The following is a 144,179-nucleotide window of genomic DNA, read 5'->3' on the forward strand; positions in this document are numbered from 1 at the left end:
ATCGTCCAATAGCCTAGTTGATAACAAACCTCTCAGCTCTGTTACTACACCGCCAGCAGCTCTGTTACTACACCGCCAGTGTTCAGACCAACGCATGTGGCCGGCGCCTACAGAATCAGCCCCTGCACTTTTCCCTCATTGAGGACACACTGATGCTGAACGATTTGTCAGACCTTGCTTCCCTGCAGTTCATGGATGTGAAGATCGATGGGCGCCATTATGCCTAAAAGCCTCCATGGACTAGTAGCTGCAGGAATTATCATAGCGGTAGCAGGAGTGGTGAGTCAGTCACATGGTGTTGCAATGAGCCAGTACTTATTGCTTTTAGGCAGGACAATAGTGGAGTAGCCCTGAAGATGTGGGGGTTTCTACATTTCTCAGTACTACCACAGTCTTTTGTGTGCTGTTACCTCTCTCTCCCTGTTTCCATTTACCCAACCTCTGGATAGTCTGCAACAGACACAGGAGGGGGGACACTCAGAGCTGTGCTCCAATTTTTACAGTCCGTCAGAGGGGGACTACACCACCTAAATATTTGAGTTTTTTATCCTGTATGTAAGTGACTTGAGTCCTAATTTTTGTAGAAAGGAGACTTTCTATGCTATATTAATCTGACAGCAGTGAGATTTTGCTACTATATAGTGGCTAAACATGGCATAGCAGCTAGTTGGGTTCACTATGTAATGCCATTTACAGAAGCTATTGTTTATTCAAGAATCAAGTATACCTAACTTTACCTCATAGTAAGTGGGTGTGCTAGTCATAAATATTGCCTAATGTACTAATTTATACGCAGTTGATTTAACACTTTTTACATTGGTGGCTCAGTGAGGGCGATCCTGCAACCTACATGGGACTATGGAGCTTTAGTGAGGTCACCACCACACCTAGCACTTTGAAGAGGCTATCTCCTTGAAGAAACCCTTTCTTTCACCTTTTTTTCCTCCTACCCTTCTGGTTGACAATTTGTGGCATACTAACCATGAGTCCCTCTCATGTTAACCCCTTGAGTGGCAGGTTTCCTACCACCCTGTCGTGCCCACCAGGGCAGGTTTTTTAAAATGGTCTAATCATTGAATTTCAACTAATTTTGCAGTTGCGTCTCAAGAGCCATAACTTTTTCATTTTTCCATTGACATGGCCATATGAGGGCTTGTTTTTTGCGGGACAAGTTGTGATTTTTTAAACAGGGGGGAGGAAAAAAAGAAATGGGGAAAAAAGAAAAAAAGGGGCCATGTCATTAAGGGGTTAAATAATGTATTAACTTCCTTCTCTGGGTCATTACGACACACGGATACCACATGTGTGATTGTATTTTTGATTTTTTTACAAAGTAAAGGGAGACAAGTGTTTTTTTTATTTTTTTTAATAATTTTTTAACTTTTTTTAAAAAAATTTTTTAAATTTTTTATTTTTTTTTGTCCCTTTAGGGGACTTCCACAGGGACCCATCAGGACCCCTGATCACATTCCGGGGGTCCGATGGTGACAGCCCTTTACATGCTGCAGTGACAACCCTTTACATGCTGCAGTCACATAGACTGCAGCATGTAAAGGGTTAACACAGCAGAGATCGGAGGTTTTCTCTGATCTCTGCTGTAAGAGCAGGTACCTAGCTGTCCTCTGACAGCCAAGCATCAAGCTCTCCCTGCCACAGAGACCATCGGCTTGCTTCTGACAAGCCGATGGTCTCTATGGCAACTTGTAAACAAAGCAGGACATTGCCGACATGTCGGCAATATCTTCTGCTGGTTTTTCAAAGCCCTTGCTTTGTTCTCTGTGGGTCTGTGCAGGCAGAGCACACTGTCACAGCTTGTGGCATTGTGCTCTGCAGCTCCCATAGTGATACATAGCCCGGAAATCTTCCGGGCTATGACACTATGAGCAGTGGAGCTCGTCCCCGGAAATTTTCCGGGCGTGCCACTCAAGGGGTTAAATCAGGGAAACACGGTCGGGGTTCATATTCAGCAGCCAAGTGATCATCTAAAGTGTACCGGACTACTTTTCTCATTCATCTACTGTGGATCCTCCTGCCTCTCTGGACACAGCTTCAGTGAGCTCTAGCCATCTAGAAACTACAACTGCTCCCCATTCAGATACCCTTCTTTCTCGAATACAAATGCTGTTACAAAAAAAAACTGTGTAAAGCGTGTGCCAACAAACCCAAACAGTTAGCTTCATCTTTCAGGATATCATACTTCTTAGGCCTTAGTCACACGGACGTTTTTTGCCGCGATTTGCGCATGCGCATGCGTCGGCCGATTTTATAAAACCATTGCTTTGCAATGGTATTGGACACATGAGCGCTTTTTATGCGCTCGTTCGATAAATTATAGAACAGAAATCGCAGATCGCACCTATGTGCGATCTGCGATTCCTGTTCTCTTCTCTATATGCGCTCAATGGGGCCGGTAACAGCTGTGGCAGAGAAGAACGATGTTTGCCCATTGAATTCAATGGAGCCAGCAATACAGCCGGCTCCATTGAAAGCAATGGGCTGCCGGCGATCGCGGGATGAATTGTCGGGAAGGGCTTAAATATATAAGCCCGTCCCTGCAATTCATCCAGAAATGTGTAAAAATAAAAAAAAATATATATATATACTCACCTTGTCCTGGCAGACGGAGTTTAGCCGCAGCCGGCGGCAGTTCTCCTGAACTGCTCTCTCTAGTATTCAGCAGCCGGGGATTTAAAATCCCCGCCTGCTGAATGAGCTGCCTCTGATTGGTCACAGCCTGACCAATCAGAGGCAGCTCTCACTCACACCCATTCATGAATTCATGAATGGGTGTGAGTGAGAGCTGCCTCTGATTGGCTCAGCGCAGGGACCAATCAGGGGCAACTCTCACTCACACCTATTCATGAATTCATGAATGGGTGTGAGTGAGAGCTGCCCTTGATTGGTCAGGCTGTGACCAATCAGAGGCAGCTCATTCTCTGAGCAGTTCAGGAGAACTGCCGGCCGGCCGCGCTGAACTCCGTCTGCCGGGACAAGGTGAGTATATATATATTTTTTATTTTTACACATTTCTGGATGAATTGCAGGGAAGGGCTTATATATTTAAGCCCTTCCTGACAATTCATCGTGAGATCGCCCGCAGTGCATTGCTTTCAATGGAGCCGGCTGTATTGCCGGCTCCATTGAATTCAATGCGCTGGACAGCTCCGGCCCGTTTCTATTAAAACGCGGCTAGGAGCAGTTTTTTTGGGCGATTTTTCGGCCCCAGTCACGCGATTTGCGGATGCGCATCCGTCATGCGATCCACAAATCGCGGCAAAAAACACCCATGTGACTAAGGCCTTACACCGACTGATACATTCTTAGAATGCCTTGCCTCAAAAATCATCCCAGACCATCAAAATTCTCAATACTAATAAGGACCCTGATGCCTTTTTAGTCACATATTACAAGAAGTTTTCTCCATTCCTGACTACCCACCTTGCTAATTATTTTAATGCCTTGTGAGGGCTTAGTCACATGGGTGAGAATCTCACCTGAGTTTTGTGCATTGCGAAATTTGCATGAATAGGAAATCCATTCTGCGAAATTTGCATGAATATGAACTGCATTCTTCTTTTATCCTCGCAGCGATGCGAGGGGGCGGCGGCGCGGGGTAGCGGAGGGGGGGGGGGGAAGTGAGAGATCTCTCTTACTTTCTCCCACTGCCCCCCCAAGCACACTCGGAGGAGAAGGCAGTTACTTGAGATGAGCGATGCTTGCTCGAGTAACTGACCTTACCGAGTGTGCTCGCTCCTCTCTACTCAGAATGCTTCGCCCATTGTTTTCAATGGGCCCTTAAAAGACATCACATGGCACTGGCATGGCGTGTGATGTGCATGCAAATACAATGTGATGCTATCTATTGAAATCAATGGGAAACACGTGCGATCCTCTGATGCGTGTGAAACACGTCTGAGGATCGCAATTTTACAGAAGTGATGCAAAGCATTTTTGATTAAAAAAGGCCTCACATCGGCATGAAAAACGCATGTTGGCAAGCGCAATATCGGGATGAGTTTCTCAGCCAAATATCACGCTCACCAGTGTGAATGTTGCCTGAGAGGGGAACTTGGTAGAAAAAAACTCCCATCTGGCACCCATCTTTCTGATTCCTAAACCAGAAAAGGACTCATTAAACTAACTGAACTATTGCCCTATTTCCCTCATCAATGTTGATATGAAACTCCTTACCAAGATCCTTGCATCACGTCTACATGCTGTTCTCCCATTGATCATTGGAAAAGACCAGTTTGGTTTTGTTCCTAGCTGCCAGGCCCCAGACAATATTCGATTAATTGCCTATCTCACTCACATATGTTGCTCTCGGGGCATTCCTGCCATGCTGCTCTCCTTCAATATACATAAGATTTCAATTCTTTGGGTTAGTCATATCTGTTCTTGTTACTTGAACATTGGAAGTTTCTTATTCAATCTCTCACCTGTTATACACTTCCCCCTTTGTTCACTACAGGGGTTTCTGTTTGGATGCCATTGTTTTCCTTTGGGGCATAATGGCAGGGTTGCCCTTTATTCCCCCTTCTTTTTATCTTAGCCATAGACCTCCTGGTCATAAAATTCATAATTACCCAGGTTTAGAACGTTTTCAGGTCTAACAATTAATAACACTAAGTCGAGGGCCTTCTCAGTGGTCAGTGGGGTCACTGGACTATCTGGGTGTTCGCTTAACTAACTGTTACGCTTTATTATATTTACAGAATTATCCTCTCCTCCGTAAGTTTAGGTTGCTCTTGAAGAGCTAACTATTTAAAAATGTCATTCCTTCCCAAACTCTTATACTTATTTAGAGCTCTATTCCTGTCCTAAAAAATACTTCAGCAAATGTCTCTTAATTTTGTCTGAAAGCAGTCTATTTCTCAGGTCTCACCCTCCACTTTATACAGGCACAGACTGAAAGGAGGTCTGGGCATTCCAAATTTTTTTAAGTATGATCAGGCAGCCCAGATATCCCAACTGACTCTTCTTCATTCAACAACTAACACTCCTCGTTGACTCTCTTTAGATGCCCCTGTGGTCTTTCCTCTCACTATTGAATACTAATCCTATTACTAGACACTCTCTTAAGGTTTGGGACTCCGTTAAATATTCAGGTTGCTTGACTTTCCTTCATTTACCCCTCCTGCCCTTTTTGCAGAACCCTTTGTTTTCCCCTGGCAATGACTCACTCCAGACTTTTAAAGCTTAGATAGGAAGAAGTCTCACCAAACTGCACCATTTGCTTTTTTTGAAAGGCACCACCTCATTTCCAGCCAATCACATTCAGCTCTTTCAGCAGGCGGGGATTTTAAATCCCCGCTGCTGATAAATCAGCACCACAGTGCAGGAGACAGCAGGAGAAAACGCGGCTGAGCCACGGAAGCTGAAGGGAGTTGAGTATCTATTTTTTTGTTTTTTAAACCACTTTTACTTGATTTTCAGGGAAGGGCTTAGATTTAAAGCCCTTCCCTGAAATCCATTGCCGGCAACAGAATCCTCTACCGCAGCTGACCTGTGTGACAGCTGCGGTAGAGAATTGAAGAATTCCTCTGCTGCATTTGTCACATATGTGGCAGATGTAGCAGTAGGAAATTCTTTTAACTAGCGGGGATGAAGGAAACATCTGCCGCATGCAAAGTGTGTGAAGCCACCCTTATAATGTACTTTACTCATGTGCAATCTCTTAATTGTAAATTTCAAAAACTAAATAAACGCAAGTGTAACAAAAAAAAAATGATTCAACAATGTTGTAGGAAAATTTGATCATATAAAACAGAAGTTTAATTTTTGCATAGAATTTTAACTCCATCAACTAGTTGTATCACGTTAGCTGAAAATAGCATTTCTAATAAAATGTAAAATATTGGTTAACCTACCTGAATCTGATACTGTTGTATTATGTCTCCACAAGTATGGGTGGAAACCTAGTGATGGACTGTATCCGCCCAGTGTACGCCCGCAAGCTACTGATAGGCTGCCTGCATCAAGGTCCTAGCAGGGCAGTAATGGAGGGCTAGAGTTAGTTTCAGTGTTAGGCTTACATTATTAGCTGTAAATGCTTCCATGTGAGAGCGGGGCCGCATTCACTTGGAAGTATTATAGCTAATAATGTAAGCCTAGCACTGAAACTAACCCTAATCCTAATCCTCCATCCCAGGCAAAACTCAGTGCATATACTTGCGCTGGTGAGCCAATGTGACTTGCCCCGCCAGTCATCTCTCCAGCTGCACCTTCTGTCTGTATCCCCGGGAATCTTCCTTCTCCCCTCAGGCAGCCAATGCTGTTACTGTGCAGTGCTGTACTATTCCCCCATGCCCCCCCCCATCGCATCTCCGCCACTGTAATGTGCCCTCCTTTCACCTTTCACCGGTGCTCTGCCTTCTCGGCTCACTGCTGCAGCGCTGTGCTTCCCCCGCTCTTACTGTTCCAGGCGGCCTGCCAGCAACGCTCCAGTCTCTCCTTATGTCTGCAGGGTGGGCTGAGTGCCAATTGTCACGTGACAACAGTGACAGTGCGGTGGTCAGTTGGTAGTCAGCAGCTGAGGCATCGGTAGGTGGGTCGCAGCCAGGGTACATGTTAGGCATCACACAGTCTCTGGTGCCGGCTGTCATCGACTACATTCATAGCCACCAGCAACCAATCAGCAGCGGTGGGTGTCACCTGACTGTCAAGCCTCCTAACCCCTGTCTCCACCCACCACTTCTGGTGTAGACAAGATACAACAGTACCCCTGAATCTATCAACAGACATCGGTTGAAAAGTCAGTTTCTGCTGTTTCAGAAACTCTTGCTGTAAATGGCACTTTGCATTGTGGTGACATATCGCATTTAGGCCTCTTCTATATGAGTGTTGCGATTTAAAGCTGCCCGTATTGCGGCCAAAAATCACATGAACAAGGAGGTCACGACTATGATGTGGCTAAATCTCGCATTTTCTTGCTTATTCACATGACCAGGTGCGGCATATATATGCCGCAGCCCGAAATTCCTACAGCTGGCATAAATCCTTCAACTGTCTCAATAGAGCCAGCTGACATAGCTTAGCACTGCTAGCTGCTGCTAAACTCCCCCCCCACCTCCCTTTGTGAGCAGCTCTCATAAAGGCCTATGGGAGCTGCCGGCTAATCGCAGTCGAAAGATAGGGCAAGACCTATCTTTTACGGCCGCGAAAAAACATCGGCCAACGTATTTGGCTGCCGATGTCCAATCTTCGCCGGCCAGGCATTGTGACGCAGCTAATAATTGGCCATGCGAATGAATACATTAGAATCCAATGCTTCACATGGTTGGTAATTTTTTATCACGGCTAAATTAGCCATGTAAAAACGCTTGTGTGAATGAAGCCTAAAAGAGTAATGGTGAACTATCTAAATTCCCTATTGACATACAAGCTAATTATCAGATAGCAGCATATATGCCAATAAATATATATTAGAGAATGAGGGAATAATATGCTAATATAATATCACCGGAAATTAAAATGATTGCCATAAGAGCTGTGTTGTTTAAGCATGTTATTACTACTGATATCACCCAGATTTATAGAGCTAACAACCTTGTGGTGCTTCCTGTGTACTATAACAAGTAGAGATAAGGTCTGAAAACTGATAGCAAGTTGACAAGCTCTTATCTAAATAAATACTGCAATAAGTTGGAAGACCTTGAAACTTGCTAAATGCAATCAGCATAATACTGAAATGATATCCCATAGCCAAACCTCCCATGAATTTTTAAATTCAGGTCCTTCCACAAGATTTCATCACTTTGACTTGGCCATTCCAAATTTTAACTTTATTCTACTTTAACCATTCTTTTGTAGAATGAGTTGTGTGCTTTGGGTTGTAGCCTTGCTGCATGACCCACTTTCCATTGAGATACAGCTCTCAGACAAATGTCCTGACATTTTCCTTTAGAATCTGCTAGTATAATTCAGATTTCATTGTTCCATCAATGATAGAGTCATCCTAGCCCAGATACAGAAAACAGGTGCAAATCATGAAGCTACCACCACCGTGTTTCATAGATTGCATGTTTTTTTGTTAATGTTGTAATGCAGTGTTTTTCTTCCAAACACAGCGCTTCTGATTTAAGTAAAAAGCTCTATTTTGGTCTCATTTATCCACAAAACATTGTTCCGGTAGCCTTCTGGATTGTTTAAGGTGATCTTAAAGGGGTTGTCCGGCCACACAGGGTAAAATTTTTTATAATGCTGCTGCTGCCCTTTCAGTAAGGATAGTAACACACAGCATACAGGGGCTCAAACCGGCCGGCAGATCAGCTGCAATGTCAGTTTCGTACCTTAGAATCTGATCTTCACTGCAGCTTTCAAAGATGGCGCCTCTGTGCTGCCTTCCCACAATGCTCTGCGCTCTCCCTCTTCTGTGTGCGTGCTCCCGATGGCAGTAAGAGGCATGAAAAAGCAGGATTTCATGGCCTCCCTCAGCGTCACGTCCACGACACGCCCACCTCTATTGAACTGCTCTACAGTCTCTCCCCGCCCAGGCCCCGCCCCCTGCTGCATACTATACTCAGAGGGGTTGTAGCCAGGGGACACTTATACACTCATGGTTCAGGATAAAATCCTGACATGAGTGTATAGTGAATGGAGAGGGGCTGGGGAGAGCCGAGAGAGAACTCTCCTGCAGCCCCCCACAGCAAGGCTACCTACTGCCCCCCCACCCTGCTAAAGTAAAGTAAAACAAAACATTTCCCCACACACACATGCGCCCATAGTGCCCTTCCCACAGCGACCCCCCCCTCACAATGACCCCCCCCGACTTCTGTCAGCTGCACACACACACACACATCACTGCACCCCCCCCCTTGCACACATCCATCCATCCATCTCGCCCTCTCCACCCCCCCCCCCCCTTCCCCCGGGACTTCTGACAGCCGGGTCCCCAGACACCACGAACACACACACACATCACTGCACACCCCCCCCTTGCACACATCCATTCATCTCTCCCTCTCCACCCCCCCCCCCCCCCCCGCGAGAGCCCGCCCCTCCACTCATTCTTACCTTGGAGATGAAGAGCCAGCAGCCACACCTCCCCTGCAGGCAGAACTGAGCTTCCCAGCGGCTGAAGTTCTTCTGCACATGTGCAGAGTTGTGCTGGAGAAGCGTGTCCCCGTCGTCCCGACAAGAAGAGGACAAGAGACTTGTCGGAACCCATGGCAACCGAGGAGCAACACAGGGGGGGGCATCCCAAAAGGTAAGTGAATAACTTCTGTTTGCCTAATTTACAATGCACAATGTATATTACAAAGTGCATTGTATTGGGCAAACAGAAGTAATGAGACCTAATGTTTATGGCCGGACAACCCCTTTAAGCAAACTGCAGAAGGTCAGCAACATTTTTTTTTGAGAGCAGCAGCTTTCTCCTTGCAATCCTGTCATGCGCCCCATTGTTGTTCAGTGTCTTTCTGATGGTGGACATATGGACATTAACATTAGATAAAGAGAATAAGGCCTCATATTTAGAGGTTTCCTTGGGTGCCTTTGTGACCTTGCAGACTGTTATAAGCTGCCTTGCTTTTGTTGTGATCTGAGCACTTCTGACAAGGGAAAACTTGTCTTGAATGTCCATAATTTGTACACAATCTGTCTAACTGTGGATTAGAAACAACAGATTTTCAGCAGCAATCCAGAATTCTCTTAATTCATCGTTGTCTTTAATAATCACTTGGACATGGTTAATAGAGACAGCAACGTTTCGATCCACACATTGGGATCTTTCTCAAGCTTGAGAAAGATCCCAATGTGTGGATCGAAACGTTGCTGTCCAAGTGATTATTAAAGACAACGATGGATTAAGAGAATTCTGGATTGCTGCTGAAAATCTGTTGTTTCTGGTCTAATTATTGGTGGAGTTTGGATCCAGCTCTACATTCAGCCAGCAATTGTGAGTTGGTTTATAACCACCACCTAGGGGTAAGTGCTGCAACTACTTCCATGTCTAACTGTGGATTGGTGGAGTACAAACATCCTTGTTTGTGCGGTAATACACTTCCACAAACATATTGGGAGGATCAGACTTTTGATAAATCCCTGTTCTTTAAATAAAACAGGTCGCCCACTCACACCTGATTGTCATCCCATTGATTGAAAACACCTGACTTTAATTTCATCTTCTGTTGCGTCCAACCGGACATGCAATATCCAAAACAAACGAAAAGGCACACCTGTGCAAAAGAAACATAAAACTACGGGAAAACCTCTCCCTATAAACCCCTAACCCGGGAGGGGGGCCCTGCCTACTCGGCGGGCCGATCGCTCCGATAGGTGCAGACCTGCACTCGTGCCTGGGCCACTGACAAGTCCCTATTAGGGAGCCCTAGAACCAACAGAAAGGGAAACAGAAAACCAAACAAAACAGATGTAGGAACTTAGCTAGCACAGAGGAGCTTCAAGCAGGATGTGTTCCTCAGCAGCTATCCAGCGGCAACTGAAGCATTGACCAGCACAGGGGTCAATACTAGCATTGCTTAAATAGGAACAGAGCTACTCAGCACCAGGTGATGACTGACATTATTCTTGCAACCACCACACCCCTCAGCTCCAGGAGAGGTAGGAATACTGCTAAACCCTGGTCTGGCCTGAAAGCAAGGTGGGAACCTCCGAATGGCTGCAACAGTACCTCCCCTTCTAGGAGGGGCCCCAGGACCCTTAGGACCAGGACAACCAGGGTTTGATCTGTGAAAATTTTTTATCAGACGAACTGCATGAACATCTGCTGCAGGAAGCCATGACCTCTCTTCCGGGCCATAACTGCGCCAATGTAAAAGGTACTGCAAGGAATTCCTGACTCGCCGGGAGTCCAAAATGCGACTTATTACAAACTGCTCCTCCCCATCCACTAGCCCAGGAGCCGGGGGTAGTGGGTCATTCCTGGAATCGAAGACTCTTTTGAGCAGAGATTTGTGGAAAACATTGTTAATCTTCATAGCACTAGGAATTTCTAACCGAAAAGCAAGCGCGTTAATCTTCTCAATTATTTTAAACGGACCTATAAATCGCGAGCCAAGTTTAGCGGACGGTTGTTTGAGTTTTATATCTCTGGTAGACAACCAAACCAAGTCTCCAACGCAGAATCCCGCCCCCTCTGAGCGATGACTGTCTGCAACTCGCTTTCTCCACCGAACTGCTCGCAGTAACATCCTCTGGACCTCAGCAATAATAAGCCCAGAAGAATCTGGCTGCACCAATACCGGAGCCATAGCAACACATTTCTTCAATCTCTGAAATGACTGCATTGCTTCCGCTGACCATTTAGTAGGAAAGCACCCCTTCTTTGTCATATCAGTAAGAGGTTTCCCAATCGCCGAAAAATGAATCTACGGAAGTAGTTGGCACATCCCAAGAACCTTCGCAGGGCTTTCACATTCTCTGGTAGGACCCAGTCCTGGACCGCTCGAACCCTCTCCGGATCCATCTCAAAACCCTCTTGGGTATAATCTTTGAGCGCCCGTCTCTCAGGGGCAGATATGCGGCTCCTGGGGAACTTGCAGTCAGGGAGAAGTTCAATTGCACAATTCCCCCTGTCTGTGCGGTGGTAATTTGTCTGCCCCCTCCGGGGGAAACACATCAGGGAGGTTGGCGATGACTTCCGGCAACTCTTCTGCCTGAATAGAAGCTATATCAACAGAAATGCAACCGGACAGACAACCAGGGCTCCATTTAGCAATGTCCCCCTTCTTCCAGTCTACTACCGGGTTGTGTAAACGTAGCCACGGCAGCCCCAAGACTACTTGCAAAGGGAGGGATTCTATGACGTATAATGTTATAATCTCCATGTGGAACAGCCCAATTTTTAAATGGACGTTGAGCACACAAAACCTCAGACTTCTCTGCGATAGTGGAGCAGCATCAATGGCGGATACCGGGATGGGAGACTCCAAAGCCCTCAACTCTAAGCCCAAACGTTTGACCGTCTCCCGATGAATTAAGTTAAAACTAGCTCCACAATCCAGAAGGACTCTTATGGGACTGCCCACACTGTCACAAAGGATCTCAGCAGGAAGCACCAGTCTGGATGGTGATACCCAAGCAATTTGATGGCCTAGAGGGGCCCTCTCACTATTCTCCCGGCCGTCCAGCTCTGGCTGGCAACCATGACGGAGACAACACTAAGCCATATGACCAATGCGGTTACAGGAAAAGCATCGACCTTTACACTGTACTTTGTTCTCACTCCTAACCCTGCCAGCCAGTGACCCCAACTGCATGGGCTCCTCCACATCCGCAGATACGAAGCCAGAATCTATGGAGAGTTCCTGATGCCTCTCCCTGATCCATCTCCCAGCTTTGATAGCCAGAGACATGGCCTCATCTAGACTGCGGGGTACTGGATAACCTACCAGTACATTCTTGATCTTATTAGACAGACCACAATGGAACTGGCTCTTTAAAGCAGGGTCATTCCATTGAGTTTCTGCTGCCCAACATCGAAACTCAGCACAATAATCCTCGACAGAGGAGTCTCCCTGTCCTAAACGTCTGATTTTCCCTTCAGCCACCGATATCTTATCTGGGTCGTCATAAATAAGACCCAATGCAGCAAAAAAGTTATCCACTGAGTTTAAGACCTCAGACGTCGCGGGCAATGAAAAAGCCCATGCCTGTGGCGCCCCCTGTAGTCTGGACATGACAACGCCCACCCTCTGGGCGTCATCCCCTGAAGACACTGGACGCAGTCTAAAATAGAGCTTGCAGGCATCTCGAAAAGATCCGATTTTCTGCCTATCACCAGAAAAACGATCAGGTAGCTCAATCTTGGGTTCCTTGCAGGGAACCTGTAGAGCAAGTTGTCGCTGTTTTACCTCTGCGACCTCTGCCGCCAGTGTTCCAAGCTGGTGCGACAAAACCTCAAGGGGATTCATGCTATACACACAGAATTTCCCTGAGTAAGTACAGGCTGGTCAATCTGTTGCGTCCAACTGGACATGCAATATCCAAAACAAACGAAAAGGCACACCTGTGCAAAAGAAACATAAAACTACGGTAAAAAGTCTCCCTATAAACCCCTAACCCGGGAGGGGGGCCCTGCCTACTCGGCGGGCCGATCGCTCCGATAGGTGCAGACCCGCACTCGTGCCGGGCCACTGACAAGTCCCTACCAGGGAGCCCTAGAACCAACAGAAAGGGAAACAGAAAACCAAACAAAACAGATATAGGAACTTAGTTGGCATGGAGGAGCTTCAAGCAGGATGTGTTCCTCAGCAGCTATCCAGCGGCAACTGAAGCATTGACCAGCACAGGCGTCAATACTAGCACTGCTTAAATGGGAGCAGAGCTACTCAGCACCAGGTGATGACTGACATTACTCTTGCAACCACCACACCCCTCAGCTCCAGGAGAGGTAGGAATACTGCTAAACCCTGGTCTGGCCTGAAAGCAAGATGGGAACCTCCGAACGACTGCAACACTTTCAAATTATCTGCTAATTCTAAAGGTTCACATACTTTTTCCACTCCCAGATGTAATATTGGATAATTTTCTTCAATAAATAAATGACTAAGTCTAATATTTTGACTCATTTGTTTGATTTAGTTCTCTGTTGGGGGGTTGTTGTCCATTTTCCTGGAAGGTGGTGCAGTACTCAGTGCTATACAGGTGGTCTTGGGTGAGAAGGTAGCTCCAGGAGTCAGGTCAGCAGGTAAAACAGTAAAACTCAAAAACTCATGTATATTCTTAGTTTCCTCTTTTCTTTCGACATTTGACAGGTATATTTTGTTCTGAATTTGTTGAGGATTGGAGCCTCTTTCTCTATGCATATATATATGAATATATATATATATATATATATATATATATATATATATATATATATATAGGAATATATATATTCTTCTCTCTGTATTTCTCTTTATATATATATATATTTATATATATATATATATATACGTGTACATCTTTCTTTTACTTTTATCTTTCCATTCTCAATAAAATCTTATTTCTATATATTCTGTTTTCTGGTTATGGTGCTCCTAGATGTTACTAAACTACACCTTTTCCTTTCCATGGCACTATCCTCTACTCTTTCCTCCTGCACTTACTTGTTGTTCTCTCCTCTCCTCTGACTAACTCCTCACTAAACTAAGTGATTTTTTTCTGACTGGAATCTTAACTGACAACCCGTGTGGGACTTTGCCTTATTCTCATCCAATTACAGGCCTCCTTTCTGTCACCCCACTGTCTGCCAGTCAATCGCACTGCTGTTGCCATACGGTAGCATGGCCAATGGGAATAGGGCAGCTGACAACCAATGGGGAAACAGGGCAGTTGTAATAAAAGATTTTAATTTAACCTGTGATTTTCCAATCTTCAAGAATCCTTATCTTAAATAAAAATGAAAATTTAAAGACATATACACATAAAAAAACCATTGCCACATGTAACATTATGTACTGCCCACTCTGGGCCCCTACATGGTAATCACCTTGATGCTTTCATGGATGGTTTTCTCTTTAATGAAACTAGGCTTAGGCATGTAGATTCTCCAGATCAGCCGATGACACGTATGCCCATAAATCTAATTTTTAATAATGTGTAATATCTATTTTCGGTAAAACCTTTTAACTTCATATAATAAAAACTTTTGAGCATAACTTCTAAAGCAGAACTGTTTAGTTGGCCTAATTCTTGTCCTCAGATATTTAGAAAGGCAGGATTAAAAATAAACACAACGCTGATGTCATGATTTTCCTTCTAATGATGTAATCATTGGATGGGTTTTCACAATGCGCCACATGATGATAAACACTTGGTATTTGTGTTGTGTGCTAAGTTACTATCCGTGGTCCAACATATGAAGCAAGGCTGAGGTATTGTGAGGCTTTAAAGACTGTGTCATGCTTGGATCACAGCTCTCACATCCTGACTGCCGGGAGGCCTTTTGTCTGACAACACGGTGAATGATATGTACGGCACACCTGCTTAAGAGATCTTGTGCAATGACTGGAAGTCATTTCTTTTCTGCCTGACACTTTCTATGTCTGGGTTATGTGCGCTGGGATGTCTTTGCTGAGGTTTTGAAAAATTTCCTCATGTGAAAGCGTTGCCATGACATTCATTGCGCTTCTGCATGCGAGTTTGCATTTAGGGATTATACTCTAGCATGCAAGAGCGTCTCTTCCTTGCCATAGATTTGTCTGTGCTCACAAATCACTGGAGGTTAGAAGATGTTGTAGTTTGTAAAATAGCAGAATGCTTTATCTGTCATCATATAAGCCTCATTAAAAAGAATGCAATGGATTTATATAAACCATTGTCAATGTGGTTTAGACTTGAATCACATTGGGCTCCATATCCATGGAGGTATTCTCCCTTCTAGAGGAGTTATAATTTGCAGCCACAGTCGCCATCTTTCTCTGCTGGCAGCCGTGGCATGTGTTCTCTCTAGCTCCTCACCAGGCGTCTGGCCCCGGTGTCCTCCTTGACTCTGCCTGAGGGTTGTACATGCGCATGCTTTATTTCAGGGCACATTTGTGTACCAAAGGCCCCATATGAGTCTATAGCTGGTGCACAATTTTGTAGACAATCAAACACATCTGGTACTAATTAGGCTGCACAGCCTATTAAATCATGGCATGGGTGTGTCCCGCGCCAATGTAAATGCTTCCGAGAACGCAAACAGTACAAATGTGCAGATACATGCAATTTTGCACTTACAATCATGTGCAGCCTAAAGGATCCTGCAGACACGCATAGATACGCTTGCAATAGTGTGATGTATATGGGCTGTGACGGGTGTGCTATTGCGCACACAGCGCATTTTACTGTACTTTTCTCACTGCTGGGACTGTTCACATCAGGACACACCCATGCCGTGTTTTAACAGTCTATGAAGCCTAATTAGTCACTGGTGTTATCGATTGACCCATGAAAATGTGCAGTCCAGTCCGCAATTTCAGGCGGATTGGATGCGCAAAGACTTCTATGAGGCCTTTGGTGTGCAAAAGTGCACAAAAATAGAGCATCTTGCGTATTTTGTCGTGCGTGCGATTTGTACACAAAAATATCATGTGACGGAACCTGTTGAAATCAATGGGTTCTAGTTTCTGCTTTTTGTGCGCAAAAATGCAGTATGAAGATGTCTAACGACACTACACCAGCTATAATTAACCAATGATGTCCACATGAGCAGTGCAGGCCGGTCAGAGTACCATGCAGTGTATTAGAGACTACCAATGCATACTAACACACAATGTGCATCAGGTAGACAGAGAAGTGGTTAAGCCATTTTCATTTGTTCAGGCCCAGAGGGGTCTTTGAAAGTGCTATTCATTTCTACAAACTTCCCAGTGCCTTACTTTGGCTATTCCTGACTTCTCTGCATTCTCCACTCCACCTCAGCTAGTTATAGTGACCATTCTCTTATCTGCTGCCTACCCCAACTCCATGCCTGTATGTACCGTGCTAAACCTGCTCTGTGTGCCCTGACCTCTGGCTTATTCCACAGATTAAAGTTACGTGGCCCGCCTCAACCTGTAACTCTTTGACTACGCTTCTGTACACACATTCCAGTACCGCACCTTGTTCTATTGTATTGTTAGCTGACACATTACCAGGACCATGTCCAGTGTAAAAGCCTGGGGGCCCCAAAGCGCAGCATAGATCTCAACTAGTGGGGTGAACGGGTGAAGACTGAGATTCCTCATATGTCACCTTTGGATTTGGCACAAGGTCAAACCAGTGTACGGCACAGCGGGTCCACACGCACTGATCCTCACAATATGTACATAGCCATGAAGCCCAACAAAGCCTGTATGGCAGTGCTTGAGGCATGTGCAACTCTCTACTAATAGTCATACAGCCTAAGTGCACTGCAATACAGGCGCTAGGTTCTAATGTCTGCAAAAACTCTTGTTTGTTTGTTTGCTTTTTGTATTTGCATTAATTGGTTCTTTACCACATATACATATTATTGTTATATTTTCCAAACAAAGACATTAGTCTACCCTTCGTGTTAGTACTGCATTGGTTTTATTCATATTATCTATATATATAAAGCTGAAAGCCCTGACTGACTGACTGACTGACTGACTCGCCAAAAGTTCTCCAACTTCCCAATGTCGTAGAAACATGAATTTTGGCACAAGCATAGATTATCTCCAAAATAGGAAAAGCAATTGGGTCCCAACTCGATTATTCAATTCTAGCGCAAAAGAATTGGCGTCGAAATTTTACGTACATAATCTAAATCTGTCATTTCCCAATGTCTTAGAAACTTAAAATTTGGCACGGTCATTCATTATGACATAAATAGGAAAAGCTAATGGGTCCCAACTCGATTATTCAATTCTATGCGCAAAAGAATTAGCGTCCAAATTTTACGTACGGAATCTATTTTTCTCACTTTCCGGTGTCATAGAAACAGGAAATTTGGCAGGAGCATTGATTATGTCATAAATAGGAAAAGCTAATGGGTCCCAACTCGATTATTCAATTCTATGCGCAAAAGAATTGGCATCAAAATTTTACGTGCGGAATGTAATTTTCTCACTTTCCGGTGTCATAGAAACGGGAAATTTGGCACGAGCATTGATTATGTCATAAATAGAAAAATCTAATGGGGCCCAAATCCATTATTCAATTCTATGCGCAAAAGAATTAGCGTCCAAATTTTACGTGCCGAATGTAATTTTTTCACTTTCCGGTGTCATAGAAACGTGAAATTTGGCACGAGCATTGATTATGTCATAAATAGGAAAAGCTAATGGGTCCCAACTCCATTATTCAATTCTAGCGCAAAAGAATTGGCGTCGAAATTTTACGTACGGAATGTAATTTTTTCACTTTCCGGTGTCATAGAAATGGGAAATTTGGCACGAGCATTGATTATGTCATACATAGGAAAAGCTAATGGGTCCCAACTCCATTATTCAATTCTAGCACAAAAGAATTGGCGTCAAAATTTTGCATACGGAATGTAATTTTTTCACTTTCCGGTGTCAAAGAAACAAGAAATTTGGCACGAGCATTGATTGTCATAAATAGGAAAAGTTCATAGGTCCCAACTCGATTATTCAATTCTAAGCGCAAAAGAATTAGTGTCCAAATTTTATGTACGTAATCTAATTCTCTCACTTCCTGATGTAATTTTATATAAAGGAAACATCGCATGGTTGCCTCCCCGTGGTATTTCCTGGGTAACGCAGAGAACTATGCAAAATGGTGAACATATTTTTTTTCCTCAGTATCTCTAAAGTAACCACGACTTCATAAGCTTTTCCGTGTGAACACCAGATAAACACCAGTACCAAATTAACTCAGGCGAAGCCGGGTATATCAGCTAGTACTGTATATAACCAGTAGAGATGAGCGAACGTACTCGGTAAAGCACTACTCGTCCGAGTAATGTGCTTTATCCGAGTACCTCCCCGCTCGTCCTGAAAGATTCGGGGAGCGCCGCTGCTGACAGGTGAGTTGCGGCGGGGAGCAGGGGAGAGCGGGCGGGAGAGAAGGAGAGAGAGATCTCCCCTCCGTTCCTCCCCGCTCTCCCCTGCAGCTCCCCGCTCCGCGGCGCGTCCCGAATCTTTCAGGACGAGCGGGGAGGTACTCGGATAAAGCACATTACTCGGACGAGTAGTGCTTTACCGAGTACGTTCGCTCATCTCTAATAACCATCTTTTCATCAATTTATAGCTATTTCAACCATCTTCAAAAAAGGGATAAACGACATCAATAAATAATCTTATTACTAGCTAGATACTATAAGAAAAGCACCAGTGATAACTGCTACAAAGAGGTGAATTAAAATATCTTGCGCTTAGCTCCTTGTCCATGAGAATGGCTAGCCTTCAGGGATCACCTATGGAGGTGGACAGAACTGTAATTGGGAAGATGCTTACTTTGAGTTCAAGTGCACAGCTGTTCCCAGTGGGTTGCCAAGTATATGTCAGATTTGCTTCATTGAAGACAGGTTTGAAAGCAGTTTTGAGACCAACGCAATTTGGAAGAGAATGAGACAAGGAATGGCAGAGGCAGGGGGCAACTCAGGACATTTGTTTTATTTATGTGTGTGTGTGTATATATATATATATATATATATATATATATATATATATATATATATATATATATATATATATATATATATATATATATGCATACATGTATTAAGAGAGAGAGTGAAACATATTCTGCAGAATATCTTAGGGTAATGGTGTCGTACGTGATCTCTAGGAAAAACTGTATTTTAATATTGTGCGTAGACTTTTTTATTTCGAGGCAAGGACTATACATGTATGTATACATTTCTTGCTTCCAGGCATGTAGTAGACATTAGTGTATTAGTGGGTACCCAGGAGCTGGGATTCACCCCTTTGGCTCTGAACTCTAAAATATACTGTAGATGCCTAGTTGACATATAGGGAAATTTCTATATGTCAGAAGACAGAAAAATGCACTTACATACATGGGTAAAAAACAAGTGGCTTTGCTTGTGACAATATATGCCAATGATCTCAAATACAGATTTTGCGCTGTTATGAATGAGATTTCTAACATAACATTCACAAAGCGCAGTTAGAAACTGCATAACTTAAGTGCTGATTGTGACATTTTTAAAAAGGCTGACTGCTCTGTTGCTAAAGGTTTATCTGTATCTCTCAGTAGCATGTAGTACGACTTTGAACGCTGAGGGAGCCCAGGGTGCCAGGGCCGGTGGGGTTCACCTGTGAGGTGCAGGGCAGCCCGCTCTGATTGAAATATGGCGCCATTAATAGGTTGCAACAAATGAGTTGGTGGATAAGCGCCCCAATCAATAGATATTTAAATCAATCGATAGTAAAAAAAAGAGGGGACTCACATGGTGTGGAACACCCATCATGTGACAGGCGTCCACACCACCAGTCCAATGGAACCTTGTCAGACATCCAATGCACAGTGACTGTGTCAAGGGGGGAAATCCCATGGGGTGAAGTCCTCGGCCGCATAAACACAACAAAATAAAATAAAAATCCCTGCACTCCTGGAGAATGGATATTGAACACTGTGAGAAATAGATGCACTTACTCCTCTACGATGTAAGTGCATCTATCTCTCACATGGTTCAATATTCATTCTCCAGGAGTGCAGGAATTTTTATTACATTATTTTGTTGTATTAGTAGGCTATAAGTCCGCATGGTGCACTACACGTATCATGTGGCCTGACACCCTGTATCTGCCTCTTTTTGCAAGAATAGTACTAAGCAGCTGCCCCCCTCAATAGAATCATAGAATGGTAGAGATGGAAGGGACCTCCAGGGTCATCTGGTCCAACCCCCTGCTCAGTGCAGGATCACTAAATCATCCCAGACAGATTTCTGTCCAGCTTTTGTTTGAACACTTCCATTGAAGGAGAACTCGCCACCTCCCATAGTAACTTGTTTCACTCATTGATCACCCTCACTGTCAAAGTTTTTATTAATAACTATGCTGTGTCTCCTCCCTTTCAGTTTCATCCCATTGCTTCTAGTATTTCCTCGTGCAAATGAGAATAGGGCTGATCTCTCTGCACTGTTGATCCCTCTGCACCTTCAGATATTGTAGACAGCTATTAAGTCTCCTCTCAGCCTTCTTTTTTGCAACCTAAACATTCCCAGATCCTTTAACCGTTCCTCATAGGACATGATTTGCAGACCGATCACCATCTTGGTAACTCTTCTCTGAACTTGCTCCAGTTTGTCTATGTCTTTTTTAAAGTGGGGTGTCCAGAACTGGACACAGTATTCCAGATTAGGTCTGACTAAGGAAGAGTAGAGGGGGATAATTACCTCACGTGATCTAGACTCTATGGTTCACTTAATACATCCCAGAATTGTGTTTGCCTTTTTGGCTGCTGCATCACATTGTTGTCTTATGTTCAGTCTATGATCTATTAGTATACCCAAGTCTTTTTCACATGTGCTGCTTAGCCCAATTCCTCCTATTCTGTATGTGCTTTTTTCATTTTTATTGCCCAGATGTAGAACTTTGCATTTCTCCTTGTTAAATACCATTCTGTTAGTTGCCGCCCACTGTTCATGTTTTTCTAGATCTTTTGAATACTCTCTCTCTCTTCCCTAGTGTTAGCTAGCCCTCCTAGCTTTGTGTCATTGGCAAATTTGATCAGTTTCCCATCAATTCACTCCTCCAGATCATTTATAAAAATGTTGAACAACACTGGGCCTAGGACAGAGCCTTGTGGTACCCTATTTGATACATTCTTCCACTTGGATGGGCAGCCATTTATGACCACTCTTTGAGTACGATCACTCAGCCAGTTGTGAATCCACCTAACAGTTGCCTTGTCAATCCCATAATTGGTCATTTTTTCAATAAGTATGGTATGAGATACTTTGCCAAATGCTTTACTAAAGTCAAAATATACTATAGCTACTGCATTTCCCTGATCAACCCAGTCGGTGATACTGTCATAGAAGGAAATTAGATTTGTCTGGCATGACTTGTTTGTTACAAACCCATGCTGGCTCTTGTTAATTACTCCATTTTCATCTAAGTACTTGCATACATGCTATTTAATAATTTTGTTCAAAGATCTTTCCCGTTATAGAAGTCAGACTCACAGGCCTGCAGTTTCTTGGATCCACCTTCTAGATAGGGACATTTTCCCTTTTCTAATCTTCTGGGATTTCTCTTGTTCTCCAGGAATTTTCAAAGATTATGGCGAGTGGTTCAGCAATTACTTTCACTGCTTCCTTTAGTATCCTAGGATGTAATTCATCTAGACCTTGAGACTTGAATTCATTCAAGTTAGCTATGTGATCCCTCACCATCTCTCTGCTTATAGATAGCCTGCATTCTTTTATTCCACCAATAGCACAGTGAAGATCAGTTGATGTTACATCTACTTTCTGAGAGAAAAATGATACAAAATAGGAATTTAAAAGTTCGGCCTTCTAAACATCATTCTTAACCAATTCACCATTTTCATCTTGTAAGCATTCAATAGCATCTTTGACTTTTCTTTTGCCATAACTCCAAAATCCTTTTTTATTGCTTTTGGCCTCTGTTGCAAGAATAATTCATTATTAGCTTTAGCTTTTCTTACAATTGCCCTACAGTTTCTGCAGACCACATTATATTCTTCTTTAGTTTTTTTCCCCCTCTTTCCATTTGATAAACATATTTTTATTCCTTTTTAACATGTGTGCAAGTTCTGTGTTCATCCATCCTGGTTTCTTTAAATGCTTCCCATTCTTCCTTCTTTTAGGGATTGTTAATAGAGATGAGCGAGCGTACTCGTCCGAGCTTGATACTCGTTCGAGTATTACGGTGTTCGAGTTGCTTGTTACTCGAAACGAGTACCACGCAATGTTCGAGTTACTTTCACTTTCATCTCTGAGACGTTAGCGCGCTTTTCTGGCCAATAGAAAGACACGGAAGGCATTACAACTTCCCCCTGCGACGTTCAAGCCCTATACCACCCCCCTGCAGTGAGTGGCTGGCGAGATCAGGTGTCACCCGAGTATTAAAATCTGCCCGCCCGCGGCTCGCCACAGATGCATTCTGACATAGTTCAGGGAAAGTGCTGTTGATGCCGGAGCTGCTATAGGGAGAGCGTTAGGAGTGATTTTAGGCTTCAAGAACCCCAACTTCTTAGGCCATAGAAATTGCAGATCGCACCTATCTGCGATTCCTGTTCTCTTCTCTATATGCGCTCAATGGGGCCGGCGGCAGCAGCGCCGACCCCATTGAGAACATATAGAAGACAAATCATTCTTCTCTGCCATAGCTGTAACAGCTGTGGCAGAGAAGAACGATGTTTGCCCATTGAATTCAATGGAGCCGGCAATACAGCAGGTTCCACTGAAAGCAATGGGCTGCCGGCGTGCGCGGGATGAATTGTCGGGAAGGGCTTAAATATATAAGCCCTTCCCTGCAATTCATCCAAAAATGTGTTAAAATAAAAATATATATATATACTATTACTTACCTTGTCCCGGCAGACGGAGTTCAGCCACGGCGGCCGGCAGTGGGTGTGAAGGGGGTGTGAGTCAGACTCAGCGCTGAGCCAATCAGGGGGCAGGTCTGACTCACACCCCCTTCACACCCACTGTAGGCCGGCCACGCTGAACTCCGTCTGCCGGGACAAGGTAAGTATATACCGTATATACTGGCATATAAGACGACTTTTGAACCCTGAAAAATCTGCTCTGAAGTCGGGGGTCGTCTTATACGCCGGTAATACAAAAAAAAAGAAAGTGTCAAAAAAAAATTCATTACTCACCTCCCCCGGCGTTCTGCGGCGCTGCTGCAGGCTGTCGCTCCCTCCTGGTCCCTGGCAGAGCATTGCTTTCTGGACGCAGGGCTTGAAATCCCTGCCTCCAGAAAGCTACTGTGATTAGCTAACACACGCCGTCAGCCAATCACAGCCATTCAATGACATCATTGTCATTAGCTGTGATTGGCTGAAGGCACGTGTGTTTTCTGGAGGCGGGGATTTCAAGCCCTGCGTCCAGAAAGCAATGCTCTGCCGGGGACCAGGAGGGAGCGACATCCTGCAGCAGCGCCGCAGAACGCCGGGGGGAAGTGAGTAATGATTTCTATTTTTTGCTCCGCTGTATTCCCGGCGTATAAGGTAACAGTTGGGGGGTCGTCTTATACGCCCCGTCGCCTTATACGCCGGTATATATGGTATATTTCTTTTATTTTTACACATTTCTGGATGAATTGCAGGGAAGGGCTTATATATTTAAGCCCTTCCCGACAATTCATCCCGCGCACGCCGGCAGCCCATTGCTTTCAGTGGAACCTGCTGTATTGCCGGCTCCATTGAATTCAATGGGCTAACATCGTTCTTCTCTGCCACAGCTGTTACTGCTGTGGCAGAGGAGAACGATCTTTATGCTTACAGTGCAGGGGGTGTCACTCTTGCCGCTATTGTGGCTTAATAGTGGGACCTGGGAACTTGAGATGCAGCCCAACATGTAGCCCACCGTGTGCCCTTTCCGTTGCTGTGTCGTTCCCATCACTTTCTTGAATTACCCCGATTTTCACAAATGAAAACCTTAGCGAGCATCGGCAATATACAAAAATGCTCGGGTCGCCCATTGACTTCAATGGGGTTCGTTACTCGAAACGAACCCTCGAGCATCGCGAAAATTTTGTCCGGAGTAACGAGCACCCGAGCATTTTGGTGCTCGCTCATCTCTAATTGTTAATGATTGCTAACAATATAAGAAAGGTGTGTAAGTGGGTGCTCATCAGTACCTTGCACCTGTGCAAATGCTCCTCCATTTGGCAGTCTGGCTGTCTGCATGTTGATGGATGTGATGTTATTACCTGCCCTCTTGTATCACTATATCAGTAAGTATACGGCTGCTTTCTGTGATTTTTGTCTGTTTATATTTCTCCTTTCTGCTATTTTATTGATGAGGGTTTTGTTGTAATTTTATGCATTAGGATTCTTTCGCACACACTTTTTTCAGCATTTCAAGAGTTTTTATTGGTGTTTTTTTTTTACAAGTATTTTTGGTGTTCTATTATTGTGTAACATTTTGTACATGATTTTTTTCCTTGTTTTTTTTTAAAGTCCTATAGAGCAGCCTGTTGTAAAAGTGTGATAAAAAATGCCATAAATAGATCGTGGTGCTTTTAAAAAAATCTGATTGATTGCAAAAATAGCAAAACTTTATTATGTGTATGTAGAATCTTACATGATTTTGGCTGAAGTATTTTTGAGCAATAGGAAATTAGGTGAAAATCTGATAGCTGACACTGCTGCAATAGCTCGGATGAGAGCCAACACCGATCTCAGTTATTTATCATTTATGCCTCAGTCAATAACTACCATAGTACCTACATGGTTATATAGAAGGCAGGAACACAGTGGTTGGTGTTAGTTGATATGTGGCCATGCAAGCCAGGAGCCCAACAAAGGCTTTTAGGCCTAAGATAATGCCTAGTAGGCTGCCTGTCACTATTACATGCATCCATGATACACTGCAATATATACGTATTGCGCTGTATTATAGAAACGATCAAACAATTGCATGTTCAAGTACCATAGTAGGACTAATAACATTGTAAAAACATATGAATTAAGTTTGTAGAAAAAAAATAAAAAACTTTCAAAAAGGGGAAAATATCTAAAAACGACACATAAATGGTATCACCACATTCATAACATAATTTTATGTATATACATTTGTATGTATCTTGGAGACTAGCTGAGAAGATGTAGCTTAGTCAAGGGGTGGCACTTAAAGGGGTATTCCAGAGGTTGACTGAAATGTTCAAAATTTTCATAACATTTGCATTTATTGCCATTATTCCAAATGTCCATCTAAATCATCAAACTGAACTTCAGTACCTTTTTTTGCTGACCTGTGCCATTGCTGCTCTACAGCCAGGTTAAGATTTCCACATTGTTACTTAATAAGACTGTTGGGAAATGCAAAAACTACAACTCCCACAATGCCCCATTGCCTGTTACTGACGAGTACACACAACTATACAAACTGTGTCATCATTACAGAATTTGAAGGTACTGAGTGTGCCTGACCAGAGAACAGCGGAGCCTATGGGTCATAGCTACTGGATACCAATGGAGAACTGAGCAGGAAGGAAAGACCAGAGGTATACCAATATATCTGTACATTTGTAAACCAAGTTATAAGATTATATCACAAAAATACATGTTATCAACTTATAAAGCATATAACTTCCACTTTGAATCACTGAAATACTTCTTATCCTATTAATGATCTTTGTGTACTACCATAGACATAGTAGAGGGGCAAGCTCCTGCTGCAGCCAGTTGTTTTACAGCCATACACTGGACAGTGAGGAAGGTGGATGGGGTCATAGCTGAGCTCCCAGAGAAGATTTTTGTTGCCATTTAACTCAATGTAAACAGTGCCTGCAATACCAAACTGTGGCCTAGTGTAAGACGCAACAGTGTAAAGGCTGATTTACATGCAACAATTATAGCTCAAATTTCGTCCAAATGACTGCTTTAGAGTGATCATCTTTGTATGTAAATGTGCGCCCATCATGCACTAACTGTGCACTCTTCGTTCATCGCTGACTTCAAGCCAGCATAAAATCCGTCATCCCTGATAGAAGGGACTGCATGCTGTGTTCTCCGCAGGCAGCGCTGATAACATTGTTTCAGCTGCTGTCTAGCTGGAGAACAGTAAAGCTGTAAGCAGATAACAGCTGTTATCTGCTTACAGCAAAGGGAGGCTCATTTGCACGCAAATGAAGCTAATAAGCTACTAAGTAGTTTATGAAAAATGATTGCTCAAAGCTGTAATTCAATCTATCTTTTGAACGAATTTTGCGCAATCATCTTTGCGTGTAAATGGGGCTTAAGATGCTGTCAGTGTCTATGAGGTTTTAAGGCTGACCAGCAAAACCTGTTAATCAGGTATTAATGACTATAAATCATCGGTGGCTCAGAAGTGGACAACCCCTTTAAGGGGTTAGAATAATTTAGGTTCCCCTCCATATTGAGCCAGCTAGGCAAATTGAGAAGGGAAATAATGTGGTCTTCCTCAGTCAGGTATTTGTATCTGCAGATCTCCAAATACTTCACCTCTGCTGTGTTCCATGTTCCCTTGCATGTGCTTTAAACTGCTCATAGCTATTACATAAAAGTTGAAGAAAAGAGATACTTCACCACATTCCTTTACATTAATAGCTGAATCAGATCTAGTTCTTTTGGGGTGTTTTGAATTTTCCAGATGTTCCTCCGTGTCACATGTCTATGTGAATGCCAGCCGATGGAAGATGATCTATCATCTATCTTATGTTCTCAGCCTGGGAATCTCTGCAGGGAAGACATTGTAAAAATTTGCATGGAGGAAGGAAGAGAGGATTGTGTGTAGCGGTGTACAGTGTTGTAAAATTCAGATAATGTCTGATATATTTTTGGCAGTACTGTCAACTGGGAAAATCATCTCAATAAAGCATCTCTGATGACAGAAAGAAAAATTCTAATGTCTATGAATAGCTTCAGTAACTGACCGAAACAATTTATACATTGGAAGAACTTTTGTTTCCCTTTTCATAGTTCAAATCTAGTTTTTATGTTAATCATAAAAGATATTTGTGATTTTCAATTTTTTTTTGTGTAACTATGTATATTGGTGAAGGTCCCACCAAGGTCATACCAAAGTGACTTTCAGCTAACAGCCTGTCCTACTGTGCAGCTATGAGCTTCTGAGAGGCTACTCTACCACAGCATGTTCCCCTAAATGTGACTCATGGGGTTGCACAGTTGCTTTGTATAGAAATCGGTCTGCGCCTTTTTAGGTCTTCATGGCTGTTCTTCTATCTTATTGAATCCTGACTGTCCTTGGTTGCAAGGGTACATTGAGCTCCCTACATATGTGATGTTCAATTACTGGAGTATGGCCCAAGGCCATAGAGTGGCCACAGTTCTAGTCCAAGTCGATTTGCAAAGTAATGTTGTCTCTTTTAGAACTTCGCAGTTATTTGCAACAACAGTGACTCAACTCTTGTATACAGGGTAAAGTAAACTTGGAGACCACAGTGCAACTCTTGAACAAACCACTCTAATATGCCAAAAGAGTAGTAACATTCTTGTACTTTCCCTTTTTTGCCCCACCAGTCTGCTCACACCATAGCTTGGAAGAATAGGCCCTTCCATAGGCCTCAGGAAATTCAATCTCTCACTGTCAACTAGTCAATACAACTCTGGGCTGCTATGTACATAACTCATGCTGTAAGGCAATACCACTCAATGACATAGTCTCTGCCACCAACCCACTAGCTCATCTCATGATGGCTGTATTTAGGCCTGCTGCTCAACACTTCACACAGCAGGTCACTCTGCTCATGGTCACTGTTGCACTCTGTGCACTTCCTTTATGATTGTTTCCTTCCTACAAAGTAATACCATGTTTCCTTTCTACAAAGTAATACCATGGTTCAATGCTCTTCATCATCTCACTGCTTCATTATCAGCGTCAAGACCTGTGTAGTCCTGCACTAACAACTGACTCCTCTCCCTGTAAGCTGGCTAACAGAAACCAATTCCTTCTTGTGACCAGCAATACTGACAGGGAGTGGCAACATTGCCACATACAGCAGCCCACGGACTAGTACCAATGGAAGGTGGAAACCCACAAAATACACATGAAGTACAAATAAGGGCATACACTCAGCGGCAGTAAAGAGGACACAACAAGGCAATTACAAATACAAGAGAGAACACAAGGAAGTGGGGGTATGAGGATTACCCCCTTACACATAGGCCACCTTTGACTTTATATAGTGTCCTATTCAGTCACCTACTTCAGATACATTAGAAAAAATACCAGACTTTAAATATTACATCTAAATTGTATAGATATTATCAGCATGCATCTACATTTATCCAAACTATATTAATTCAAAAATTTTCAATCCAAAATAACATTTAGCTTTAAAAGATTTAGGCAAATAAAATGAGAAAAACCTTCATGTATATAAATATTTATATACAGCAGAAAGTTTATAAGGCCATTAATAAAAGATAAATGAGGGAACATGAGTATCAGCAGATTCAAGCACCTGCAGCTTCTACCATGCTGGTTTAATAGGAAAGTAGGGAAGTATGCTACTGTGATTTTGATGAACATATTTCCCTCTCACTTTCTGCTCTGCTGCATCGTCTGCTTTGTTTTTCATTACCGAGAAGCAGTTTTCTGCAGACAGGTTAAATCCATAGCACAAGATTTACTTGTCAAGTCAAATGTATAAAAAATGTTTCTGCATTATGTGATTACCAAAGCGTAGACGTTAAGAACATCTTTTACAGGTCTAAATGGTATTACCAATCTACTGCATTTTAATTGGATATAAAAGCATAATGCAACATCTTTGTCACAAAGACTAACTCCACACTCCATTCCAACAAATATTAACACTTTATTATTGCAAGTTCTGCCTTTACCTGCAGAGAGGATGATCTGAATCTACTCGCTGAGTTCTGATGAAATTAAAAATGTGGTTTCTGTGCCAATCCATTGGCACAGTGACTACTTTATTAAAATCTCTAGTCAATCCAAGAACCCCCTACTCAAATAAATTGCACCAATTACCGCCAAGGCTGTAATTTTATATTGTGCTGCACCTGATAAAGAAATAGCTTGTGTGGAGATACTCACAGATTAAGATGCTAAGCTGTAGATATTATTTGCAGACTACAAGTTGCCATATGTGAAAATCTGTAATCATCAACAAATAGCCAGTGTTGGACTACTTATTTAAATTTAGAATCAGCAGTAAGGCTACCAGGCGTTATGTCTGGCTCTAACTTAAACTAGAGAACTACCAATGGGACTCGCGATCAAATATAACACAATGACTGACAAACACTAAAAACACTCACCTTGCATACCTGCATGCATAAACAGATGAAATAGATATGGTGTGAGGTATTGGTTCATATTTCGGCCAATATACTTAAGCCCATGACCTGCGACAAAGGTTCTCATTGTTTTGTGGGTCCCTCTTCTAACAAGACAACTACCTCATGAATCCTGCCTGCAAGCAGGGCGATCGTCCCAATAGGGACGGCCCCACGCTGCAACCTAAGGAACTGGCTCACCCTAGATGGAAAATGATCCAAGCAAGACAGGACACAGTTCACACTAACACAGAATGGAATATATACTACACAGAACAGAACTGTTTACTTCAAGTCCGGCCACCATTGTGGACACAAAAACACGTCGTTGTTCACACCAATACACATTGAACCAGACTATTCACATCGCCTGTCCCACCAAATGCAGACACACAGAACATGTCGCTGTTCACACCTACAGGAACCTGCATGGAAGGGTATTGGAAGGAAACTGAGAAAACCAGCACTCTCTAGCCAGAGGGACTAATATTTGTGAGGGGGGGGGGGGGGCTGATAAGTATTGAGCCTTACCCAGAAAAAATTGAAGCTGTAAAATGCAGTGTGTACTTGTCTATTTGTCTATATTCAATGATGCAAAAATCAACTACCCATGATTTCAACTTTTCCTTTTTTCCCCCAGTCCAAAGTAAACATGGCAGCATCTCCAAAGATGATCAGTGTGGAAGAGCATAGGACCATAATCAAGTTCCTGTTTCTCCAAGGGAAAGGTGCAAAGCAGATCCATGATGAAATGTTACAGACTTTGGATGACAGTGGCCCTTCACGTTGGGTGGTAAATTTTAAAACTGGCAATTTTGGTGTTGAAAATGAGAAACCCAGAGGAAGGCCTGTCTCCGTTTCCTTTCCTGCAAATGTGAAAGCCATCCATGACATGGTTATGGAGGATCGACGGATATCAGCCATAAAATATTGCTACGTATCTGGGGATATCACGTGAAAAAATCTGTGCCATTATCCACAATGACTTGTGAATGAGAAAGCTTACAGCCAAGTGGTTCTCAAAACTTTTGACAACTGAACAGAATAGAAGATGTGTGGAGACATCGGTGGCTGTTTTGGAGTATTTTGCAAGAAATGAGTCAGATTTCCTGGACAAACTGGTAACTGGTGATGAGTCATGGCTCTACTGTTATGATCCAGAGACAAGGGAACAGTCTAAGGAATGGAGGCATAGTGGTTCCCCCAGGCCAAAGAAGTGCCATGCGCAAAGGTCAGCGCAGAAGTAAATGGCAGCCATCTTTTGGGATGAGAAAGTTCTGCTCATGGACTATCTCCCAAAGCGTTCAACCATCAATGCAATATATTATTGTACATTATTGACAAAGCTGAGGCTAAATATTAAGGAAAAATGTTGAGGAAAGCTTTCCAAAGGTTTCATCCTGTTGCCTGACAATGCCCTGTCATACACTGCAGGTGCCAGTATTGCAAAAATGACCTCCTTAGGCTTTCAACAGATGCTACATCCACCCTATTCGCCCGACCTGGCTCCGTCTGACTACTATCTGTTCCCCAATCTCCAAAAAAATTAAAGGGACTACAGTTTGTGAGAGTTTTGGAGGCAACTGATGCTGCAAATGAGTGGTTGATCAGCATTTGGAAAAATTCTATTTGCAGGGATTTAAAAAGCTGCAGGCAAGATGTTGCAAGTGCATTTACATCCTGGGGGAATATGTAGAATAGTGTGGCAAATTCAGCTTACTGGGTAAGGCTCAATACTTATCAGCACCCCATCGTATATGCAGCAGATTGGTAGTGATTGGCTGTCTGGCGAACTCCAAATCCAGCCAGCTGAAACATCCCACACATGTGAAAGTGTGCTCCTGGAAACTCTCAGAACTACAGGCTTCAAAAGCACAGCCTAACACCAGGATGTGAGTTTCTTCATGTATCCAAATTAATTAACGATGATCATCGGAGAAAGGAAAAGAGACATCAACTGTGTGAAGTCACTACTGTTCTGTATCCAGAGGAGCCAACACAGAGACCATACCAATGTCCCAATGTACGCTTCACTTTTTTGTTTTTCCAGGGGTAAACTTTTATCCCTGTGTTGGCTGAATGTAGGGACAGTGTTTATTTGCACTGGCTTTATATGTTATTTATCTTTCTATCCATTGATTATGATATATAATTGATATATATGTTTTGGTAACCAGCCTTCAAACATACCTACATTATGGACATTGCATACTTTATTTCATGTAGTTTTAACCCTTATTTTGTTATCAAATAGTCTTTTGCTTGTATACTATGTGCTTTTTTGCCCTGTGTGTGGATTTTATTTGGTGCTATATAAGTATATAGTAAGTTGTACCTGTATCCCACAATAGAGGGCACCAGAGTCCTGGTCAAGGTGGCCAGAGAAAGACATTTGGACTGGACAGGAAGGGGAAGTGCAGAGTACTGGCAGTCAACTTATGCAGGTGTGAGGAGAGACAGTGTTAGCAAGACAATCAGCACTAGAGCAGATTTACCAGACAGCCAGAGTGCAGAACCGGCCCATAGACGGAGAAGATATGGCCTCATAGTCACAATGCAGAGTATCGATAGAAGAGTCTCATTATTAACTACATATCAGAGTAATTGGTCAGAAGTAGAGAATAAAGGAGCCCAGAGACAAATCATCAACATCAGCACCATTGAGAGAAACAGGTAACTCACCTCTTCACAGCAGACATTCCCTTAAAAGGGCACCTGAAGCATGTAAAGGAAAAGTGATTAAAAAAGACGACCATTTTTGTATTGCTAAAAGGACATACACATGCTGGAATTATTGTGGATCCTACAATCCTCTTTTTTCCCCTTTCATTCCCAAGTTTCATACAAAGTTAGGGCTCTTGGAAGGTGAGGACGAAAATAACAAAAGGAGAATTCAACTATGCCATCACTTTGACACAACTCAGTGGTCCTGACAGGAGACACCGACCTACCGCCACTACAAAAATCTGGTGGGCTGAAAGACCTGCAGTGAAGTTAGTTCCACGTGACCAGCGCTGCTGTCCATTCTGGAGTTTGGTAGAAAGTACTGGATACTGAATAAGCACCAACCCAAGGAGTCACCTACAGAGCTGGACAGCAGCTATCAGTGATAACGTCACCATCATGTGATCAGTCACCGGTGGGGATGGAGTCAGGGATCACATGACCAGGGGCAAATCAGTGTACACAGGAGTCTGTTGTGTTGGTTGTGATCACTGCTGGATAAACTGAAGGGATTAGGATGTAGCAGAGCTGTGTGTGTGATGTGTTGGGGTCAGGTTGTATGTAGCAGAGCTGTGTGTTTGATGTCTGGGGATTAGGATGAATGTAGCAGAGTTATGTTCTGTTTGGTGATCAGGATGGATGTAGCAGAACTGTGCGTCTGATGTCTGGGGATCAGGGTGGATGTAGCAGAACTGTGTGTGTGATGTCTGATGATCAGGATGTATGTAGCAGAACTGTGTGTGATGTCTGGGGATCGGGATGGATGTAGCAGAACTGTGTGTGTGATGTCTGGAGATCAGGATGGATGTAGCAGAGTTGTGTTCTGTTTGGTGATCAGGATGGATGTAGCAGAACTGTGTGTGTGATGTCTGGAGATCAGGATGAATTTAGCAGAGTTGTGTTCTGTTTGGTAATCAGGATGGATGTAGCAGAGCTGTGTGTGTGATGTCTGGGGATCAGGATGGATGTAGCAGAACTGTGTGTGTGATGTCTGGAGATCAGGATGGATGTAGCAGAGTTGTGTTCTGTTTGGTGATCAGGATGGATGTAGCAGAACTGTGTGTGTGATGTCTGGAGATCAGGATGAATTTAGCAGAGTTGTGTTCTGTTTGGTAATCAGGATGGATGTAGCAGAGCTGTGTGTGTGATGTCTGGGGATCAGGATGGATGTAGCAGAACTGTGTGTGTGATATCTGGGGATCAGGATGGATATAGCAGTGCTGTGTGTGTGATGTGTGGGGATCAGGATGGATATAGCAGAGCTGCGTGTGTGATATGTAGGGAGTACAGGATGGATGGAGTAGAGCTGTCTGTGATGTCTGGGGATCAGGATGGATGTAGCATGTAGCAGAGCTGTGTGGCGCATTGTGCCATCAGAAACACTGGTACTAGAATTTCCTAATAATTACTAATAGCATCTTGACTGTATGTTTTGTATACCACAATAATATGAGTTTATGTCATAATTCATACAGACAGTGTTATTTAAGCACTCTCCTGCCCTTGTTTGATTTTTGTACTTCCACTGTTCTTTTACCTTTCCTTAAAATGTCAATAAAAACTAGAATATGAAAAATGTTGATCGACTAGTCTAGGGTAGAAGGCAACTTATTTCAGGCCTGATATCACATTATGCATACAGTTTGTTGGTGCTTCTTCAATTCCTCAGAACTGTTTTTCACTGTGAAGAATAGTTTGAAAGTTTGACTCCTCTGCTGGAAGTACCCATCCTTCATTTCTAGAGATGTCTGGGTGAAGTAGTCATGATATATAACATCATACACTGTCTGTGAGAAGAGCTGGGTGTTTCTTATTTCAGATGCAGCAGGTTCATAAGGGACATAGTGGGACATCTAAATATCATCAGACGGGCTTTCCAGTTCTGGATATAATTGTCATTCAAAGATGAGGAACATCTTGTACTTGGTATTTATAAAGTTGAAAAAAATATTAACACTTAATTATCTTAGTATTTTATTATTGATGAAATCAGTACATAGCACACCATACGATGAGTATTCGACTAATGTGCTTAATAATGCCAAAAAAGCATGCTGCAGCTAAAAATGACACAATGAGCTAATTGGCAGATGTAAGAAAATATGGAAATCATCTGCAAGTATTTAATACCAAGTAATATATAGACATATTTTTACATGTGCCAAATGTCAAGAATTTAGATAGATGAGCTATTCTTGAGCACTAACAACATAACAAGCTGAAAAGAAAACAGACCTTTCTACTAAGGGGTAATTGCTGAAATTGTCTGTAATGCACATATTCACTTTGCAAATTTCTTTTGGTAAAGAGTTTTATCTGAAGATAGAAAAGTAAGGTTAATAAAGCTGTCCTAAGCTTAACTTTAAGTGAACCCACCACTGTGACAGGCCTATTAACATAAGGATATCAGTATGTGCCCCTGAAAGAATTATTTTAGTGGGTATGATTTACACCCATTAAGGCCTTGTTCACACGAGCATGGTTTTATCGCAGTATAGGGGGTGTGAAAAAATTGTGAATATACTGCACTAAAAACCTCTTGAACAGGCAGCTGCTCACTGGTGCAGCTGCGCTAAAAATAAGCAGCTTCTCCAGGAGGAGAGAGAAGAAGCCCCACAGGGCTTTGGGATTTCCCCATAGCATGGAGAGAGCACGGTTATGGGGGATTAACCCATAGCCCCGCGCTGTCTCTCCCTGCTATGGGTTAATCCCCAATAGCCTTGCTCTTTCTCTCTGCTAAGAAGGATTAACTCATAGCCCCGCGCTCTCTCCCTGCTCTGGGGATCCCTGAGGGATATCCCGATAGTGCAGAGAGAGTGGTCGGGACAAGATAGAAGGGCTGGGCAAAGAAGGATAGCCACACCCTCTCCTCCCACGCTATCGGGGAAGCCCTGTAACAAAAGCGGGGCTGGAGGAATTCCCAGCTGCTTACAGTGGACATTTAAAACATGCTGCCCAGAAGCACATTTTAGATGTCTCGCTGTAAATTCATGTTAGTCCCTGCTGGCATTAAGGGGAAGCCTTAGGGATTATCTTCATCCCTACGGAGACTAACAGGAGTTTACAGTGGAACATTTAAAATGTGCTTCTGGGCAGCACGTTTTAAATTTCCCTCTGTAAGCGGCAGGGAATTCCTTCAGTCAGCAGAAATCCTCCTTATGAGATTTCCATTGACTCCTGCTCCCATAGGAGTCTATGGGTACTCAGGCACTTTGCGCACCAAAGATAGGTCAGGTCCTATCTTTTCTCGCACCAAGTCCCTTAGATGTGAGCTTTGCAGTCACATGTCCTATTTTTGATTGGTGTATTTAGTGAGTCTAAAATTCCTTCATGTGAATGCTTCTATAGGAAACCATTGGTTCCTTTCACGCGCCTCTAATTTGTTAAAACAGCGCTCATGTGAACAAGGCCTAAGCATCACTCTGGAACATGGCATTTTGATGTTGTAGGCAAATTCTGCCGTTGAGCTTCTTTTTATCCTGACATGCTTCCTCTTATAGTACCACATCATGTCAGCTCCTTCCCCAATTTCCCTGGGGCCGCCATCCTTGACATAGTAAACAAACAACTGTTGTTGATCATTAAACTAGATAAAATATCTTATCACATGCTGACTGTAGCCTTCACATGCTCTTTGCAAGTTTTTGAAATCACCTTTAATTGTGGTAAAATTGGGAATGTTATGCAACTTCCATTGTTCTCCAGGGATAAAAAAAATCAAAGCAATGATGTGACTATTACAAAAATTCAGACTGTGATGTAAAGTCTGCAATAGTTGCAAAGTCAACTTTTCTGCCCACAGATAACACTTCATCTGATGCTGTAGCCCTAACCTAAATCCTTATGTAGCCATCTCTCCCCAGTCATATACCCCCACTTTGAATCAAGATAATATTCTCAGCCACAGTGCGTCTAGTAAGTACCAGCCCAGGGATCTTAGAAAAGTACCTGCAACAGTGCCAGCCAACATGTCCATGTAATGTGCCCATGCACCTACTTACTTCATACTGATCCACACTCTTTAACACTTCTTCCGTAGCAGAAAGTTACAAATGTGTACACTTGCATAGAACTTTCTCTTTTTAGCAAAACTTTATTGAGGTACATCTATGTAACGCTTAGATGTGGTAGGTTTTACAAAGTATGATTCATTCTTATAGAGATGAATGGCCTAAAAAGAGGAAAACATCTAAAACGTCCTTAAACCCTAAAAAAAGGATAGACAAATGGTTGCAAAGAGAACTAACCCACTGAAAACCATCCAGTCTGCTTGAATCCTTAGTAAACTTTAACACAACAAAAAAAGTTAAACCTTTAGCAATACTAAAAATTACAAAAAAACATAAAATAGATTGGAGTAAATTTCCAGGTGATAAATATGGGAGGGATCACATTAGAAAAACAATGTATGTGAATATTTAAATTAAAAAAAGGAAACATAATTACATTTTTAGTGAAAAGATTTTCTTTATCCATTTGGATCTTAATATAATTTCAGGTATTAACATCCATTATTATGACACATCAATTGTGATGTTAACAATAGCAGAATTTTAATTGTCTAGGAAATCTGTAATTATCTCCGAGACAATTACTTAATGAACGGTTTGTAGACCACAATTACAACGAACACGCAGAAGCTCCAGTGGACGACTGTGCAGAGCCAACACCAAAACCAGTCCCAGCTTAATTTCTGCTTAATGTATAAGTGATCTTTATTGTGTGATAGTGGAAGTGCATAAATTATCGTTAAATGTGCGGTCTCTCACAAATTATATTTTTGACACATCATTTATTTAAAAAAAAGAAAAAAGGTAAAATATCTGCAGGTGAAGAACCTGGTTTAATGAATCTTTAGCTTGAATGTACACTATTATAATTACACATAAAGGAATGGGTATTGCTTTCTAGGTCTCCAAAATTTAGGCAAATTTGTAATATTTTTTTTATTGAACTGGATACTTATTTAAAATGCAACACAATTTTTAAAATTTTTCTTTTATTCTCTTTCCTACTCTTCCTTTCACTAGTATTCATCCCCTTCTTCACTGGTTTCAGCTTACGGTTAAGGGTCCAGGTGAAAACACTCAACAAGGGCCTGCTACAAAAAACAGCTGTAGAGCTAGCAAAACTTTTGCTGTGCAAAACAGCAGGTGGGCCGCTTGTTTTAAAAGCAATGTCAAATTTTACAAGGAGAAATTCTGCAAGATGAACACAACACTCAAGCACGGACCTACTCCAAGGAAAAGCTGCAGAGCTTTTAAAAATTTTGCTACGCAAGACAGCAGGTGGGCTGCTTGTTTAAAAAGCAATGTCATAAATTTTACAAGGAGAAATTCTGCTTGGTGAAAACAACAGTAAAGCATGGGGCTGTTCCAAGGAACAGCTGTAGAGCCACGAAAAGTTTTGCTACACAATACAGCAGGTGTGCTGCTTGTTTTAAAAGCAATGTCATAAAGTTTGCAAAGGACTAATTCTATCAGGTGAACAGAACAGCCAAGCACGGACCTCCTCCAAGGAAAAGCTGTACAGCTACGGCTGCTTCTTGTGCTTCAGAAAATTTACATTTTGGGTGAAGGAGGAGGTGGAGGGATCATGATGGAAGGTGCAGCAGTTCCACTATCATTAGCAGCAACAATACCTTGAGGGCAGAGTGTGCTGCTTGTGGAAACATAAGAGCTGTAGCTCCATATTTACATATCTAATATTTTTCATTTGGAACAAGTAGGAGCAGGAAACATTGCGGAAGCAGGAGAAGGAGAGCAGTAGCAAGAGTACCACCATCATCAGCAACAGCACCTTGAGGGCAGATTGTGTTTTTTTTAATATAAATTTATGCTTAGTCATACTATGCCAACCCCAGGTGCATCTCCTTCCCTGCCTCCTGCAGCACTGGGGGCGGGTTCCTCAGTGCTGCTGGGTGCACTCAGCTGTTGTCAGACTCCCAATCAGCTGTTGGGGCGGGAGCTCTGACAGCATTTAAACCTGCTTGTGTCTGCATTCCAGTGCCAGTGTTAGTTTGGTTGTGTTTTGACTCCGGACTTTGACTCCCTGCTTTTAGACCTGACATTGCCTTTTGCCTGACCCTCTTGTACCGCATAAACTTTTGTTGCCGGCCCGGATAGTCTGACTCGCATTGCTGTTGTTTGTTCCAGTGTCTGTCTGTTCGTTAGTCCCAGTGTTCCCCTTCGTTAGTGAGTGTAGGGACCGTCGCCCAGTTGTCACCCTGGGGCTTAGCCCAGGGGGGCAAGTAGGTATGGACAGGGGTTGCGGGTATTTTCAAGGACCTTCAGTTTCCCAGACCCTGAGTCCTGACAGCATCTCTGTGGCCATAGAGAAAAGCTGTGAACGCTATGTACCCGGGAAAGGAGAAGGCAGAAGGGGTTAAAAAAACGCTTCTCCCTTCTGCTCTGGGTACTCAGCTGTGACTAACAGTTTGAGACCCTGACCTGCTCCTGCTTCATTGCAGGAGCAGAAGCTTTAATCCTGCCCCATATGTTTTGCTATCGGCGTGGATTAAAGCCCAGAAACAAGTGCTGTATATTTATTGTGCTTGGTCCTTCAGGGGTTAAGTATATAAGCTTTCAATCTAACAGCAGAATACTGGCAAATACACACTACTGCCATGTAGACGACGCCCTCCTGTTCACAGTCATTATTCTGGCATTCTTTGAGTATTCTTACTGAATCGTTGTATGTAAATTTGAGTCTGTTCAGCAGCGGTTTGGAGTCTACTGGAATAAATAACATTTCCTCACCAGCAGATTTACCCGGTGTGCCAGTCCGCTCCTCTAAAAGTAAAAAACTACATTGATATTATTCCTTAAAAATACAGCCTCAAGTCATTCTCCATATTCAAGTAGGTAAGGCACAATACAAATGGATTGAAGCATCAATGTTCCCCGTACATGGCAGTGCGGTAAACTCCGTTTAATAGCAGATGCTTTCACCTTGTATGCGATGTATATATTTCAGTCTTTCATCTTAACACCTGACTGTCAGATGCAATAATGTAAACACATGTAAGCTTCAGGGAAAATGTCCTGTCACACAAACCACTCACCCTTGAAAATATAGGGCATGACAAAGGTATTTTCTCACGTTTTCCAACTTCGCACATTCTGAGAGATGTGGTTTTTATCCCAACAAACAATAAGGGATTTAGCTGTTTGTTTCCACCATATGACACAGAACAGCACAGTTTTGGAGCACATCTTTTCCCATTACTTATTCACTTGTTTACTGAAAGCCTACAACTGCCACAGTTACTACTGAGAAACTGGTTTCCCGGGACATGAAGATGTTTTATAGCTGTATTTTATTTGTATGCAGGAAGTAAATGTAGAAATAGTTTGATGCACTGTCTAGATATAAAATGTTTTACGTATTAGTTTATGGCAAGGCTTCCAAGAGGCATTTCCCAGCAGGATAATGCTGAATCACACACACAAGGGGGGCACTTTCATGCCTCCACAACATTGCCATATTTCTGTGGCCTCTCCGGTCACCAGATTTATCACCAATAGAACATATTTGGGACCATCTGGGATGCCAACTTCCAACAGCCTACATGTTTGCACAATCTAGAGGTTTAGTTACAGCAAAAGTGAACAGATATGCCTCAGGATACCATATGGAACCTGTATGCCTTCATGTCCACCCGTATTACATCTTCTATCCAAGCTAGAGGTGGCACCAAAGAGTACTAGAGCCTCTATGCCCAGCCAAATCACATGTTGTATCCAAGCTAGATGTGATACAACAGGGAACTAGAACCTCCATACCCTCCTGTATCACATCTTGTAACAACAGGGCACTAGAGCCTCCATGCCAACCCGTATCACATCTTGTATCCAAGCTAGATGTGATACAACAGGGAACTAGAGCCTCCATACCCACCCGTATCACATCTTCTATCCAAGCTTGAGGTGGCACCAAAGAGTACTAGAGCCTCTATGCCCAGCCGAATCACATGTTGTATCCAAGCTGTAAGCCGCCGACCGGGGTGGGCTTTCCAGAATACAGCGAAGTCCTGAACAAAAGACGCGACTCAAAACCAATCCGTAGCAATGAGATTTTACTTAATTTGGCAGAACCCTTAACCAACCCGAACTCCCCCAGAAAGTTACATACACTCAGCGGGGAAGCTGAGACTCTTGTGCCATGCAGCGCTGTGCTCTATAATGTGCGCCTTCAATATCCTCCAAGCTTTTGCCTAGCCGCAGGCCGTCTCTAACCAGCCGCTATTACCTTCTATCACCCTGGAAGTAGGAACAATCAGTGAGGATGCTAGGGAAGCACCGGCGGCACAGCACAAGAGCTTACAATCTTATCAACACACCCGTATTCTCCCCTTACACAACACCACTCAACAGATATAACAATATATATAGCTCACAAGTCAAGGCAAAGTACAGTTGCGTAACGTGTGACTTGTAGATATCCTTAGACAGCTCTACGAGTATAGAGTTCTCTGTGTGTTAGGACTATGTCGGACAGCTCAGTCCCCAGCAGTGCGGCCGGCGGCCATCAGTATGCCTAACTAAACTAGCTAACTGCCGGCCTTGTTATTAGTCTCAGTCAGATTGGCGGTGCGTGCACGGTTACACCAGAGGCCTTAGTTCTCTGGCTGACCCGGGTCTGGTGGGTACCTTTAGACTTTGTCCGGAACGCAGGAATAGGATTTCATCCAAGAACCATATGAACTCACTGACGCCGCTACTTCTGAGCCCGGTCTGTAATGACCATCTTCTCCGTTAAGATGGTAGTCTGACAAACTCTGGAACAGTCTCTAATGCAGCTCCCCTCACGGAAGCTCCGGTCCTCGTTGGGGTCCTTTTTCCGGTGGATCGCAGTGTCTGTCTCGCTAGCTGCAGTCCTCACCAGCTTATCTCATCTCGCTCACACGCATCTAACTGCTTTCCTCTGCTCCTCTCTATGGTCATGATGCACTTCTTTTTTCTCTGTCCCAGTCCAGAGCACAGTGACCTCTTGTGGTCAAAAAACAAAATGACAGTTACAACAGAAACGGACATTCCCAGCAGGAGGACTGTTTCACCATCTTACATGCCACCCCACTAGATGTTGCCGTCCCCGGCAACCTCCCCCACTCAAACTCATCCTGCGCGTAGCGCTGTGGGGGTACACCAGCGGTGGACCTGGCTGTCCTGCGCAGAGTCATAGGACCAGGGACAGTTGGCACACTCGGTGGATGTGGTTCTGCTGGCTGGGCATCTCTCTCCCTGGGTGGCGAGCTTGTCACGACCGGGGACTCCGACATGGCCGGGACAGGAACTACCCACCATTCATCATCTACCAGGGGTTCCCCAATACTAGGGGTAGGGATAAGCATCTCCTTATCAGCCGCAGGTTGCTGAAAGTGACAGTGTCTCAACATGTTACGGTGGAGGTTCCTTGAGGGTCCCCCATTCCCCTCGGGCTCAACCTCATACACGGGGATATCAGGATCTACCTTCTGCTTCACTATGTATGGAACCGCCTCCCACCGCCCATCCAATTTTCCGGTTGGCCTCTTGGCTCTGACTATCACACGATCACCTGGAGCATACTCGTCCATCTGCACTGGCCCCGGGTTGGGGTGCACCACTTGTCTCAGGCGCTCACCCACAACCTTATGTATTGCTCTCAGTCGGCGACGATGATCTTGCACCCAGGCGGTGGTGCTTCTCGGCGGAGGCTGTCTCGGATCCGGCATGTGAAGATCCTCGATCTCCTGGCCTGCTCTCCCAAACATAAGCATGTGTGGAGAGTAACCAGTGGTATTGTGAACCCTATTGTTGTAGGCCCACATCAGCTCAGGTAAGTACTCTGGCCACTGGGCTTTTTGACTTTCCTCTAGAGTCCGCAGCATCTGTATCAAGGTGCGGTTGAACCGCTCACACGCCCCATTCCCTTGTGGATGGTACGGAGTCGTGCGGGAACGTTCGATACCATAGAGCTGATACAGCTCCCTCATCAAAGCACCCTGGAAACATGCCCCCTGATCTGAATGAATTCTCCGCGGACACCCAAACACTTGTATAAAGTGTTTACAGACTGCCTCAGCAGCCGATTCAGCCGTCTGATCTCTGGTGGGCACGGCCACTGCATATTTTGTAAAGTGGTCCATCATGACCAAACAGTAGGGGCGTCCTGAGGTAGAGTACCCGATCTGTACATAATCAATCAATAAGATTTCCAGGGGGGTGGAAGTGCGGATAGTTTGCACAGGGGCCCGTTGCTCGGGGCTTTTACTCAGCCCGCAGGACCGACATTTCAGACATGCCTCGGTCACCATTTCTCCCAAATCCGGGCAATATACGAAGCGCTGGAGCCATTGGTACGTCTTCGCGCTCCCGAAATGAGCCCCCCTCTCATGGGCTTCTTGAGCGGCAGCTGGTCCCAGTGACATAGGGATGACAACCTGTTGCCGGTGCTGCAGCTCTGACTGTACGTATATGGTCCGGCACAGGAGCCCCTGGTTAATACTCAGCTTATCCCATTGTCTCAGCAAATTCTGACCTTCCTGCGTCAGACTGGCCCGCTCGTCCGGGCGAGGCCAAACCTTAGTTCGGACCCACTCTCTCACTTTCCATAGGTCCGAGCAGCTACTTTGGACTCGTTCCCAATCTCCCAACGTCTTCCCCAACACCATCGGCATCCCTGAAGCCACCCCACTTGAATGTGTCAGATTCTGGAATGGTGGTACTCTGCCGAGGTGTGGAATTTCAGTGTCTTCTAAATCCTCTTCTCCCCTCTTGGTCGGCGACCCCACTGGAACTCGGGAGAGGGCATCGGCGTTGCCGTTCTCCCTCCCTGACCGGAACTGGATGCGGTATCGATACTTGGAAAGGCGGGCCATCCATCGCTGCTCAAGGGCGCCTAGCTTAGCGTTCTCCAAGTGCGCTAGCGGGTTATTGTCCATCATCACAGTCACTTCTGCACCCGTCAGATACTCTGCAAACTTCTCAGTCATGGCCCAGACCAGCGCCAAAAGCTCCAACCTAAAGGAGCTATAGTTGTCAGGGTTGCGCTCCGACTCCCTTAACGACCTACTGCCATAGGCAATGACCCTCTCACGCCCGTCTTGAACTTGAGATAACACAGCTCCAAGACCATGTAAACTTCCATCCGTGTACAGCAAGAACGGGCTATCAAACTGTGCATAGGCCAGGATTGGGGCGCTGGTCAGAGTTCTTTTCAATGCCTCGAAGGCTTCTTGCTGTCGTGGCCCCACTCAATGGGGCGATTCCTGGGCCCTCCAGTTGTGCCTCTCAGCAGCTCGTTTAGTGGACCGGCCAGATGAGAGAACTTGGGTATAAATCTCCTGTAATAACCGGCCAGGCCTAGAAACGCTTGTACTTCCCGTAGGGTTCTTGGCTGGGGCCACTTTTGCACGGCCTCCACCTTGCTAGGGGCCGGTTGTACCCCTTCTGGAGTGACCACATGTCCCAGGAACTCTATGCGCTGTTGAAGCAGTTGACACTTTTTGGGCTTGATTTTCAGACCATGATCTTGTAGTCGTCCCAGGACCTGCCGCAGTTTTTTAAGATGATCTTCGAATGAAGTCCCAAACACCACAATGTCATCCAGATATATCAATCCTGATTCAAAGTTTAGGTCACCCAGACAGTGCTCCATCAACCGCTGAAACGTCCCTGGAGCGTTGGTCAGTCCGAACGGCATCCTATTGAACTCATATAGTCCCATGGGCAAGATAAAGGCTGTCTTTGCCTTGTCTTTTTCAGCTACTGGCACTTGCCAATATCCACTAGCCAGGTCGAGCGTGGAAAAGTACTTGGCTCGACCCAAGGAGGATAGTGACTCTTCGATCCGTGGTAGAGGATAAGCATCCCGGATGGTTCGGGCATTCAATTTCCGATAATCTACACAGAACCGAAGACTTCCGTCTTTCTTTCGCACCAGGACCACAGGAGCAGCCCACGGGCTTTTACTTTCCTGTATCACCTGGTTTTCCAGCATGCTGGCCACCATATTTTTCACCTCTTGATACATCTTGGGTGGGATTTGCCTGTACCGTTCTCGAACTGGCGCAGTGTCGCGGGTAGGGATTTCATGCTCGATAGCGGTGGCACACCCGAAGTCTTCATCATGCCTTGAGAACGCTTCCTGGTATTCCCATAGCGTGTCTTCCAGAAGCTTTTGTTGCCCCGGGGTCAGAGAGCGGGGGTCCACTCCCATCAGAGACATGATCACTCGACCGTTCCACTCAGCTGTTGGGGCCTGTTCTTGCTGGACCTTCACAGCAAAGGTCCAAGCTGACCTCCCATCTGGCTGTAGCGTGAAGCTCCTCCGGTGAATGACACCGCCCTCGGGCACATGAACTTCAGCCAGCAGGGTATTCCCAGGAACGATCGACTCACTGTCCCAGACATTGAGGCAGCGTATAGGCACGCACCCATCTTTCACGGTGATGAGTGCTCGGGCTACCAGTGGGCGGTTCTGCAGTTCTCCCCGTGGAGCAGGTTCGATCAGGACCTCCAGTCCATTCAGTGGCCGCCCAGCTCCCACTGGAAGCATCAAAATTTTCTCCTGGCGTGGTGGAATCTTCACTGGAGCTCTCAGCGGTACTCTCACATGCCCAATAGGACACCCTGACATGAGGCTCTTCTGTAAACTGCAGCTCCTCACCATCTGCTGTAAGACCTTTTGAGTTGGCCGGTGCGTGGTGGTCCGCTGCCAGTATTTAGGCCCTTCCTTGGCATAGAGGTGATGATCGAGGTCTCTCAGCACGTTCATGCCCAGCGTTACATCGAGTCCCTTTCGGGACGGATGATCTACCAGCACGATCCCCTTTTTGCCAATGTCCTGCCCAAACAGCCGGATTCGCATCCAGACGATCCCTTGTACATCCATTGCACCATTATTGGCAGCTGTCAACCGGATAACACTTCCATCTTCCGGTTCCATCATATGCCCGAAGTGTCTCTCAAAAAACTCCAGCGGCATCAGGGTGCATTCCGATCCGGTATCCACTAGGCAGTGTACCTTTTGGCCCTCCAGCTCAGCTTCCATAATGGGACTGCTAGCATAGAGATCGCGTTCATTGCGTAGTGGGCTTAGCTCTGAGGGAACTGCCGCAGGATGCCCTGTTACTGCGGCAGTCGGAAGTTTAAAGCCAGCTCAGGTTCCGTCTGTTGGTGGCACTCTCGAGCGATATGGCCATACCGTCGGCAGCTCCAGCAAAGAGGTCCCCTTGATCCGCGCACCCCGGATGGGTCTGGATTAATGGATCCTCGCCCCCGGAACACTCTCTGTGGAGGTGGGCAGGACGATGGGGTCAATCCCGGGGCCCTGGATGAGTCCGCCTTCATCTGGGACACTTCCAGGCGGAGTTCTCTCATTTCTGCTCGTAGGGCCTGGACCACATCCTTCAAGGACTCGGAGTCTTCAAGACCTCCCCGGGCCCCTGTCACTTGGGTGCTACTCACTGCCTGCACACTCACAGCCGTGGGCTCTTCTTCTCTCTCTACAGCAGCCCGGTAAACGTTATAAAATGTCAGGTCAGCATCTGCCCGGGTCATCTCTTGCAGTTTATCCTGTAAAAATCTATTGGATAGTCCTAGAATAAATTGGTCTCGTAGTAGCCGGTCCACTTCCTTGAAAGCTCCCATGGCCCCTGAATCCCGTCGTTGCACTTCATTCAACACTTCCTGTAGGGTGTTAGAGTATTGTATCAACGTTTCACCCTCTCGCTGGGACCGGTTGAAGAAGCTGCTGCGCAACTGCGCTACTCTGGTTCGCCCTCCCTGTGCCCCCTCCAGCAGGGAGAATATTTTCTCCAAAGTGTCTCTTTCTGACTCGGGCCGTACCATCACGGTCCGTCTAGCGTCGCCTTCCAGGGCTCCCAATGCTATCTCTGCACGCAGCGCAGGTATCAAATTACTCAATTTAACTATACTTTGTACCCTTTCGGTCCAGTCCTGCAACCCCATATTTTTACCGTTAAACTTTGGCAAGTGCTGCATTAGTGCTCCAGCCGATAAGTACCCTACTTGGGCTGGCGTGACAGGTACTGGGGCTAGGAAATCTTGTTGCGCCGGGGCACCCTGGGCCGCTGGCGCTAAGGGAATGTTTCCCGCCACGTCTCCATCCATGACGATCGCTGTATCCTGCCGAACTACGCCAAGTGTAAGCCACCGACCGGGGTGGGCTTTCCAGAATACAGCGAAGTCCTGAACAAAAGACACGACTCAAAACCAATCCGTAGCAATGAGATTTTACTTAATTTGGCAGAACCCTTAACCAACCCGAACTCCCCCAGAAAGTTACATACACTCAGCGGGGAAGCTGAGACTCTTGTGCCATGCAGCGCTGTGCTCTATAATGTGCGTCTTCAATATCCTCCAAGCTTTTGCCTAGCCGCAGGCCGTCTCTAACCAGCCGCTATTACCTTCTATCACCCTGGAAGTAGGAACAATCAGTGAGGATGCTAGGGAAGCACCGGCGGCACAGCACAAGAGCTTACAATCTTATCAATACACCCGTATTCTCCCCTTACACAACACCACTCAACAGATATAACAATATATATAGCTCACAAGTCAAGGCAAAGTACAGTTGCGTAACGTGTGACTTGTAGATATCCTTAGACAGCTCTACGAGTATAGAGTTCTCTGTGTGTTAGGACTATGTCGGACAGCTCAGTCCCCAGCAGTGCGGCCGGCGGCCATCAGTATGCCTAACTAAACTAGCTAACTGCCGGCCTTGTTATTAGTCTCAGTCAGATTGGCGGTGCGTGCACGGTTACACCAGAGGCCTTAGTTCTCTGGCTGACCCGGGTCTGGTGGGTACCTTTAGACTTTGTCCGGAACGCAGGAATAGGATTTCATCCAAGAACCATATGAACTCACTGACGCCGCTACTTCTGAGCCCGGTCTGTAATGACCATCTTCTCCGTTAAGATGGTAGTCTGACAAACTCTGGAACAGTCTCTAATGCAGCTCCCCTCACGGAAGCTCCGGTCCTCGTTGGGGTCCTTTTTCCGGTGGATCGCAGTGTCTGTCTCGCTAGCTGCAGTCCTCACCAGCTCATCTCATGTCGCTCACACGCATCTAACTGCTTTCCTCTGCTCCTCTCTATGGTCATGATGCACTTCTTTTTTCTCTGTCCCAGTCCAGAGCACAGTGACCTCTTGTGGTCAAAAAACAAAATGACAGTTACAACAGAAACGGACATTCCCAGCAGGAGGACTGTTTCACCATCTTACAAAGCTATAGGCGGTAAAACAGGGAACTAGAACCTCCATACCCTCCTGTATCACATCTTGTAACAACAGGGCACTAGAGCCTCCATGCCAACCCGTATCACATCTTGTATCCAAGCTAGATGTGATACAACAGGGAACTAGAGCCTCCATGTCCTCCTGTATCACATCTTGTATCCAAGCTAGAGGTGGTACAACAGGAATAGGAGTGGAGAGGAGCTGCTACCGTTAAAAAAATTTCATTCTTTATTGAATAAAAAAAGCATACAGCTCACAGGTTCGCGCTGAACGCGTTTCGGCTATAGTAGCCTTTGTCAACAGCTGTTGACAAAGAGCCTCCATGCCCGCCTGTATCGCATCTTGTATCCCATCTTCTATCCATGGTAGAGGCAGTACAACAGGGTACTAGAGCCCCCATGCCCACCCGTATCGCATCCTGTATCCAAGCTAGAGGCAGTACAACAGGGTACTAGAACCACCCTATAAGGGAGATAATTAGATTTATAGATACTGTGGCAAAACAGATTATACTGTGGCCACAGGGGATTATAATTTACAATGGGATATATAATATGCTAGTAAGTTTACTGTGGTGAAAATTTTACTGTGGGTAGAGCAATTAAACTGAGGGGAGATAAAAACTGTGGGTGCCTAAAAAATATTGGGGCAAGCAATGGCAGATTATAACATGGGCAGTGTGGGTAGCTACCCCAGGCCCAAGACTTCAGGGGGCTCACAACCATCCATACCACCCCTTTTAATAATCCACTACAATGGCTCCTTACCATCCATAAACATTCACAGCCAGTCTGAAGCAGCCTCCACTGTGACACTCAAGAACATGTGTTTTTGCTGTGTTCTGCATATTACGTGTGTGAAAAATATACATGTAAGGGCTTATTCAGATGAGCATGGGCGCAACTACGCTTGGCGGCAACTGGATACACCTCGGGGCCCAAGGTAGACTTAATCCACCCCTGGAAGGGAGAATAATGATACTAGGGGAGTGCTACTGGAGGGAGTGGAGAACTAATAATGGGTAGAGCCATAATACTGGGGAAGTCAATTAATACAAAGCGGATGGACCCTGTCAGTGTCGGAGAAATAAAAATAGGAAATAGAGGGATATGATACTAGAGGGGCGGGACAGTTGATATTGGGGAGAATGATAATATCTGAGGTGCAATGTATTGGTTTGACATAACCATTAATTGTTTTCCTTCTACAATGGTTGTGTATATGTTGGTGGGCACCTAAATAGCTTTTTGGCAGGAGGCTTTCTGACCAAAGGCCTGCCTTAAATATACTGGGAGACAAGTTACATAAATAAAAATTCACTGGAGCAGCCCTTTAAATGTCACCTTACCTTATGCTATATAGTTATTAGAGATGAGCGAACACGTTCGGCCCCGCCCCTTTTTCGCCCGAACACCGAACTTTGCGAACACTTCAGTGTTCGGGCGAAAAAGTTCGGGGGCCGCCGTGGCAGCGCGGGGGGGGTGCGGCGGGGAGTGGGGGGGAGAGGGAGAGAGAGAGGGCTCCCCCCTGTTCCCCGCTACTGCCGCCCGCGCCGCCGCGCATCTCCCCGCCCCCCGGCGGCACCCGGACCTTTACGCGCGAACACTGCAGTGTTCGGCAAAGCCGGTGTCCGGGTGCGGATGTGTCCGTAACGGACATGTTCGCTCATCTCTAATAGTTATACTATTTATACTACTTGACTCTATGTGGATAAAGTAAAGTATCAAAGGGCACTAGTTCTTTGTGGATATTCTCTGGCCACTGCTTACCTGTATGTGAGCAAACGTATGCACTGCTTGGACATGTTTTAGCTTCACATGGGTACTATGACACTTCCTATGCAAAGTATGGTATAATGGGAAGTATAGTAGGCGATCTGTATCTTGGCAATGTATGATACTAACTAGGGAGTATATGGAACAGCTATGCACTGTATGCAGTAAATTAAATAGTGTGTTCAGTATCCATGCAGAGACTGTATGGTAGTACAGCAGTATATATATATTCTTTATTTTTTTTAGAAACTTTTCCTCCCTTTTATTGGGCCCTTATTGTGATGGTGTTCATTATGATTGCATATGTTTTTTTGTATGTGTGCTTTAATTTGTCTTCATTTATACAAGTACACTTTGGTCGGAACATTCAGCTAGTCAAGATTTTGTGGATGCTTTCCTTGTCTCCTAAAAACTAAGAAGAGGAATCATGGCTTCACTATTGACTTATTGTTGAGTGTCTGTATTTCAACCTTGCATTGTACATCATCACCAGTAAGAACCAGGTGTTCTGAAAGCCATCATCTTTTTCTTTAGCCTTAATAAAGCTCAATGTACAGGCAAATGTCACTAGTGATGATAACTTAAAATGAAGAGTGGCATACCATAGTGATTTCCATAAGAGGACAGCGTAAGCACAGGTATGACTTAGATGAATGCTGCTTTTTGTGCCTGCGGAGGATTACACCGGCAATAGTCATATATCACCTAACTCTTGAAAGATGTTTCCTCTGTTCTTGAGAAAGTGTTTTCTTGACAAAGTGCTGACAACTGACTTTCAAGAGCCGTTTGTTTATTTCTTCACCCACATGATAAATATTCAAGCTAATATTACAGCGTTGACACATCAAGCACACACCCAGTGGAGGTGAATTCTAAGGAGCTTGTTAAAACATTCTAATGCATTTGTAAAATTCTTTAACGAACAAAACAGCATTTAAAAGGTTATGGTCCATTTAATAAAACCATTACAGAGGTTAGATTTACATGAATCAGAAAGAGATTCTACTTGATTTATGCTTTTGATGGTGGTACGTATTTTTGGCACAGTCTTTTGACCAGTGCAGAGGGAAAGGAAGACCAAATGGACTTGTGAGACTTCTGCCTCAGTAATAAAAGGAATTGAATGTAAAGACTACCACTTCTAAAAACATATTTTACTAACCTATGTACAATCTAAAAGTCTATAAAAAAGTTTACTACCAAACTGGATAAGATGGCCATAGTGTGCCTAATATATTTCAAGAAAACAGACTTTTACTACCACCTGTGAGCGTCAAAATTCACTGCCAAGAGATGTGGTTGTAGCAGGAGAAACACCATGTCTTACAACACTAGGTTAAAGGTATTAGGTGTGGTGGGTAGGTGATGTTGGGATGTTTATTCAGGATATGATGCAGCAGAAGGTCTTACAATTAACCCCTTCCCGCTCCATGACGTATCGGTACATGGCAACCTCTCTTCATACAGTGCGGGCGTTAGCTGTTTATAACACCCGCGAATGCCGCTGTCAATTCTGACAGCGGCATTTAAATCCCCCGAACGATGTTCGAGGGTCCCGCACAGACCCCCCGCGGTGAGATCGGGGGAGCCATGCAGGTGTCATGGCAGCCGGGAGCCTAATGAAAGGCCCTAGGGCTGCCTTACCAGACTGCCTGTTAAATTGCTGCCTTGATAGACTGGCTGTTAAATTGCAGTATGACGTAATGCTATAGCATTACGTCATACTGCAGGAGCGATCAAAGCATCGCATGTTAAAGTCCACCACGGGGACTTCAAAGTAAAGTAAAAAAAAAAATCAATAAAGTTTTTTTAATTGTAAAAAAAAAAAGTTATAAAAGTTTAAATCACCCCCCTTTTGTCATATCTATTATTAAAAAATCTAAATAATAAAAATATGTATTTGGTATCGCCACGTCCGTAAAAGTCTGATCTATCAAAGTAGTGCATTATTTTTCCCGCACGGTGAACGTCGTCCGAAAAAAAAAAAAAAGGAACTCCAGAAATGCACTTTTTAAGTTTCCCTGTCTCCCAGAAAAAACACAATAAAAAGCGATCAAAAAGTCATATGTACTCCAAATTGATACTATTGGAAACTACAGGACATCCCGCAAAAAATGAGCCCTCGCTCAACTACGTTGACGAAAAAATAAAAAAGTTATTGCGCACACAAAATGATGGCAGAAAATAATTGAAAAAAATTAAATGTCTTTGAAAAAAAAAAAAGAGTAGTATAGTAAGTAAAAACCTATACAAGTTAGGTATCGTAGTAATCGTACCGACCCATAGAATAAAGTTATCATGTTGCTTTTGTTGCCGTTTCTGTGCCGTAGAAACAATACGCACTAAAAGATGGCGAAATGTTTTTGTTTTTTTTTCATTTTACTCCACTTAGAATTTTTTAAAAGTTTTTCAGTACATTATATGGTACATTAAATAGCACCATTGAAAAATACAACTTGTCCCGCAAAAAACGAGCCCTCGTACAGTGATGTTGATGGATAAATAAAGGAGTTACGAATTTTTTGAAGGGGGGAGGAAAAAACGAAGATGGAAAAAGAAAAAGGGTCCGCGTCATTAAGGGTTTAAGGAAGGTGAATGAGTTTGGGCTGTTCAGTTAGAGCATAAATCTTTTAAATACAGTTCACACCTAGAAGACGCTCTGAAGACTTTCTTGAGATGGTATTAAACACCTCAACGGATACACCTAATACACCTAGGGTCTTCCCCGCTATGCTGGAGAGAATGCGGATGTAAAGGCACATTATTACACATACTGTGGCATTGTCCAAAAATTGAGCAATATTGGAAATCAGTTTTCCAGTTACTTTATAACATTTTACGCTGGAACGTTTTAAAATCACCACAACTAACCGTTTTATATATTGGACTTCCTAACATATCCCAATAGTCCAAAATGCTAATTTGTGAACTATTATTCATAGCAAAAGTAGTGATTACACGCTACTGGAAAGGTTCCATAATCCCCAAAATTGAGAAAGTGATAGCCTCTGTTAATGCCTTATATAGGTGAGAGAAAATTTATATCGGACTTACACAGTCTAAAAAACAAAAAAAGTTCTGAGGGCCTGGTCAAGTAGCCCCCACTGTACCCCTCTTTGAATTTTGAGTTAAAAAAAAAATATGACCCTTCTTCCATCACTCTGCTATGTCTAATTAATATTTAGCAAGCTGTTTAAATGATTACTTTAAAAGTTAGTTTTAATGTCTTTTGGTTTATATAATTTATTATAGGTCTATCCTGGCACAATAAAATATTGTTTTAAAAAAATTCCTATTGCCAATTGCAGCAGGCATTCTTACTAACTATTTAGTTCCTAGAAGTGTTGGAAGAAACCTCCATCACCACATCCTCAGGCAGAGAGTTCCATAGTCTAACTGCTCTTACAGTAAAGAACCCCCTTCTATGTTGGTGTAGAAAACTTCTTTCCTCTAGAGGGCGCCCCTTCTTACAGTCACAGTCCTGGGTATAAACAGATGACTGGAGAGATCTCTGTATTGTCCCCTGATATATTTATCCATAGTTATTAGGTCGCCCCTCAGACATCTTTTTTTAAAGCTAAATAACCTAAATTTTGATAACCTCTCTGGGTATTGTAGTCCATCCATTCCGTTTACTACTGTAGTTGCCCGGTTTTGTACTCGCTCAAGCTCTAATATGTCCATCTTGAGTACCGGTGCCCTGAACTGTACACAATATTCCATGCGTGGTCTAACCAGTTACTAGTAAAGAGGAAGAACAATGTTCTTGTCATGTGCTCCTAGACCTTTTTTGGTGCACCCCATGATCCTATCTGCCTTGGCAGCAGCTGCCATTATAGTTTGGGGCCCTGTTACAGATTTTGCATTGGGGCTAGAGATGAGCGAACGTACTCGTCCGAGCTTGATACTCGTTCGAGTATTAGCTTGTTCGAGATGCTCGTCACTCGAGACGAGTACCACACGATGTTCGAGTTACTTTCACTTTCATCTCTGAGACGTTAGCGCGTTTTTCTGACCAATAGAAAGACAGGGAAGGCATTACAACTTCCACCTGCGACGTTCAAACCCGAGTATATAAATCAGCCCCTCCCGCGGCTCGCCACAGATGCATTCTGACAGAGATCAGAGAAAGTGCTGCTGGTGCCGGAGCTGCTATAGGGAGAGCGTTAGGAGTTATTTTAGGCTTCAAGAACCCCAACGGTCCTTCTTAGGGCCACATCTGACCGTGTGCAGTACTGTTGAGGCTGCTTTTAGCAGTGTTGCGCAATTTTTTTTTGTATATCGGGCGTGCAGAGCATTGCGTCCGCAGTCTGCAGTCATTGTACAGAGTATAGGGCCAGTACTGGTGAGCCAGGGAAAGAGATATTCAGGCTATATAGGCAGTGGGCTTTTTCCAAAAAATTGGGGAAAAATACTATTTTTGGGCTGCCTGTGACCGTCTTCAGTTTACTGTGTGTCTGCTGGGGGTAGTAGTCCTAATTAATATGCAGCTAAGCGTTACAGCAGGCTTGCGCAAAATTGTTTCCTGGATCTGCTGTCTCTGTTACATCAGCGCCGTCATCCCGCCAGAGGGAAACATTATACATAATATTATACGCTGCCTACAGTATCTATCTGCTGGGGGTAGTAGTCCTAATTAATACGCAGATAAGCGTTACAGCAGGCTTGCGCAAAATTGTTTCCTGGGTCTGCTGTCTCTGTTACATCAGCGCCGTCATCCCGCCAGAGGGAAAGAGTATACATAATATTATACGCTGCCTACAGTATCTATCTGCTGGGGGTAGTAGTCCTAATTAATACGCAGCTAAGCGTTACAGCAGGCTGGCGCAAACTTGTTTCCTGGATCTGCTGTCTCTGTTACATCAGCGCCGTCATCCCGCCAGAGGGAAACAGTATACATAATATTATACGCTGCCTACAGTATCTATCTGCTGGGGGTAGTAGTCCTAATTAATACGCAGCTAAGCGTTACAGCAGGCTTGCGTAAAATTGTTTCCTGGATCTGCTGTCTCTGTTACATGATCCCCGTCATCCCGCCAGAGGGAAACAGTATACATAATATTATATGCTGCCTACAGTATCTATCTGCTGGGGGTAGTAGTCCTAATTAATACGCAGCTAAGCGTTACAGCAGGCTTGCGCAAAATTGTTTCCTGGATCTGCTGTCTCTGTTACATCAGCGCCGTCATCCCGCCAGAGGGAAACAGTATACATAATATTATATGCTGCCTACAGTATCTATCTGCTGGGGGTAGTAGTCCTAATTAATACGCAGCTAAGCGTTACAGCAGGCTTGCGTAAAATTGTTTCCTGGATCTGCTGTCTCTGTTACATGATCGCCGTCATCCCGCCAGAGGGAAAGAATATACACAATATTATACGCTGCCTACAATATCTATCTGCTGGGGGTAGTAGTCCTAATTAATACGCAGTTAAGCGTTACAGCAGGCTTGCGCAAAACTGTTTCCTAGATCTGCTGTCTCTGTTACTTCAGCGCTGTCATCCCGCCAGAGGGAAACAGTATACAAAATATTATACGCTGCCTACAGTATCTATCTGCTGGGGGTAGTAGTCCTAATTAATACGTAGCTAAGCGTTACAGCAGGCTTGCGCAAAATTGTTTCCTGGATCTGCTGTCTCTGTTACATCAACGCTGTCATCCCGCCAGATGGAAAGAGTATACATAATATTATACGCTGCCTACAGTATCTATCTGCTGGGGGTAGTAGTCCTAATTAATACGCAGCTAAGCGTTACAGCAGGCTTGCGCAAAACTGTTTCCTAGATCTGCTGTCTCTGTTACTTCAGCGCTGTCATCCCGCCAGAGGGAAACAGTATACAAAATATTATACGCTGCCTACAGTATCTATCTGCTGGGGGTAGTAGTCCTAATTAATACGTAGCTAAGCGTTACAGCAGGCTTGCGCAAAATTGTTTCCTGGATCTGCTGTCTCTGTTACATCAACGCTGTCATCCCGCCAGATGGAAAGAGTATACATAATATTATACGCTGCCTACAGTATCTATCTGCTGGGGGTAGTAGTCCTAATTAATACGCAGCTAAGCGTTACAGCAGGCTTGCGCAAAATTGTTTCCTAGATCTGCTGTCTCTGTTACTTCAGCGCTGTCATCCCGCCAGAGGGAAACAGTATACATAATATTATACGCTGCCTACAGTATCTATCTGCTGGGGGTAGTAGTCCTAATTAATACGCAGCTAAGCGTTACAGCAGGCTTGCACAAAACTGTTTCCGGGATCTGCTGTCTCTGTTACATGATCGCCGTCATCCCGCCAGAGGGAAAGAGTATACATAACATTATACGCTGCCTACAGTATCTGTCTGCTGTATCAGCTCAGCATTTTTAAAAAATAGAAGCAAAATACTTAAGGCCTACTACTGGCCTTCGGCCACTTGACTGCTTCTGCGCTGTGAATTCCACTAGCTCAGTCATACGCACCTACGTCTCACTACAGGCGTGCACAAAATTGTTTCCTGGCTCTGCTGTGCGCTCCATAAGGGAAGTCAGCCTCCAACCACAGGCCAATAAGCGGCACATTTAATTACAGCGTTCTGTTTCTGCACTACTGGTAATACAGTATGCTGAGGGGTAGGGGTAGGCCTAGAGGATGTGGATGCGGGCGAGGACGCGGAGGCCCAAGTCAGGGTGTGGGCACAGGCCGAGCTCCTGATCAAGGTGTATCGCAGCCGACTGCTGCAGGATTAGGAGAGAGGCACATTTCTGGCGTCCCCACATTCATCTCACAATTAATGGGTCCACGCGGTAGACCTTTATTAGAAAATGAGCAGTGTGAGCAGGTCCTGTCGTGGATGGCAGAAAGTGCATCCAGCAATCTATCGACCACCCAGAATTCTGCACCGTCCACTGCTGCAACTCTGAATCCTCTGGCTGCTGCTCCTCCTTCCTCCCAGCCTCCTCACTCCATTACAATGACACATTCTGAGGAGCAGGCAGACTCCCAGGAACAGTTCTCGGGCCCCTACCAAGATTGGGCAGCAATGGTTCCTCTCCCACCGGAGGAGTTTGTCGTGACCGATGCCCAACCTTTGGAAAGTTCCCGGGGTCCGGGGGATGAGGCTGGGGACTTCCGGCAACTATCTCAGGAGCTTTCAGTGGGTGAGGAGGACGATGACGATGAGACACAGTTCTCTATCACTCAGGTAGTAGTAATTGGAGAAAGTCCGAGGGAGGAGCGCACAGAGGATTCGGAGGAAGAGCAGCAGGACGATGAGGTGACTGACCCCACCTGGTTTGCTACGCCTACTGAGGACAGGTCTTCAGAGGGGGAGGCAAGTGCAGCAGCAGGGCAGGTTGGAAGAGGCAGTGCGGTGGCCAGGGGTAGAGGCAGGGCCAGACCGAATAATCCACCAACTGTTTCCCAAAGCGCCCCCTCGCGCCATGCCACCCTGCAGAGGCCGAGGTGCTCAAAGGTCTGGCAGTTTTTCACTGAGAGTGCAGACGACCGACGAACAGTGGCGTGCAACCTTTGTCGCGCCAAGATCAGCCGGGGAGCCACCACCACCAGCCTCACCACCACCAGCATGCGCAGACATATGATGGCCAAGCACCCCACAAGGTGGGAAGAAGGCCGTTCACCGCCTCCGGTTTGCACCGCTGCCTCTCCCCCTGTGCCCTAACCTGCCACTGAGATCCAACCCCCCTCTCAGGACACAGGCACTACCGTCTACTGGCCTGCACCCACACCCTCACCTCCGCTGTGCTCGGCCCCATCCACCAATGTCTCTCAGCGCACCGTCCAGCCGTCACTAGCGCAAGTGTTGGAGCGCAAGCGCAAGTACGCCGCCACGCACCCGCACGCTCAAGCGTTAAACGTGCACATAGCCAAATTTATCAGCCTGGAGATGCTGCCGTATAGGGTTGTGGAAACAGAGGCTTTCAAAGGTATGATGGCGGCGACGGCCCCGCGCTACTCAGTTCCCAGTCGCCACTACTTTTCCCGATGTGCCGTCCCAGCCCTGCACAACCACGTCTCCCGCAACATTGTACGCGCCCTCACCAACGCGGTTACTGGCAAGGTCCACTTAATAATGGACACGTGGACAAGCACAGGTGGGCAGGGCCACTATATCTCCCTGACGGCACATTGGGTGAATTTAGTGGAGGCTGGGACAGAGTCAGAGCCTGGGACCGCTCACATCCTACCCACCCCCAGAATTGCGGGCCCCAGCTCGGTGGTGGTATCTGCGGCGGTGTATGCTTCCTCAACTCAACCACCCTCCTCCTCCTCCTGCGCAACCTCTGTCTCACAATCAAAATGTGTCAGCAGCAGCACGTCGCCAGCAGTCGGTGTCGCGCGTCGTGGCAGCACAGCAGTGGGCAAGCGTCAGCAGGCCGTGCTGAAACTACTCAGCTTAGGAGAGAAGAGGCACACGGCCCACGAACTGCTGCAGGGTCTGACAGAGCAGACCGACCGCTGGCTTGCGCCGCTGAGCCTCCAACCGGGCATGGTCGTGTGTGACAACGGCCGTAACCTGGTGGCGGCTCTGCAGCTCGGCAGCCTCACGCACGTGCCATGCCTGGCCCACGTCTTTAATTTGGTGGTTCAGTGCTTTCTGAAAAGCTACCCATGCTTGTCAGACCTGCTCGGAAAGGTGCGCCGAGTCTGCGCACATTTCCGCAAGTCCCACACGGACGCTGCCACCCTGCGCACCCTGCAACATCGGTTTCATCTGCCAGTGCACTGACTGCTGTGCGACGTGCCCACACGGTGGAACTCTACGCTCCACATGTTGGCCAGGCTCTATGAGCAGCGTAGAGCTATAGTGGAATACCAACTCCAACATGGGCGGCGCAGTGGGAGTCAGCCTCCTCAATTCTTTACAGAAGAGTGGGCCTGGTTGGCAGACATCTGCCAGGTCCTTGGAAACTTTGAGGAGTCTACCCAGATGGTGAGCGGCGATGCTGCAATCATTAGCATCACCATTCCTCTGCTATGCCTCTTGAGAAGTTCCCTGCAAAGCATAAAGGCAGACGCTTTGCGCTCGGAAACAGAGGCGGGGGAGACAGTATGTCGCTGGATAGTCAGAGCATCCTCCTGTCTATATCTCAGCACGTTGAGGAGGAGGAGGAGCATGAGGAGGATGAGGAGGAGAGGGAAGAAACAGCTTGGCCCACTGCTGAGGGTACCCATGCTGCTTGCCTGTCATCCTTTCAGCGTGTATGGCCTGAGGAGGAGGATCCTGAAAGTGATCTTCCTAGTGAGGACAGCCATGTGTTGCGTACAGGTACCCTGGCACACATGGCTGACTTCATGTTAGGATGCCTTTCTCGTGACCCTCGCGTTACACGCATTCTGGCCACTACGGATTACTGGGTGTACATACTGCTCGACCCACGGTATAAGGAGAACCTTTCCACTCTCATACCCGAAGAGGAAAGGGGTTCGAGAGTGATGCTATACCACAGGACCCTGGCGGACAAACTGATGGTAAAATTCCCATCCGACAGCGCTAGTGGCCGAAGACGCAGTTCCGAGGGCCAGGTAGCAGGGGAGGCGCAGAGATCAGGCAGCATGTACAGCACAGGCAGGGGAACACTCTCTAAGGCCTTTGACAGCTTTCTGGCACCCCAGCAAGACTGTGTCACCGCTCCCCAGTCAAGGCTGAGTTGGCGCGAGCACTGTAAAAGGATGGTGAGGGAGTATGTAGCCGATCGCACGACCGTCCTCCGTGACGCCTCTGCCCCCTACAACTACTGGGTGTCGAAGCTGGACACGTGGCCTGAACTCGCGCTGTATGCCCTGGAGGTGCTTGCTTGTCCTGCGGCTAGCGTCTTGTCAGAGAGGGTGTTTAGTGCGGCTGGGGGCATCATCACAGATAAGCGTACCCGCCTGTCAACCGACAGTGCCGACAGGCTTACACTCATCAATATGAACAAAGCCTGGATTTCCCCAGACTTCTCTTCTCCACCAGCGGACAGCAGCGATACCTAAACAATACGTAGGCTGCACCCGCGGATGGAAGCATTGTTCTCTATCACCATCAAAAACGTGGACTTTTTAGCTTCATCAATCTGTGTATAATATTCATCCTCCTCCTCCTGCTCCTCCTCCTGAAACCTGACGTAAACGGGCAATTTTTCTTAGGCCCACAAGGCTCAGTCATATAATTTTTGTAAACAATTTTTATACGTTTCAATGCTCATTAAAGCGTTGAAACTTGCACCTGAACCAATTTTTATTTTAACTGGGCTGCCTCCAGGCCTAGTTACAAATTAAGCCACATTAACCAAAACGATTAATGGGTTTCACCTGCCCTCTTGGTTGGGCATGGGCAATTTTTCTGAGGTACATTAGTACTGTTGGTACAGCAATTTTTTGGGGCCCTCGCCTACAGTGTAATCCAATTATTTTTTTGCCCACCTGCATTAAAGCAGACGTTACATCAGCTGTGCTGGGCACTGCAATGGGATATATTTATGTACCGCCGGTGGGTTCCAGGGACCACCCATGCTGTGGGTCCACAGGGAGTTGTAACTGCATGTGTCCACTTCTAAAGAACCCCAGTCTGACTGGGGCATGCAGTGTGGGCCGAAGCCCACCTGCATTAAACATGACATTACCTCAGCTATCATGGGCAATGCAATGGGATATATTTATGTACTGCCGGTGGCTTCCTGGCACCCACCCATGCTGTCGGTCCACAGGGAGTTGTAACTGCATGTGTCCACTTCTAAAGAACCCCAGTCTGACTGGGGCATGCAGTGTGGGCCGAAGCCCACCTGCATTTAATCGGACGTTACCTCAGCTATGATGGGCACTGCAATGGGATACATTTATGTACAGCCGGTGGGTTCCAGGGAGCCACCCATGCTGTGGGTGCACACGGAATTCCCATTGCGGAGTTGTACCTGCCTGTGACTATTTATAAAAAAACGCGGTCTGACGGGGCATGCAGACACCTTGACAGAATGAATAGTGTGTGGCACATAGGTTCCCCATTGCTATGCCCACGTGTGCAGCTCCTGATGGCGGTGGCACAGGATTATATTTCTCATTGCTTCTGTACAGCATTGTGGGCTATCGCCCCGCCCCTTTTAAAGAGGGTCGCTGCCTAGCCGTGCCAACCCTCTGCAGTGTGTGTCTGCTTTTCCTGTGGCAGACGCACTTATAAATAGACATGAGAGTGGCGTGGCATGAGGGCAGCTGAAGGCTGGGCAGGGACAGTTTGGTGTGCGCTGTGGACACTGGGTCGTGGGGGGGGGGGGAATTGGCAGCATGTAACCCAGGAGAAGTGGCAGCGGAGTGTCATGCAGGCAGTGATTGTGCTTTGTTGGAGGTAGTGTGGTGCTTAGCTAAGGTATGCATTGCTAATGAGGGCTTTTCAGAAGTAAAAGTTGTTGGGAGGGGGGGCCCACTCTTGCCGCTATTGTGGCTTAATAGTGGGACCTTGGAACTTGAGATGCAGCCCAACATGTAGCCCCTCGCCTGCCCTATCTCTTGCTGTGTCGTTCCCATCACTTTCTTGAATTGCCCAGATTTTCACAAATGGAAACCTTAGCGAGCATCAGCGATATACAAAAATGCTCGAGTCGCCCATTGACTTCAATGGGGTTCGTTACTCGAAACGAACCCTCGAAAATCGCGAAAATTTCTTCCCGAGTAATGAGCACCCGAGCATTTTGGTGCTCGCTCATCTCTAATTGGGGCTCTTTTTGAATCCTCTCTCTTTCTTCTACAGTGCTAGCTATCCCTCATAGCTTTGCGTTGTCAGCAAACTTGATCAGTTTACCATCAATTCCCACCTCCAGATCATTTATAAAAATGTTGAACAACACTGGGCCTGGAACAGTGCCTTGTGATACCCCACTTAATACATTCTTCCACTTGGATGTGCAGCCATTTATGACCACTCTTTGAGTATGATCCCTCAGCCAGTTGTGAATCCACCTAACAGTTGCCTTGTCAATCCCATATTTGGTCATTTTGTCAATAAGGATGGCATGAAATACTTTGTCAAATGCTTTACTTAAGTCAAGATATACTATATCCACTGCATTTCCCTGATCAACCCAGTCGGTGATTCTGTCATAGAAGGAAATTAGATTAGTCTGGCATGACGTGTTTGTTACAAGCCCATGCTGGCTCTGGTTAATTACTCCCTTCTCTTCCAAGTATTTGCATACATGCTGTTTAATAATTTATTCAAAAATCTTTTTCGGCAGTTTGCACACATATCAACCTTTCTGAGGCTGGCCTCACTTGCGACTTCCTGCTGGCTAACTCCTCGATGTTCTCTTTGGTTTGGATCTGTGGCATGGCAGCACAATCCCAATCTATTGCTCTAGTCTCCAGGCAGCAGACATGTTTCAGTTTCTTAGCTCAATGCGCGCTGCTTCCCAGACACTCTCTCTCTCTCTCAATCAGAAGTCCTAGCTGCCACTGTCTTTACCTCGCTAGCAGCAGCAACTCCTCTGCAGATTGTTGCACCTTTAGCTGGTAGTGTTCCCACAGCCCCAATCACTCCTTGTAACAGTTGCTGCACTTCTCCTGTGATGTAGCTGGAAAATGTGCTTTTTTTACTGCTGACATCATCTTACTAGAATATTTCCAGGGAGCATGCTCAGTTCAGTATGGATCGATCATCTTGGTGCTCCATTGTGAAGCTCAGTACTCCCTTATAGTAGATACCTTTTTTTAAAGGTAGAAATAGTTAAAAGAACTTAAATAACAGGAGAATATGTCTGTACACATTTTGGCTTTCCATGAGTTTTGATATGTCCTATTGTCATGATCCATGACCGGGGGTGGGATTCAGCCAGTGCTGCTCCTTCTGGAAGGTGGAACATGGCCTGACACGGTTGCGCACACAGTGGTAAATTGGTAGTAGTTATGGCCTGCTGCTGCGCGCAAGATAAGATAGTGATACCCCAATGGGGTGCTACCCACAGAGACGGGTAGGGGAAGGTGTTGATTTACCATGACACGAGATCGTGTACGAGTAGGGACCTGTTCCAAGCAAAAACAATAAATGCAAAAAGTGGAGAACTAAACAAAAATGGGGCTAGACACTTTTTTCCCCCTGGAGCACGTAGTGTGGTGCCATTGGTGATTTGGTGCCTCAATGCCATTGGTGATTTGGTGGGAAGGTACTCCAGGAGTTAGGTTAAAAAGTAAACCAAAGTGAATTTATTTTACATGAGTAGAGAAAGGTTCCAGTAAACTTTCTTGGTATAGTTCCTATTAGATGATGTTAGTTCTAGCAATTACATTTGCAGGTATTGCTTACTTCTGCATTAGTGCTCAGGGGACTATTCTTAGTATCTGGCCTGGTGCAATTTTCTTCCCTTTCCAGACTGTTCCTCTCTGGCTATGCCTAGTTCTGTTCTTTCTATGCCTTTGAATGGGGGGACCTATTACCCAATCCCACACTGTCTTTGACTCTGTTACCTGGCTAAACACTCTCCAGACTATTGCTTGGTGACCTATCCTCTCTATGGGGATGAGAAACATTATTAATGCTATCTTTCCTCCTTAGGGAGAGCACCTAAACTGTGAGTGAGGAGACTCAAATGGCCATGAACGCTCCTCTGGTAATATGCAAATAAGGGAGAAGGAATAAAACCTCTACAGTGCCACCTATTGAAAGGCAGCATTCCTTCAAGCCAAAGTCAGACTTTTTATACAAACATTAATAATACATACAACATAGTGAGGAATATGAACAGCATAACATCATAACACTTCACATTTATCATACACCACATTAAACCTGATTGAAGACTGTAATTATCACAGAAGGTTCTGGAATATCCAACTCTAGGGTACTACACTGTAGATATTGGGTTAGTTTGTATGCTGTATTTATGCAATGAAATTTGTTCTAGTATTAATGATTACAATAATATATATTTGGAGTATTGTAATTGTTTTATTAATTTAAAGATAACGTTCTGTGGCACTCTATGCTGTGGGTCCCTTGCACACTTTGTCTGTCAAGTAGGGAACCCATTTTTAAAAATTTCAATCTCACCTGTGTTCATAACCATAGTAGTGGTGTCTGGTATCATATATTGTCTATATAGAAAATGGGTGTTTCACATTTGGGGTCATAAGGGCGATACGTTTTTGAGAATAATTAAAGATAACTACCTTTCCCAACTTGTGCGGGAGACAACTAGAGGGAGGGCCACTCTGGACTTAGAATTAAAGGGGTTGTCCCGCACCAAAACGTTTTTTTTTTTTTTTTTGCATAGGCCCCCCGTTCAGCGCAGGACAAACCCAAGGGATGTGTTGAAATTAAAAAAAAAAAAATTGTACTTACCCGAATGCCCTCTCTGCAGCTTCTTCCTTCTTTTCCTCCAAGATGGCCACCGGGATCTTCACCCACGATGCACCGCGGGTCTTCTCCCATGGTGCACCGTGGGCTCTGTGCGGTCCATTGCCGATTCCAGCCTCCTGATTGGCTGGAATCGGCACACGTGATGGGGCGGAGCTACGCGATGACTTGTAGAAGGGGGCGGAGCCAGAACGCAGCTCGTGCCCAGACCGACCAGAAGGGAGAAGACCCTTCTGCGCAAGCACGTCTAATCGGGCAATTAGACGCTGCAATTAGACGGCACCATGGAGACGGGGACGCCAGCGCAGGGAAGGTGAGTATATAACTTCTGTATGGCACATATTTCATGCACGATGTAGATTACAAAGTGCATGTATATGGCCATACAGAAGTGTTTAACTTAACTTGTCATCGCGGGACAACCCCTTTAACTAACAAACTGGATCGAATAATGGAGGTGCAGGTTGAGGGACACTTGGGAAATAGTGATCACAATATAATTAAATTCCAGCTGTTATTCAATAGGAAGCCTTATCAGGGAGCAGCAAAAAACTACACTTCAGTAAAGCAAAAATTGATCAGCTCAGAATTACTCTTGGGAACATTAACTGGGACAACGTCCTCAAAAATACAAAAATAAGACACTGTCTTATATAAATGTTTGCCCCAAAAGAGGCACCGTGTCTTATTTTCAGGGGTGTCTTATACTCACCTACCTAGCGGTATCCCGGTGCCTGGTGCTGGTAACTGGCGATGTGGCAGGTTGCTGTGTCCTCCGCGCTGACAGCACTCTTTTCCTAGCAACTAATGGGGCTTTGAGTACCCCACCTCCAGCAGGCGAATGCTGTGATTAGATCATGAGCGCCGATAACTCAGCCAATCAGAGTTGGCACTCAAAGAACCAATCACAGCCAGTCAGATGCACAAGATACAGGGGAATAAATCGAACCCCCCACTAAGTATTGCATGCTTAACACAGGAGGAAGTGCAGAGACGGTAAAAAAGGATTAAAATCGATAAATCGCCAGGCCCAGATGGATTGCACCCAAGGGTTCTAAGGGAACTAAGTAACGTGATAGACCGCTATTTCTTATATTTAGGGACACCATTGAGACTGGGGTTGTACCATTGGATTGGCACATTGCCAATGTGGTTCCAATATACAAAAAGGGGTCTAAAAGAGAGACTGTAACTACAGGCCAGTAATTCTCACTTCAATAATTTGAAAAATAATCAAGGGTTTCTGAGAGATGCCATCCTAGAATACCTAAAGGAAAACAACAGTATAACTCCTCATCAGCATGGGTTCATGAGGGTTCAATCATGTCAGACCACTTTGATCAGTTTCTACAATGAAGTAAGTTCTAGGCTGTACCTGGGAGAGTCTATTGATTTTGTAGATCTGGATTTTTCTAAAGCATTTGACACCATGCCACATAATAGGCTGATATATAACATGGTAAATAAATAGTTTGTACTCTGATTGGGCCACCGTTGCTAGTGGGGTGCCACAGGGTTCAGTATTAGGCCCTATTTTGTTCAATATATTTATTAATGACCTGATAGAAGGACTACACAGTAAAATATCAATATTTTCAGACAATATGAAATTATACAAGATAATTAATACAAAGGTGGACAATATGTGGCTACAAACAGACCTAGATAAGTTGAGGGCTTGGGTTGAAAAATGGCAAATGAAGTTTTAGGCCTCGGTCACACGGCGTTTTTTCCCGCGATTTGCGGATCGCATGACGGATGCGCATCCGCAAATCACGTGACCGGGGCCGAAAAAATTTTATAAAATCGCACATCGCATGCGCATGTGCAGATCGCACAGAAAATCGCCCGTGTGACGGAGGCCTAATATTGATAAATGTAAGGTTATGCACAGGGACATGAGAAATGTGTGCCACCAATATGCACTAAATGGGGTACTGCTAGGGAAAAGGGAGATGGCAATAGACCTGGAGACACTAGTTGACCTTAGACTTAATTGGAGCAGTCAATGCCAGTCAGCTGCTGCAAAGGCAAATAATGTCTTGGGGTGCATTAAAAAAGGTATAGGGACTAGGAATTAAAACATTATTCTTCTGATAAATAAGGCACTTGTCAGGCCTCACATGGAATACTGTGTACAGTTCTGGACACCGGTACTCAGGAGAGATGTTGATGTGCTTGAGAGGGTCCAAAGAAGGGCAACTAAATTAATAAATGGAATGAGAGGACTGGAATACCCAGAGAGGCTATCAAAATTGGCATTATTCATTCTGAAAAAAAAAAAGACGGTTAAGGGGCAACCAAATAACTATGTATAAATACATTAGGGGACAATACAAGGATCTCTCCCATGAACTGTTTATAACCAGGACTGTGAGAGTAACAAGAGGGCATCTACTACGTATAGAGGAACAAAGATTTCATCGGCAACATAGAAGGGGGTTCTTTACTGTAAGAGCAGTGAGACTGTGGAACTCTCTGCCTGAGGACGTGGTGATGGCAAAATCGGTAGAGGAGTTTAAGAGGGGACTAGACATCTTTTTTGAGCACTGTGGTAATACAGGATAAATACCTTAGGTGACCAACGGGGTTGTTGATCCAGGTCTTGGAGTTAGGTAGGAACTCAAATGTTAATCCAGGAATTATTCTGACTGCCATTATGGAGACGGGAAGGAATTTTTTCCTCCAAACGAGCTAAATTGGCATCTGCCTCATTGGTTTTTTTTGCCCTCCTCTGGATCAACAAGGAGGTTGAAATAGGCTGAACTAGATTGACATGGTCTTCATTCAGCCTAGCATACTATGTTACTATGTTCAGCTATGTTAGTTTGGGTTTCCCTGGTCTGAAAAAATGTGGGACTCACTGCTCTAGATCAACGTAAAATTCCAAACTAACTACTGTTTTTATAAATTTTTAATGACTTGAATAGGTTTCAAAGTAACATATAAAGCCTGGATCATATTTTGGGAGTATACAAGTATTAGTGAATGGTTTTTATTGGGTGGTGCTTGCAAAACACCACCACCTAAAGTAACTTTTGGAATATTTAAAGAATATTGTGTAGATAATATACCTTTGCTTTACTCTGTGTTATCTTGTCATTTAGAAGCAGATGCAATGAGAACTAATGTGTACTGTCTTTGACACCCACTCACTGTCTATTCTGTTTGCATTGGTGTTGTGAACGACAAATCTGGACTGCAAAGGAGAGGTACTGAGTTGTCTTTATACATTAATCCAGGTTTAGTTTCAGCACTGATGACAGCTGAGTTTGTGTCTAGATACCTAGGGGTGAGCGCCTCAATCCTGTCTTTGCTGTAGAGCTGCTGGTGTGATGGTTTGGAGGGGCCATCACATATGTCAGCTGGTCACCCCTAGTAATGGTACGTGGGACAATGACAGCTCAGCGATATGTTCAGGACATCCTGCATACACACGTGTTCTCTCTCATGGCAGGGCCTACAAAGGTACTTTCCAGCAGGCCGCACACAAGGGGGTCACAGGAATGTCCCCACAACATTGTCACACTTCTGTGGCCTGTCTGGTCACTAGATTTATCTCCAATAGAACATGTATGGAACCATCTGGGATGCCAACTTCGATAGCATATGAGATTGCTTGATCTAGACGTTCAGTTACATCAAATGGGGACTGATATGCCACAGAATAACATATGGAACCTGTATGCCTCCATGCCTTCCATATCACATCTTATATCCAAGCTAGAGGCAGTACAACAGGGTACTAGAGCCCCCATGCCCGTCTGTATCCCATTTGCATCCAACCTAGTGGCGGTACAACAGGGTGCTAGAGCCCCCATGCCCCCCCCCCCCCCGTATCACATCTTGTATCCAAGCTAGAGGCGGTACAACAGGGTACTAGAGCCTTCATGCCTGACCGTATCACATCTCACATCCATGCTAGAGATAGTTCAACAGGATACTAGAGCCTCCCTTTAAGTGTGAGGTTATCCGCCATAGATTTCCCTTTGCCCTGACATTGTAATCACATATCAGTGCTTCAATAACATATATAAAGTTTAATTCAATTCCAACAACTCCTCGGTGCTTGATTTTTTTTTTACAATGAGTGTATTTGTTGAATATATTGTGCACAGATATTACTGATCCTAAGCAAGTCAAATCCCTGGTTGGCCGTTACTTTTTTTTTCATTACATTTCTTAGCCCAGAGACCTTTTGTTCAGCCAGCTACAAGTGATACAGAATTCTAATGTACTTTCTTGCATTAGTAGTCAGGTCTGTTAGTAATTAGCACAGCTAAAAAGATAAAAATAATTTAAATTTTGCAAGTATAAAGTTTCACTGAATACAGTTTTTCATGTCACAATTTGCCACACTTTGAGCTCAGTATGCGCTCTCCTTGGATTCGCTTTATTGAATGTACATTGATCCCTATAGAATACTAGTAGGGATTTGTCCAAATACTCTACAAATGACAGATACTGTACTAAAGGTGGATGAAATCATTATGATGCTGCATTACTCCATAGATACTCCTCAGATACACTGCTATGAATAGCATCAGAGAAGAAAAATCAAAGTTAGGCCTCTAACACACTAATGTTATTATATCTGTGTGTCGGATTTGAAAAAAACTGATGACATGCGAACGGCATATGGACCCATAATATTCAATGAGGCAGCATACACTACTGAGTTATTTTCATGCAAACATAGACTGTTTGAAAAAACTCATGATATGTCTAGTCTGTATTATGATGAGACTTAAGACATGTAAATACATGTGAATGTGCGGGCAGTCCGTATATCACACACGACATGGACAGTTGTCCCTGCATTGTGCAATTTGAGTTACGTCTGTGCCTCTTAGGCACAACTTGGGCACATTGCATGTGTGTCAGAGGCCTTAGGCTGGAGTAAACTGAAAAACACTGAATCTTAATTGATAGCTTTCTATGAGCCAATATTATTATTATCTGTATTAGGCCAGCTACATATCGTGGACAATCCGTGGAATTCCACATCCATTAGCAAGAATAGTGCATTCGCAATTTCCACTCTCAGAAAGAAAATCGCAGCATGTTCTATTTTTGTGCGGATTCCACGCGGACGGCTTCCATTGAAGTTAATGGAAGCCATCTGACTTGTGGCTCTTCCACAATTGACATTACAGAAAGGTCGCGAATTCCACGTCATCGCCTAGTGACAGCGCGAGAAAAGCAGGAACATCCGCAATACAGAAGAAATACACTTGGACGCCGGCCATGAAAGGAAAACAGGTGAGGAATGTAAGCCTTCTACTACTAATAATCTAATACTGTACAAGTTGCTTCATACAAGTTGTTCTTCGGTTGATTGAAAAAGACGTTGAAGTAAAAGAACAAGACCGCACATTTCTGGTTCTTGTTGAAGAAGTACTTTCTGTGTGTGGACTACTCTTTATTCAAGTTGGGTAAACTGCTGCTGATTAAGGCACATTGACATCACAATGATAAAACAGGAACTTAAGGTAACCCAGGTTACTTAACGTGATCTTCCCCGGTTAGTAACAAGGTCAGGTTCTTAACCAGCCATTTAGAGGAGACAGTAGAGCCCTGTGACAAGGTTGCTACTTCGTTTACCCCGCTGTCTCCCCGGCTGAGGGCCTGCTCCTCAAATGCTGCACTGAATTCTTGGGTTCTGATTCTGGCTTTACCCTGACTACTCTGCATTCTTCACTACTGATCTCTGCTTATTGTATTGACCATTCTCCTACTTGTTGCCTGTCAAGACTCCTGGCCTGCTTATACTGTGTTGAACCTGTTCTGTTTGCCCTGACCTCTGAACTGTCTCTTGTTTTGAAGTTAACTGCCTGTCTCAATCTGGACTTCTCTGACTACACCTCTGTCCACAAGTCCATGTTCAACATGCTGCTGTATTGTAGGCTCAGCTGCCACAAAATTGGGGCCACTTCCAGTATAAAAGCCTAAGCTCCCCATGGCAAAGCCTAGTTTCCAACTAGTGGGGTGAAAGGGTTAAGATTGGTGTTGTTCAGATGTCTTCTTTGGATTTGGCACAAAGTCAAACCAGTGTGTGGCACACCAGGTCCATATCCACTGATCCTGATAACAGTGCTAACCTAACATATCCACAGATGTAAATAGTGAGATGTTAAACAAAAATGTAAAATAAAAATATATACATTTAATGGATGCCATCCAATACCCATGGACTCCTGTGTTAGAAAAAAGTGTATACATATACTTTTTTACCGGATAGATGTGATGGATATCTCTGACAGATGCCATCCATCACCTTTAGGCTCCTATGTTAAAAAACATATTGAATTAGTATAAGTTTTGTAACTTAACAAAATTCAAGTTAAGTTAAGGGTGGACACATCTGTAGCAATGTGACGCTATCATGGGTAAGAGGCAGAACCAATGCTGGAGAGTTGCTGACTCTCCTGCAACCTTAAGGCTTGCCAGGTTTATAGGGTTTCAGAGCATGAAAGCTGATATAAATTGAGGAACTAGGACGTTCTGTAGAATATAGGCTGGTATTTATGTATCCTGTATAACTATGCATTGCAATCTAGATTATGGCCTATATAGGAAGAGTGATGCTTTTGAACTTTGGTGCTGGAGGAAACTCCTACAAATTCCTTGGACCACCAAGTTCACAAACAAAACAGCCCTATATCGCATCAGAAAAAAGTTTTCATTGAAAGGCAAAATTATGAAACAGAGACTGTCATACTTCAGACACATAATGCGAGGTTACTCATTAGAAATATCAATAATATATATAAGCATTAATATATAATGCTTGGAGTGGTCAGAGGCAAAAGATGACCTGGCCGCCAAAAAACGTGCTGGCTTGATATAATCAAAGCAGACACCAGCATGCTAATGATCTAACTGAAAAGAAGCTGTACAAAACAGAACTGTGTGGAGAGGGCTGATCCATAAACTCCTTGAGAGTTGGCCCTGACTAAAGGGATAATGATAGACAGAAATATGCAGAGCAATAGTGAAGAATTTGAGATTCTGCAGCTCTTATTTTTTTATTGGCGTATTGAGCTAAACAAACTTTTCCTAATAATAAAACAACTGCTATCCTCTGCTATAATCTTTAAAGTGTGTTTAAAGGCATAGCTCTCACCTCTGGTATGACAAGATAGTACAACCGAAGGTGACAAATTCTGGAACTGAATATGAAGTCTAGCCCATAGACAGATAAATGGGATTATTACGGTCTAAAGTAGATGGCTATAACGGACTACAACTAGAAACAGTGGCAATGGCAGTCAAGTATACAAGAAGCATTCAAACCGGACTGGCCCCTCAAGAGGAGCATCCACCCCAAAAAGGGCAACCCCACTGCAGTAGGAAGCTGAGACCCAGTCTAAAATCAACTAACAATACTGATCTCATTACACTAATCCACAGAATATTTGGATATAGGGTACAGAGCTGAACACTAAACAGTACTTTGGAGCACAGGTGCACTGAACACTATAAATCACAGAGCACACTGGCACAGCGTAATAGCCATATAAACTGGACTCTGGACAAATAAACATCAACCTCTGCACGAAAGGGCAGTTTAAATGCCCTTAAAGAGAAACTGATAAGCTGACTGGGTTGTCTTTTAGGTCAGTCAACCTATCAGCGCTTGAACCGTGGGGAGCTGTTAATCTTTCTGTGTCCAGCCAGATTGGCTCTGCGGATGCACCACACAGTACATGATGTGGTCTAAGGCTGATGTAGTTATGTCACCTCAAACACGCTGTAGAAACCCAGAAATCACAGGGCATTCAGTGCTGTGACAGTAGCTTTACTAAGTGTTATTTTTAATATATATGTGTAGTACAGTATTTGTGAATAGTAGAAAATTTCTGACACATCTTATCAAGAAAATAAGTCTTTTTCTGTACCTTCTGGAAAACTGAAGTACCTCTCACTGATTTGGGTTCATTTTAAATATTCAGAAACATACTGAGCTCTCAGAAGACTGTCTAAAGTAATTCAGTTAACAGAAACATGGGAGATGTTGCTGCAGTTTATTTCTCTGAGACTGTATGCTGTGAGAGGGGAGGAAGCTAACAAAGAAGATGAGATATTGTAAAGACTGTGGATGTGGAACCACTGTGTCAACCTACTGGGTAGGGGAAGATCCGATCCAGCATGGCTGACAGCCAACCCCAGCGTGGGAGGTGGGCGCTGACTTACCCTGGCGGACCAGAACATTTATAGGACAAAGATAGAACAACAATGGGGTGTACAGTAACAAAGAAGGAACGAGCTGACAAGGATAAATAGAGAAGCAGACAATGGGAATAACAGAGCACAGAGTACACGAACAAAGAACACAGAACACAAGCAGGACGCAAGTTAACTGCCAAAACAGCGGCTGGACATGAAGTGAAGGGAACAAACTCTCAACAACACTGCAGCAAGGTCTGAAAGGCCCAGGGCAGCTATATAGGACAGTGATTAGAAAAGGAGCATCAGCTAAACAGGAGACCAGAAGCTACTAACCCTAGGAGTGCTGGAAGAGAGTGAATATAAGCTCAGGGAACAGAGAGAATGGGACGACGCCCATATTTGCCAGACACAGAAGCAGAAGATTGTGTCTGAACAGTGCACCTACCAGATATCTTATTGGCTCAGAGCACTGCACACAACATTAGAATTGCACCAGGAAGAGCTCACCCAGGCATGAAAACAGTAACAGTATTTTTAGGCATTCAGAAAAATAGTCACTGAGACTGAAAAAGATTACATACTTTATTTCCGGTTGCTTTACATTTATTAGACAGTACATTTACAATTGCCTAATGGCGCTTTCACACAAGAGTTTTTATGTTCAGTTTTTTGCGAGCCAAAACCAGGAGTGGAGAGAAAGTATAATGGAAAGATTTGCATGTCTTTCATATTTTGCACCCACTCCTGGTTTTGGCTCACAAACAACTGAACATAAACACTGTCGTGTGAAAGCACCCTTAGGAGACATTGATTTTTTTCGTATTGATAGGTTTGTTTCAGGACTCAAATTATAAATAAATGTAGACAGTACCCATTTATCGAAGAAGTGAATGATGTCTCCACAATTCTATAGGTAATCTATATGTACATTCTGATAAACATGTCCAGTCATTTACTTCAGATGTTCACTAAACCTAACCTGTGATTCATTCGATGTTGTTTTAAGAATTTGTTCTGCTTCTTCTTCCATATAGAAGACTTTATTTCTTTGTTTGACTTTTGCACACCTGTTCTTGTAACTTTTCTGCAGAAGTCAGGAATTTAGACAACATCTTGTGATCTCCTTCCGCTTCATTACACATTTAAGGGCTTCCTGTCTAACCCAATACATGACTTGTTTCTACAGGATATTAATGTCCAGGTTTAAAGTTTCTGTCTAGAAGCCTTCTAGCCCAAACAAAGATGCATTTGTGAAGAAGTGTCATAGGGCAAGATGTATCAGGTGAATTACTGAATGTTACTTAAGAAAAGAGATGCAGAAAGCAAAGGCTATGTCCGTGGTACAGTTTTTCTCCCTTTGCATATATTCATGGGCTGATTAAAAAGGTTCTTTGAGTTTGTCCTCTCTTCCTCCTTCACCTTTTTAAGCAACACATGATACGATGTTTCATTGTCTCATGTTTGTATCCATTTAATTAATGTACGGTGCAAAGAAGAGAGACAACCTTGTTTTCACTGAAATGTGATTTCACAAAAAGGAGATAATGAAGCTTCTTTGTCATTGTGACCATGAAAGACTTGTGTGTAATTTGTTCCATGCTACACCAGTCAAAGATAACCTGTGCACAATTGATTACAGGTTTTTGTGTCCATCTAATTACATGTTTTTACACACTGATCCAGTTACAAGCTTGAAATGTATAACACTGGACCATCTCCGAGCTTTGTTACTTACCTCGCTCACACAGATAAAGTATGGCGCTATTACTACTCTGCCATCACTTCACAACAATCATATCAGTTAAAAGCAGATATTCCATCTCACTCACTTCTACTTAGCAGGCCACTAGATACGATTGCTACACTGTAGCAAATGACAGATAAATAACTCTTAACTTGAAAATCTGTAAAAAGAGAAAGTATGGCTCAGCTCAGTTTTTTTTTTGCTCTACATCTAATATGAATGAGTTGAAAAACTAATAATATATTGACACCAGTTTGCACCAGCCTCTCACCCACCATTGGCCCAGACCATAGATCTGTCTTGCATTTTAATTCAGTTTTTGCTCTAGTTATTTTCTAGCAAAATGGGAATCAATTAACAAAAAGTAATCCAACAGCAATATTGTAGTTTGGTCTATATTCATGTGGCAGATTTGTTGCAAGTTTTTACTGGGAAATCTGCATTGAATATCCACAACAAAGTAAAGTGCAATACAAATGACAACCATTTATATATTTATACCTTTATAATTGCTGAGATTCTACGAATAGGGACAACCTATCCATCCTGTTATGAATGGCTGTTAACTGGAGGAGTTATATAGATGCATTGCTAGGTACTAGAGATGAGCGAGCACCAAAATGCTCGGGTGCTCGTTACTCGGGACGAAATTTTCACGATGCTCGAGGGTTCGTTTCGAGTAACGAACCCCATTGCAGTCAATGGGCGACCCGAGCATTTTTGTATTTCGCCGATGCTCGCTAAGGTTTTCATGTGTGAAAATCTGGGCAATTCAAGAAAGTGATGGGAACGACACAGCAACGGATAGGGCAGGCGAGGGGCTACATGTTGGGCTGCATCTCAAGTTCACAGGTCCCACTATTAAGCCACAATACCGGCAAGAGTGGGCCCCCCCTCCCAACAACTTTTACTTCTGAAAAGCCCTCATTAGCAATGCATACCTTAGCTAAGCACCACACTACCTCCAACAAAGCACAATCACTGCCTGCATGACACTCCGCTGCCACTTCTCCTGGGTTACATGCTGACCAACCCCCCCCCCACGACCCAGTGTCCACAGCGCACACCAAACTGTCCCTGCCCAGCCTTCAGCTGCCCTCATGCCACGCCACCCTCATGTCTATTTATAAGTGCGTCTGCCAGAGGAAAAGCAGGCACACACTGCAGAGGGTTGGCACGGCTAGGCAGCGACCCTCTTTAAAAGGGGCAGGGCGATAGCCCACAATGCTGTACAGAAGCAATGAGAAATAGAATCCTGTGCCACCGCCATCAGGAGCTGCACACGTGGGCATAGCAATGGGGAACCTATGTGCCACACACTATTCATTCTGTCAAGGTGTCTGCATGCCCCAGTCAGACCGCGGTTTTTAATTCATAGACACAGGCAGGTACAACTCCCTATTGTGAAGTCCCTGTGGACCGACAGCATGGGTGGCTCCCTGGAACCCACCGGCGGTACATAAAAATATCCCATTGCATTGCCCATCACAGCTGAGGTAGTAATGTCGTGCTTAATGCAGGTGGGCTTCGGCCCACACTGCATGCCCCAGTCTGACTGGGGTTCTTTAGATGTGGAAACAGATGCATTTATAATTCCCTGTGGACCCACAGCATGGGTGGCTCCCTGGAACCCACCGGCGGTACATAAAAATATCCCATTGCATTGCCCAACACAGCTGAGGTAGTAATGTCGTGCTTAATGCAGGTGGGCTTCGGCCCACACTGCATGCCCCAGTCTGACTGGGGTTCTTTAGATGTGGAAACAGATGCATTTATAATTCTCTGTGGACCCACAGCATGGGTGGGTGCCAGGAAGCCACCGGCGGTACATAAATATATCCCATTGCATTGCCCAATACAGCAGATGTAACGTCAGCTGTAATGCAGGTGGGCTAAAAATTAATTTGATTACACTGCAGGCGAGGGCCCACAAAAATTGCTGTATCAACAGTACTAATGTACATCCAACAAAAAGGCCATGGCCAACCAAGAGGGCAGGTGAAACCCATTAATCGCTTTGGTTAATGTGGCTTAAGTGGTAACTAGGCCTGGAGGCAGCCCAGTTTAACAAAAAATTGGTTCAAGTTAAAGTTTCAACGCTTTTAAGAGCATTGAAACGTATAAAAATTGTTTAGAAAAATTATATGAGTGAGCCTTGTGGCCCTAAGAAAAATTGCCCGTTCGGCGTGATTACGTGAGGTTTCAGGAGGAGGAGCAGGAGGAGGAGGAGGAGGAGGAATATTATACACAGATTGATGAAGCAGAAATGTCCCCGTTTTGGATGGTGAGAGAGAACGATGCTTCCATCCGCGGGTGCAGCCTACGTATTGCTTAGGTATCGCTGCTGTCCGCTGGTGGAGAAGAGAAGTCTGGGGAAATCCAGGCTTTGTTCATCTTGATGAGTGTAAGCCTGTCGGCACTGTCGGTTGACAGGTGGGTACGCTTATCCGTGATGATTCCCCCAGCCACACTAAACACACTCTCTGACAAGACGCTAGCCGCAGGACAAGCAAGCACCTCCAGGGCATACAGCGCGAGTTCAGGCCACGTGTCCAGCTTCGACACCCAGTAGTTGTAGGTGGCAGAGGCGTCACGGAGGACGGTCGTGCGATCGGCTACATACTCCCTCACCATCCTTTTACAGTGCTCCCGCCGACTCAGCCTTGACTGGGGAGCGGTGACACAGTCTTGCTGGGGAGCCATAAAGCTGGCAAAGGCCTTGGAGAATGTTCTCCTGCCTGCGCTGTACATGCTGCCTGATCTCTGCGCCTCCCCTGCTACCTGGCCCTCGGAACTGCGCCTTCTGCCACTAGCGCTGTCGGATGGGAAGTTTACCATCAGTTTGTCCACCAGCGCCCTGTGGTATAGCATCATTCTGGAACCCCTTTCCTCTTCGGGAATGAGAGTGCAAAGGCTCTCCTTATACCGTGGATCGAGCAGTGTGTACACCCAGTAATCCGTAGTGGCCAGAATGCGTGTAACGCGAGGGTCACGAGAAAGGCATCGTAACATGAAGTCAGCCATGTGTGCCAGGGTACCTGTACGTAACACATGGCTGTCTTCACTAGGAAGATCACTTTCAGGATCCTCTTCCTCTTCCTCCTCCTCAGGCCATACACGCTGAAAGGATGACAGGCAAGCAGCATGGGTACCGTCAGCAGTGGGCCAAGCTGTCTCTTCCCCCTCCTCCTCATCCTCCTCATGCTCCTCCTCCTCCTCCTGAACGCTCTTAGATATAGACAGGAGGGTGCTCTGACTATCCAGCGACATACTGTCTTCCCCCGGCTCTGTTTCCGAGTGCAAAGCGTCTGCCTTTATGCTTTGCAGGGAACTTCTCAAGATGCATAGCAGAGGAATGGTGACGCTAATGATTGCAGCATCGCCGCTCACCACCTGGGTAGACTCCTCAAATTTTCCAAGGACCTGGCAGATGGCTGCCAACCAGGCCCACTCTTCTGTAAATAATTGAGGAGGCTGACTCCCACTGCGCCGCGCAAGTCGGTGCACTGGCAGATTAAACCGATGTTGCAGGGTGCGCAGGGTGGCAGCGTCCGTGTGGGACGTGCGGAAATGTATGCAGAGCCGGCGCACCTTTACGAGCAGGTCTGACAAGCGTGGGTAGCTTTTCAGAAAGCGCTGAACCACCAAATTAAAGACGTGGGCCAGGCATGGCACGTGCGTGAGGCTGCCGAGCTGCAGAGCAACCACCAGGTTACGCCCGTTGTCACACACGACCATGCCCGGTTGGAGGCTCAGCGGTGCAAGCCAGCAGTCGGTCTGCTCTGTCAGACCCTGCAGCAGTTCGTGGGCCATGTGCCTCTTCTCTCCTAAGCTGAGTAGTTTCAGCACGGCCTGCTGACGTTTGCCCACCGCTATGCTGTCCACGTGTCTGTTGTTAAGTGGACCTTGGCAGTAACCGCGTTGGTGAGGGCGCGTACAATGTTGCGGGAGACGTGGTCGTGCAGGCCTGGGACGGCACATCGGGAAAAGTAGTGGCGACTGGGAACCGAGTAGCGCGGGGCCGCCGCCGCCATCATGCTTTTGAAAGCCTCCGTTTCCACAAGCCTATACGGCAGCATCTCCTGGCTGATCAATTTTGCAATGTGCACATTTAACGATTGAGCGTGCGGGTGCGTGGCGTCGTACTTGCGCTTGCGCTCAAACTGTGACGCTAGCGACGTCTGGACGCTACGCTGAGAGACATTGCTGGATGGGGCCGAGGACAGCGGAGGTGAGGGTGTGGGTGCAGGCCAGGAGACGGTAGTGCCTGTGTCCTCAGAGAGGGGTTGGATCTCAGTGGCAGGTTGGGGCACAGGGGGAGAGGCAGTGGTGCAAACTGGAGGTGGTGAACGGGCATCGTCCCACCTTGTGGGGTGCTTGGCCATCATATATCTGCGCATGCTGTTGGTGGTGCCTCCCCAGCTGATCTTGGCGCGACAAAGGTTGCACAGCACTGTTCGTCGGTCGTCAGGCGTCTCTGTGAAAAACTGCCACACCGTAGAGCACCTTGACCTCTGCAGGGTGGCATGGCACGAGGGGGCGCTTTGGGAAACAGTTGGTGGATTATTCGGTCTGGCCCTGCCTCTACCCCTGGCCACCGCACTGGCTCGGCCTGTGCCCACACCCTGACTTGGGCCTCCGCGTCCTCGCCCGCGTCCACGTCCTATAGGCCTACCCCTACCCCTCAGCATGGTGTATTACCAGTGATTTGATTTCCCAGGCAGGAAAAAAATTGGCGCAAGCCTGCAGCCAAAATAGAATTTTTTCCATTGTTTTTCAAAGGACAAGCCACACTGCGTGTATTCAATGAATACTACTAAGTTTAATAACTGTGTTGTGGCCCTGCAAATGTGTCACAGAACTGCAGTGATGCAAAGTTATTCGCTACAGCAGATCAGGGATTTCCCATGCAGGAAAAAAATTGGCGCAAGCCTGCAGTAAAACGTAGCTGGCTGCGTCTGATTTTTTTTAACGTTCTGCACGCAGCACACACGTACCCAGAGCCCTGAGGACTGTCAGAGGCAGGCGAAATAGAATTTTTTCTCTTGTTTTTCAAAGGAAAAGCCACACTGCGTCTATTCAATGAATAATGTATGTCTTCTGGCCCTGCCTACACAATTCTATCCCTGTAGTATTAATGCCGGGTGCAATGGTCTGCACAGCCGGTTTTGAGAAAAAAAAAAAAATATGCAACACTGCTAACAGCAGCCTGGACAGTACTGCACACGGATAGATGTGGCCCTAGAAAGGACCGTTGGGGTTCTTGAAGCCTACACTCACTGCTAACACTCTCCCTGCCTAACCACCACTTCTGTCCCTATTGCAGGGCGCAATGCTCTGCAGATCCAATTTTGAAAAAAAAAAAATAAAATACAGTGCTAACACAGTACTGCACACTAGTAGATGTGGCCCTGAGAAGGACCGTTGGGGTTCTTGAAGCCTACACTAACTCCTAACGCTCTCCCTACAGCAACTCCAGCACGATAGCACTTTCCCTCAGCTAACTCACAAGGCGTCTGAGCCGAGCCGCGGGAGGGGCCGACTTTTATACTCGGGTGACATCAGATCTCCCCAGCCACTCACCGCAGGGGGGTGGTATAGGGCTTGAACGTCACAGGGGGAAGTTGTAATGCCTTCCCTGTCTTTCAGTTGGCCAGAAAAGCGCGCTAACGTCTCAGAGAGGAAACTGAAAGTAACCGGAACACCGCGTGGTACTCGTTACGAGTAACGAGCATCCCGAACACCCTAATATTCGCACGAATATCAAGCTCGGACGAGTACGTTCGCTCATCTCTACTAGGTACCTGTATTTCCAGAAGCCCCTCTTTAAGGGCGCCCACCCACTGGCGTTTTTTTTTCCCTGCGAGATTCGCAGCATTTTTTTCTGCAGGGGTCTATGGGACTTGTAATGTTAAAATCGCGATGTTTGCCAGTTTTTAACATGCATGTTTATAGAATGTCATACAGACAGATGTGGATCCACATTGACACACACTGGTTTGGCTGTGGGTGAACTGAGGTGACAGCACTTGGGAAGCCCTGGTTTTCATGCTTCACCACTCCAATGGAATGCCAACTTTTTCTGCAGGGTCCCCGGGCCGTTACATGCATAGATTTTCCTGGTGTGTTGTTGCTGACTCTGCAATAGGCCAAGGAGCTGAACCTGAAGGTCTCAACTGGCACGCAGTAAGTAGACAGGCTTGGGTGAAGGCTGGCAGCACAGGTACACAAACAAGGTCAAGGCTATTAGTCAAGGCAGGCAGCAGACAAAACAGAATCCAGGATATAGAAACAAAATCAAGGAGGTTGGGATAGTCAAATACAACCAGAGGGTCAGAAGCAGGAACACAAACCAGTGCTTTTCCACAACTGGCAGGTGGAGACCAAATTGCTTAGGCACCCACCCCCTAGGGTTAGCAGGTGCATGAACCAAATTGGAAAGGGGCAAGTAATGGGAGCGTGCACTGGCTCTTTAAGAAGTTAGGTGGGAGTGTGCAGAAGCCTGGGAGTGAGTAAGGAGAGACGTGCAGAGCGTGAATGGCAGCAATGCCTGACCACAGCCTCAGCAGCAGGTAAGCAGGGTCAGCAGTGGCGGCACACTGTGACAAATAAGATATAGGAAAGTAAATACAGTGGATTAAAGACCCTAAAGTCTTTCAGCTACTTTCTCACCTATGCACATAAATCTCTTCCTGCAAATTGATGAACTGCTATGTTCTAATGCAGTGTTCAAATAAAACAAGAACAAAAAGCTATACTTAGTATTGTTCCTGTGCCATCAGCAGCAAGTGCTAGTTGTAATAAATAGCCAACAACCTGCTGCAATGTCTAAGATTGGAATTATCTTCCAGTCCAACCATTTAACACTAGATATAGCTTATTGGATTGCCTGTCAGTGTAACACTGACTGACAATAATGCTTTCAAATACTAAGTACCCCAATGCATTATACCAGTGATCAAACAATTGCAGTGTCAAATCCCCTGGTTAGTAAAAAAAGCAAATGTAGATCAAGCCAGTTTAAAGCATACTTAAAGGAGTTGTCCGCCGGCGAAACTGATTTTTTTTTTCCCCAATGAATGCCCTGTAGTGGAGAAGCATCACACATTACAGCTTTAACCATGAAAAACGATATTTTGCTCACCTTTTTATTCCTTTTCTTACCTTATAAAGTTTGCCTGAAGGATTTTTCAAAGATGGCGCCGCTGGGTAGTTCCCATGATGCACTGCTGCCTCTCTCTCCTCAGTGCGCGCTCCCGATGACACCGGCCACATGACTGGAGGACCGGCATCATGCACGCTTCATTGCTTTGAATGGAGCCAGCAGCCGGCTGGCCCCATTCAAAGTAATGAGAGAGCAGGGAGAGCAGTGCGATCTGCTCCTACAGCTCTGACAGCTGTTAGCAGGAGTTTCCTTCATCTCCCCGGCATGTCCCCTCATCACTGGACACTGCAGTGTCACAGCCTCCAGTGATGAGGGAACATGCTGGGGAAGATGAAATAATCTACTGCTACACCTGTCAGAGCTGTAGGAGCAGATCCTGATCTCTAGCAGCACTTTCAATAGCTGACGATCGTCGGCTATTGAAAGTGAAAGTAGCACCAAGCATGCCCTACACATACATACACATGCCCCCCCCCCTTCCCCCCCGGACTTCTGACAGCCCGGCCGACACCAGCAGCACACACACCCTCCCCCCCCCCCCCCTTCTGCGAGAGCCCGGCCGTCCACTTACCCCCCCGGGACTCCTGACAGCCCGGTCACCACCAGCAACACACACACACACACACCCCTCTCCCCCCAGCGAGAGCCAGGCCGTCCACTTACCCCCCCCCCCCCCCCCGGGACTCCTGACAGCCCGGCCACCACCAGCAGCACACACACACCCCTCTGCCTCCTCCCCCCCCCCCCCTGCGAGAGCCCGGCCGTCCACTTACCTTACAGATGCCAGCAGCCGCGCGCCCCCTGGGAGAGGTTCCCAGCAGCTGAAGTTCTACTGCACATGCGCAGTAGAGAGCAGAAGTGAGAAGCGCGTCCCCGACGTCCCGTCAAGACCTGGAGCCGGCCCGACAAGAAAAGAAGATTTCTTGTCGTAACCAGGGACGACCGAGGAGCAACACAGGGGGGGGCACCCCTACAGGTAAGTCAATAACTTCTGTTTGCCTCATTTACCATGCACAATGTATATTACAAAGTGCATTGTATTGGGCAAACAGAAGTAATGAGATCTAATGTTTATGGCCGGACAACCCCTTTAACTTTTCAGATGACATTTCAGAATAATCTGCCCTGTGTGTGCATGAAGTTCAACACTATATCTGGCCATTATATGACTTGTATTCTGCATTTATCATCATGATGTGAGAAAAAAACTAATGGCGGAATTGCAAGGTTTTTTAACTTCACTCTAAAATTTGCAATAAAAGTCAACCAAAGTTCATGAAACGCAAAATGTTTCCAATAGAACCTAAAACTCATTTTGGAAGGTGTCTATGAAAAATAAACTTTGCTCTGCCCAAAGGCTGGTCCTCAATGGATTCAAAGAGTGACTAAAACCTACTAAGTGAACTAACTATGGGCATCTTACAGATGCCTAACTTGAAAGTACATGCGTATCATAATCAAAGATACATTTTTAAAACAAAATAGTTGTTCACTTACCTGACTGCATTCCAGTGTAGCCTCTAGGCTAAATGGCTACTTCCAAGAAGTCACAGTTGATATGGCACATTGCAATGGCCTGCCAGGTCCCGACCTGAGCTGCAAATACTTCTTCTCTGCCTAAGGCTATGTTCACATTGCTGTTATGAATTCCATTTTTCTGCTCCGCTACGGAAGAAGGAAAATGGAATCCCTGGATTTGGTTGTTTATGCGGCCAAAACAATCAGCAAAACATTTTCCTATTGTGAATGGGTGATGTGCTTCGATATTGGAGACGAACGATTATATTAACCATTATTCATCTCCAATACAGCTATCATCATACTGTATAAAAATATTTAATGAGCACTGATATTATTGACTGGTGCTCATGATATATAATTGACAGTCCATGTAAACTCCCTTTAAAGCCACTTTCACACAGCAGTGTTTTGGTCACTAAGCCCTTCACAGTAGTAGACAGTTTAAAATGAATGCTTTACTAATATTAGTTAAAATATAATGGGCCTACACAGACAAACTCACATATATCACATAAATAAAAAATACTGGCCGGGGAGCGATCTGTGTGGTGCTGCTATATGTAAAGTAATTGTTACCGTGCAGGGCGGCGTGGGGTTCCCCGGTCAGCGCGCGCCGCCCCGGCTTCGGCTCCAGCGCCCTGGAGCTCTGACGTCAGGTGTTACCATGCAGGGCGGCACGGGGTCCCTCGGTCAGCGCGCGCCGCCTCGGCTTCGGCTCCAGCGTCCTGGAGCTCGGACGTCAGGGCCTCCTCGGCGACGGGGCGGCCGGTGGGCGGCGGCGTGGGCATGTCCGCCCATAGGGTGTCGGCCGCACGCCTCCACCTCTCTTGTGCAGTAGTGGGGGAGTTGGCTCTTCCCCCCTCCGCCCCTGGGCGTAGTCCTGTAGTCATAAGGCTGGCGGTGACCTGAGCTCACCACCAGTTATTGGTTCTGTCAGCTCCTAGTTAGTCCTGTCTGCAGTTCTTCTCAGTCAGTACCCTAGTTTGCTCGTCAGCTTCCTTTCCAGCTTTGCCTTGTGCTCAGTATTTTCTGTTTGGTCACTCCATCTGCCTTCCTTGTCGGCACTCTGCCCCCCGTTAGTTAGGTACATCTAGTGCAGTCACCAGGTCCCTAGCCAGGGTTGGGACCGCCGTCCAGTTGTCCACCTGGGGTTAGCCAGGTCGAGGCAAGTAGGCAGGGACAGTGGGTTGCAGTAAGTTCAGGGCACCCCACCTGGCGCTCGGGGGGGGGTCAGAGTGCCGTAACCGTAATAGATTAATCGACAAGTCACCTCTAAGGACAAGAATAGAGATTATCCGATATAGATATAAGAGGGACTAAAACACGGCGCTTGAACATCCACAACACCTTGAATTATTCTAGATTTGTAAACTCCACAGACCAATAGGCTGATCGAATACTCCGCCTGAAAAATAGGGACACAAACTTGCCCTATATAGATGCAAGGGGGGGCTTATTCACAGTGCTACAATAAATGGATAGCACCTCATGCACGATTCTATAGTTCAGTTCATCCCAATAAAAATACAAAAGGGCTTATTCACAGTGCTCCAATTGATTAGAGGCACCTCATATACGGTTCTTGGTTCAACGCGTTTCTATGTCTAATATCAATATTTCATCAGGAACCTTACAGTAATGATACCAATATTAGGTCTCGATATTGACAGCTGGGTATGGAATAGAGCTAAGATGGCTTTTAGCAATTTCAGAGAGACTGACTCAAGCGGTCGTTAGGACTCAATAGACCGATGTTAATAGTGACTGGTAGTTTGTAGATGACACCACCAGTATTCACAGTGCTACAATAAATGGATAGCACCTCATGCACGATTCTATAGTTCAGTTCATCCATATAAAGATACAAAAGGGGCTTATTCACAGTGCTCCAATTGATTAGAGGCACCTCATATATGGTTCTTGGTTCAACTAAGACACTGACTGAAAAATATAAGCTGATCGTATACTCCCCTTGGAGAATAGGGACACAAAGTTGCCCTATGTAAATGCAAGGGGGGCTTTTTCACATTGATACCATAAATGGACAGCACTTCATGCACAATTATATAATTCAGTTCATCCCTGTGAAGATACAAAAGGGGCTTATTCACAGTGCTCCAATTGATTGGAGACACTCCATATACGATTCTTGGTTCTGTATATCTATCTGAATCTAGGTGAATAGTCCCAGAACAGCAGAGTGTAACTTCTATAGAATCAATTCACTCACAATAGAGTGGATAGATGTCAGCAGTGGCTTAAGGACCTATAACAGGTATATGATCCCAGATATATACGAGTCTTAGTCCTATAAGAGTATAAGTTTGAGAGCAGTATCTCTATCTTGATCACTGTAATTCACTAATAGCCCAGACCAGTGGCCGGTAGCTACAGCCCTGAATCAGTAATTAGCTCAAATATTCCCCCAAAGTACTAACAGAAGTGCATGAAAATAATAAAAAAATATTAAAAGATTATTATTTTGATGCACTTCTGTTGATGCAAGGAAGAGGATTTTCGCCAAGGAAGATGAGTTTCACTGCACATGCTCAGCCTATTACTCTACAATACTACTGAGCATGCGCAGGAACATGATTTGCTGCTCATGTTATGAAGCTTTATTTCAGTCTAGAGACTGGAACAAGAAGAGAACAGCGGTGTTCAGAGCATACTACTGTTCTTCTGGCGAGTACACTTTTATTTTAATTGTCTTCTATGGACGCAGGCAGCACATCTGTTGTGAGAGGAAGCTTTTGGCGTTTGAACAACACAGCACAGTTCTGAACATGCGCCAAGCTACGCACTGCTCAGGTCAGAAAATGAGCGTTCAAATGTGCATACTCAATCTATGAAGGACTGCAGCAGGAAAGAAAATTGATAAGTTTGCTACTTTTTGGTCTGGACAGATGGGGTGAAAATAATGGTATAGCACAAGAGCTGTGCAATATTTGTAAAATGTGTAAATTGTAAAGTTGTTTAGTATGTACATTGGAGGGTTATTAAGGTTATTTATGTTAGTAGGAACACCCCTTTCAGGAGCAGCTAGCTAGAGCTGCTCTACCTGGGAAACACAGAAAGCTGGTCTGTGTAAGCTGATAGTTTTAATATAGGAGTATGATTGCTAAAAATTGTTGTTTTATAAGCTGGCAGGGAGAAGCTCTCCAGCTTGATTGTTTTAGAAAGCTGTGCATGCACATTTCCATTCATTTCTATAAGCGGACATGTGCACAACCTCCTAAAAAGAGTCACACTTACTGTGCATGCTTACTTCACCAGAGGACTCTGCAGGAAGGTGAGACCAGGTGAATATAAGACACAGCTCACTGGACTCCACATCACCTAAATTATAAGCACCATAACTTAGTTTATAGTGATAGTAGTTGGTGATGGGTTCCCTTTAAGGCTTCATGCACACAGTCTTATAATGGTTCTCTACAGCAGGCATATATTTAATGGCAATGACAAAATTAGATCCTAATCTTACAGGAAGGGATTTAATTCCTTTACTGACGCTAAGTATAGGTCTTTAAGGAAAAGAGGGGTGCTGTAGATATGAAATTTGATCTGCTTCCTGAGTGTTTGACTAGAAACATTCCATTCTACTAATCACTACAACTGAATTAAAATAAGATTTAGTACATTTTTACCTGCATTTTGTATGTGATTAGAGAAATATGGTAATATAGATATAATACTGGTTATATAGATATAAAATGAATAATGTTCTAAAATGTTTAATAGAACTCCCAATTCTCTTTATATAATACCATTACATCACCAGTCAATAGTTATTTTAGTTGGTAACAAAGATATATTCTAGAAGCACAAAGAAAAAATGGACTTGCTGTCTCATGAGAACTGAAATAAAAGGAATAGAAGTTTATTACTTGTGCATAAAATCAGATTTTTCCTCCCTTATTTACATTTTTATGCTAAAACTGAGATAACCAACACCATTGTTGAAATGGAATAAAGGTAAATTTTGCATACTTTCATAGATTAATTCTAGAGAGAATGGCAGAAAATCACTATAAATAAAAGATATTTGACATGGGACTTGAGCCAATTTCTTTCATATCAGTTACAAAAACTACTGCCTGCTGGTTTGTCACAAGGAGAAAAGTATCTTTGAAACACAGCCAAGACCCCGAGGCTATTTCATCTATATTATCAGCCGCTGTCTCTATGAGACCACTGGGAGCAGGTGTGAAGTTACTCAATATTATTGAGTTAAGTGTTTCATAGCTTTTGAAGCAGAGGTACAATACTGTAATAACATAGACAAATGCACCTGCTACTGTTTTAGCGGAAGATAGTTTTGCTTTAGGATAGGTAACATTCACAGTATCAAGGCTTTATTGGTATGAACTACAGTGAAGAGTAAAACAATGTTCTAAAAGACATATTAAAATGTAGTTCAGGGATTGCATTTGTTCCATGTTACTTAAATAGTGCCAACATATTCCTCAGCACTGTACAGATTTTGTCATTATTCACATCATTTATGTTCCCAAAGGAGCTCACAATCAAAGCTCTTTATCTCAACCATATCCATATGCTGCCCAATGTGCTGAATCCTGCTCATTGACATATTGTCAGGACCAGTGGTGCTCGGGGTCTCCATGCCCATGCCGCTGGTCCTGTGAGCCGTGCTACCGGGGTGCGGCACAGGACCAGTGGAGCCCCGCTGCTGGTAATCTCCCCTGGCCGTGATATTCATGGATGCCGCTGGGTTGCTAGGGACGTGCTGCGTCCTCATTGCTATGGCAGCCGGGCATGCCTGCTCTGTCTCTCCCTGTTGTTAGCAGGGTCCAGAGGCTGGTGCTCTCAGCTTCCCTGATTGGATCTTGTTGCTGTCAGACTCTCCGCCCCAATCAGCCGCTGGGGTGGGAGTTCTGACAGCATTTAAGCTGCTCAGTTTCAAGTATTATTGCCAATGTTTGTTAAGTCTTCCAGCTGCACCCGCGTTTTCTTGTATTGACTCCCGTTTTAACTCTCTGCTTTCTGCACCCAACTGTGTCTTTGCCTGATCCTTGGTACTGTGTTCTTTCCTTTTGCCGACCCAGACTGTGAGACCTGCCTCTGTGTTGTTTGTGGTCTAACTCCCTGCCCCACTTCCATAGTGAGCCTAGGGACTGTCGTCCAGTTGTCACCCTGGGATTTAGCCCAGGGGGGCAGGTAGGTAGGGACAGGGGTTGCGGGCAGTTCAGGGACTTCCCTACCCAGACCCTAGTCCCTTGGCACATATACTATTCTCATAGAATCATAGAATGGTAGAGTTGGAAGGGACCTCCAGAGTCATCAGGTCCAACCCCCTGCTCAATGCAGGATTCACTAAATCATCCCAGGCAGATATTTGTCCAGCCTCTGTTTGAACACGTCCATTGAGGGAGAACTCACCACCTCCTGTGGTAACTTGTTCCACTCATTCATCACCCTCACTATCAGAATGTTTTTTGTAATATCTAATCTGTGTCTCCTTCCTTTCAGTTTCATCCCATTGCTTCTAGTATTTCCTTGTGTCAATGTGACAGCCTAGTTTAGAGGGATCAGCCCTATTCTCATCTCAGTTTTCTCATCCGAAAATTGTTCAAAAATAGGATATGCTGCAATTTATTTTTTTTTACTGGGACTAAGCTCGTCTGCATACACCCATTCAAATGTGCATCTACCCTTAGAATCAATTTCTGAAGGAGGCAGTTAACCTATAAATATGTTTTAGGGTGTGGGATCAAATTAGAGTAGTCTGAGGAAACCTACACAAACAAGGCCAGAGTATATAAACTCCATGCAGATGTTGCCTTTGTTAGATTCAAACCCGGGACTGTAGTACTGCAAGGCAATAGTATTAAGCACTAAACAAGCCTTGCACATCACTTCATCATTGGTGAGGTTTATCATTTTGATTTTTTTCATAAATAACTAATCAGTTTAAAAAAGGCTATACCTTCAGGATGGTGCATTTTAATAAAAACTCCACTGATCCATCCGAGCCAGGAGACTTCATTTTCTTTAAATCTTGCACCTACCAGTATTTAATAGCACACAACTTTGTAGAGCATAGAACAAATGTCTAGGGCTCACAACTCACAGGGTCCTGTCACTAACCCACCCAGGCTATCAGGAGGGTGTCCTTCTCCGTCAGATAGATAGCAGCCCCAAACTTGTCCGCACAAGACCTCAGGCTCCAAGTTCCAGACATGGCGTCTCCACTGCTTACACTGGACCTCAGGCTTTCAGCCCTTTCAGCGCCACTAAGATGTAACTTCCTTCTTGAGTGTGACAGGAATAGACTTTTAAGTTGCTTCCTGCCACACCAAGCAGGTTTTAACCCTCTCTTTTAGTGCTAGAAGTCCTGTCTGCAGCCCTCTACAGGCCCTTCTATGTACTGCACTACTACAACATTAAACATGTGGTCACTTCATATATTGCCAAGATAAAAACACTAAAGGAAACACTGTAAGGCTGGTTTTACATCTGCATCGGAACCTCCACACAAAGGTTCTGTCACAGATGCGGCTGATAATACCTGAAGAATGCAATGCGTTTTCTTCTATTCTAAGCCGGGCAGCTGGGCGGAAAGCAAACAGACCCCATTATGGTCAATGCAGTCTGTCCAGCACTGTTCGGTTCTGTCCTGAGAAGGAACCGTTCGGTTGTGGGGATTTCCATCTCTTGCTCCCCAAACGGAGCAGGAATGCGGAATCCCCAATGCAGATGTAAAAGCACTTTAAAGGGGTTCTGACACAAATAATGTTTTTATGCTTTAGCAGCCATTGTTCCCTGGTCTGCCTAATGGACCCAGGGAACCCATGGTTTAATGGCTGCTAAAGCATAAAAAGATAATACTTACCTGTTCTTCTGTTGCTGTTGACATCGGGGGGGTCATCTCCCAGCAGGCACTGTTCCTCCTCTTCTGTCTGCACGAGCCGCGCCGCTCCGGGATCGCGCGCATGCGCAGTGGAGAGGTGCCCTCTGACAGGAGTCAGGACGGGCTGCGTCTCCACTGCGCATGCGCAGCACTCCGGAGTTCAGCAGGACGGACGGGCCGCCCACAGCACGCACTGCTTGTGACGTGCTTGCTGTGGGCGGTCCGTCCGTTCACCTCGGAAGTGCCTGACGGACGGACCAGAGCAGGAAGTGGTCTTTTTGACCGCTCCTGCTCTGCTTTAAAGGCACAGAAGAAGATGCCGGCTGGAGGGGAAATGCCTGGCGATCGGGCCAGGCCAGGCAAGGTGAGTACGATTTTTTTTTTTAATGTCAGAACCCCTTTAAGACGCCACCAGAAATGTGTGGAAACGTGTGTAAATCTAGCTTGAAAAGCAAAATTCGGAGCAGCTTTATCAAATCTATGGTAAATGGCACTTGCACCTGTAAAAGCTTCCAGGATCTTCTTATCATACTTTAAAACATTTTGATGAAAGTTGCTTATTGAATCAAAGTCACAATCATTTCGAAGATTATTTGTTTTTTTTTTATATATTTATGTACTCATTTATTTATTGTTTTTTGATAAATTGATTTACAAGACCATCCAATATGCAAAACATAACATAATTGTCACAGCTTTCTGGTCATGTTGGAGGATTGGGACCAGGATGACATAATGACATCAGCCCTGACCCACATGATCCTCATGCCAGCACATCCATGTTGTCATTTTGTTGCTGGATGCCGACATGGAGACTTTTCTGCTGGTGTGTGGATAGATTGGTTAGCTGATGTGTATATCCCAGGCAGTCAATTGGATCTGATAGTAATAATTAACACATAGAAAAAAATAGAGAAAGAAAGCACAACTCCACCCATCATAACTGAGAAAAAGAAAGACACAGTCTCCAAACTCCTCCAAACTGAAGCTCCACACTCTTCACTAAGTTAAATTGTGTTTAGAACTTCCTTCAGATTGGGCCAATATGCCCAAAATGTATCAAATTTACATAGGTTATGCCTTCTATGCCATTTAATATACATTTTTCCAAGAGAATGACCCAGTCCTCACTTGTGATCCACTCCCCAACTGTAGAGACTTTATCTGTTATCCAGTTTCTCAAAATGAAATTCCTCACAAAAGGGAATTTAGCTATAGCAATATTTTTTTCCTAGAATAATGAAGACCTCAGATATCACCAAGTACACACAGGTTTGGATGATTTACTCAAGACATGCCAAATTTTTTTCCTAACATGTCAAAATATCATTCCGGTATATCATATGTTTTGAGCACCATCACAAAACATGAACCAGATTACCTTTATCCCTTTTAGATTTGAGATACAAATCCGAAGTTCTATAACCCATGTTGTATAGTCTTAAGGGGATATAATACAATCTGTCCAAAATAATGAAAATTGGAAAATTGTGTTGCTAGATTTAAAGGGGTTGTCTCACGCCGAAACGTTTTTTTTTTTTTCCAATAGGCCCCCCGTTCGGCGCGAGACAAACCCAATGCATGTGTTAAAAAAAACAAAACCGTTTAGTACTTACCCGAATCCCCGCACTGTGGCGACTTCTTCCTTACCTTACTAAGATGGCCGCCGGGATCTTCACCCACGATGCACCGCGGGTCTTCTCCCATGGTGCACCGTGGGCTCTGTGCGGTCCATTGCTGATTCCAGCCTCCTGATTGGCTGGAATCGGCACACGTGACGGGGCGGAGCTACGAGGACCAGCTCTCCGGCACGAGCGGCCCCATTCACCGCACAGAAGACCGCACAGCGCAAGCGCGTCTAAAATCGCCAGAAGACGGCGATTTTAGACGGATCCATGGCGACGGGGACGCTAGCAACGGAACAGGTAAGTGAATAACTTCTGTATGGCTCATAATTAATGCACGATGTATATTACAAAGTGAATTAATATGGCCATACAGAAGTGTATAACCCCACTTGATTTCATGAGACAACCCCTTTAACTCCACAGTTCTGTTTTCTCCTCTTTTGTTTGCAATTATGCTTGAACAATTTTCAGAGTTGATAAGAAAAGACAAATCTATTACAAGTTCTAAATATAGAGGCGCTATGAATTAGATTTTGCAGGATTCTTGGCCAGATCACTGACCTCTTCTCCTGTCCCTGATGCTGTCCCCTGCCACTTGTCCACTTGCCCCTCAAGTTGGCATAACAACTAAAAAACACATTATATCAGATTCAAATACAGGAATCTCTAAAGGAATTCTTTAAATATAATGACTCCCCAGAAAGAGACCCTGGTATACTGTGGAATGCCCATAAGGTAGTAATAAGAGGAGTAATAATCAAACAAAGCTCTATACACAAGAAAGAAAAATGCAAAGTACTAGACTCTATCCTATCCCAGATAAATGAAATGGAAGGGAATCTTCAAACAAATCCTACCACAAAGATACACAGCGTTCTAATGCGAGAGCATCATAAACTAAGAGACTTACTTTTAGAAGAATAAGAAAAACATTTTAAATCCATGACAGCTAACAACAAGTGTAGCAAACTCATGGCAAATAGAGTTAAAAAAAGATGAGTTAGATCAAGGATACCTTACCTGAATGAGGCAAAATCCCCACATAAAAAAGCAATCACTGAGACAGCAGAAGCCTTTAAAATGTTATACCAAAAACCTTATAACCTTAGAGGATATCTTGACTCCATAGCCTACAGTCGAGGGAATAGATGTGTTCTTATTCACCATCCATTTACCAAGGCTAAGCTGAGATCAATAGGTATCCCTAAATTCACCCATTACATTACAAGAAGTTCTTAAATGTATATACACTTCTAATAAGGATAAAGTCCCAGGACCAGATGGGTTTTCCAATGAGTACTATCAAATATTTTACTCCCGTCTAGGGCCATTTATGGTCAGAGCATTTATTAAGGCCCTATTACAAGGCTCACTCCCAAGTGAAATGCGATTACCTATTTAGACAAGGATCCTTCTGTCCCAGCAAATTATAGGCCAATCTCTTTGCTTAACAGCAACACTAAAATATATGCAAAAAGTCTGGTCTGCCAATTACTCTAGTTCATCCCAGCAATAGTTCACAATGATCAGGTGGGCTTTCTGAAGGGATGACAGGCCTCTGATTTAACGAGAAGGATCATTGATCTAATCACTCGTGTCGGGGATCTTCGGGCGCCTTTTCTGCTCCTGATGTTTGATGCAGAGAAGGCATTCAATAGGATCCACTGGGGATTTGCTTTTGCAGTCCTGCAGAGATTTGGCTTTAGAGGCAACATACTTAAAGCGATTCAAGCCCTCTACTCAACACCTTCTGCTAAGGTGCTGATAAATGTAACTATATCCAGCCCTCTCGACCTATCCAATGGCACCAGCCAAGGATGCCCTTCATCACCAATACTATTTATATTAATAATGGAACCCTTTGCAGAAAGCATATGCACACACATCAACATGTCAGGAATTCCACTCCCTCTTAGACAACACAGATTGGGATTATTTGCAGACAATGTGGTTCTCTTGATATCACAACCCCCTTAGATCACTATGCACAATCTCCAAGCTGATAAACGAGTTTAGTAAAGTCTCCTGTTATAGAGTTAACCACAATAAATCACAAATTTTGGCCATTAATGTCCCCAATTAATTGAGGGAACTTATTCGGAAGTTCCCTCACTCCTGGGAAGGAGCTAGCATCCCATACCTGGGAATAAAACTATGCTACCCCATGGAGAAGATGCACAAAATGAATATAAACCCACAATCTGAGGAAATTCAAAGGGAACTAACTACCTTCAACAAGATAGAACCCTCTTGGCTCAGCAAGATTACCCTATATAAAATTACGACTCTTCCAAAGATCCTGTATTGTTCTCATACAATTATGGTCCTGTGTCCCGCGCACCTAATTAAAAATTTACGAAACCAGATGATCGCTTTTATATGGAATGATAAAACAATTCTCTATGCCTCAAGAACGGGGGACTGGGCATCCCCCACTTGCTAGCCTAAAATTCCACTATATTAATCAAACAAGTAAGAGCATATTGCTTTCATTCCAATGCCATCAGCTGGCCCACTATTAAACAATTAATAGGAGTATGACCATTGCAGAACTTGTTGTTTGCAACTGCTATAGACCCCTCCAAAAAAATTCCAAAATTCCCAACAATAGTGACAATAGTAGAGGCATGGAGAAAGATACTACAAGTCTCCAGGGATTATTCTCCCAGAAGACAGATTCCCCTCCCAATAGAGATCTTAGAATTTCTTATCCCAAACATGTCAGTTAGTTCATGGAAAGGCGGGGGAGTGATATTAATCTTAGACATAATAACTAGGGATGAGCGAGTATACTCGCTAAAGCACTACTCGCTCGAGTAATGTGCTTTAGCCGAGTATCTCCCTGCTCGTCCCTGAAGATTCGGGAGCCACCGCGGCTGACAGTCACGGCGGGGAGCAGGGGAGAGCGGGCGGGAGAGAGGGAAGAGAGATCTCCCCTCCGTTCCTCCCCGCAGCTCCCCGCCCACCGCCGCAGCCAAATCTTCAGGGACAAGCAGGGAGATACTCGGCTAAAGCACATTACTCGAGCGAGTAGTGCCTTAGAGAGTATACTCGCTCATCCCTAATAATAACAAATTCCAAAATAGGAGTACAGTCTAGCCAAAGGGGACTTTCTTAAATACTTACAAATTAAAAGTGTAGTAGCAAAATATGGAAACCTATCCTTGTTGCTCCCCATATTCTTATACAATCTACTACTCAATTCAACACACTTCAATTGTAGTTTAAAATATCTTTACTGTACAATCCTTGGGGAAAGAGAAGATGAAGAGGGTAGATATAAAAAAAATCATATCCTGAGCTGGGAAAGAGACTTAAAAAAGAAATTCACCATGGCCCAATGGTCAAAGGCATTTATCTGGGACCATAGAAGCTCAGCCTGCACCAGCCTACTAGAAAATCACTACAAGGTAGACACATGCTGGCATTACTCCCTGAGCAGACTTGCCAGGATCTTTGCAGATACGCAGGATCGGTGCTGGAGAGACTGTGGGAAGCCAGGGTCCTTATACCACATATTTTGGAACTGTCAATGAATAATGGCCTCTTAGAAAGAAATATTTTTATTAATATATAAATTCATAGGAAACTGACTGGCACCTAACCTCCAGATGGCATTACTATTGCTGAAAGTAGAAAAGATTCCTAGCAGATAAGGACGTATAGTTTTCCATCTTTTACTAATAGCCCAATTGGCCATAGCAAGTAATTGTAAAAAACCACAGCGCTACCTTCCCTTCAAAATATTATAGACAGGATGTCCGAACACGGAACTTATGAAAAAATACTAGCTATTAGGAACAACAAAATACTCAATTATGAGGTTTCTTGGTCACCATGGATAAACTATTACAATAGGATGACACAATGAAGGTGATCAAGGCTCCAGTAGGAGCAGAAACGCGTCCTTGTCTGTTTTTTTACTGGACGATGTAATGGCTCAAATTAAATAAAGCGAGGCATGTTTCTTTTGTACACATTGAACGTCAGTATCCTGTCTTTCCTTCAAAAGTACATCTCCTTTGGTTCATTTTCGCTTGGGTCTGGGCGGTGGAACTGAGTTCATGCAGGAAACCTTGTTGGATCCAGGACAACACATAGCAGGATTAAAGTAGAGAGCAAAACTTTTTTCTATTATGCATTGACACAATAATAGGCAACCTTGCATATTAGGGAAATAGCCACCCCCTAGGAGAATAAGGAAAAGTTGTATTTAACTACCTCAACACTAAGATGCGGTAATGTCATAACCCAACCCCATCCCCCCCCACCTCCCTGTTAACAGCCTGTTCACCCAGTTACAACATACAAGATGACTGTAATGACTTACATGTATATGTTTCTTGAAATTGTGTATTACACTCAAGTTGGTTGAGTACAAAGGAGATGTAACATGTTATCATTAAGAAATAAGAAAATATTGGAATAAAAAAAAGACTTTTCAGGACATACAGAACAAATTTGTGTTAAGGGATCTGTACTATGTTCATATAACTCATATAGAAAAACCAAGGGAATTTAAAGTTTTTCATGTTGAAATTCACCAAATTTTAATAAGGAATTACTGTTAGAAAACAGAAGTCTAGTGTCGAAAACATACAACATTTTGATTAAAGAGACTACTAATCAATCTTTACTTAGTTTACAAACTAAATGCAATTTGGATATTGGGGAGTTATAAGATGGACAATAGATTTCTATTAATACCTTCATGGAGCCAATATCATTTGTTTAGTTGCTTTTATCGTTACTTGCTAAATTTTCTTATGCACATTTGTGTTCAGTCATCCAAACCGTCCAATTTCATCAGGGACAGATAAATCTCTAATATGATTGGGGGCTGCTCAACTTTTTCCTGACTGATATAGTCAGAAAAAAAAGGTTCGGAGGCACTGAATTTCAACACCCGATGCTTTTATTTTTTGGGAGATAAGCTGCCAACCAGAGCTATCCAGCTGTGGCTTACCTTCCCAAGACCACAAAAGCTCAGATGAGCCAATTGTTCATGTGTATGGGAGAACCAGCTGTTGAAGCTGTATCAACACGTAAGGTGTTGAGTGAATATATCCACAAGTGTATTAATACCCCTGCACATACAAGTAAGCAGCTGTACATCCTAACTTTGTGAAAAAATAAGACAAAAGTGCAAAATGGTAGGGACAGCGGGAGAAGGAAAGCAATCAAATATATTGACTAGTAGATTTTCATATGTAGACCAGAAATGGCAGAATGTCCTCTTGTAAATGTATTTTGATGGATGAACACTCTTTGACTTCAGTCATCCAGAGCAATTCCCAGCAGACGATATAATTAACTTTTCCACAAGTGAATTTTGTAAATCATGTTTTTCCAGCAATTCACTTTTAGGAATTAGGAATAAAGCTTAATACCTAATTAGGTTTACCAGGATGACTAATTTGTTGTAAATATTACATGCTCTTGAAAGCAAATAAGGAAATTCTATTTCTTAATGTTAAAAATTTTTCGAGTAAGTAAAATCTTTCCAGGTTGCTGAGCCATTAACACTTACAATTATACAAATCAATCAAAACTATTGAAGCATTTGTCTGCACTCCAGGGCATAAGGATGCAGTGAAATCAAATTCTCTTGCAATGTATTTCATCAGGTCTTATTAAATTGATTTCAAATTGAAGGAGATCTGAAGTCAGCATACATCAAATGCGGAATGTGCAATGATTGAAATGTCCTATAAAGTATAGATCGTTAATTGATTTTAAAGCTTAAGGTGATTTTAATGCATATATTTTTATGTAAGGAATGCAATATTTAGCTTCAAAGCTTCGGCTGCACTGATATGTGAGCATTAATATGCAGATATAGACACTGGAGAGTTATCAATAAAGTTGTATAAAACCACTTTTTGGTTTTATATATGAAAAGTGGTATAAAACAGGGTCTTGCTTGTGCACCACTTTTGTGAGACCAAATTCAGAGAGTGGGTAATAGCAGTTCTTTGCAAATCCATGTGGACTCAAGGTAAAATTTTTGAAGTTGTGCTTTAAGTTTATGTTGATAGTCGTTTGACCTTTGGCCCATGCATATCTTGGGGGGGTACTAAGCGAGCTATTAAGGTAGGAAAATAAAGGTATGAAACTAGGGATAAGCATTAGTGGGAAGTGCATGAGGACAGGACTCATGGAACTAATAGTAAGAAGGCTTAAAGGTTGCAATGCAACTTTTATAGCTGTCGGCCAAACAGAAGCTATTCCTCGGGACTCTCATATACATATGTATTCTTGCTTCAGCTGAGCTACATGTATTTACAATGGGAAGAGTGGAATAAGCCACCACCAGACATCTCTGGCCACATCTTGTATTCTGTAAGAAGAAAGCTTCAGACATTTTGAAATTCAGAGAGTCTGCACCATCAGATACAAATAAGATGGACAATTTCATGGGGGTATTTGGGCCACATCAAGAAAGACACAGGCCTAATAAAGGAGTGCTTTCTAGAGCAGGAACATAAACAGGTTGCTAATAAATGGATCTGGGTTGCTACAAAGGCTACTAGAGACATCTGGCTCAGAGATGGGTAGCCGAGCCAAGCATGTTTGGCTCTACAGAAGGTCCCTAGTTTAAAAATAATGTGTTCCCAACATTAAAAAGTATTTGGAGGCTTATAGCAACTAAATTCCATATCTGTTTTTATAGAGATTTGTTTGGAATTGAATTCTGGCTTGAAAGTCACTTGCCGCCATAATTAAGCGCTCCACTCTTTCTTTGCACCAGTTTTGATAGAATTTCTTATTCCAGAATAGCTTTCACTACATATTTTTATCATACAATGGGGTTCATGTGAACATATGCATTTACACTAGATAAATATGTCTCACAGCTGCAAGCATTTCAGAAAGAACATACTTTGAAAATCTGCTAGGAAGAGGATTTGAAGTCAGGAGGGCAGGGAGAAGCTGGCCTCAGTCTGTCAACCACATTCACCTCAATGAGTGCGAGGCTGCAGGGCTATGCCGTAATCTTTGGTAACACATGTTGTGGCCAAAACCTAGAACATACACCGCTACAATGTGGGTGCTTTCTTTGGTTAAGACAAGTTCCCCTTAATTAAGGTTTTGTTCATATCTATGTCAAAGTCTCCTATAGGAACCACCATTGTAGATTCTGTTACTTTGACAGGTAAAATAGCCCTTTGTGCAATGGTATTTTCCCATCAACATGATGAATCCCTCAATGGAACCCAAGAAACTCTATTATACGTCAATGCGTCCTATAGAGTGGCTATTGGCACACTGGTGGTTATAGATAAACTAACTCACATAATTGTTTTCTTAAAACTTTGGTTGCAATTCATGTATATATTGGGACTTCCATTAAAAGGCTCAACTCTTTTTGACTCCTTTTTTGGCTTCTTTGAAAGGTCATCAGTGATAATTCCCACAAATCATCAACACCGTAAATATATAAACTATTTATTCAAGAATCACGTAGTAATGGTACAAACATGATACCGAAGTACTGAACGTGAAAATATAGCCTTGTTATTATTTGTGCAGAAATCATCAGCTGGAGCCATCTGTTAATGTAATGTACAGTTCGTGAGTTACTTCTCAGTAGAAGAATGTCTGGTTTGTGAAAGCTGTAACAGGATAGATGGACCTTTGTAATAATTTGAGAGTATATTGGCTGCGGACCTCTACAGCTGTGAAGTGAGTGGGCGTTACTGAACATAGGCAAAGCTCTGTCTGATAGATTATTACTACTGAGTGAAAGGTCACATTTCTCTAGCAGAAGCATTGAAAGCTTCAAACTTGCAGATCTTACAGGAAGCAACAAGTACTGAGCGCTATTATATTATATACAATGTTTTCTGTAACAATGCTTCAAGTCTTCAAGAAGTTTACTGTTTGTTAGTAAAGGTAAATGTTATTGTTTGCCATGTTGACTATTTTTTTAGCAATTTCTTATATAAATCTAAAGAGTAGAAAAACTTTAAAAATTTGATTCATAACAGATTCTTTATACAAAGTTCCTGCAACTTTTTCCTACCGTAGGCACTGTGCACAACTCATTATTTTGGAAGTGCCTAAGGTAACAAAAGTTGCACAATACCATGTCCAGTGGAACATGGCAGAAGTATGATACATTACAGCAATGTGCATGAAGGCTAAGGGTTCTTTTTCACTGAGAAATTTGCCCCAGTAGACCAATGCCAATTAACCTGATCAACACTCTTCTACCCGATCTTTACACAGAATAGGCACTGAGTGATAAAAAGAGTTTCCCTTGCGCTACTAATAACCTGTGGAGAATGAGGAAATAATAGACTTACTTCACTGGTGGGATATGGGATTTGCCAATTCAGGTCGACCAATAATCAATGAAGGCTGTGTATCACAGGATTCTTTATCCAGTCGTTTTATTGTAGATCTCGTATAAGATACTTATATGCACATGGAGTATAAAGTCATGCAAGCCAGTACAAGGCAGTGAATGGCAATGCGTTTTCAGGGTTATGGGGACCCCTTTCGCAAGCCTCAGGCATTTAATATTCCTCTATCCACAGTGTTGCGTGTACAGAGAATACATCATTGAAGGTATTACCACCCACAGTGCATGGTGCAGTGGCTGCCCATGAGTGCTTATGATTATGACTAGTGGCATCTGGCTAGAATTGTCCGTGCAAACAAACAAGTGACTGTGGCAGAAATGAAATCCACATTCAATGCAGGAGACTACAAAAATGGGACAGTGCTTGCAAAAGAGTTGAATTTTTGGTCGGTGCATGGACTTCACATCGGCCACCGCGGGAACCAGGAAGCCGATGAGTATGAAAAATACAGAACATGGCTCACTGTCACCTGCCTTAACAGCACCATAATAGTTTATAGTGCTTTAGGCAGGTGACAGGTTCTCTTTAATAAAACAGGACCTATAAATAACAAGTCAAATTATAAAGTCTGAAACTCAATGGCATAAATCAATAGTAATGCTGAACATCACCCTGTTAAACTATATTCAAACGTGGTGTACATGACTTCCAGCAGATTTATTACTGTATATGTTTTAGACCCTTTTCACCTCACTAGATAATTTTGAAAATGCCTACAAAAGAGGTCTTGCTTAAATGAGCCAAATTGCACCAATATTGCACCACAGTTTTGAAGCAAAATATTGGTCTAAAGCAAGCCAAGCAAGAGGTGGCATAAAGAAAAATGTTCAGTAAGTGTTAAACTTTTTGTACACTGGCATTTCCTAGTTTTTAAGTAGTAAACTCAGTAAAGAAAAGGATGGAGACTTACAAGAAGAAGACACTTGCAAGTTGTAAATAGGCAATTTGCTGTCAGCTTGATAGTAAAGCACAGAGTGAATTAGGAATGTGGAATATACAACCATTTGTGCATTATTATGAAACTAGTACAATAAGTATATCTGGCTCTATGGGGAATAATCAGAGGCTGACATTAATAGGGACTACTGCGGTGGCCGAAGTTGCGGTGTGAATGTATGGCTGACTGTTGTGGATGAGTCCCGTGTGTGTGTCCCTTTAACTGCATGAGTGACGTGATTGAAAGACTTGGGTAGTTGAGGGGCGGAGCTCAGACAGAAAGAGTAAAGAAAATGTAGTTGGAGGTAGTGGACGTTCCTGCGCTGAGCTAGGCGTAGAGTAATGGGTCTCCTGCCACTACAAAAGGAAAGGAAGCAACTTAAGAAGCCTGAAAACCAAATTTGCATACATTTTTTACTTTTGTGTCAGTTATGGCAGTTTGTCAAAACACGGAGTGGCTTGTAGGGAGGAGACCTAATAGGAAGATATCCATGCCAAGTCTGGGGTCCTTGACAAGGGCCCAGCATGCCATAGTAACCAAATGACACTCCATGATGTTGTCCCAGTGAGGCCATTTAGAAAACAGTGGCAGTTCCCTTCCCTTTGTTATGCCATTTTAATCCTGCTGTCCATATTGATAGGGACATGTAAAGGGTTAATGACTGGGATCAGCGTTATCTCTAGTCTTGGCTGCTGAGGCCATATGTCAGCTGTAAAAGTCAGCTTACTTGAACTCCGTGGCAGATTTATGAAACTGTGTAAAAATTGATCTGTGTTGCTCATAGCACAGACTTCATTTTCCAAGAGCACTAAAAGAAATTAAAGCTGAGCTGTGATTGGTTGCTTTGGGCAACAAAGTTTTCCTGTTCGATAGTTTCATGAATCTCCTTGTCTGTGTTGTGATGCTCCTCTGTTCTTATTCCTGGAAATGTATGTATACCACCTGTCTACATGCAGACGTTTTGTTACATAACTGATGCTAGCAATGGTGTATCTCCATAGTTCCATAGTACAATGATACAATGCAGAGAATTGTTATTTAATTGGGAATACAAATATTTACATATGAAATGGTAAATATTTACTATTACTAGTCATGAGAGACTGCTTTTAGTGCCAGTCAGGTTCTAAACGGCCACAATGTCAATGAAAGAGGCCACAAAATATATGTTATATTACACAATTGAATCACATTTAGTTCACAAATAAATGAGATTCAGTTATATAATACCTTTTAAAGTCTATTCTAGAGATTATAGCAGAAAAAAGCAAATAAGACAGATTCACAATGATTGCCGTCTCCCATCAGCAACACACAAATATGCGGTTGGTTACACATTTGATTAAGGTCATCATTAGTTAATCAGGATAAAGTCATTTTTGTAGAAAATATTTGTATACTTTCATCAAATGTTTTTATATCTGAATTTTTAGCAGACTAAAAGCATGATAAAAAATACTAAGGACCAAACTGCCCTTGTATACATGCCCAGCAGTTAAGATATTGGACTTAACTAGAGATGAGCGAACGTACTCGTCCGAGCTTGATGCTCGTTCGAGTATTAGGGTGTTCGAGATGCTCGTTACTCGAGACGAGTACCACGCGATGTTCGAGTTACTTTCACTTTCATCTCTGAGACATTAGCGCGCTTTTCTGGCCAATAGAAAGACAGGGAAGGCATTACAACTTCCTCCTGTGACGTTCCAGCCCTATACCACCCCCCTGCAGTGAGTGGCTGGGGAGATCAGGTGTCACCTGAGTATTTAAATCTGCCCCTCCCGCGGCTCGCCACAGATACATGCTGACATAGATCAGGGACAGTGCTGCTGATGCTGCTGCTGCTATAGGGAGAGCGTTAGGAGTTATTTTAGGCTTGAAAAACCCCAACGGTCCTTCTTAGGGCCACATCTGACTGTGTGCAGTACTGTTAAGGCTGCTGTGAACAGTGTTGCACATTTTTTTTTTTTTGTATATCGGGCGTGCAGAGCATTGCGTCCTCAGTCTGCAGTAATTTTACATAGTATAGGGCCAGTAGTGGTGAGGCAGGGACAGTGGGAAAGGTGAAAGAGATATACTTTCTATATAGGCAGTGGGCTTTTTCAAACAAATTTGGGAAAAATACTATCTTTGGGCTGCCTGTGACCGTCTTGAGTGTACTGTGTCTCTGCTGGGGGTAGTAGTCCTAATTAATATGCAGCTAAGTGTTACAGCAGGCTTGCGCAAAATTCTTTCCTGGCTCTGCGTTGCTCGTTACATCACCGCCGTCATCCCGTCCAGAGGGAAACAGTCTGCAGTAATTTTACATAGTATAGGGCCAGTAGTGGTGAGGCAGGGACAGTGGGAAAGGTGAAAGAGATATACTATCTATATAGGCAGTGGGCTTTTTCAAAAAAATTTGGGAAAAATACTATCTTTGGGCTGCCTGTGACCGTCTTGAGCGTACTGCGTCTCTGCTGGGGGTAGTAGTCCTAATTAATACGCAGCTAAGAGTTACAGCAGGCTTGCGCAAAATTCTTTCCTGGCTCTGCGTTGCCCGTTACATCACCGCCGTCATCCCGTCCAGAGGGAAACAGTATACATATATACGCTGCCTACAGTATCTGTCTGCTGTCTCAGCTCAGCCTTTAAAAAAATAGAAGCAAAATACTTAAGGCCTACTAGTGGCCTTTGGACACTTGACTGCTTCTGCGCTGTGAATTCCACTAGCTCAGTCATACGCACCTACGTCTCACTACAGGCTTGCGCAAAATTCTTTCCTGGCTCTGCTGTGCGTTCCGTAAGCGAAGTCAGCCTCCAACCACAGGTCAATAAGCAGCACATTTAATTACAGCGTTCTGTTTTTGCACTACTGGTAATACACCATGCTGAGGGGTAGGGGTAGGCCTAGAGGACGTGGACGCGGGCGAGGATGCGGAGGCCCAAGTCAGGGTGTGGGCACAGGCCGAGCTCCTGATCCAGGTGTATCGCAGCCGACTGCTGCGGGATTAGGAGACAGGCATGTTTCTGGCGTCCCCAGATTAATCTCACAATTAATGGGTCCACGAGGTAGACCTTTATTAGAAAATGAGCAGTGTGAGCAGGTCCTGTCGTGGATGGCAGAAAGTGCATCCAGCAATCTATCGACCACCCAGAGTTCTAGGCCGTCCACTGCTGCAACTCTGAATCCTCTGGCTGCTGCTCCTCCTTCCTCCCAGCCTCCTCACTCCATTACAATGACACATTCTGAGGAGCAGACAGACTCCCAGGAACTGTTCTCGGGCCCCTGCCCAGAATGGGCAGCAATGATTCGTATCCCACCGGAGGAGTTTGTCGTGACCGATGCCCAACCATTGGAAAGTTCCCGGGGTCCGGGGGATGAGGCTGGGGACTTCCGGCAACTGTCTCAAGAGCTTTCAGTGGGTGAGGAGGACGACTACGATGAGACACAGTTGTCTATCACTCAGGTAGTAGTAATTGCAGTAAGTCCGAGGGAGGAGCGCACAGAGGATTCGGAGGAAGAGCAGCAGGACGATGAGGTGACTGACCCCACCTGGTTTGCTAAGCCTACTGAGGACAGGTTTTCAGAGGGGGAGGCAAGTGCAGCAGCAGGACAAGTTGGAAGAGGCAGTGCGGTGGCCAGGGGTAGAGGCAGGGCCAGACCGAATAATCCACCAACTGTTTCCCAAAGCGTCCCTCGCGCGATGCCACCCTGCAGAGGCCGAGGTGCTCAAAGGTCTGGCAGTTTTCCACTGAGAGTGCAGACGACCGACGAACAGTGGTGTGCAACCTTTGTCGCGCCAAGATCAGCCGGGGAGCCACCACCACCAGTCTCACCACCACCAGCATGCGCAGGCATATGATGGCCAAGCACCCCACAAGGTGGGACGAAGGCCGTTCACCGCCTCCGGTTTGCACCAATGCCTCTCCCCCTGTGCTCCAACCTGCCACTGAGATCCAATCTGCCTCTCAGGACACAGACTCGACCGTCTCCCGGCCTGCACCCACACCCTCACCTCCGCTGTCCTCGGCCCCATCCACCAATGTCTCTCAGCGCACCGTCCAGCCGTCGCTAGCGCAAGTGTTTGAGCGCAAGCGTAAATACGCTGCCACGCACCCGCACGCTCAAGCGTTAAACGTGCACATAGCCAAATTGATCAGCCTGGAGATGCTGCCGTATAGGCTTGTGGAAACGGAGGCTTTCAAAAACATGATGGCGGTGGCGGCCCCGCGCTATTTGGTTCCCAGTCACCATTACTTTTCCCGATGTGCCGTCCCAGCCCTGCACGACCACGTCTCCCGCAACATTGTACGCGCCCTCACCAACGCGGTTACTGCCAAGGTCCACTTAACAACGGACACGTGGACAAGCACAGGCGGGCAGGGCCACTATATCTCCCTGACGGCACATAGGGTGAATTTAGTGGAGCCTGGGACCGCTCACGTCCTACCCACCCCCAGAATTGCGGGCCCCAGCTCGGTGCTGGTATCTGCGGCGGTGTATGCTTCCTCCACTAAACCACCCTCCTCCTCCTCCTACGCAACCTCTGTCTCGCAATCAAGATGTGTCAGCAGCACATCGCCAGCAGTCGGTGTCGCGCGGCGTGGCAGCACAGCGGTGGGCAAGGGTCAGCAGGCCGTGCTGAAACTACTCAGCTTAGGAGAGAAGAGGCACACGGCCCACGAACTGCTGCAGGGTCTGACAGAGCAGACCGACCGCTGGCTTTCGCCGCTGAGCCTCCAACCGGGCATGGTCATGTGTGACAACGGCCGTAACCTGGTGGCGGCTCTGCAGCTCGGCAGCCTCACGCACGTGCCATGCCTGGCCCACGTCTTTAATTTGGTGGTTCAGCGCTTTCTGAAAAGCTACCCACGCTTGTCAGACCTGCTCGGAAAGGTGCGCTGCCTCAGCGCACATTTCCGCAAGTCCCACACGGACGCTGCCACCCTGTGCACCCTGCAACATCGGTTTAATCTGCCAGTGCACCAACTGCTGTGCGACGTGCCCACACGGTGGAACTCTACGCTCCACATGTTGGCCAGGCTCTATGAGCAGCGTAGAGCTATAGTGGAATACCAACTCCAACATGGGCAGCGTAGTGGGAGTCAGCCTCCTCAATTCTTTACAGAAGAGTGGGCCTGGTTGGCAGACATCTGCCAGGTCCTTGGAAACTTTGAGGAGTCTACCCAGATGGTGAGCGGCGATGCTGCAATCATTAGCGTCACCATTCCTCTGCTATGCCTTTTGAGAAGTTCCCTGCAAAGCATAAAGGCAGACGCTTTGCGCTCGGAAACGGAGGCGGGGGAAGACAGTATGTCGCTGGATAGTCAGAGCACCCTCCTGTCTATATCTCAGCGCGTACAGGAGGAGGAGGAGGAGGGGAAGGAGCATGAGCAGGAGGGGGAAGAGATAGCTTGGCCCACTGCTGACGGTACCCATGCTGCTTGTCTGTCATCCTTTCAGTGTGTATGGCCTGAGGAGGAGGAGGAGGATCCTGAAAGTGATCTTCCTAGTGAGGACAGCCATGTGTTGCGTACAGGTACCGTGGCACACATGGCTGACTTCATGTTAGGATGCCTTTCTCGTGACCCTCGCGTTACACGCATTCTGGCCACTATGGATTACTGGGTGTACACACTGCTCGACCCACGGTATAAGGAGAACCTTTCCACTCTTATACCCGAAGAGGAAAGGGGTTTGAGAGTGATGCTATACCACAGGACCCTGGCGGACAAACTGATGGTAAAATTCCCATCCGACAGCGCTAGTGGCAGAAGGCGCAGTTCCGAGGGCCAGGTAGCAGGGAAGGCGCAGAGATCAGGCAGAATGTACAGCACAGGCAGGGGAACACTCTCCAAGGCCTTTGCCAGCTGTATGGCTCCCCAGCAAGACTGTTGCACTGCTCCCCAGTCAAGGCTGAGTCGGCGGGAGCACTGTAAAAGGATGGTGAGGGAGTACGTAGCCGATCGCACGACCGTCCTCCATGACGCCTCTGCACCCTACAACTACTGGGTGTCGAAGCTGGACACGTGGCCTGAAGTCACGCTGTATGCCCTGGAGGTGCTTGCTTGTCCTGCGGCTAGCGTCTTGTCAGAGAGGGTGTTTAGTGCGGCTGGGGGAATCATCACAGATAAGCGTACCCGCCTGTCAACCGACAGTGCCGACAGGCTTACAATCATAAAGATGAACAAAGACTGGATTTCCCCAGACTTCTCTTCTCCACCAGCGGACAGCAGCGATACCTAAACAATACGTAGGCTGCACCCCCAGATGGAAGCATCGTTCTCTATCACCATAAAAAACGGGGACCTTTTAGCTTCATCAATCTGTGTATTATATTCATCCTCCTCCTCCTCCTGAAACCTCACGTAATCACGCCAAATGTGCAATTTTTCTGAGGCCCACAAGGCTCAGTCATATAACTTTTGTAAACAATGTTTATACGTTTCAATTCTCAATTCAATAAAGCGTTGAAACTTGCACCTGAACCAATTTTTATTTTAACTGGGCCGCCTACAGGCCTAGTTACAAATTAAGGCACATTAACCAAAGCGATTAATGGGTTTCACCTGCCCTCTTGGTTGGGCATGGGCAATTTTTCTGAAGTACATTTGTACTGTTGGTACACCAATTTTTTGGGGCCCTCGCCTACATTGTAATCCTAGTAATTTTTAGCCCACCTGCATTAAAGCTGACGTTACCTCAGCTGTGCTGGGCACTGCAATGGGATATATTTATGTACCGCCGGTGGGTTCCAGGGAGCCACCCATGCTGTCGGTCCACACAGAGTTGTAACTGCATGTGTCCACTTCTAAAGAACCCCAGTCTGACTGGGGCATGCAGTGTGGGCCGAAGCCCACCTGCATTAAACCTGACGTTAGCTCTGCTGAGCAGGGCACTGCAATGGGATTTATTTATGTACCGCCGGTGGGTTCCAGGGAGCCACCCATGCTGTCGGTCCACACAGAGTTGTAACTGCATGTGTCCACTTCTAAAGAACCCCAGTCTGACTGGGGCATGCAGTGTGGGCCAAAGCCCACCTGCATTAAACATGACGTTACCTCAGCTGTGATGGGCACTGCAATGGGATTTATTTATGTACCGCCGGTGGGTTCCAGGGAGCCACCCATGCTGTCGGTCCACACGGAGTTGTAACTGCATGTGTCCACTTCTAAAGAACCCCAGTCTGACTGGGGCATGCAGTGTGGGCCGAAGACCACCTGCATTAAACCTGACGTTACCTCAGCTGTGATGGGCACTGCAATGGGATTTATTTATGTACAGCCGGTGGGTTCCAGGGAGCCACCCATGCTGTGGGTGCACAGTGAATTCTCATTGCGGAGTTGTACCTGCCTGTGACTATTTATAAAAAACCCCGGTCTGACTGGGGCATGCAGACACCTTGACAGAAGGAATAGTGTGTGGCACATAGGTTTCCCATTGCTATGCCCACGTTTGCAGCTCCTGATGGAGGTGGCACAGGATTGGATTTCTCCTTGCTTCTGTACAGCATTATGGGCTATCGCCCCACCCCTTTTAAAGAGGGTCGCTGCCTGGCCGTTCCAACCCTCTGCAGTGTGTGCCTGCGGTTCCTCCTCATGGCAGACGCACTTATAAATAGACATGAGGGTGGTGTGGCTATGAGGCCAGCGTGTGGCATGAGGACAGCTGAAGGCTGCGCAGGGACACTTTGGTGTGCGCTGTGGACACTGGGTCGTGCGGGGGGTTGGGCAGCATGTAACCCAGGAGAAGTGGCAGCGGAGTGTCATGCAGGCAGTGATTGTGCTTTGTTGGAGGTAGTGTGGTGCTTAGCTAAGGTATGCCTTGCTAATGAGGGTTTTTCAGAACTAAAAATTGTTGGGAGGGGGGGGCACTCTTGCCACTATTGTGGCTTAATAGTGGGACCTGGGAACTTGAGATGCAGCCCAACATGTAGCCCCTCGCCTGCCCTATCCGTTTCTGTGTCGTTCCCATCACTTTCTTGAATTGCCCAGATTTTCACAAATGAAAACCTTAGCGAGCATCGGCGATATACAAAAATGCTCGAGTCGCCCATTGACTTCAATGGGGTTCGTTACTCGAAATGAACCCTCGAGCATCGCGAAAATTTTGTCTCGAGTAACGAGCACCCGAGTATTTTGGTGCTCGCTCATCTCTAGACTTAACATACAATTTCCTATATATGCTTCAGTTCAGAAAGTATTTTGTGTAACAATCTTTAACAAATATTTCATTTCAGAAAAAAAAATACTAAAGGCCAAATATAAGTGACGCCGTATGTCCCATCAGCATGAATACTTATAAAGGGAATAGCTGCTGTTCACCTTCCTGTTGTTGTCACCTATAGGATAGTAAATGTCAGAAGTGTGAAAAAGCACTTTATTAGCCTGCAGTGACTGAGGTGTCACAATTCACAATCAGTGCTGACAAACAACAGCTGTTTTGTGTATTACTGCTGATCAGTCCACCTCTATCTATAATAACACTGAGAAGGACTGACAGCGAGGAGAAATGGAGAGCACAGCGCTCTGGCACTCTTCCAGCCATGGGCTAGTTCCCAATATTACCTCCATAACTGCATACCATAGGGGACTGCCCTCCAATACATAGCCCCCCAGGGCTGCCCATAGATCAACTCAAGAATCGCAGCCTTTGTCACCAATGAGGTTCTCGCTATAGTAGATACTCACGTCCTGTACCACTACCCTCGGACCTAGGGTGCATCTTACTAGGCGTGTCCTATAGTTTTAAAAATAATGTACATATTTACCAAGAAATGTTGTTTTTATGGACAAGTAACATATTTCTTATAGTGTTATTTTCAGTAAATTAAGACTTCGTAATAAATCTTGATTTGAAGTTTGCTTTCTCCATTCTTCCTTTGTTGAAAGTATACAAGCTATTTCCCGGTGTTGCATCATTTTGAATTATAGTGATGACGGCAGTCAAACAGGGAGGAAAAATATGAAGTCAGTTTTCTTTGAAGCAATCTGTCTGTACCGTTTGTAATGAGTCTCTAGGGGTGGTGCAGAAATTCTCCTCCTTGTTAATCCTATCTTTGTCTTGTCAGAAAATGACCTATTGTTTAAATCAAGTTTTCATATTTTTCCTTTTAGTTTTTTTTTGTTGGCTTTTCTGATTGCATAGTGGATTTTTTGGTGCCCAGATCCGAGCGTACCAGTCGGTCGTGCAAATTAGTTTGGTGTTTATACAAGAAAATGGTGTAATTGAAAAACAAGGAGGGTAGTCTGGTTTCAATACAGAGCCTTGTGTGATGCAGAGTGTTAAGGCAGCAGAAATGCAGTCCTACGCTCTTACTCATGACCTGAAGGTTGTGGGTTCAATCCCCGCATGGTTCAGGTAGCAGGCTCAAGGTTGACTCAGCTTTCCATCCTCCCAAGGTTGGTAAAATGAGTAACCAGCTTTGTGGGGGGTAATAAGTAAATCACTTAAAAGCGCTGCAGATTAGGTTGGTGCTATATAAATAACAAGATTTATTTATATCAATGTTTGCTAATAGTAGAGGTAATTTTGTTACAGTCCTTTTGCAAGGGTTGATTGTGCTAAATTGCCCAATAGTTGTGCCAGTGAAAACCGTTCCTTTAATTTCATACAGGAGAAATGATCACTCAGTGATTTACGGGCCATAGATCGCTCTGGCCTCCCGCTTCTATTCACAGGCCCGGCTTGTCTTCTGCATACCCCGGTCGAAGCGCTCAGCTGTATAACAGGCAGGTGCTCCGAGCAGAGAACAGCTGGATGCAGAAGACAAGCGGCCCCACTTGTCTTCTGTATACCCCATTCGGAGCGCAAAAAGTTATCACTCAACGTTTGAGCGATCACCTTGTGCTGTAAAGACATCTTTTGAGCGATAATCGTTGTGTCTAAACCAGGCTTTAGTCATAATTTTGTGAAGATGTTTCTGACTTGTAGGTGGAAAAAAAATTCTCTTGACTCTCAGGAAATGAGAGTATAGGAGGCACTTGATTTACCTCAGAGGGTGATAGCTAGAACAAGGTAAGATGCTCTTCGTCTGTGAGTCTCTGAAATGAATCAGCCTTAAATATGTAACTTTTTTAATGATGCGTATGTCCAAGAGGGTCAATTCAACAACATGGATATCAATAGAAAACTTGATAGTAGCTAAAGGTACCTTTTACATGGGATCATTATCGCCCAAATAGCCCCTTGAAACAGATATTCAGTAATAGTTATATTATAATAACCATAATAAATAGGTTCCCCTTTGTACCTACACAGTAAACAGTTCCCCTTTGTGCCAGCAAAGTATTTAGTTCCCCCTTTGTGCCCTTGCCGTAAATAGTGGCCCCATTGCAACAAAATATATTTTAAAAAATTCTTACCAGTTTGACTCCCATCAGCCATTCTTTTCACCAGCCCTTCAGTTTCAGCTTTCCTCCTAGCAGTAGGGATTGGCTGCAGTGGTCACATCATGATCAGATCATGTGACCACACTTGCAGAAAGTAATGGGAGGTCAATGGGATGGTGACAGGAGCAGCTGAAGGGAATCAGAGTGGTGAGTCTAATATTTTTTTTTTCTTTTTGGGCCACAGACTAGGTGACTGGGAAGGGGCTGGGTGACTAGGACAGAGGACCTGAAACCTGGGAGTCTCCCAGGAAGTCTAGGTGTCTTGACAGATCTGTATGAGTGGCCAGCATGTAAAATTAATCTGTTTAGTAATAACACAGTACACCTGGCTTCAATTAAAAAAATGGATTTCTTGATGAGACAACAACTTTAAAGGGGTGAAACCCCGACTGATCAGCAAGTTAGCCTCTATCCCATGGATTTTGGGTAACTTGTAATTCTGGTACAACACCATTAGGTACTTTACATCATCTAGAAAAATGAAAAAAAATGCAGCTTGGAGTAATGAGATAATTCCAACTTTGAAAAACTTTTTTTTAAATCAAAACTTGGGCACTGTCAGCCTTGGTTGGGTATTGGGGCCATGACCATGAACCTATGTAAAATATCTGTAGTCAGCAGCTAATAGCTCAATATACCATTACGTCCAGTTCTGTTACAGGATAGTAATAGAAGTGTCAAGAAATTGTGATCAAAGAAATGTCTTAATATTTAATGGAAAAGTGTACGCTGTAAGCGGAGATATGCTTGAAGGGGAAAAATGGCTTAACACGTTTTCTATCCTATAAATTACTTGAAAATAATCATTTCTTATTAATTATGTGGTTCATAAAGTCAGAAATATGAACAATTTCTTAGTTTTCATAATTTGCAACAACTTAACCAAGTCCTTATTCTTTCATAAAGCTCTTTGTCTCTGATGTCTTCAATTTCCAAATTTATATAATCAAATCATTTGTTTACTTTTACATCAAGCAGTGATTATAATTCAGTTTGAAACTTCCACATATCCTTTCCTTTGTTATTTCTAAGCTCTAGTAACAGCATATGGTGAGGGCCTTTACTTAATTAACATATGACCATTGAAAGGTAACATCATCGGAAATGATTAAGACATCATTTCTCTTTAGCTGCAGTTATTTATTTCCTGTTATTTACATAGTGCCACCACATCAGTCATTTTCCTTAGTGGGCCTCACAATCCCCATTACTCACCTAAGGTTAGTTTCATAAAAAGCCAACAGCGCTATTATTTTTTTTTTCTTTTCTCTCGCCATTAAAAACACATGCTGAAAGTCTATGGTGGGCAGGATGCATATCTGTTGCCCGAATGAGCGTTCATTCGGCAGCTACTACATTGAAGGTGTATTGGCACCTCAAAGACGTTTGTCAAGTATTGTTAAAAAGTCTGCTGTGGTTGCAGAAACAATGCCCAGTCTGGCCAAGGGCTATGTCTACTGTTGTAGTTCATCTACATTCAATTGAATGTCCACACAGGCCACAGACAGACAAGATGCCATTTCTAGAAAAATACAGTACAGAATGTTTTTCTAATCCTGGAAAAATCTCTTTAATTGGGTTGTTCAGCTGTCATAAAGGCAGCATCCTGTTTTCTAATTATCTGACCTGCACAGGGTTTCTTTCTCCATGCAGTGGATATACAAAGTCTACACACCCCTGTTAAAATGCCATGTTTTTGTCATGTTAAAAAATCCAACAAAGATTAATCTTTTTAGATTTATTTCCAACTTGCGTACAATTCCATTGGAAAACAAACTGTAATCATTTACGGTGGAAAAATAAAAATAATAAAACTGAACTAATGTGATCGCATGTGCATATGCACCCTCTCATATTTGAGATTGTGGTTGTGTTCAGAATTAGCCAATCACATTTAAACTAATGTCAAATAGTAGTCAATACACAACTGCGATTATGTAAAGGGATTCTGATTCACCCCATATAACGTTCAGCTCTTTTACTAGGATTTTCCTGACATTTTCTTAGTTGAATGTTCAGTAAAAGCCATGGCCTGTAAAGAGCTTATAGCACATCAACGGGATCTGATTGTTGGAAGGTATCAGTCAAGGGAAGGGAGCCCAAAAATTTCCAAGGCATTACATATACCGTGGAACAGAGTGAAGATGGTCATGAAGAAGTGGGTTACATTTGGTGAAACAGTCCCAGAGGTCATATCTCTCATGCATTGTGTCAACTATATTGAGCAATGATCGATTTTCATGTAACATTAGTTCTTTACTTTTTTCAACTGTATCTGAAATATTCAATAAAAAGTTGAATTGGAAAATAAAATATTTTGCACAACTGTGACATTACCAAGCACTGGATATCCCTCAAAAATTGATGAAAAGACCAGAAGAAAAGGCCTACAACAACATTAGGGGACCTACATGAATTTCTGGCAAACACTGGTTGCGTAGTGCTTGTGACAAGCACAGTATTCTTTATATGCCTGGTCTGTCGGGTAGGGTGGCAAGATGGAAGCCTTTTCTAACAAAGAAATACATCCAAGTCCAGCTATTTTTAGCCAAAGCCTACATCAACACTGCCAAAAGTATGCAGGAGAATGTGTAATGGTCTGATGAGACCAAAGTTGAACATTTTGGCCATAATTCCAAAAGGTGTGCTTAGCCCAAAACCAACACTGTGCATCACTGAAAGAGCAACTATCCACAGTGAAGGATGTGGAGGCAGCATTATGTTTTGGGGCTGTTTTTCTGCTGCTGGAACTGGGGCTTAAGTAAAGGTGGAGGGAGTTATGAACAGTTCGAAATATCAGTTCACTTTGGCACAAAATCTTCAGGTCTCTGCTAAAAAGATGAAGATGATTTTCAACTTTCAGCATGACCTGAAGAGGGCGCTACACATGAGTTGCCCTCACAGTCTGAGAGATTTGGAGCAATTTTGCAAGAAAGAGTGGGTGATGATTGCCCAGTCAAGATGTGCCATGCTGATAGACACCTACCCAACAAAAGACTGAATGCTATCATAAAGCCAAAGGATACATCAATGAAACAAAATTTTGGTATAAGTGTGTGCATATTTATGCAACCACATTATTATAGTTTTTTTTTATTTTTCCACCCTAAAAGATTTAAATTTGTTTTTTAATGGAATTGTACGAATAATGGGTCATACTGAAGGTGAAACAAAATCTGAAATGATTCATCTTTTTGTTAACATGACAAAAACGTGGCATTTTAGCAGGGGTGTGTAGACTTTTTGTATCCACCGTATAAGGAAGTTGCAAACTCACACAAGGATAATGAAAGGAGATGGGTGGAAGCAAAACAGACAAAAGGCCTAGTGCCCAAGTAGGGAGGGATGCGCCAGAAAGGTCTACAAGTGTGGCAAATGGCATCAAAAGTGCTTAAAGGTACAGGACTTCTGTAAAAAAGAATATTACCAGCAAATAAAACTGAACACTCCAACTGTTGTAATGAGGATTACAGCAACCCCTTACAGTTCTGCTCTTTTCTTTTTTCACCAACCCACTGCATTTACTGAATATCAAGATGTAAATTCCAGGGTAATTAATATTAAGGGTAATCTAATATAAATAAGCTTACACACTTTGACCCTTTTCATTTAACTTTGGTGTATGATATTCGTATCATTAGATGACACACATGCTCACCGCTGCTCCAAAATCATCAAATGTGAGTTTAATACATTCAGGGACTGTCAGGCGGGTTGCAAGTTACAATGTTAAATCTATGGGTGTGCGCTGCTGTGCTTCAGGCATGTGCTGGAATGAACATACACTAGTAAGCTGCACCATACACTGCCAAACCAAGAGCAATAGAGAGACAGAGACACAGAGTGAGAGAGTGATAGAGAGATAACAATAGAGAGACAGAGTGAGAGAGCAATAGAGACAGAGAAGACAGTGATAGAAAGAGTGATAGAAACACAGAGAGAAAGTGATAAAGAGACAGACAGAGAGAGAGAAAGATAGAAAGAGAGAGACAGTGAGACAGACAGAGAGAGAGCAATAGAGAGACAGAGTGATAGAGAGAGCAATAGAGAAACAGAGAGAGAGAGTGATAGAGAAACAGACAGAAGGAGAGTGATAGACAAACAGAGAGAGACCTGTAGGCTTTTTTAAATTAGATATCTGCTCCAAATACAAAATGACACTCTAAATAATCACCCCACCAAGCAGATTTAGAAGTTCACAACCACCACTTTTGAAACATTTTATGTTTGCATAGTGAACATCAGGTCAGTCTAGTTATAGGAAAGCCTCTACTGACAGTAATTTATCTAGTTCTTTCAATAACTGTTGGCCAAGGATCAATCTGAACCATGGATCATGGAAGCTGAAGTTGTATTTGTTAAACTTGTTAATCTGTATGAAACTGCTGCCTGTACAGACGAGCTATTGTGCCTGCGTAACCAACAAAGACCGCTTTTACATCTGCTCTGGAACCTCCGTTCAGAGGTTCCATTGAAGATCCGGCACAAAATATCAGAAAAAAATCACTGCTTGCAGTACAGTTTCAAACCATAAGATGCCGGACAGCTGAGCAGAAACCAAATGGACCCCAGTAAAGTCAATAGGGTCCCTTCGGCACTGTACGGTTCAATCATAGCACGGATCCATTCGGTCAGGTGATTCCACTTTCCTGCTTCCATAACGGAGTAGGAAAACGGAACCCCTGATACAGATGGGAAAGCAGCCAAAGGGGTTCGATGGAATGATGCTACCTTTACATTGTCCTGTTTTGAGGGTTGGACCACTATAGATCAAACATTGATGGTCTAGGCCACGAATATTTAAGTTCCCGAAAACCCTTTTTTAATGCAATTTCTGTCTGAATGAGTGTTACTAGCATTTACACAAAACTTATTTATGTATACTGAACATAAAGTGATGAGTACAAGAACGACGATGCCAATAAAGTATAGTAACATCTTTATATGGTCATCACCAGCTATTTGGTTCAATTTCCTATGGTTCCTGCTTAACTTTTCAACCACCACTCATCTCCCTTTCACTTTTCAATTTTAGTCATAGCTCTCTATAGTTGAGTTTTTAATTGCCTTATTTATTAACATTAGACAAAATCAAAGCCTTGGATTCTTTCATGCAATTTGATCCAACAGAAGCTTCAGTTCCTTTTGAATTCCTGTCATTATTAATAGAAGTTCAGAAACCCCTCAGTTCTATAAAAGACTTTCAACAAGGAGGGAGTTTCAGAGATCGTTATTAATGTAGGTATAAAATGCCGTGAAGTAGCTGGAAATGTGGAGTGTTTATCCACTTGATATATGCTATGCAATGTACAATCTTAAGATGCCCTTATATTGCACTCTGGTGGGACAGGTTCTAAGGGCTAATAAGGACTTTCTATGGGCTAATAAAATATTGGTGGTCCTAAAATGGGTAATAAGAATATTCCCATATAGTTCGACTTCATCAATTCGAAAGCAAGTTGAGCTGTTGAAATGATGCAACTTGGTCATAAAAAGCCAATATTTTACAACCTTTATGATACATATTACGTATAACAGTAATATTAATAACAGGCTATAAAGTTTCTCTTGTACTGAATTACTTGTGTGCAGACATTTTTTGGAAATATTCAAAGAAACACAGTATGCAGTAGCAATATAAAAGTGTAAACCTCACTCATACAGAATATTTCCATATTAACTGCAATATTACTTGCAGATGTCTAACCATCATGTTCCCACTGATCTAATATTATTCCTGGAGTTCACATTCTACCTGAGCAACCACAGCAGCTACAAACAGGGAGGCTGGAAAAGAGTTTTTTCATGTTTTTGCAATGCTCCAGTACAATTTGCATTTTTCTTATAACCTGGTCTCTCAATAGGTCCATTTACTGCAGTAATATTTGGGTAAATAATCTAATCCTGTATGCACTCCCATTAAGATGACACAGAGGGTTGGACAGGCCCATCAGAGTATCATACTAATACATTAATAAGCTCCTAACATAACTGAAGAAAGCAGAAGACAACCACATTTGACGTTGACTTTGGAGCCAACTACTTGCTAATATGGTCTATTTCTTACAAGTTAATTCGGCAATAATCTCTAAAATTATTGATATGTCCCGTGTATGCAATGATAACAAGACAGTTTGCAGTGCAATTAAAAGAGAATGTGTACATGTGTAGTATATAGAGATGAGCGAGCATACTCGCTAAGGACAATTGCTCAAGCGAGCATTGTCCTTAGCGAGTACCTGCCCGCTCGGAAGAAAAGGTTTGGGTGTCGGCGCGGGTGAGTGGGGAGTTGCGGGAGTGAGCAGGGGGAGCGGGGGGAGAGAGTGAGAGAGAGATCTCCCCTCCGTTCCCCCCTGCTCTCCCCCGCTGCTCCCCGCCCCCGCCAGCACCCAAATCATTTCTTCCGAGCGGGCAGGTACTCACTAAGAACAATGCTTGCTCGAGCAATTGTCCTTAGCGAGTATGCTTGCTCATCTCTAGTAGTATAGTTGGAGGGTGAGACCTCAGAATTGTGTCCTTTGATGAGCTCAAGGAACCCTAGTCTGATACTGAGGACACAATATTACATGGGATAGGTAATTATATATGTATTTTATTTATGTTACTTGCTGCTAACAAAGTGCCAATATATTCATAGGATTATACAGAGACTACACCCAAAATAGTCTCTTCTCTTGTTGAACTCATGATATTCTATCTAAAACAAGTAATCACGGGAAAAGCAATTATTGCGAAGCTGCCTACTGCACAAACATGAAAGACGGCATACTCACCTCACCCGATCCCCTGCCACTCCTGTTCCAACGTGTCTGGTCCCCCGCTGCTCTCCATTTCCTGCTGTAAGGATGACGTTACCAATACCAGGGAAATGTGGACACTGGAACCAAACATTGGCTTGCTTCTTCTAGCGTTTAACAGCTACGGCCACATGCCTCTTTGTCAGCATGTCATCAATATGTTTATAGAGGAGTGATTTGGCATATGAAGAAGAGCAGACCACCCCATGAAGGTGTATCTCTGCTATTTCAGGGATGTGTTTATTACAATGGTTTATGGAATATAGCATTGATAGTAGGATGAATACAGCATCTGTTATGGCACTCTGCCCCCCGAGCGCCAGGTGGGGTGCCCTGAACTTCCCGCACCCCACTGTCCCTGCCTACTTGCCTCGGACCTGGCTAACCCCAGGCGGGTAACTGGGTGGCGGTCCCTGCTCTGGCTAGGGACCTAGCGACTACCTAGATGGAAACAACTAACGGGGGACAGAGTGCCGACAGAAGAGGCAGGTGGAACAGACCAACAGAACTTACAAGGCAGAGCAAGGCTGGAGATGGAGCTCACAGGCAAACTGGAAGGACACTGACTAGCAACTAGAACAGACTGAGACAGACCTGACTAGAGGCTAACAGAACCAATAACTGGCAGTGAGCTCAGGTCACTGCCAGCCTTTTAACTTAAATCATCCGCCCAGGGGCGGCGAGTGGGAGGAGCCGACTCTCCCACTGTTGCATATGGAAGGTGGAGGAGAGCGGGCAGCACCCTACAGGTGGACACGCCCATGCCGCTGCACGCTGGCTGCTCCACGCCGCTGCGAGAGCCCCGACAGCAGAGCTCCGGGATGCCGGAGCCGACATCGGAGCGGCGCGCGCCGGCTGCGGGACCCAGCGCCGCCCTGCATGGTAACAGCATCTCATCAAAAAATGAGAGAAATTTGCAATCATCAGTCAGATGGAAATTCACTTGACAATCCAACAATTTCCAGAATCTGAAGGCTTTCGGCCAAGAGGAATAGGCAACTTTACCACATGAAAAAATGATGGGCCTCACTCACAACTCTCACAAAAGACTGCAAGCTGTCATTGATGCAAGAGGAGGCAATAAATTATATTAGGAAGCTCCACACATCTTGGACCTCGTCTCCCGATACCTACCCACAATCTCTGGTTCTCATAAAACCTTCGTCTTTGATTTTTTTTTGTATGTTGTTCATACAACTGTCTCCAAGATTTCTCCTGTGTATCTTCCATGCTTTGGAACTCACTGCACTAAATATAAAGACCCCCTCGACCTTCAAAACTTTCAAAAACAACCACAAAACCTACTTTTTTAGAAGAGCCAACAATCCACAATCTGCCACCGCACAACCCTAGGAGCAGCTCCTACCCTCGTCTGCTGTCTCTTTCCCTTTCTCCACATAGATTGTACAAAACAAAACCATTGAAATCAATGATTTTGCTTTGTCCCATTATTTTGCCATGATTTTCACGGCCACATAACGGAACACTAACACGCCCATCTGTTTAAGTCCTAAAACTGATGCACTGAATGCCATGAATTGTCACATAAACTATTGGATCAGTCCTGGGATCAGTTTTTCACTACAACGCCAAAGAAAAAAAAAGACTCCAGGCAGTGTATATGGGGACCCAGCTTTTGTCTTTTAAATAGTGAACTACAGAGAAGTGGCATGGCTGTAGTTTGTAAGTGACAGCTGTAGGACATACATCAGCTATCAGTGTCCAAAGACAGAATTTTAGCTTACAAAAGCAGAATAATTATATGTTAGGTCATGCTCTCTATACTATCAGAGATATACAGTGGATATAAATAGTCTACACCCCCTGTTAAAATACCATGTTAAAAAAATCCGACAAAGATGAATCATTTCAGATTTATTTCCACCTTTCATGGGATCCATTATCTGTACAATTCCATTGAAGACAAATGGTAATCTTTTAGAGTGGAAAACAGATAAATAATGGGGTTACATAAATATGCACACCCTAAAATGAATACTTTGTTGATGTATCCTTTGACTTTATGACAGCATTTGGTTTTTTTGGGGTAGGTGTCTATCAGCAGGACACATCTTGACTTGGCAATCATTGCCCACTCTTCCTAGCAAAAGTGCTCCAAATCTGTCAGATTGCAAGAGCTTTTTGTGTGTGGCGCCCTCTTCAGGTCAGTCAACACATTTTCAATGGGATTCAGGTCTGGGCTCTGGCTGAGCCATTCCAAAACTTTGATCTTCTTCTGGCAAAACTATTCTTTTGTTGATTTGGAGGTCTGCTTTGGGTCATTGTCGTGCTGAAAGGTGAAATTCATCATCATCTTTTTTTACCAGAGACCTGCAGATTTTTTGCCAAAATGGACTGATATTTGGAACTGTTCATAATTCCATTATGAGTTTAAATGTGATTGGCTAATTCTGAACATAACCAATCCCCAAGTGTAAGAGGGTATTCACACTTATACAAGCACATTATTCTAGTTGTATTATTCTTATTTTTCCACCCTGAATGACTTCAGCTTGTTTTCCAATGGAATTGTACAGATAACGGGTCACATCAGAGGTGGACATAAATCTGAAAGGATTCATCTTTGTCGGACTTTTTAACATGACAAAAACATGGTATTTTATCAGGGGTGTGTAGACTTCTTATATCCATTGTATATCATGAGCCATGCAACATTTTGAGTGTTTGTAAGAGACATCGCTCAAATTAATGACAGTAAAGCAGTCCCCAGTGGCACTATAGATAAATGTACCTACTGTACTGAAAGTAGAACGTCATAACACATCTGATTTATGTTTTTAATAATTTTTTATTGTTACTAATGTTATCATTTCTTTTATTTATATAGCACCATGATCTCCCATGAGGCTATTTAATGTGATAAACAGGAATTAATATATAAATACACCAATACAATATTCAAATACAGATAAACAGGAAGAGCATCGTAATGACAGACTAGGAGAGTAATAATTGATATACTCGAAACTAAAGATTACCCAATAAGTGAAAATTCGTCATATCAGCATTCCAAATAGGCAAATTATGGAGACAAAAGAGGCTGAAATGCTGGAATATGGACCCATAATTTAGTCTCTAATGTTTGTACTAAATACAGCTCCATACTGGAGAATATGATCCTCAGCAAAACATGGAACATGCAATTTTTAAAAATCGTCATGGAAAGTCTTGACATTTAATTTATATGAAATTCCAGAAAAAAGATGCATAATATTTGCAAAATGAGAACAGGAAGGGTAGCCATGGTTGTCACTAGAGATGAGCGAGCACGCTCGGTAAGGTCAGTTACTCGAGCAAGCATCGTTCTTCTCGAGTAACTGCCTTCTCGTCCGAGCGTGCTTGGGGTGTGTGTGGGGGGAGGCTAGCGGGAGGGAGAGAGAAAAAGATCTCTTTTACTCTCCCCCCCCCCCCCCCCCCCCCGCTTCCCTCCGCTCTCTCTCGCATGAAAATGGAGCATGCTGCGGTTTTTACTCCACGAGCGGAAATTGCAATTGATTTTTGCTCATGTGAGGGAAGCCCGCCTCCTGGAAGCACTGCCTTTGATTGGCTGATGCTTAGCCATTGACAGCCAGCGCTCAATAAAACAATTGCAGCCATTCATTGAGCGCAGGCTCTGATTGGCTAAGCGACAGCCAATCACAGACAGCGCTTCCAGGGATTTTTCAATCTCCGGCCAGAAGACATGAAGAAGACCAGTGCCAGGGACCATGAAGAAGCTGCAGCGGAGCCCTGGACAGCGGTTCTAGGTGAAGTATACTTTTTGAAAAAAATATATTTCAAGCCCTCCCCAGAAAAATCCTCGCATGTGGAACTACAAAGTCGTGCCACTTTGTAGCACTACAAAATCATGGCATTGCCATGAGGAGATGCAGTGATATCGCACAGACCAGCGATGCGATATCTCCACGATTTTCTCATGTTGCTCGTGTGAAGGAGGCGTTAAGGAGAAGTGTGTACAATACCTTAAATTTAAAGCTGCCAGCCAATAATTTTACACTCCCTGTTGTAAATTTCACAGAATTAGCTGTTGCAATAAGACAGATTTACTAATAAATGGTCAATTTTATTGTTTAGATGTAACTGCTCAATAACCCCCTTTGGTCTTCTAAAATATGGCACATTAGTTACTTTCATTTATGCAAATGAATATCAAGATGGTAAAACATTATAAAATAACTTTTGTCCTTGCTTTATGCTACATGGTTATTTATAAAGTTCTTATAGAATATTCACGGTATTGTGTGATTTTGCAGGCTTTTTGTTTATTGTCTTTTTCTCTTCCCTCTATTGTTATCTTCATATCTCAGCACAGTTCTTTCGAGATGTAAGGACTGCGGCTCTGCGCTCAATTACAATGGAATGCTGTTAATATGTCGGCTCCCACAGAGAACTTAATACATCACTCTATAACTTCCTGAACTGAAAGACAGGATGCTGTGGATTTTATTGAAAACAAATTGTTTGGATAATCCCTCTCTTCTGACAATCAGAAAAAAAAATCATCTTATGAGAGTGCACCACATGCCAAATGAAAATGCATTTGAGGAACTCAGAACAAGTCCTTTAAATTACCAGGTAGTAAATACTTATACAAACCGTATGCTTCTAGTGTAACACAATGCACAGAAAGATTCAATTTCATAGGTTCAACCCACAATACCCAGAAGGAGTTTATTGACCAATGTTCTGTCTTCCTTTATGACACACATCAAGTGTTTACAGAAAATATCAAACCTCCTTGGAAATATGCTTAAGTAGGATTTTCATTATTTTAAGACGTGGGTGGTCTGTACATTGAAAGTAAATTCTATATAACAAGATTTCAGCTGCAGAAGAATGGCACGGCAAATTGATCTGTAGAATTAGAGAAAGGATCGTCTATAGCGCATTGTCTTACCAAACAAAAGGAAGATGACCTTGAGAACAATGCACCCTTCTGAAGTTAAATGCATGCATTTCTGTGATAACACAAGAGGAATGATACATTTGGCATTTCAGTATGGGGAACAAAAAGAATTCACAGCACACTGCAAACCAAGAGTAATTGAGGAACTGGATATATGACATTAGATAAAATACAATAATTTCTCAATGCAAGAAGCTTGAGGTCCCCTTACATAGGACAACAACTGTCCCTGCAACTATCACTCCTCTGCTTGTACACATACTCGTTCAGTGAATGGAGGGGGCCAGAGATCTGTTCCGACTGCCCGCCTCCATTTACTGTAAACAGGCAATCTCTCAAAGATTGAATGACTTCTGTTTACACAAGCCAACAATCGCTTGGTTTTTAAGTGAGCTAAAAACCAAACAACTCCGATAATGAACGATTTGTCGTTTAGTGCCCTGTTGGCAGCCACTTATACAACGGGGCGACTATTGACTCCACTTGCTGTTTCACGTGATTATTCGGATGATAATTGCCCAGTGTAGAGGTAACTAAAAGTCTAAGGGCCCTTTTAAATGGTCCAAAATCAGTGTTAAATGAGTGCCAATCATCAAGATCAGCACTGGTTTAACTGGCCTTTTACACAGCCCCACATGGGGGCAAACAATTATTAATTTGACTTTTCTTCCCCATTCTTTCCATAGTTTGTTTTGGGGGGGGGGGGGAGCACAACATATGCTGTGAAAATGTATTACATTGCAGCAGTCATGTGATGTGTTGGTTTCTAGGATTGGAGCAGTTTCAACTTCCATAAAATGCCAGGTAAGTGCCCAGCACTACTCATGTCTTAAAGGGATTTTCCAAGATGTATGATTTAGATAAAATCCAGCTGCCCTGCCATAAAATAACACTCACCTCTCTCCACTCCTGTTGCTCTGTGTTTCATCTCTGATGTCATGTTTACAGGCTTACCTACTCTGTTTACAAGACATCACAGGCTGTGCAGCCAATGACAGAGTTCAGTGATCAAGAGCTGAGCTCTGTCGTTGGCTGCAGCACCTGTGATAGTCTGTAAACCAAGCGGGACTGCAGCCTGTACACAAACAGTGGGAACATGACTGAGCAACAGTACAGGACACAGTGAAAGTGAGCAGAGGTGAGTATAAGCCTATTTGTTATTTTGTGGCAGAGCAGCTGGATTTTATGTAAAACATACATCTCGGAAAACCCCTTTAATGGGGGGTACAAGTGGGCTCGCCTACCCAAAAAGGTCCAGAGTACTTTTTTAATTGTTGTCTAGAGCAGTGTTCCCCAACTCCAGTCCTCAGGGCCCGCCAACAGGTCATGTTTTCAGGATTTCCTCATTATTGCACAGGTGATGTAATTATGGTCAGTGGCCCAGACATTGCCACAGATGTTCTTACCATAGGATAACCTGAAAACATGACCTGTTGGTGGTCCCTGAGGACTGAAGTTGGGGACCACTGGTCTAGAGCACATCCCTCTTTCATATGGGAAGACATGTGGCTCAGGATTATCTTTTTGGCTACACAAAAGATACGATCAGGCGATGAATGAAAGTTTGCTCGTTCATCACCTGATAGGGTACAATATCTGTGGTCCCAGTAGTAGCAGAGTATTTTTCTTTAGAACCTCCTGGGTGGCTCCAGTAGAGGCAGCGTCTCTCAGTTTTCTTATAGTCATTTTGCGACAGCCAACAGTAGTAGTACTACCTATGCAAATTCCCCGATCCCTGTATATTTTTCCGGTAGGTAGATGGAGACAAGTGGATGAGATTGCTATAGTGCTGCTTATCTTCAGGAAAGCAATAGGACTGGACAGATTGAAATCCAACCTGTCGGATTCTTGTATCTACTAACAGGAGATATCAAGGAATCATCAGCCACTCCTAATAAAAGTCAGCCAATTTAGATCTGCTTTGGCAAATCACATGCTCAGTGATAACCTTCCTTTGTGCTTTCAGCATGGTTATTAATTATTTAAACACTTTCCAATTTCTTGTATAATTTGTGGTCTGAGATCATACATTTCAATTAATAACATTGTCTAAGTTGTGTTTGACAAACTTTACGTAATTCTATCCATCAGCTATAAAGTATCATGAGTATACAGTAATATTCTCTATAAAACTAATCCGTACTGTAAACATGGCCATGATAAACCTTCTTAAATATCTTCCGCAGACTAGCAGCAGTCAGCTGGTAAAACATCTTCTCAACAGAGGATGTCACAGCTTGTAAAAACAGAGCTGCACATCCTTTAGTAGTCTGGCAGCTAACACAATAATTACACAGGGAAAATGAATTGGACCGCAAACTGGCAACAATGAATTCCAATGGTGTGACATAGTGCAAGTTCAGTGCTATTCAAATAGATATGATAGAAGCATGCTGAAGCTAACAACCCTAAAACAAAATTATAGCTATAGCTGAACATGGAGAAAAAGATGAAAATATAATTTAAAAAAGAATATTAAAGCCCGAGTTCAGTGAGAAAATAGCACATGAATTATGTAACAGATACAACATTTCATATACTGGGGCTGCAGTGATGTTCCTGTGTAAAGCTCAATCATTGTATGATTAAAGATTGCAATTTTTTAATATATGTAGCAATTCTTCATATTTAGCCATGCAGTATGTAGTCATTCAGTATAACATGAACAACTTTTAACGGATGACCCGGAATACCCTTTTCAACATCTGTTCATACCCATTAGATAATCTAACATCAAAAAACAGATCAGTTATTCAGTTAGTTTGTAAAAAGAAAAACCAAAGAACAGTAACAGGATTTTTTGAATGTTATGGTTTTTCATTAACCGCCTTAATGACAGCCATTTTTTATGGAGTTTTTCATCTCCATTTTCCGAAAGCCACGTTTTTTTATATTTTTTAGTCAACCTAGCTGTATGAGGGCTAGTTTCTTCTTTTTTTTGCAGGAGCCCTTGTATTTTTTAATAGTACGATTTAATGTACAATATAATGTACTGAAAAACAGTAAAAATGTTAAAGTACAGTAAAATGGGTAAAAAAAAGCAATCATGCCTTTGTTTTTTGTCTTTCGTTTTAATGGCATTCATTATCCGGTAAAAATGACTTGTTAATTTTATTCTGTGGGTCAGTATAATTACTGCGATTTTAAAAAATAGTAAACCATTTTCTTTTCTTTCTCTAAGGGCTTATTCAGATGTTCGTATATCCGCTGGGTTTTCACGGTGTCCCTATCTGCAGGGGGAGAAAGCGGGCCGGGCAGGGAGCAGTGCATTGAGCTCCTGCCCCCTCTTCACCCTCTCTCTGCCCCTCTCAGCTCCTTGCCACTATTTGCGATGAGATGGGGGGGCGGGATGAGGTGGAACTTAGCTCCGCCCCCATACCACGCTCCTATTGCAAACAGTGGCGACGACAGAGAGAGGGCTGAGAGAGGGCGAGAGCTCAGTGCACTGCTCCTGGCCCAGCTCGCCTCCTCGCCCAGCAGAAAGGGACACCGTATATCGGCCGGGCGTGAAAACCCAGCCGGTATACGGATGTTTGAATAAGCCCTAATGTTCCTGTATTTTGAGAACCATAATCTGTTGTCATTGATGGGCTGTGTGTGACTTGTTTTTTTTTGTGAAGGGAGCTTTAGTTATTTTTGTTAGTGATTTTCCGGTACATACAACTTTTTGTTAACTTTCTAAATGCCAATTCTTCCATTGTTTATTTTTTTATGGCGATCACTATGCAGGATAAGTAACACAACGTTTTAATAGGTCAGACTTATACAGACCCAGCAATTCTAACAGTCATGTTTATATGTTATTAATTTATTTTTTATATGAAAAATTGCAATTTTTTAAAAGTTTTAATTATTTTATGCATTTTTAAAAATATTATCAAACTTATCTTTTTAGTCTCACTATGGGACTTGAACACGTGTTCTGTATCTGGCACAGATTTCTTGTTAGGCACACATATGACCCAAGAACTGCCTAATGTATGAAGAGGTGCATGCCTCTTCATTCGTTGGGCACATTTTGTGCCTGCGTGCATCGTGTTTGGACTACCGTTTGAAAAGCCGGTTTCAATAAATCCCCCCCTTACCTTTTTTTAAAAATACAATTTAAAATGCAGAAAAAATTTCTGCGAAGAAGCCTAAGACTAGTCATATATAATAGAGTTCTAGCCTTACTTGGTGGCCTAATCCAAAAACACCTGATTTTGTGAGAAGACATATTCGAGAGGATATATGGGAACATGTATTAAGCTGTTTACACCAGTTTCCGGCATGTAAAACTCACATATTTTGGCGTATGCCATCTTCTGAGCCAAAATTTAGGACTTTTTGCAATTTTTTGACGACATCATACATTTTAAAAATGTGTGTGAGGCCTAGTGTTGGTGGAATTGCTAGTTGTCGCCGGTCAGATTTATTCTCATTTATGCCAGAAACTGATGTAAATAATAGCTGAAATTATGAAAGCTTGTAGCTAGTGTAGATTTCATATCTGGTGTATGAACGGCCAAAAGATGTGCCAAATGTTTTACGCAGTTCATGCCAGTGCAATATTAGATCGATTTATAAAATGCTGGTCTAAGTAAATCTGCCCTAAGGTTTTTTTTCTTTGGTCTAATGTAACAAATTACAAATACTGGGAAATGATACAACATTGGACTATTAGAAAATATTTTGAGCTGAAATTTACGGAAATTTTTGGCTCATTCCTTAAAATTTCTACTTTTACTTCATATCATAACTGTATTTGACATGTTCACTCCAGTTCCAATATTTTTTTTTTAGGTATGCCCTCATGTAATGATCCTTGGAAGCTCTTTATACAACTTGTCTGTGGGGTTTACTAATCCCTTAAAAGTCATTTATTTATTTTGCAAAAACACTGGTATCTCCTAACACGTCTATTACATAATGTATTTGCTTTAACATTTAATGACCTCCAATTTGCTTTGATTGAAGCCTTATAAAACAGATGCCTCAAGGCTTATATCTGAAAATTACTAATGAATGTAATTTCCATGCTCAAAATATAGCCAATTATTCTCAGCTTTTGTGTTCAAATACCCAAGTGTGTTATGAAGTGTAGTCAAGTATGCCACAAATATAATTAAATGGATGTCACTGGGCATAACATTTTGATGGGCATGGTTTATGTGAAAAACTAAAATATAGCTTTAACAATAATTATTCTAAAAAAATGTTGAAACAAAAAAAAATTGAGAGTAGATGAATGTTATTACTTGCACCACAATATAAAGGTTAATTTTGCTAAAATGAGATTGCTAAACAAATATGCAATAAGTCCGATATTAGAAAAATGTATACCATGTATTTTGTTCTATTAAATGCAGGGAGAGCACTTTTGCCAAAAATATGATTAAATACCATCTAAAGCTCCATTTACACGCAACGATTATCGCTCAAAATTCGCTCAAACAATGTCTTTTGAGCGATAATCATTGCGTGTAAATGCTACCATCGTTTGCTTTTGGTTGAACGATGATTTTTAGTTGAGTGCAAAATCCATTGTTTAGACGGAGAGCTGATAGCAGGCAGAGTAAAGGGGCTGTATGCAGAAAACATACCACCTGCTGTTCTCTGCATACAGCTCATGGAGGCTCATTTACGTGCAAATGAAGCTAATAAGCTGCTAATGGGCATTAGTACCCATTAGCAGCTTATGCCAAATGATAGCTCAAACTGTCATTCTCCCTATCTTTTGAACAAATTTTGAGCGACCATCTTTGCATGCAAATGGGGCTTATGGGCTATTTTAAAGTGGTTATTCATGTATAATGCTTCATTGTTTTCAAGATCTGTGTTTGCTGTCCGTAAAGGAAAACACTCTAATTGACATCTAGTGGCTGAAAATCTCTACAGAGCTAACTTTTTAAAGCCGGTAACAGACATGTTAATTCAAAGTTGCTGCACCCCAATGCAAAGTTTGCAAAAAGGCCCCCAACTATGCATCAATTATAGTGCTGGTTTTCTCAGATGGGGAAGAGAGACCTCATGAGCCGCCTAAAGGCCCATTTACACGGAGCGATGATCGCTCAAAGAGTGCTCAAATGACAGTTTGAGTGATAGCTATGAGCGATCTTTTTGCATAAACTATTAAGTAGCTACTCAGCTACTTAATAGCTTATTAGCGTGCAAATGAAGCCTTTAGCTGAATGCAGTTAATAGCCGGAGGGCTCTTATCTGCTTTCAGCTCCTTTGTTCTCTGACGGGAAACAATGCTATCAGCACTACCCGTGGAGAACCCAGCAGGCGGGATAAGACCACACAATGATTTTTAGGTTGGCCTGAATTTAATGATCAGCTAGCAGTGCATGGAAATTGCACGATGACCGCGCGTTTAGACGGAACGATTATCGCTCAAACAATTGCTTTTTAGCTATTTTTGAGTGATCATTGCTATGAGTTAGCTACATCAGTAGTACAAATCTCTCTGCTGTTACTATGGTTTTTTACAGTAGATCACTGAAAGTGTGAGTTATTAGCCTGGAGTCCAAACACTTACCTGAACTATTAAACACAGTTATGTGAAATGTTAAGTAGGTATAGGTTTCTCATATAGATTAAAAACAGCTCATCAAACATGGATGTCTAATTTCTTCACGCACATGGACTCTGCTCCTGGCAAAGCAAACCTTGAAATTGGGAAAGAAACAATTTTCTTCCAGCCCTAGAGTAAGAATGTCAAGCTTTACTGAAACCTATTAAAAACTGTTCACAGAATTTTTTTTTGCAGACAAACATTTCCGCTTTTGCGTTTTGAACAGTATACAGGTTCTTAGTCATAATTAATTACTTGTAAAGTGTTTAAAATGTGTAAGCAAGATATTTGTCTCCAAAAAATGAGTCTGTGAACAATTTTTAATGGATTTCAATAAAGCCTATTGTTCTTACCCTGGTGCTGGATGAAAATTGTTTTTTTCCTAGTATAACTTTCTGGCTCTGAATTTAAACAAGAATAAACAAAAAAGAAATAAAGACAGCAAGGGAAGGAATTAAAATTATAGTGCCTTAGCTACTCGCCCTAGAATGTAACTAAGAGCTCCACTAAAATGCCATGTAGGCAGCTCTAACATGACTTGGCTTCTTAGGCTCAGTTCACATCAGTGTTATGGTATTCCATTTTCCTTTTTCGTCATGGGTACAGGAAACGACATGCCAGCCCAGAATGGATCCATCAAATTACAAGAACAAAAGCTGCCTGATGAACTTCATTAACTATAATAGGGTCCATCAGGTTTCTGCCATGCCATCTTTTCCCTGGCATTTTTAGGGCATGCTGCACTATTCTGTCTGTAATTTAGCGCCAGAGATTCTAAATGGAGCCTGTAATGCAGATGTGAACATAGCGTTAGTCTGTTCATATTCTCCGATGTGAAAGTTTCTCTAATGCTTATTTTCAGTACTTTGAGTATGTGGACATTATTGTGCAAAGCTAATGCTCCTGCCATATGATGTCAAGAATACACTGAAATATTTACTTAGATACTTGCTTGATTTGCCTATTATCTTAAGATAGTTTTTAGTTTTTTTGGGAGTCATTCAAGTCAATTCAGCTAAAAAATAACTGTCTGCTATTATAAAAGAGGTGGGCTAAAGGAATGTTTTATAACTAGAGATGAGCGAACGTACTCGTCCGAGCTTGATACTCGTTCAAGTATTAGCGTGTTCGAGATGCTCGTTACTCGAGACGAGTACCACGCGATGTTCAAGTTACTTTCACTTTCCTCTCTGAGACGTTAGCGCGCTTTTCTGGCCAATAGAAAGACAGGGAAGGCATTACAACTTCCCCCTGCGACGGTCAAGCCCTATACCACCCCCCTGCAGCGAGATCAGGTGTCAGTATATAAATCGGCCCCTCCCACGGCTCGCCACAGATGCGTTCTGACAGAGATCAGGGAAAGTGCTGTCTTGCTGGAGTTGCTATAGGGAGAGTGTTAGGAGTATTTTAGGCTTCAAGAACCCCAACGGTCCTTCTTAGGGCCACATCTAACCGTGTGCAGTAGTGTGGAGGCTGCTTTTTGCAGTGTTGCACATTTTTTTTTTTTGTATATCGGCCGTTCAGAGCATTGCGCCCTGCAGTAATTATACATAGTCCAGGGCCAGTAGTGGTGGTGAGGCAGGGACAGAAGACATATATTTATTGAATATAGGCAGTGGGCCTTTCCAAAAACATTTGGGAAAAAAATCTATTTGGGCTGCCTGTGACCATCCTCAGTGTACTGGGTCTGTGCTGGGGGTAGTTGTCCTAATTCATACGCAGCCAGCTAAGTGTTACAGCAGGCTTGCGCAAAATTATTTCCTGGATCTGTGTTGGCTGTTACATCACCGCTGTATTCCAGTCCACAGTGCAACAGTCTGCAGTTATTTTACATACTCCAGGGCCAGTAGTGGTGAGGCAGGGACAGAAGACATATTTAGTGAATATAGGCAGTGGGCCTTTCCAAAAACATTTGGGAAAAAAAATCTATTTGGGCTGCCTGTGACCGTCCTCAGTGTACTGGGTCTGTGCTGGGGGTAGTTGTCCTAATTCATACGCAGCCAGCTAAGTGTTACAGCAGGCTTGCGCAAAATTATTTCCTGGCTCTGCTGTGCGTTCCGTAAGCGAAGTCAGCCTCCAACCACAGGCCAATAAGTGGCACATTTAATTACAGCGTTCTGTTTCTGCACTACTGGTAATACAGCATGCTGAGGGGTAGGGGTAGGCCTAGAGGACGTGGACGCGGGCGAGGACGCGGAGGCCCAAGTCAGGGTGTGGGCACAGGCCGAGCAAGTGCGGTGGCCAGGGGTAGAGGCAGGGCCAGACCGAATAATCCACCAACTACTTCCCAAAGCGCCCCCTCGCGCCATGCCACCCTGCAGAGGTCAAGGTGCTCTACGGTGTGGCAGTTTTTCACAGAGACGCCTGACGACCGACGAACAGTGGTGTGCAACCTTTGTCGCGCCAAGATCAGCTGGGGAGCCACCAACACCAGCATGCGCAAGCATATGATGGCCAAGCACCCCACAAGGTGGGACGAAGGCCGTTCACCACCTCCGGTTTGCACCACTGCCTCTCCCCCTGTGCCCCAACCTGCCACTGAGATCACACCCCCCTCTGAGGACACAGGCACTACCGTCTCCTGGTCTGCACCCACACCCTCACCTCCGCTGTCCTCGGCCCCATCCAGCAATGTCTCTCAGCGCAGCGTCCAGACGTCGCTAGCGCCACTATTTGAGCGCAAGCGCAAGTACGCCGCCACGCACCCGCACGCTCAAGCGTTAAACGTGCACATTGCCAAATTGATCAGCTTAGAGATGCTGCCATATAGGCTTGTGGAAACAGAGGCTTTCAAAAGCATGATGGCGGCGGCGGCCCCGCGCTACTCGGTTCCCAGTCGCCACTACTTTTCCCGATGTGCCGTCCCAGCCCTGCACGACCACGTCTCCCGCAACATTGTACGCGCCCTCACCAATGCGGTTACTGCCAAGGTCCACTTAACAACGGACGCGTGGACAAGCACAGGCGGGCAGGGCCACTATATCTCCCTGACGGCACATTGGGTGAATTTAGTGGAGGCTGGGACCGAGTCAGAGCCTGGGACCGCTCACGTCCTACCCACCCCCAGAATTGCGGGCCCCAGCTCGGTGCTGGTATTTGCGGCGGTGTATGCTTCCTCCACTAAACCACCCTCCTCCTCCTCCTCCTCCAACGCAACCTCTGTCTCACAATCAAGATGTGTCAGCAGCAGCAGCACGTCGCCAGCAGTCGCTGTCGCGCGGCGTGGCAGCACAGCGGTGGGCAAGTGTCAGCAGGCCGTGCTGAAACTACTCAGCTTAGGAGAGAAGAGGCACACGGCCCACGAACTGCTGCAGGGTCTGACAGAGCAGACTGACCGCTGGCTTTCGCCGCTGAGCCTCCAACCGGGCATGGTCGTGTGTGACAACGGCCGTAACCTGGTGGTGGCTCTGCAGCTCGGCAGCCTCACGCACGTGCCATGCCTGGCCCATGTCTTTAATTTGGTGGTTCAGCGCTTTCTGAAAAGCTACCCACACTTGTCATACCTGCTCGGAAAGGTGCGCCGGGTCAGCGCACATTTCCGCAACTCCAAGACGGACGCTGCCACCCTGCGGACCCTGCAACATCGGTTTAATCTGCCAGTGCACCGACTGCTGTGCGACGTGCCCACACGGTGGAACTCTACGCTCCACATGTTGGCCAGACTCTATGAGCAGCGTAGAGCTATAGTGGAATACCAACTCCAACATGGGCGGCGTAGTGGGAGTCAGCCTCCTCAATTCTTTACAGAAGAGTGGGCCTGGTTGGCAGACATCTGCCAGGTCCTTGGAAACTTTAAGGAGTCTACCCAGATGGTGAGCGGGGGTGCTGCAATCATTAGCGTCACCATTCCTCTGCTATGCCTCTTGAGAAGTTCCCTGCAAAGCATAAAGGCAGACGCTTTGCACTTGGAAACGGAGGCGGGGGAAGACAGTATGTCACTGGATAGTCAGAGCACCCTCATGTCTATATGTCAGCGCGTTGAGGAGGAGGAGAAGGGGGAGGAGGATGAGGAGGAGGGGGAAGAGACAGCTTGGCCCACTGCTGAGGGTACCCATGCTGCTTGCCTGTCATCCTTTTAGCGTGTATGGCCGGAGGAGGAGGAGGAGGATCCTGAAAGTGATCTTCCTAGTGAGGACAGCCATGTGTTGCGTACAGGTACCCTGGCACACATGGCTGACTTCATGTTAGGATGCCTTTCTCGTGACCCTCGCGTTACACGCATTCTGGCCACTACGGATTACTGGGTGTACACACTGCTCGACCCACGGTATAAGGAGAACCTTTCCACTCTCATTCCCGAAGAGGAAAGGAGTTCGAGAATGATGCTATACCACAGGGCCCTGGTGGACAAACTGATGGTAAACTTCCCCTCCGACAGCGCTAGTAGCAGAAGGCACAGTTCCGAGGGCCAGGTAGCAGGGGAGGCGCAGAGGTCAGGCAGCATGTACAGCGCAGGCAGGGGAACATTCTCCAAGGCCTTTGCCAGCTTTATGGCTCCCCAGCAAGACTGTGTCACCGCTCCCCAGTCAAGGCTGAGTTGGCGGGAGCACTGTAAAAGGATGGTGAGGGAGTACGTAGCCGATCGCACGACCATCCTCGGTGATGCCTCTGCCCCCTACAACTACTGGGTGTCGAAGCTGGACACGTGGCCTGAACTCGCGCTGTATGCCCTGGAGGTGCTTGCTTGTCCTGCGGCTAGCGTCTTGTCAGAGAGGGTGTTTAGTGCGGCTGGGGGAATCATCACGGATAAGCGTACCCGCCTGTCAACCGACAGTGCCGACAGGCTTACACTCATCAAGATGAACAAAGCCTGGATTTCCCCAGACTTCTCTTCTTCACCAGCGGACAGCAGCAATACCTAAGCAATACGTAGGCTGCACCCGCGGATGGAAGCATCGTTCTCTATCACCATCAAAAACGGGGACATTTTTGCTTCATCAATCTGTGTATAATATTCCTCCTCCTCCTCCTGCTCCTCCTCCTGAAACCTCACGTAATCACGCCGAACGAGCAATTTTTCTTAGGCCCACAAGGCTCAGTCATATAATTTTTGTAAACAATTTTTATACGTTTCAATGCTCATTAAAGCGTTGAAACTTGCACCTGAACCAATTTTTATTTTAACTGGGCTGCCTCCAGGCCTAGTTACCAATTAAGCCACATTAACCAAAGCGATTAATGGGTTTCACCTGCCCTCTTGGTTGGGCATGGGCAATTTTTCTGAGGTACATTAGTACTGTTGGTACACCAATTTTTTGGGGCCCTCGCCTACAGTGTAATCCAATTAATTCTTTGCCCACCTGCATTACAGCTGACGTTACATCAGCTGTGCTGGGCACTGCAATGGGATATATTTATGTACCGCTGGTGGCTTCCTGGCACCCACCCATGCTGTCGGTCCACACGGAGTTGTAACTACATGTGTCCACTTCTAAAGAACCCCAGTCTGACTGGGGCATGCAGTGTCGGCCGAAGCCCACCTGCATTAAACATGACATTACCTCAGCTGTGATGGGCAATGCAATGGGATATATTTATGTACCGCCGGTGGCTTCCTGGCACCCACCCATGCTGTCGGTCCACACGGAGTTGTAACTACATGTGTCCACTTCTAAAGAACCCCAGTCTGACTGGGGCATGCAGTGTGGGCTGAAGCCCACCTGCATTAAACATGACATTACCTTAGCTGTGATGGGCAATGCTATGGGATATATTTATGTGCCGCCGGTGGCTTCCTGGCACCCACCCATGCTGTCGGTCCACAGGGACTTCACAATAGGGAGTTGTACCTGCCTGTGTCTATGAATTAAAAAGCCCGGTCAGGTTGGGGCATGCAGTGTGGGCCGAAGCCCACCTGCATTTAATCTGACGTTAGCTCTGCTGTCCAGGGCACTGCAATGGGATACATTTATGTACAGCCGGTGGGTTCCAGGGAGCCACCCATGCTGTGGGTGCACACGGAATTCCCATTGCGGAGTTGGGGATTCCCAGTTGTACCTGCCTGTGACTATTTATAAAAAACCGCGGTCTGACTGGGGCATGCAGACACCTTCACAGAATGAATAGTGTGTGGCACATAGGTTCCCCATTGCTATGCCCACGTGTGCAGCTCCTGATGGCGGTGGCACAGGAGTATATTTCTCATTGCTTCTGTACAGCATTGTGGGCTATCGCCCCGCCCCTTTTAAAGAGGGTCGCTGCCTAGCCGTGCCAACCCTCTGAAGTGTGTGCCTGCGGTTCCTCCTCATGGCAGACGCACTTATAAATAGACATGAGTGTGGCGTAGCATGAGGGCAGCTGAAGGCTGCGCAGGGACAATTTGGTGTGCGCTGTGGACACTGGGTCGTGCAGGGGGGGTTGGGCAGCATGTAACCCAGGAGAAGTGGCAGCGGAGTGTCATGCAGGCAGTGATTTATTCGAAACGAACCCTCGAGCATCGCGAAATTTTCGTCCCGAGTAACGAGCACCCGAGCATTTTGGTGCTCGCTCATCGCTATTTATAACCTATGCAAAAGGCAATATGAAAAGAATTACCTCACATGATCTAGACTCCATGCTTCTCTTATACATCCCATAATTGTCTTTGTCTTTTTGGCTGCTGCATCACATTGTTAACCCATGTTCAGTCTCTGATCTATTAGTATACCCAAGTCTTTTTCACATGTGTTGCTGCTTAGCCCAATTCCTCCTATTCTGCATATGCTTTTTCATTTTTCTTACCCAGATGTTGAACTTTGCATTTCTCCTCGTTAAATACTATTCTGTTAGTTGCCACCCACTGTTCAAGCTTTTCTAGATCTTTTTGAATACTCTCCCTCTCTTCCCTAGGTTATCCTAGGTTGTAATTCATCTGGACCTTGAGAATTGAATTCATTTAAGTTAGCTATGTGTTCCCTCACCATCTCTCTGCTTACAGAAAGCCAGCATTATTTTATTCCCCTAATAGCACAGGGAAGATCAGTTGATGTTCCGTCTACTTACTGAGAGAAAACAGATACAAAATAGGAATTTAAAAGTTCGACCTTCCCAACATCATTCTTAACCAATTCACCATTTTCATCCTGTAAGCATCCAATAGCATCTTTGACTTTTCTTTTGCTTTTGAGTTACCCCCCCCCCCCCCCCCCCCTCAATCCTTTTTTATTGCTTCTGGCCTCTGTTGAAAGCCTCATTGATATAAAAGAGTACAAAAATAAAGTAGATATGTACAAAGACATATCAAAATATATGTATTGAAAAGGGAAATAAGCATAGCATTTTCCTTGTCTTGGATTTTGAGTGGAAGTGAGAGAATTTTTTACTGATTTCTCCAACACTGAGTTTCCAAATTGTAAATCATTCTTGTCTGCTGGGAATATAGAGTATGGTGAATTGATTTTACAATCTCTGAGTCATCAATGCAATTAATAGCAATACAAGGGTGGCAAAATATAGACACTAACACAATACCTACAGGATGGTTTTCTAACTTTAAGCTTGTTGGGTCACATTTGTTCACCTCTATGTACTGGCTTTAAAAATAAGGACTCTTACGCCTCCCTCACACAGCCATTTGCAGAATCGCAGTGTTATTCAATGCTGCATTTAGTTTATTTAGCGCTTGCTCTGTTTTGCGCTTGAGGAACCAATCAGATCAATCTCTTGCTGGATACAAGGGTATGTAGAAAAGACACTCCGCACTCAAAACGGGAATAGGTACCCTTTGCAGTCAATCACATTCAGCGTTCCGTCAGTTAATTACTTCTTTATTACTATTAATTTTTTTTAGGTAGTGTAGCTAGGGTTTGCATTTAGTACTGTCAAAAAGGTGGTACCAAGTTGTGCCGTGTTTACAGCAGCACTGAAACTGCTGCCCATTTATTTCAATGGGCGACACACAGCTGAAAACGGCCAAAAATAGAACATACATCGCTTTTAAAGCATTGAAGCACTGCATTTTGACGCTTGTGTGCGCAGCCCCATTGAAATGAATGGGAGCGTTGTACAGCACTCCCTTATCTATAAAAGCAGAAAGGAATTATTATACTATTTTGGAAATTTTAGCTTTCAGATTGAATTTTTTGTAACCTAAATATGCCAATATTTGTTAATAAAAATATCTGAAACAATTGTGAAATGTGTTTATGTAGCTATCTTGGTGTGTTATAATACTGCACTTGGGTGCGTGTTAAAGACCCTGATTCATAATTAATAATATTGACATTTCCACCCTAATGGATGTTGCTCACTTTGCCTGAGGAGTCATCACTATGTGTTTTTATGTAAAGTGATCTACTTATGTCAACAGATTGAATTTCAAGCAAACCATGGAAGAAATTTGATTTAACATATTGACGAATCTTCCATCATTACAATATGATTTGTGATCTTAAAGAATCAATAATAGAAAAAAGCCAAATTATGTTTCACTGATCAATGTTAATCACTCAACCAATACAACTATTAAAGGTAAAATTAGAGGAACACTCTAGTCAAAAACTGATATACTGTCTTACTGCTAATGCAGGGTCTGATAGGGAGGGTGCATGGCTCAGAGACTTAATGAACACCAAAGATATGTCATGCAGTTTCCCTTAAGGCCCTGCACCACACATACCACCATGGTGCATCAGATTTGCAAGGAATATCCCTTTATTTAAGTCAACAGTATTTGACACTTAAAAAAAATCAAATTCCAAAAGTAAAAATATGACTGTTCCACCAGATGTCCAAAGGACCAACATGACATCTTATCCAGAATGAACTAGGTCTGTGACATCCAATAGCAGAGAAATACACTTGCAGCTAGCAGTAAAGCAGGTCAATTGGTGCTAAGGTTATTCACGTTTTTGGGCTCAATCACAAATGATCTGGAAAGCAATATGTGTTTTGCATGAGTACATGAAGCACTTTCCAAATTATTTACTATTAGGCCTAATGGTCTTAATTTGACATTAATATATCGACCTGGTTTCCTTACTCATAAGCAGTAGAGATGAGCAAATGTGCTAGTTTAGGACAATTACTCGATCGAGTACCGCTTTTTCGAGTAACTGCCTACTCGGGCGAAAAGATTCGGAGGGCGGAGGGGTGGAGCTTGGGGTAGCAGGGTGGAACAGGGGGGAGCTCTCTCTTTCTCCCCCCCCCCCCCACTCCCCATCGCAACCCTCCGCTCACCCCCGGCGCCCCCGAATCTTTTCAGGCGATTAGACAGTTACTCAAAAAAAAGCGATGTGCACTTTATCCACTCTGTAAGACAACACCATGATATAATTAGAGAGCAATTATGAGATTTGGATCAAAAGCCGATCAGAAGATTCTCAGTGATTATTATGGAAAGAAATACGTATCTTTTGGATTAAGAATATGTTTGTATTGTTTCAAACCTACCAAAACTTTATTTGATTTGTATGTTTCATACATATGTATTTCTCCATTCTGCTCAGTCTATGCGACTCACTACTGCTTTGGATTGATGCAGAGAGTACATTTCACAGAAGCTTGTCCTTGAAAATGTATTGTTAATGCAAAAAGTACAAAAGTAAATTCAAGTACAGCATATAAAGCTTTAAGGAAAAGAACCTGAGGCAGGTGGAACATTTCTTTTACCTTAAAAGGTACCTATAATTTAAACTTTTGACATTTCATTATATGTATCAGCATGCAAACCCCAATCGATTGCTGGAATAAAGGAGTAGAATACTGATCAATGAGCCCCTCTGCTTCCCACTTGCATTTCTCATCTTGGAAACATATCCATAGACTATACACGGTATCCATAGAAATATCTGTCATCAAGAGCTCTTTCCAGCATTGCACTAGAGTATGTATGTGGAGCATGATTGTTCCAGTGTTAAAATAACCAAAGGGAATCAATTTAAGGTGAATTAGCATACAATGCAATTATTCATTGGTGGTAATTAAAATATGCTATAAACAAATTAATGTAATCAGTAAACTAAAATAAATCAGTCAACTGAAGGGTCTTGACAATCACACGGTAAATCAGCGGTAAGAGGTAAATTTTTCTTACAGAAGAAATCTAGTCGGATCATATTGCGACACACAATGCCAGTGTATTTACAATAAGAAACAACATGAAGCGGGCTGTTACATACATTATAGCAGTAATGTTGCTCCTTGGTTTTCATTGACGGCACCCTGAATGATTTCTGATATCGGAAAATTCTAAACACAACAGTAGAAGAACGGCTCGATGACTTTCCATTGGCACAACTGCAATGGGTTTGGTACCAGCATGATGGCGCTGCACCTCCTTCCTGGAGAAATGTGCGTCAGTGGCTCACAGTTTGGTTTTCAATCCGCTGGAATGGGCAACATAGCCCTGTTTCTTGGCAACCACATTCCTTGGACTTGACCCCTATGGATTTCTTCTTGTGACGTCACCTTAAGGCAGCTGTCTATGATAGATACCAAGCAGCAACTAAGGATAATGGTGAAAAAGGCACCCCAGAAATGCTGTGCCACTCCCAACCATGTACATATTTATATAGCCACTGGCAGCAATCGTTTTGAACATTTTCTGTAAGATAATAAAGCTCACTTTTTTATTTCAAGCCCCGCATTTGTCTTTCTTCTTTACATTTAGAAATTATTTGTTTGTTCTAAATTGTTAAAATCCCCCTTGGTTACTTTAGCGCAGGAACGCGCCTGCTTTGCACACATACCGTGTTTCCCCGAAAATAAGACTGTGTCTTATATTAATTTTTGTTCAAAAAGGGTTAACTTTTTTACATGTATAGCTGGCTGGACACTATTTAAATTGACTTTTTTAATTAACTGTTAGCAGGGCTTAATTTTGGAGTAGGGCTTATATTTCAAGCATCCTCAAAAAGCCTGAAAAATCATTTTGCATCCTCAAAAATTCTGAAAATCATGCTATGTCTTATTTTCAGGGTATGTCTTATTTTCAGGGAAACAGGGTACCTTCATTCAATGCTGGAAATCTCTCTTTTGCCCTGGATAGGTACACCTGTGAACACCTTGTTTATTAATGACCCTTTTTTCTAGCAAATTGTGGGCTCTAAGAACCCTAAAGTCTATGAATATAAACTTCTGACATGTCTCTATTAAATGATGGGTACCCTTTAAGACTGACAAAGTGGGAAAAATGAAGTCCAGAATAAACTCAATTAAATTTGCTATTAGGGTTTAGTCTTATTGTGTCCTTTGACTACTCCTGTCTGCTTATTAGAAAATTTCCTTGAAATGCACACACCACTGGCTCCTGATTCCGTTTCTTTGGCATGAATAATATTTCCTATTCAAGTTTAGAACATGGAGGCAGCTTATAGGAACGGCAAAGAAAATCATATAAAAGAAAGCTAAATGCAACATATAAAGACAAATGAAAAACTGATGAAGCATAACATGACTTTAGCTCTTCTCAATTACCCAAGACTTTTTATAATGTGAGCAGTGGATGAGTTGAACATTTCGAATGTGTGATTAGATCACATGAATGGCACCCTCTGGGGCTCCCTTCTTTCTATTCCTTTTCATTTTCAGATGCTTTCATTAATATTTTAAGAAAAATGCTGGGAGCTGCCAATTATTTTCTGAATGCTTAAAAATACAATCAATTCCCTAAGAAAAACCTTGGCTCACTTTAGCTGTGGTCAACCAATGACCTTGCTTCCTTTTTGAGACATATGGAATTTGTTCTTATAAAAGGACTCATTAAATACAAGAATTGCATAAAATAAGCATGAAATGGCCCAGTAAATACTGTATGTTCTGCTCCTGTAACACTCGGCTCCACGTACAGATTTAATCAAATGCATTAGACCTTGAAAGCATGACATTGTTTTGACAACCAGGTCATTTTCTTACAGATTGTAGCAAGTAGGTGATTAATTTATGTAACACTATACTTTATTGACAATGTGCATTATAAAAAATTCCTTTAAAGAAACGACAAAAAATTCGGTAGATGGATATATCAGATGCATATTTCGCTGCCCACTGCTAACAGACAGGTAGAGTATCAGGAGTGAATATGTAAACAAATAGTGGCTTGTCTATGCATAACGCTGAACAATTTATTAGTGTCTCGGATCAGGACCTTTCTTGGGCAGTCTGCCATGTTATAATAGGTGTCAGACCCTGGTTTTGGCTCTAGTTTTGGTAGAATAAATGTGTACTGTAAATAAATGATTAGCGCTTGATTGTTTTAACTGCTGCAGTTGGCTCTCCGAGCCGCAACGAGCCTGGAATACGTTAACTTAGTCTACTTTGGCATATTGCATTTAATACGTTTTTCTTCAGCACTAATTATTAGTAATAATGGCGTTTTTGTAAAGAATAAAGGAGCCATTTGTGTCCCTTTTGATTGCCAGCTAATCGTATTTCAGCCACAGCTGGGAAAATGATGAAGAGGAATAAATATTTGTGATGTACGGCAGACTTGGAAGTATTTATCTAAGACAAACCAAATTGGAGACGCGGATGCTTCACTTAATTATTAATGTTAATTTGGCTTAAATTGAATTCAGAAAAGGCGTTTTAGATTAAAATCTTCTGACCAGCAAATGCTATTTCATTTGTCGATAAATGACTGTCTTCTTTCCTGGGGCTTGTTAATGGAGACGTCTTGCATATTCTTGTAAAGCATTTTGCAGCTGGATATCTGCAAGTGTTTTATATTCCTCATAATGTAAATGTCTTATGTGACTAAGTAAGGCCTCTTCACTTCACTAAGGAGCCATAGGTACTACTTTGGTTGGCATATATAATTCTCTGCAGAGTTACAAAGTTATTGTTCCCTAGAAGTAATGATTTAGATGAAGCATGCTACAATTTGTTTCCAAACTTCAGTATGCCTACATATGATATCGGAGGGATATGGGAGTGTATTACAGCCAAATAGACGTTTATGGTACAGTATTACAGCTCCATACAACTTGAAGGTACTCTATATACAAAGCCATAATACAACCATGTGTATGATGTCTGATAGACATACTAGGTGGGCAGAATCTTGAGTTGACCATCTCACATGCACAGACTGTTCCAATAAAAGCTGTCAATGTTTTAAATGCTACAGTTGGCTCACAAGCAGTAGCGAGCCTGGAGAATGTTAGCTAAGTCTACTTTGGCATGTTGCATTTAATTCATTTAATACCAAAAAAAGGTTGGAATCTGATTTATTCTATGGGCAACATTAACACTTTTTGTTAGAACAGTTTTTATACATTAAGCCCATTTTTATAGTTTGCCAAAGAGCTAAGCCCAATCAACTTCTCAGAGGGCAGGAGAATACAAAATGGGGCTGTATCAACTGAGTAGTCCCTTTTAGGAAAGCAACTAGCATTTTAGTACTTGGAGATGATGGATCATTAGACTTCGTCTTAAAAAGATGAAAGCTTAGTATTGTGTTATGCATTAGAACAATGTGTTGCTGCTTTCAGTAAGACAAGCAATATAATCTTGTAGATATGATACCTTTTAATGGCTAAAAAAGAGAAATGATGTTACAGCAAGCTTTTGAAACTACCAGCCTGGTGAAGAAACCTAAATACTTTCAAAAGCTTGCTGTAAGATCTTTTTTCTTTTGTTAGCCATTAAAAGGTATCATGTCAAAAAGATTGCTGTGTTTTTTTTTACCAAAAGCAATATCACCTTGTTTTAAAGGAATAGTAATGTGTACAATGCCTAATGCAAGGTCTGAAAGGGTGCTGTGTGACAAGGATTCAAATAAATACATAGAAGGAGTGGCAGTATAAATGGTGGAAATCAAGTCAAGAAAAAATCTTTATTGCTCAATGTTAGTCAAAAAGAAGCTACATTTTGGCCTCCCATGGCCTTTGTCAAGCGATAGATAGATAGATAGATATGAGATAGATAGATAAATATGAAATAGATAGATAGATAGATATGAGATAGATAGATAGATAGATAGATATGAGATAGATAGATAGATAGATAGATAGATAGATAGATAGATAGATAGATAGATAGATAGATAGATGGATGGATGGATGGATGGATGGATAGATAGATAGATGTGTGTAGGCAGCCAACATACTGTTTATTCTCCACTGTTTCCCATGGAGAAACCCCTCTCTTGTTCTATCATAACACCTCTCTAAATACTGTGGATTGTAAACATTAAATTATTAAATGGGAGTATAATTCAAACAAATTGCACCTTTAAAATATTTACACATTCTTGATTACCAAACGAACCATGAAAAGCAGCAAATTACTTTGTTGTTTCTTAGTTTTATTGATTTATACATCCACCAACAGATTTTTAATGGTGTCCTACAATGACAATATTGATCATGAAAAAATCTGGTCAACTTTCAAGAGAGAAACCAAGACTATATATAAATATACTGTAACGTCTGCATTAAATGCAGTAGGAGGTTTGCAGCTGTAAAGCATTCATGACCTTAGTAACTAGAACAAAAATGCACCATTTTGGAAACATTCATAGGCCTTAGTCAGACGGGCGTTTTTAGCCGCGATTTGCGCATGCGCATGCGTCCGGCGATTTTTAAAAACCATTGCTTTGCAATGGTATCGGACACATGAGCGCTTTTTATGCGCTCGTCCGATAAATTATAGAACAAAAAATCGCAGATCGCACCTATCTGCGATCTGCGATTCCTGTTCTCTTCTGTATATGCGCTCAATGGGGCCGGCGGCAGCAGCGCCGACCCCATTGAGAACATATAGAAGACAAATCATTCTTCTCTGCCACAGCTGTAACAGCTGTGGCAGGGAAGAACGATGTTTGCCCATTGAATTCAATGGAGCGGCAATACAGCTGCTCCATTGAAAGCAATGGGCTGCCGGCGTGCGCGGGGTGAACTGTCAGGAAGGGGTTAAATATATAAGCCCTTCCCTGCAATTCATCCTAAAATGTGTTAAAATAAAAAAAAATTGTATACTCACCTTTCCGCTGCAGCCGGAGTCCAGCCGCGGCCGCTGTCAGTTCTCCTGAACTGCTTCTTGGCACTATTCAGCCGGCGGGGCTTTAAAACCCCCGCCTGCTGAATGATCTGCCTTTGATTGGTCACAGCCCTGACCAATCAGAGGCTGAAAACACTCACACACCCATTCATGAATTCATGAATGGGTGAGTGACTGCTGCCTCTCAGCGCTGAGCCAATCAGGGGCAGGTCTGACTCACATCCATTCATGAATTCATGAATGGGTGTGAGTGAGGCATGCCTCTGATTGGCTCAGCGCTGAGCCAATCAGGGGGCAGGTCTGACTCACACCCCCTTCACACCCACTGCAAGACGGCCGCACGGAGCTCCGGCTGCCGGCAGAAGGTGAGTATACAATTTTTTTTTATTTTTACACATTTTAGGATGAATTGCAGGTAAGGGCTTATATATTTAAGCCCTTCCCGACAATTCATCCCGGGCTCGCCCGCAGCGCATTGCTTTCAATGGAGACGGCTGTATTGCTGTCTCCATTGAATGCAATGCGCTGGACAGCTCCGGCCCGTTTCTAATGAAACGCGGCTAGGAGCAGATTTTCGTGCGATTTGCGGGCGACTTGCGCGCACCGGTCAAGCGATTTGCGGATGCGCATCCGTCATGCGATCCGCAAATCGCGCGAAAAAACGCCCGTCTGACTAAGGCCATAAGGTGGATAATTTTTTTACTATTCCAAATTAAATCTTATAGTTGGTTGAAATTTATCTAATATTTTAATATTCCCCTTATTTGTTTCAGAATAAAATTCAAGGCTTAATGAAATAGT

The sequence above is a fragment of the Eleutherodactylus coqui genome, chromosome 5 (genome assembly GCF_035609145.1).
Source record: "Eleutherodactylus coqui strain aEleCoq1 chromosome 5, aEleCoq1.hap1, whole genome shotgun sequence".
Classification (NCBI taxonomy): domain Eukaryota; kingdom Metazoa; phylum Chordata; class Amphibia; order Anura; family Eleutherodactylidae; genus Eleutherodactylus; species Eleutherodactylus coqui.